Source organism: Psittacula echo (genome assembly GCF_963264785.1).
Source record: "Psittacula echo genome assembly, chromosome: 2".
Lineage (NCBI taxonomy): Eukaryota > Metazoa > Chordata > Aves > Psittaciformes > Psittacidae > Psittacula > Psittacula echo.
In genome coordinates this window covers 5,870,372-6,014,550 of record NC_137737.1, presented here as the reverse complement: position 1 = coordinate 6,014,550, position 144,179 = coordinate 5,870,372, and the positions used below count along the sequence as shown (strand labels likewise).

The 144,179-nt window shown below is 44.1% G+C and overlaps 1 protein-coding gene across 1 annotated transcript; it reads left to right on the top strand.

The window, feature by feature from the left end:
* Nucleotides 1-56,773: 56,773 nt before the first annotated feature.
* TMEM108 (transmembrane protein 108) lies at nt 56,774-141,006 on the top strand (the record flags this gene model as incomplete). The annotated part of the gene is made up of 3 exons (XM_080609875.1): nt 56,774-56,813; nt 139,302-139,456; nt 140,884-141,006. 3 exons carry the CDS (start codon nt 56,774-56,776, stop codon nt 141,004-141,006), a joined length of 318 nt encoding a protein of 105 aa, XP_080466001.1.
* Between the last annotated feature and the right edge of the window lie 3,173 nt (nt 141,007-144,179).

Sequence of the window (144,179 nt, the reverse complement as noted above, 5' to 3'; positions counted from 1 at the left end):
TGTTAAGCCACTGGCATTTTAAAAGAAAGATTCTCAATAGCCAAGGATTACATCCAGAGGGGAAATAAAAGGCTTTTTCAAGCATGCTCTTCCTTGAAGACAGCATACTGAGTAGATGGATGGCGGGTCAGCTTCAGGATGGCACTTCTTAGATGATTATAGCAGCTCTGCTCTGAACACTTGTTTCTCCTCCTGCTCATCAATTCCATTTGCAAATCACTCCATTTTTAAACCATTTAATGACTCTATCTTAAAAACTATTCAAGTTATAGTGATCTGCCAAAAATAGTACCTCCCTGCTCTTCCACAGCACCAGAGGACCCATTCCCCTGGCTTTGTATCTTCTGTATATTTTTTCCTTTAATTTCTTTTTCCTCCTCTTCCCTCAATTTTAGCTGTCTTTTGTGACGATGGTGTTCAGATGGAATAGAAAGCGAGACAGAAAATAGTTCCCTTGATGTATTTTTCCTGCACAATTGAGTGAGAAGCCTATTTGTATGTGTCAGCAGGGAGGCAGGTGAGAGGTAACAGATGGCATGAAGGGGGACTGAAGAAGCCATGAAGGTACAAGGGAGCAGTAGTTCTCAGACATAAGTAATGTTGTCAAAGCAATATGCACGGAAAGGAAGACAGTTGGGGACCTAAGGCAAAGTTGGTCAGAGCTTGAAAATGGATTAAACATCAGTCTTCCCAGACAGAGCATTCTCTCTGGTGGACTTGATGATCTTAAAGGTCTTTTCCAGCCTAGCTGATTCTGTCATTCTATTGCGAGTGGCCCATGGTGAGCTGCTGGCCACTAGGGGCAAACCTTTTGCTTCTCCACACTGAGCTAAAAGGCTTAGGTTTCCAGATCAAAAGGCATCCAGGCCTCTCAAGTATTTCAATTTATGTTTCTTCTTGGATGATCGGGATGCAGCCACAACCTGTCCTATGCCATTATGCCATGTGGCAAGGGAATAGCTACAGTGCTGTAGCTGGAAGCTGGAATCTTACGTAACCAGTATGGCTGCATCAGTATTAATGAACAGGACAGCAGAATAGAATAGTTGGGTTTGGAAGGTACCCTCAAAGCTCATCCAGTCCAACCCCCTGCAATGAGCAGGGACATCTTCAACCAGATCAGGTTGCTCAGAGCCACATCCAGCCTGGCCTTGAATGTCCTCAGGGAGGGGACATCCACCACCTCTGTGGGCAACCTGTGCCGGTGTTTTACCACCCTCACCGTGGTGAACGTGGCTGGCAATTCCAGAGTTGTACTTGGACCCAGAGCACAGCTACATGTGGCTAATCCTTATAGAATTAAACTCTTTCAGCTTCTAGAGGACAGTCACATGGAAACTGCTTGCTTGGGGCAGTATCTGCACATTGCTAACTCCCAAAGCATGCCTGGGAATTGTCAAAACCAGGCCAGTGACCGTTTGAATGATTTAACAGCATTGATGGTTGATTTCCAGCACCCAGAGTGCAACAGGTTGGCTTTCTCTAAAGGGTATGGAAGGGGTTGGAAAGATGATGTTACTGTGGTGTGTAGACATAGGCAGTGAAGATGTACAGTGAGACACATTGATGTTGACAGTGTCACGGCGGTGGTTTGGATTGACTTTACCCCACCTTCATGAAATGAATGTTTTGAATGAGTTTTGCTTTTGGATGGTAGCTGTTTGCTTGAGCTTGAGGAGCTCAGTTGGCAAAGTGAACAGGGATGGATCCCAAGTTGCCTTCCACAGAACTGCTGCAGTTTTTCAGCCCTCTCTTCACAAGGGAAACAAGATTTTGGGGACTTTATTCCATGAGGATGAGCCATAAACAAGTCTTAAAAGAGGCACTTTCCTGTTGACTGCACAAGGAATTGCACTTGCCAGTGCCATTATAGGAATGTGATCCTAGTGCCAGTTTGCAGCAGTGCTGTAAGCAAACATATACTGCGGTTTATTTCTAACTAATTAAAGTCTGGTTTAGGAATGAGTCATTTGTACACCAGAATGATTGATTGATTCGAAATCAGAGACAGGCATTTCATACTGAGGTCTGCTGCCTCGGTAGTGCAACTTATTGTCCCCAGGATGATCTGGGGTTGCTTCTCTCTGAATCCAAGCATCTGTGACGTTCATGGTAGTGCATTTTATAATTGGTACTTGATAGTTTAAGTGGATAATCAGCTAAGACATAAATGCAGCTTACCAGGAAACAATTGAGAATTTAGGATAATAAGGCTGATTAGACACTGTTTTATGCCAGGCTCATGCTAAGATAATTCTACCAAGCTGAAGTTGTGCAAATAATGCTGTAAGATGCAGTGGTCAAGCATATCTCTTCAAATATGTTTGACTGCCTGTCTTTGAGTAAGCAGTCTGAATGGTACTAAGCACCTGCTAGTGAGAAAGATTAAATGCTCCTCAAGTCAGGATTCTAGGCACTGTTTTGCTGAGATCCTTGCAACTTCTTTAATAAAGAAGATTGAAAACTGTTAATCATGTTCCATAGCAGTCAGTTGTTTCAAGTACTTCCCTTCTGTGTTATCTAGGCTTAATATTTTAGGTTAAAACATGAAAGGAGGAGCATCTTGTCCAGCATTACATAAACCTGTTGCCATTCATACTTGTTTGCTGCTAAATCAGGTGTTAATGCTTTGCAGAGGAGGAAACACCATGCATTTTTCTGATGCACAAGCACAAGAGTGAGAGCGCATGATTTGTTCTGGCTCTTAATTCAGGGCTCAAGCCGTGGAACCACGTGGTCCACTCGAGCTGTTGGGGGAAAGGTGAACAAATAAAGCTTTAAATTGCTTTCGTGACTACCAGGCGGGAGGCTTCATGGGGACCAATTTAGTCTCTGGCACAAAAGATAACAGCCTCATTGCCTGGGCAGCAGAGGGAGGTGACACAGCCTGGTGTGGCAGGCATCATCGCTGGATATAGTTTCTCATAGTGTTTTTTGCAGAGACCATTCACTCTTATGTCCCAAGGGCTCATTCCAGTCCTGTTCCCCATGCTGAGGGGGTTGAGAGGGATTTTTCTCGAGGGTGCAGTGCCTGATCAGTTCCCTGATACCAGGAAGCACTTCACTGAGCAGATTGAGCTGTCAGTGTCTTGTGTTGTTCTGGGACTTGAGTAACCTGAATCATTTGGATCTGTTGGTCAGGTTGCTCTGTACTTCCTAGGCTTGTAAAACCTACACACTCTGAGCAGTTGATGCTGTCTCCAGAAGTGCCGGCTAATCCCCTGAGTGCCTGTTTGGCTTGCTCTTGACAACTTCAATGTCACGGGCGCAGCAGCTGGAGCTGTACATTCAGGGTTGGGTGGGATGTGTTAGACATATGCTGTGTGTTCAGGGCTATTTAAAGGATTAACTTACGTGAGCCACGCAGCTGAACTGAAGGTGTTGATCCTAGTTCTGTGCTCTTTTACTCCACCACACCTAAGTACAACATTCATCATATTCCATGTTTATGTTCCCTCCTGAGATTCACTGTGAGTGGGGTGGAATAATGGAACAGCCTCCGTGGCTGGTTAGAAGGGAAGGAATGAATTCATTTCCTCCAGGGAGGGAAATGCAGGCAAAACCTGCCTGTTGCAGCTCTGTCTGGCAGCAGCCAGCTGGTCAGGCTCAGAATAGCTCAGAATGAGCCGCAGTACGGACTTCTCTTACCCAGGGAAGACATCAGGTTGAGGGGGATAGGGGCTTCCGGGGTTATGAATGTACGAGGGAAAGAAAATGACTGTTTAGGAAATAGGCAACTGGTGAAAAGGTTGCTTTTTGAAGCAATCTGGTGGAATGAATGCTTTTTCAAATAACCTTGCCAAATGTCTGCATCTATTGTCTATATATATTGGGCTGTTCTTTTATCTCTTTACAACAGACTTTCTTTTCTATGACGGTACTTGCCCCCTGTACAATGAGGGTCGATTCACAATGTCCCCTCTTTTGTCCAAGGATAGGAGATTTCACTTTTTGCTTTTTTTGAATGTAATAGATACAATTTGTGGTTCTTAAGATTTATTATTTAACAAAACTTTGCTTGTAGATGTATGGCAAAAGTCTGGATAAGCATTGGCCAAGAGGAAGTTTTGCATTGATGCCAAAGTAATTTGTGTGAAGGGATAGCTCTGGTCTCTTCAGAGTTTTGTCACTGAGAACATGGCTGAGCTGGTGTGAGTGGTATCTGGTCAAATTGGCATCATCCTTAACCTGTGGAAAAAGACACTTCACATCCTTGGCTTACTTCCTAATAACATCACAGTACCGTTTCCATCACGGTTAGAAGATCCTGAAGAGTTTGCAGCTATGTCAGTGGATCGATGTGGCTATGAGTCAGGAAGACTGAGGTACTGATTTCTGCCCATTTTTTGGGGTACCAACCGTACATCTACCTGCCCTCCTATTGAGCTGCTATTGGTGCCTGGGCTATACATTAGATTTCTAATAGACAAGTTTTTCTTTTCCCACCCCCTATCTTTCTGTAAAGTTTTAGCTGGTTTTGCATGTGTTTATTCTCTTATCATGCATCCAGCAAGGTAAATCCGTCTGAAGAGCAACTGCAAACTGACTGGAACACAACCATGCCCTCACACAGCACTTTTCCAAGGAGAACTGGAAAATCCCACTGTGGGAGCCACAGCCCAGCTGCGCATCTGAAACCCCAGTGCATCCGTTATGCAATTTAAATAATGAAGTAGAGCCTCAACTGTTTCTATTGCAACCAAACAAATAGACACACACTGAACATGGCCCTGCTGCTGTGAACTGATGTAAACCGCCTGGAAATGTCGTATTTCATGGTGCAGTTAAAAACTCAACAGCCCTATATCAGCATGGCTGTCACATTTATACTGTAACAGTGTTTTATGATGGCCATGGTTTTTATTGATGACCCTTACTACCCATATAAAATATGCTTTCTTCTAGCAACTGTATTGTCATACTGACATCATACACACCCCTGTTCCTACTCCCCATTTAAAGCAGCTTTTTGCAGTATATTGATTCAGGCATTTCACCTGGTTAGGTATTGAAAAACCAACCCACCAAACCAAAACCAACAACAATCCCCTCTGTTGGTGCTAGGTTAAAACTATAAGATGAAAGATGTCAGGTTGGACAGGGCCTTAAGCAGCCTGGTCTAGTGTGAGGTGTCCCTGCCCCATGGCAGGGGGTTGGAATTGGATGAGCTTAAGGTCCTTTCCATGCCAAACCATTCTATGGTTCATTTCTTATAGCTCCCCTCACAAAGGGCATGTGGCACTTAGCTTCATGGAAGGAAATGTCAAATCCAAATGCCTACATAGAAAGAAATAACCCAGCTCACACTAATGACTGCAGTGGCTGTTTTGTGAGATTTGGGGATGATCTCAGCTTTGGTAATGTACTGAAGACAGATCACTTGAAAAATCTGGGCCTTTGCCTTGTTCTTTCAGAGTAAATAAGCTAAGCTTATGGTTAAATAGCCATTTCCGGTATGGGTAGCCAAAGACAGTGTTAAAGGAGGGAAGTTTTGTTAAGTTCAGAGAAGCCAAATTGGCAAGACAGTCGATGGGATAGTGTTTTTTGGCCGATTTTGGCACCTAGTTCTAACAAAGTCGGAAATACCATGTGAATAGTGTTCGTATGGAACAAAATAGTATTCTATTTGCAGCCTGGCAGGAGTGGGCAGATCTACAAGCTGGTTAAAGTGGAAACCAAAGAAGATTGTTTGGATTGGGTTGCTGCCTGAGGAAAGCTCGTTCTTTGTGCTGGACTATGTAATCCTCCACATTAAAACAGCCCTATTATTTAAGATGTGTCTAAGCTAGTAGATTTTGAGGAAAAATCCTCCAAGACTGACTTGGTTTAGGGATGTCAGCTGGAGGTGCATTGCATCTTAGGATGGGGAGTTGTTTGGGTGTTTTCTGGTAGGAAACCTGAAATAGTTGGGGAAATAAATTATAAATGCCAGGTACCTTCATGGATCTGGAAACCTATTGAATTTCCGGTCAGAATTTGGACTTAGCTGGGATAAGAAATGGAGCAGGCTGGATAATTTATCTAGTTAAATGGATGAGCAGTTTTCTAAGAGGAAACGACTGATTTTTACCTTTAGAAGTAGTTGGTGTTTTTCAAGGTCTCTTCCTTGACCTTTGCAAACAAAGCCTTAACAATGAGGGATAGATCTTCAAAGCATCTTCTTCACATCATCTAGTAAGAAGTAGCGTGCCTCTGAGTGGATGCCTGGCCCTTACTGTATCATTGCCTGCACACATGCAGCAGTTCTGCTTGTTTCCAGTTGTGTTGAATCTACTGCGCTTTGCTATGCTTAATCCATAGGGCAGGTCTTATACAGTTGATCTGGGCACCTACAGCTGCCAAATTCCTTTCAGATATGAGCTGGTCCTCTCTGATCAGGGCTGTTCAGTGTCCAGAAACTCCAGACAGTTAAATCTTTCTGGTCCTTGTCTGTGCAACTGTTTCAGCAGTACAAAAAGGATGTAAAAAGGGAAACAGAGTAGCCTGTCAAGGTCATCTCTTGTGATAGGCTTTGATTTCAAAGCAAGGCCGGTAGTCCTGAAGCTTCTGAGTATTGCAAGAAATTGCCCAGTCACCTTGGCTGCATGCTCCATCCTGTTGCTTGTCTATGTATGAAGTTCATAAATATGATCATGAAGTTCACAAATAGGATCATGTTCGCCCTTTCCAACTTCAGTGTAAGCTTGGTGTGGGTTCACTTGGAAAGCTGAAGTTAAAGCAGATGTGGAAAGTGGAATGACAAATAAATGTTCTTACCTGTTTTGTCTGAGGCAGAGTAAATTGTTTACTGACCTTTTCTTGCTTTAATGATCTGTCTTCCTCCTCTTATTCCAGGAAGCTGTTCTTATCTGCTGCTACCCATGACTAGCGAGCATTATCCTGGACACTTGTATAACAAAGAACTGTTTATTTACCCCATAAGCAGCTGCAGTGTTGTAGTGCAGCCTTTGGGGATGAGAAGAGCGCATGATGGACACTAATTGGAAGGCTTAGACAACTAAGAGGTACCTGCCTCGAATTATAACTTTGTGCTGTGCTCCACATAAGATCTGTAAGATAAGGCAAAAGCCCTCACAGAGAGCTAGGATAGAGAGGCTGCAAAAAAATCTGTTGACACTCTTGAAATGCTTCAATCAAGGATGAGTGGTAGACGTGCTTCTCGACTGCATCTGCCTGTGGAAGGAGTTCTGTCGTGCTGTTGGGGAATTCAAAGCTGTGTGGTGTCAGTTCTGCATTGCAAATCCTTGTAAGTTTGAGAGAGCTAACCCTCAAGATTTGAGCAGGGTGATTTTTCATATATGACATTCTGCAGAGACTGCTTTGTAGATGGTTGTTTAGATAGAGATGGACTTTACAAGCATAAACTGATGTGCAGAAATGAAAACCAGACCTCAAAAGTACAGGCAATGAGAACAATTATGTCACTATGAGGCATAAAAAACAGCTTAGTGATAAAATGTGTCAAATTCTTACTTTTCTGGTTTTGGAGCCAAGCATTGATTTTAGAGGGACATTCATCACACATGACTGTCACATGAGGGGAGATGATGATGAGGAGGCAACAGCCTGATGGAGAATTACCTTGTCATTCTCATATGATTGCATCATCTGAGAGAGGGGAACTAGAAGAAGTGCCACTTGCATGTCACAAGATGCATTCTTGTTGTAAGGACTAATGCAGTGATGTTTGCCACTTTCCTTTGCAGTGCTGCCTGACAGCCAGGCTGCTCTCAGGAGCAGTATCTTGGCTTGCAACAAAAGAAGGGTTGTTGGATCTTGGTCGCTTTTGATGGTTTCACCAGTAGACACCATTTCAGTGTCTGCTGTATTGAGACCCTGTATTCTCTATGCGTCTCCTTGAAAGGAGTTGTTGCCCCAGTCCTTTTTCCTTGTAGATGCACAGCAGCCTGTGATGAAACATAAATTTAGACTATTGTTCTGTGCCAAAAATCTGTTCAGTGTTTTCATAATGCAACCAGAGTGATTTTAGGCATGTGTTTCTTTTCTTAAACCTGCTTACAAGTCATGTTTATGGTTTAAAGAGCACATTGCTCAGTGTACTGCTTGGCCATCTCTGTGATGTCCCTTTTCAAATGTGGTGGTTTGCATCTGAAGATGGAAACGTTTTAGCCTTGGCCTTTCACAGAGGCCCATTCACCAGAGGTACCCACTTTGTAAATAAAGTATAAAGCTAGATGTAAGGAAGGAGCTGTTTGTTTGGCTTCTTGCTCTGTAAGCATAGGAGCCCAGGGAGAGAGAACTGGCATCGAACTGGAGTGTGATGGCTGTGTGGCTTTTCAGGTGCAGAATGACAGTGCGGGAGCCTTCAGAGACAAAGGGCATAGAAATACAGGAAGCCCAGTTGTCAGCACGGGCAGGCTTTTAGCGTGGGGTATTCCCTTACAGGACTGGTTTGGGGCAGGTAGGGAAAATGGTATTTGTTTTTAATAACATACTCATGACAGGTTTTCAAACCCAGTATCTGAAATGCAGGTCTTACTTTCATGGAAGTGCCAGGGTTAGAGGCTCACGTGCTCCTGTACAACAAAAAGCCCTTCATTGCTATGTGTGTCTCATCTCAGCGTGAAATATTGACCTCGAGCCTTGCTCGTGTTGCTCCGTGTATATCCTGGCAGCAGAGTAGCTGTTGTTGTGGCTGCATGAGTAACAAAGGAAGCCTTTTACCATCTGTCATGTCATACTTGGAGTTTTCAAGATCCAAGCACTGCCCTCCTGGTGTGATTGACTTCAAATCATGATTGACATTAATAGCTGTTTTTCAAAGTCAAAAAACCAGGCGCTGTTTCGAGCAAGGGGGGCAAGTTTGACTGATACTGAACCCATTACAATAACTTAGTTGAGTCCAGGAGTCTTGGTGCAGTGACATTTTTGACAGCTCTGTTTCAGCACTCACAACTGCATCCTGGCTGCTTGCTCTGATGCTTTGCATTTAATGTTGTGTTTTGGGGGTTGAAGAAGGAAGGAGGAGGGAAGAGGCACCTGCAGAGAAAGTGAACACTCTTTTTAGACAGTTGTCCTTTTACAGAGTTGGGGAGCATAAATGAAGAGTAACTCTTAATGCACTGGCTTTACCCAAGTTTGTGTTTTGTACATGGATATACCTCTCTTTTTTTAAGCTGTGGCATACTGGCAGGGGAATGTACAGGGAGCTGAGATGTTTTCTGCATCAAAAGATGCTCTGCTATGGCACTCAATCTCTAACTGTTGCAAAAGGCTTATTACATGCTTGAGAAAAGCAGACTTTTCAATTAGCCTTACTTTTGTCATTCATGCCTGGTGGCTTTTTGTTTAATATACAGTAAGTAGTTATGAGAGGTACAGCCAAAAAGTTTGGATTCAACTCTGAAGCCAAGCTAGCAAAAAATACTTTAGCCAAAAAGAGGGGAAAAAATTGGCACACTTGGATGACCGAAGTCGGTGGAAGTAAATATTGCAGTGGCTTTAGTTGCATTGATTACAAGGAGAAGGGACAGCTGAGAATGAAATCTAAAGGACAACAGCTGTGGCCTGAAAAATCAATATATTAGAATAAATTGTGTAGAACCACTGCTGTAGTTGCAAAGCACATTCTTGCCGAGGATGTTTTTAGAAGCAGGTATTGCACTTGAGAACTTGGCTCTTCTCTTCAGTAGTTTTCCTCTTTCTATGTATTTTTCATAATTTATCAGCAAGCTAAAGGAAATTTTGAAGCTGTGGTGTTCTTTTTTGTGGTGAAATTCCAGATTTTTCAATATTCAAAACGCAGGACAATCTCAGGGTTAAATGACTTGCAAATGTGTAAGTTTATGGAATAGTTTGTAAAAACAGCAAGGCATGAATTCTTATGGGACTATATAGCGACATGATATGTGAGTAGAATCATAGAATCCCAGACTGGTTTGGGTTGGAAAGGACCTTAAGATCATCCAGTTCCAACCCCCTGCCATGGGCCAGGGACACCTCACCCTAGACCATGTCTCCCAAGCCCTGTCCAACCTGGCCTTGAACACTGCCAGGGATGGGGCAGCCACAGCTTCTCTGGGCACCCTGTGCCAGCACCTCGCCATTATGGTCACAAATATTAAAAAGGTGAAAAAGGAGATCATTTTGATCAAAGTTGGTTTTACAGCTGTGAAGTGCAGTGTACAAGGCTTGGGCAATCGTAACTACAAGCAAACCAGTTCAGTTGCTAGTTGAAGGTTTCCTATTCAAGAACACGCTAATGCCAGTGTGAGTAGACTCGTGGTGGCAACGCTGCAGTCATGGAGCTGGCAGTCTGCAGCTCCCTGGGTGTCACTGAGCTACTTCTAAATGTTCTCAGCAGAGAGCAATGTAAAATAAGTTTCGTGTCAGGAGGCTTAAATTTGCTTGAGACTGTCTCATCTCCATTGGAAAATATCAAGGAGGGAGTCTGCAAAGGGAGAAAGATTGAAAATCACTAGTCTACACAATTGTGTCTGTATGTTTATAATCTAACCCCAGATACAAGCTCTCAGGGTGGCTTATTTTTAACCGCTGGCTTCATGTATATGCGGGAAAAGAAAATGCTTGTCTTCTGGTTTCTTCAGATGAAAAACATGTAAGCATTGGATACTGACTTGTGGGGCAACAAACCGTCCCTCATGAGAGCTCTCCTACCTGACTGATCTGTTTTGAACTATTATAGCGAACAGACAGGATGCTTTTGTGGTCAGCTGTCAGCTAACAAGGCTTTTACATCAGTTATTTAGATATTAAACACCACCTTGGCACAACTGTTCCCTTCTAGCAATGACTTTCTAAGTAGATTGCACTCCAGAGAGAGATGGAAGTGTCTGTCTGCTGTTAGTGTGATTTATGCTTCGAGTGTTGTGTATAACTTCAATAATAATATTTGCATACTCAATTCTGATTCTTTGCAAGCGAATAATTTTAGCCTTTTTTAAGTTACTTTAACTTATGTGATGTGTGACATGGTTAACATAGACCAAGTGTTAATGGATGGAGCTAGTTGCTACAGAATGAATGCTTTCTCAGGCAGACTCTGTGCAACTGAGATGAGTTTCATGCATAAATTTATGTTTGAATGTTAAATGCTTTCTTTTGTCTAGAGATTGAGGTGATCACATGTATAAATTAGACTGTTTCCTGAAGTGAATGTTTGGTTCTAAACTGTAAGACAAGAAACCACTAATAGGCTAGATTTCTTAGGAGATAGCAGTGGGTGAATAATCTGTTGGTTTAGCTTAGTCTCTGCATTTGAGAGACCTGTTGTCATTTTTTAGCACACGCATATTCCAGGGTAGTTGTTTTAATTGGCTTATTTTACATTCATGTTTGAGTCTGAATGAGGAGTGCTTGCAAGCTTTGGCTTTTCTCAAGGTCCTGTTAAAAGAAGCAGGTTACTATAATGTTGAGGGAGGCTAGACCTATAGAGTCTGTCCTTTGCATGTATGAAGAACTTGGAGTAACAGAAGGACTTTTGCATGTTACCCTGTGTCTTCATTCAACTGCCTTCTGCTAGAGAAAGAGCTTGTGATGAGAGAGGGGACCCGATCTCTCTGTTAATCATTCATGTGGTTATGTCACATTGCTCAATCAAGATCTTCTTCTTAGCCCTGGTCAGCATGAGGAAAGTGTTGTCTGCGGCTTGTCTGCAACATGTGAGGGTGCTGAGGCACTGGCACAGTTTGCGCAAAGACGTGATGAATGCTCCATCCCTGGCAGTGTTCAAGGCCAGGTTGGATAGAGCCTTGGGCAACATGGTCTAGTGTGAGGTGTCCCTGCCCATGGCAGTGAATTGGAACTCGATTATCTTAAGGTCCTTTCCAACCCAAACCATTCTGTGATTCTGTGTCTTCCTTTTGCATGCTATCTTCTAATGCCAAAAGATAGCATCGCTCTGAGGATGTTAGATGGCAGAGGATTCCCAACATATCCTCGTAAAATAAGATCTTCAACTTCAGAGTGTCACTGAAGAGGAGTGCTCTAGAAATATTGTTCCAGGAGAACTGCTTTCTATGCTTTTATCACCAACCAAGTACAAAGTCATAGAATCATATGAATTGTGGTTAGAAGGGGTCTCTGGAGGTCACCTAGCCTAGCCTCCAGCTCAAAGGGGGCTACTGCCATCAGTAGAGCAGGTTAACTGCGGCTATTCCTCGGTGAGTCTTGGAAACCTCTGAAGGTGGCGATTCTGCAACTTCTCAGGGCCACGTAGCCCTCTCTAACCAGAGGGTGGAATTAGTCTTTTGAGTGGTAAGACGTACATTGTAAGTCAGAACACTTTCTGGGTGTGCTGAAGGAAATGTAAAAGTGGAAATTCCATGCTTTAATGACTTTCAAACACAAGAGAGGGATTTGAAAATCAATTATACAGACACGACAGCAAGGCGGTGTAGCTCTTCTGAAAACAGCAGCATTTCTTTTCCTCGTTTTGCTGATCATGCCATGAGGAATCTGAAGCAGCAATCTGAACAAACTGGAGCTTAGGCAATGTTTTATCAGCACAACAGTTATGGATTTGTGGTTAACAGTGTATCGACCGTGGATTTTAGCGCAGTTGGCAGTTTTCTCCTTTAATCTGTTTGTAATCCCTTTTCGCAGGCTTATAAAATAGGCTTTCTCAAAACATGTAAACTGCAGAGGAGACCATGTGTTATGTTATACCAAGGTGAGCATCTCTCGGTTAATATGATGCCCTTTTTTCATGTTAGGACTATGAAAACAGTTTGATAAATAATGTAGTTATTACATTAAAGAAAAAGAAAGGGCAAGAACAGAGTCAGGAGTAGGTCAAGCTGGCCTGAGCTAGGCACCATAGTAAGTGGTTTGAAAAGATATGAAGAAGTTGGAATAAACCCAGCAAAGTCTATATTGGGGCATGGATGTAGTCAATGGGATTGCTTTCATGATTAATTCCTGATTTCTGTGAGGAATAAGACCAACTACACTGAAATAACAGTGACGGAGGCCTTCTGAGATATACTGTTGGCTTTGCTGAGTGTAGAAAGTCATCAAATACTTTCAAACTAATTTCCACTGGAAACTGTGTGTGCCTTTTGCAAGCCAAGTTATCTGTGTCTTAATTTCAAGAACGAGCAATTGCTTTAAGTTGTAGCTGTTAGATGGTACAATACACATGGAAATGTGCAATATTAATTACATCAATACAGCAAGATGTGCCCAAGACCCGTGTACCTGAGGTCAGGTCTTGCTTTGTGCACCACTTCCCTGGTGAGCTGTGCAGGCCTGCTTATCCAGAGATGCGTGTCTTTCTGTAGTAGAATTTGCAGGTTGCTGCGAGCATGAAGCAGTTCAAAATGTGTTCTCACATTTTAATAGAGGCGAGTTCCTGCCCTTCCAGGACTGATTGGTAATACAGTTACTTGGGTAGAAGTGGATAAAAGACAAATGAAGTGCTGTCACGTTTGTGACGGGTGATATGGAGGAATGAAACATTTCCAGGGCTTTCATTTGTGCTGCATGGTGTGAAATGGGTGAGGAACGGCTTCTTTGTTCAGTCGAGACTTTTGTTATGAGGCAGATAGGTCACCAAGGTTGCCTTAGAGTGAAATCAGGAGGGGAATACTGCTGAATCCTCATTGCTAGCCAAAAGCAGGACTAAGTGAACGGTAGTTCATTCCCAACAGAGAAACATATAATGGCACAGAACACACAAGCTTTCTGTTTTATGAGAAAACCTAGGTAGAGGACTTTGTTCTCATTGTGAATAGGCATCATACTTGATTGTATGTACAGTCATAAATATTTAAGGTCTGTGTTGGTGTCATTATTGGCTGTATTGGTGTCATTAGCTGAGGCCCTCCCTTGCAATCCATGCCAGCTCTGTAGTACCTACGTCCCTTTATTGCATTGAAAAGTAATGACTGAGAAGTCTGTTTCTTTCCAGCTCTCTCTCCTCCCTCTAATGGGTTAAACATTTTCTGTCTTCCTAAGAGATGAATCAATACAGCTCCTTCAAATGTACATCATGTTTTTTTTCAGTTACAGGGTTTTTCTGATGATAACATTTAAGTTCTGTTACGTAGTTAAGAACCCTAACCTGCCCCTAAGGTAGGCAAGTAAGGTTCTCTTCATTTACAGCTAGCTAAACCGCAGCAAAGAGATAAAGTAGCTTGTCAAAAGCAACACAGCATCACTGACAGAGCGGAGGCTGGGACTTAACAAGTTTCTAGTGTTCACTGGAGTGCATTTTTGACTGACCGAGCTGCTGTATCCTGACATCATAATATGCACATGTCCTTTGCATGTAGTCACACAGGTGAATTAGAACAGTGTGTTCTGTATTTGTTGCCTGTTTTCTCATGCCAGTCACATTGTTGTTCATTTAACCAGCCCCGCTTGCTGATGGTTTTGTTAGCCCCTTGTGTATTTTGGCAGGTTTTGTGAGTTCTGTGTCACTGATACACTGAGAAATGTCATAAATTGCTAACAAAAGGGCAAGAGTCAACCTCAATAAATCCCTTCGTGAGGTCTTTTCTTCACCAGATACAGATCTCTGTGCACCCTGTATCAAAGACTAGTGGATTGCTTGGTACCATAAATCAAACCTGTGATGGAATGAGTGATGAAATTCTCTGAAGGGTTGAAATAGTAATCTGATTTGCCTGGTAGGGCTCCTCTTAAATATGTTTGTTTACCCCTTTCCAGACTATCTCGATTGATCATTGTTCACTGCTTTGTTTCCTTTTCTCTTTTACTACTTGGAAGTTACATTGTTTTCTGAAAACAAGGCAAATAATAGTTTGTGCATAAAGAGCAGTGTGGAGCATTCCCTCTCTGTTCAGAAAAAGATGGAAACAGATCTAAATGACTGAGCGTTCAAAACCTACAAAGGATGAATACTGCACATATATGTAAGCACATAAATACATGTGCAGATATAAGTAAAGTCACAAGCCCATGCACACTTCTCCTGAGTCACTCCAGCTGCTCTACATTCATTGTGTTCACAGTTGTGTTTATGAACATATTGACTTGTCCTTGTGCAAGCAGCAGGCAGAAGGAGGTGATCTGCTCCTCTGCTCTTGAGACCCCACTTGCAGTTCGGGTGTCCTCAACATAAGAAGCACATGGAGCTTCTGGAGCAAGTCCAGAGGAGGCCACGAGGATGCTCAGGGGCTGGAGCACCTCCCGTATGGAGATAGGCTGAGAAAGTTGGGGCTGTTCAGCCTGGAGAAGAGAAGGCTGCGTGGAGACCTCATAGCAGCCTTCCAGTATCTGAAGGGGGCTACAAGGATGCTGGAGAGGGACTCTTCATCAGGGACTGTAGTGATAGGACAAGGGGTGATGGGTTCAGACTGAAACAGGGGAAGCTCAGGTTAGATCTAAGGAAGAAGATCTTCCCTGTGAGGGTGGTGAGGCCCTGGCACAGAGTGCCCGGAGAAGTGGTGAATGTTCACTGCCATCGCTGGCAGTGTTCAAGACCAGGCTGGATGGGGCTTGGAGCAACCTGGTCTGATGTGAGGTGTCCCTGCCCATGGCAGGGGGTTGGAACTGGATGATCTTAAGGTCCTTTCCAACCCAAAGCATTCTGTGGTTCTGTGTACATCAAGACTTAGGGCTTTTTTCTTGTATCAGAGGGGGAAAAAAAAATGGTGTGAGATGAGGTTAACATTGCATGGTAGATCCATAAAGAAAGAGATGCTTGTTCTATGTGTTGCATGCTGGCAAAGTAAAAGGTCCTCCTAGCTTGTAGGATTTCCAGACTCTCTGAGCTGGAGCTGCAAGGATTGAGTCCCTACAATGCTCTGATGGGAGAAGGGGGGAGGCAGACATCCTAGACACTGATAAATGCATTAGAAGGTGTTTAGAACTATTAATGTTGCATGGAGTTTGATATATGGAAAGCATCCAGCTGTATGTTCTGTTGGACAGCAGCTTGAAGACTCTTCATATTTAGGAGAAGACTATTAAAAGTAGTGTATTGTCCACAAGGACAGGTACCTTGAAGCCTTGATATAATGCATTATGTCTGGCCGGTGAAGACAGAATAATTAGAGAGGCATGATCTGTGATGTAACTTTGCTTCCTGCATTAAAGATTGGGCATGAAGCATTGCTGTTGGTCCAGACAGCTCGTGGCTGACATTGGTTGAACTCTGCTGTGTAGCCAAGCCGTGCATGGCATGGCAGAAGGTGAAGCTTTGTCTCCCACCTCTTCAGGACTGCCCACGTTTTCACAGACCCAAGAACAGGATAAATCTTACAAGGATGTAAGTGAAATTCTTCTACCTCTTTTCCTCTGATTACACAGTCAAACTCAGCGCTTAATCATCTCCTAGCTGTGTGATGGGAGAATGATTCAATAACACAAATTAAAACGCCCATCCTTTGGTGTACCCCTTGTGACATCTGCTGCCCATCTGACACTGTATTCCATGCCTTGTACAGTGGAATTCTGATCACATACACACACACTAAATCACTTTTCACTAAGCCATCTCTGGAGTGGGAGATGGAGACTTCAAAGCTCATGTCAGGGTTTCATAAGAGCATCCATTAGAAATGGCGAGAGGACATCTGCAGGCTGGCACAGCGTCGTTTCTCAGTGAAGAATTAACACTTGGTCATGATCTTCCACGATTACTTCAGGGTTTTTTTCAGCCTGTGCCTGATTTTTGCACCTTCTCTAAAAGATGGTATTTATGGCCCTTGGTATCACCCTTGTTTGTCTGCTCAGTCCTGCCTCCGAAGTAAGTCTGCCATCTATTGAATCCCCAATACTATCTTCTGCAATCTAGCTTTTTGTCCAAGTCCTGACCAGTTCCAGTCCTGCTTTGTTTAGGAGGCCTGACAAGACTGGAGCCCTCTCTGACATGCCCACAGGCTAAATCACCTTCCAAGCAGTCACCCGTGTCAGAAGGCAGCAGCTGAGCAAGAGCTTGTACCTTGCTGCACTGACTCCTTTTACGCTGCAGATGTATCTTTCCAGAGTTCGGGTGTCAGATGCATTTTTCCAGGGCTTGTCAACTTGAGTAGGATGCAGCTGCCTTCCATCAAAGAGAATTTCAGACACTTGGCGATAACAGAAAGAAACAGGAAGAACTTTCAGAAAACACCAAATTGGAACATGATTGAGAAGAAAAAAGAAACCCTTCCATTCAGCTAATTGATTCCTTGCAGCAGTTTTCTTTTTGCTTTCATTTCTATGCAAGAATACTATCTAGTGTAATAAGATTCATCCCCTGCACAGTAGTAGCAGAAGCTTTTAAAAGCACTGGTAGTATGCAATTTCCAGCTGCCTCCTCCCTAGACACCACTTCACCTTAATAGTTTGATAAGGTGGAAATCCCATAGGCACAACACTTGCCGTTCATTCTTTTGTGTTTCAAGGTGTGTTTTGTGATTAAAAGCCTGCTCCAGTGCCCATGGAGATCCTCTGTTGAATAGACTTTAAATAGGACTCCCTCCTTCCAAGAAAACTACCACAACCCCAGTTTATTTGATCCCGTGTGGCTCAGTGATCATTCCTGGATGCCAGCACAGTGGAGCCATAGCATTTTACCTATGCAAAGTTGAAAGGCCTTGAACACCATTGCTGAAGCATTCAATTTTAGCTTCTGGGGGACTTCTCTTACATAGACAAGAAGAGCGTGTGCAGATGGTGAGGCAGCTGAGCAGGATCGCTACTAACCTAGCACCTTTTCAGGCATTCCCTCTCCATGCACTGAGCAGGCATATCTGTCTAGAAGCCCTCGTGTCTTTTGGGCTTTTTCACTGTAAGGCTTTCCTTCTTTAGCAGTTTCCCTTGGGATATCTCCTGTCTGTAATAATTTTCAATGGTATCATCTCTTTCAACCAAGTTTCTAAATATCACACCCTACAGAATGAAGCTAAGCATTGATGATATCTATGTTTAAATTGTGGATCCCCAGAATATAAAGGGTTCTCATTTTAGGTTGCCTGTAATGAAAAATGCATGCAGCTAAGCCAAATGATAAGGTAAATCACAGCCCCAGTTCTCCCTCTTTGCTCTCCCAGACACTGATGTAAGTTATTGTGAACACTGAATCCCAGAGTCTGGGCTATTTCCCTTCAGTGATAAAGAAGCAAAGCTGCTTATGCTTGCAGATCTTTCCCTTTGGATTTAGAAAGGATAATGCTTTCCTATTCAGGCACCATAAATGAGATAAGGCACCACCATCAGAAGGCAATGTGAAAAGGAAGGAACAAAGGTTAATCTTACACTAGCTTGGCATTGCCTGGATATTAGGTATCCACTGTCCCCTGCTTGCTTTCTACAGCCTGAAGAGGAGAGGCCTCATCTTGTTCTGCACCAAGTAGTCAGTTGTGGCACTTACCCTGAAGCTGTATGAGCAGTCAACTCCTAATAGAGCTTGAAATGCTCAGCCATTGTAATGTGCCATATAAAAGATGGAAATGTCCTCATTCCTGCTAAGAAGATACGTTGAATGTGCACAGAAATGAGAACAAAAGGGTTTGAATTGGATGAAGCAAACTGTATTTTTTGCCACAAATAGTATCAGCATATATAGGGTGAATATATTGCTCAAGAGGGTATGTTGAAGTACACTGCTGTTCATGTGTGGATACATATACTCCTGTGTTTTTTCTGTTGGTGTTCTTGTCACTCCTGCACAGTAGTCCCATATGAGGCTTTTCAGCACTTGTGCAATAACCTTGATCTGAACTGCATCTCATAAACGTAGGACTGATAGGAGATGGCATCAACACTTATACATGCTTTTCTTCCTTGCAAAATCTCCATTTTCTCTGTTTACCAGTCATCCATGGGGCTTCTCATGCAGACATCAATAAACTTGCCCTCAGTTGGCAGGGACCAAGAGAATGATGATGGACCAAGAGTTCATTGTGTGCTGTGGATGGCAGCGTCTTGCCCATGGCTTGACTGCAACGTCTGAGGGAGATCTGATTTCCCCAGGCACATTGGGAAAAGTCTGGGAAGTAGTTGGGCATTTACAAAAACCTCTGTACTCTGTGTGTAAAGTATTAGCTAGGAAAAACAACTAACTAGATGATGTATGTGTTTTATTCCCCCTGGAGCATCATTTGTTTATGCTGGACAAAGAATTTGCATAACTCTTTAATAGGACTTTGTATTAGTTTGTGACAAATAACAAATGCCAATCTGTTCATCATTCCAAACCATTACAGCTGTCTGCTTTGCAAATGATTGATAAAATGCTCTGATTCAGACTTGCATGTTTTAGCCCTTACCACAACCACCATGTCTGAGGCACAGCATTCTTACCAGTTTCTCATCAGGGATAAGTAATTGGCCAATTAAATCACAGGCTATGATATCTCGTGGAGTGGAGTTAAATCAGTAATATCTAGTTGTGAACAACTTGAATCTTGATGTAGGATAAATTAAGCTCTGGCCTTTGCAGTTGCCTTTGTATGGAGTCCTCTGATTTGAATAATGAAAAACCTGAGTTTGTCAGTCAGATAGGGGTTTAGATCTCTCTTTTCTAGAGGCTCCACCCCTACATTTGTTACTGAGAAGGCATTACCAGCTTGGGTGTTAAAATCATGCCTGCCTTCTTTATGGCTGAATCCTGACATCTTGAGAGCAGGAAGAGTTTTGTCAGTACGAGGCCTGCATGACTTAATTTTGAAGCTTTTGCAGTTTACCTTCCCTCAGTAGTTTTGGCTTCTCAGGGTTAATAGTTGAATGTTAGTATTCCAGTAGTATCTAGAGGCTTTGAGCTGTACCAGCGCCCCATTGTATTGTAGTTGCTGTATAAACCCATAGTGGGGAGAAGTCCCAGTTCTGCAGAGACTGTGATATAAACAGGCAAGATGATGGGTAGCAAAAAGGAAATGGTATCTCTCTTTTTCAGATGGGATGTCACTGTTCACACGAGATAACAGAACAGTAACGCTGTTTTCAGTAGCGTGGAGAAATAAAGCAGTTGGCTAAATGTCCTAAAGAAGGTCCCTGACAGGGTAGGGAGTGAGTTGAGGTTTCTTCAGTCCCAGTGCACTACTCGGATAAAAAACCTAATCCTCCTCCTTTGTGATTCCTAAACAAAATTCAAGCACACCTCTGGTAGGCTGGAAGCTGAGTAGCATTCTTTTGGTAGAGGAGAAGAAGCTATGCTGAGTGGGTAAGGGGCAAAATGTCAACAGGGATCATAAACGTAAGTTAGTTTTTCTTTTGTCCCTGTTAATAGCTTATAGATACCTTAGCAATGCCACTAAAAATGTAAGAGTTGCTTCTGTTTGGACATTGAGCACCACCTCATACTTGGAATAGCTCTTTTTAGCACTCAAGGTTAGCCTGGATGCTTGAACTAGTAGGAACGAAACAGGTGAAGTGTGTGTTTGAGTGCAGAGTAACCAAAGTTGTGTATTGGTGCTTATGCTCTTGGGTCACGTTTGTGCATTCCTGTGCTGGCAGTGGCTGTTCTTAACTCAGGAATGAACGTTTTTAGGAAAGTCCCTCCCTGAAATAGGCACCAAACTCAAATGCTGATGTTTAAATTGAGCCCATGCCCAGGTGTTTTTCCACACAGAGGCAAGGACTCCAGCAGGGGAGCTACAAAAGCACAGTGACATCTCCAAGTTCCCTTAAAAATAGGATCATAAAATCATTTAGGTTGGAAAAGACCTTTAAGATGATTGAATCTAACCATAAATAAAATCCCTTTGTGATTCTGAAGAAACCTCTCTGCTGATAAAACATGGTTTATCTATTCCTCACCCATCCTCTGGGTGCAAGTCAGACAGCACATTGGCAGAAACAGTGGTGGGATCATGAAAAGCCCTGCCTTGGGTTACATTTTCCACTGAATTCATGGAGCCGAACCCAGCTTCCAGTAGTGAGGAATTTGGTGTGATGTCTTTTGGCACATGCGGGGGAGGATGAGGAGGGCAGTAATGCTACTTAGGCGCTACAGGAGAGATTTCCTGATGACAAAAGCAAAATGTCAGCTTTGGTTTTGGTAGGGCCCTTCCCAGCCCAGCATGCAAAAATGAGCTGTTGAGTGGTTCTTTTTGGCTCTCTGTGACCTTTTCATGTACCTCATACAATCAGGAAGGAACAGACTTGGCCTTTAACACCACATTGGAAAAGGTTGATTGCTTTTTTGGGAGGGAAAGTGCCCAGACGCCATCAGAGGATAAGTAGTAAGCAGCTGGTGAGAGGTATTTAGAACAGAGATGTATTTAGACATTAAGTTTTAGCTGTTGCACTGATGGCCTTCAGCCTGGTTGCCTTAGTGGGGCAGTCTTGGCAGCACAGAGGAGTAGGAGCACCTACATCTGTTGGCTTCCCCAGCCCTGGCTTGGACACAGTGTCATTTGAGATGCTTGGACATCTGCTGCCTGATATTGCTCTTGTGAGCACTTGCTCTCATTTTCAGATAGTTGCATGTGGAATAAATGGGAAATTCCAGGTGTGAGGAAGCAGAAGCTGCAGGTGAACACCTTTGCTTCCACAGTGAGCAGTGAGCTGACTTACCTCCAAAGAGCTGTAGAGGAGTGAGTCTCATCTGTGATGCACGCTGGGCTTGTGCAGGCTCTGAAAGCAAGATGCGAAAAGCACCTGCATTTAGTCTGGAGAGAGTTGGCTCTGAGATTTATCAGGGCTTCTGTTAACTACTGGTGCCAAACAATGCCCAGGGAGGCACTGGGAGCTGTGTCACTGGCGAGCGATATTGGTGTTATTAATTTAATGCTCTTTAGATTGTTTAATTTGGAAATTCCGATGTAATCGAATGTCAGACTCGTGGTCCAGATTCCTAAATGAAACATGAATGGCTTGGAAGCTTTTCCAGGACTGCTGGTTGTTACATCAACCCCACAGTCACTTTTATTAGTTGTAGGAGCAACCATTTTGCAACCGGCTAATTTGGCCTTTGCTACAGGAGCTGGAATAGCTGCTTTGAGACATTCCGAGCCCATTTTCTGTAAGAACCTGTGTTTTCTATTAACATCATCAAAGTCATTTTGATGGAGGCTGAACAGGAGTGGTATAAAAACCAACAAAAGGAGGGGTAATTCCCATTCTCATGATGGCATTCATTTGGTCTCCCAATCTTGGTAGTTGTCTGCTTAATGACTGTTGTCTCCTTGATCCTCCCCTGGGTATTCACATTTGTCTACCTTGATAAGAAATGAGTCATGCAGCTTGGGCATCATCCTTGCAGAAAAGCATCTTCAGAGATCTAAATGTAAACAGTAGAATTTGTTTTCCTGGTTAAAGTCATGCTGTGGGACTCAATTCTGCAAACACTGTGCTGTCTGAAGTTGCTTTCTAACAGCTTTGTGGGAAAGAGGAGGATGAGATTTAGACTGTAAATCTGGATGGTTATCTGTTAACTGATGAAGCTCTGGAGCAACTTTATTTGATCCATACTGGAATTGCTGGTGTAGTATTGAAGGTGCCTGTATGCTACAGCACTGCAGTCTGGCTCCTTGTTACCACCAGGGCTTGCAGTTGTGCGCTGCTGAAAAGCTTGTCCCTCTTCTGCATGGGAATGCTTCGCAACTGAAATGCAGGTCATCTGGTTTCTCTCCACTTCTGTCCACCCTGGCACTTTGTGATGGCACTGAGGAGGGGCTGTGAGGCAGCAGCTATTCGGGATTAGAGTATAAATGCCATGTGTCTCCCTTTGTTCCCTGAAGAGCTGAAGTCTTTAGAACAAGGGCTTTGCATGAGTCCATTTCATTGCGTAGATGCGTGTGTTATCAGAAGAATTTTTGGACAGTCTGGGTTCTGATCCTTTGAAAAACAAGGACAACTGAAACAAATTTATGTCATCTTTTTTTAAGCTAATTTAAAACATAACTTAATCTTTAATGAAGAATATAAAAATGAAATGGGCATTAAGTTCAGCCCCTTAAAAATAACACTTGGCATCATGCTAAGTCCAGAAGGGCTTACAGAAACGCACTCTGCTGCTCCTCCTTTCCCAGGATCACAAAACAATGCAAAGTGCCTTGGTCCGTAAATGGACTTAAGAAATATCACCAGTATTTAGATTTTTATTGCATTTGTGCCTAGTTATTCCCTGGGGTTTAGCTTCTTTATTACATAGAATTCAACAGATAAATCAACTTCCCTTAATAAAACCAACTTGGTACAGTTCACTGACTCTGTTCTTGGAGTTACTGGATGAGAGGCGGTTACAGTTGGGTTGTGTTCATGCAGGATGGATTTTGGCCTGACCCATGTACTCTTTACTCTGAGAACACCAAGACTCTTATCTCCCACATCTATTCAGAGACTATCAGCAGTACCAAAACCATGCATTCTGGTTTGAGTAAGAAGTGAATCTTCAGTACTTCAGAGAGATAACTTGGGATGCTTTGTTGTAGCAGTTGGGTATTGATGGGACTCTTACACTTGTCTGATCTGTTGCAGCAGGATGTGACTGAAATCTTTTCAATCTAGGCTGCTAAAAGTCTGTGTGTTTGTGTGTAAGATGTGACTTCTCTGGGTTCCGCTGGGCTGCTGAACAGTTTCAGAAGCCAGCAGACAGCTCCTATTTACCTTCTCCTCGGTCGCTTTGTCATTTCTGACCCGTTACTTTAAACTTGTTTTAGCCTTGTTTCCACCCAAATGGGACTCTGGCTGGTTGCTGGTACCTGCAGTATGTGAAGCGAAAAGGAAGGGAAAGGAGGAGGGAGAAAGGGAGAGGAACAGGAGCTGGCCCTGTGGTCAGAAACAGATGATAAAGGGGTATGTTTTGGGAATAATATCTTACTTAATATCTTATACCTTTGTTATTCTGTTTTTATGGATTAAGAGTCTGCAGTTAATATTGCTTAGTTCAATAACAGCTAAAATGCGTTCCTCCTAGTGCTGTAGAAAGCTGTGTCCCAACAAGTGTGAAGCAAAGTGTCAGAAAAGCCAAGTGACATACTGAGTCCTGAGCAAGACTTTCTTTTTCCTGAAGGGTAATGAAATCTGAAAACCAGAGAAGAAAGCTGCTTTGGGTTAGTATTTCTTATGTTAACGGAGCCTGCTCAAGGGCACTATGGGTATGCTGTGAAGTGGATATACAGAAGGGATAATTTAATTTTGTTGCTGTTGTAATCTACTGGGCTTCTTCCCAAAACAAGAGTAGCTGGCATATTTCAGTACAACTGCCCAGATGACTAGGAGGAGACTAAGCCTTTAAATACAAGATCACAGAATCAACTAGGTTGAAATAAGATCATCAAATCCAACTGTTCCAAGGCGGAGCATCCTGAGCCAGGCTTAGATCTTATGGCTGAAGCCACAGCCAATCCTAGAGAAATCTAGAGGGTCTCAGATCACCTCTATGTAGCTGCTGAAGACTTTGTCTTGCCTACTTACATATCCAGTTGATTGAAATGATACATATATATGTGTTAAGAGGATTAATGTTTTCCATGACTGGAAGGATTCCTGCAAGTCTGGTCTCCTAACACATTGACACAAACCGGCAGCCAGGTCTTTTCCTCTGTGTTTGCATCTCAGCAACATGATTTTTACTGAGTGTGGGGAGGATCTTTAAATGCCGTAGTTAAACGCCTTGTCTCCTTTTTGACTTTTCATGTTTGCAAGGCTGGTTGCCATCAGCAGTTGTGAATGATTAATGTTCTTGCTGATTTTGCTGGCCATCAGGCTGTCAAGCTAGGAGATGACACGCAATCCTCATGTAAAAGTGGAAGGGAAAAAATTCTTTGTGGGTTTTTTTCTTTCCTTGTTGTAAAATAGGTAAAAAGCTGAATGGAGATGAATGGCATCAAGAGTACCAAGACGGGTTGTGTTTTGAGAGCATTTCATTAAGCCACCCTCTATGAATGAGTGGATTTCTGTTTTACTCAGAACATTTGGAATGATGATTCTTTCACATGAATATTTTGGGTTTTTAGGGACCTCCTTCAACTCCATTTGGCTCTAATGGGAGTTGAGAGGGCTCAGCTTATAGAGGAAGAGTGCTCTGAAATTATTCCTTTATGCACAAGACTTGCAATTTGGGATCTGGCTGTCAGTGGTGGTGTATTCGGTAAAATACACTGGAATAGTAGCCATAGCAGAGTGATAAAACTCTCATACATATATTCCCATACATATGTTGAAGATTGGCATGGAAAGCTGTATTTTGCCAGTGTCAGATGGTCTGCCAGCGAACTGAATGACAGAAGAATTCACTGGCATGATGCTTGGGTATTGCAGATAGTACCTGGCTGTGAGGAACAGTCACTGTCGCAGCTCCGTAAAGTTGTAAGACGTGGATAAATTTTGTTATTCAGATACTGTAAGACCTGGATCGTGGTCACTGATGCTGTATGATCAGTTAGCTCTTTTCTCCACCCAGGAAGTCTTAAAGTAACTTGGCATCTTGGTAGGACAGCGTTACTGGGCTGTTTGGGGTTAGAAGTTGGCGTAGCCTCGTGCTCTGGGTGTTAAGCAATCATGTAGCTCCAGCGAATCCTTCTGATAGCCAGATATTGCTGGGAAATTTCTTCATCTCCTTTGGGAAGAAGATGTTTGGCAAAACAGGGGCCATGAAAATAGGATATAAGGGTTCTTAAAGGCACCAGAACAATGTGAATAGCTTTACTGGCTCAGAAAACTGTTTGTAACTCCCATCCTGAAAGCAGCATGCATCAAAAGTGACAACTGAAAACAGCCATCCAGTTGGACTATCTCTTTTGAGCACACGCTAGGTACCCTCCCAAACGTGTGTCTGCCTCTGGCTGGCATGATGTGGCATGAGATCTCTCTTAAGAAGGGATCCTATAAGGATGCCGGGGAGGGACTCTTCACTAGGGACTGTAGTGATAGGACAAGGGGTGATGTGTTAAAACTTAAACAGGGGGAGTTTAGATTGGATATAAGGAAGAAATTCTTTACTGTAAGGGTGGTGAGGCACTGGAATGGGTTGCCCAGGGAGGTTGTGAATGCTCCATCCCTGGTGGTGTTCAAGGCCAGGTTGGACAGAGCCTTGGGTGGCATGGTTTAGTGTGAGGTGTCCCTGCCCATGGCAGGGGAGTTGGAACTGGATGATCTTAAGGTCCTTTCCAACCCTAACTATTCTATGATTCTAAGCAAGCAAAAATGCATTCTTCCAGATATTACAGTATGCTTGAGAGAGCAAGAACTCAGTGGTTGCAGACACATCAGCTGTAGCTGAAATATTAGTGACTATCAGGAAAGACTTAAAAATGAGCATAGAATTCTGCTTTAATGAGGCTATTGTGGAAAGCAATGTCCTGCGAGAGCCTGGTTTTAGACATTGCTACTCGGAAATCCTGTAGATGACAACAAATGTTGCAGAGAAGCCTTTTGCATGGGAAAAGTGGACTTTCTTTTTTGCAGTGCAAAGACACAAAGCAGGCAATGGCCTAGTGAGCTGATCCCCTTGAGCACCTCGGTTCAGGCAATACTGCTGTTACATCAGTGTAACTAAATTGTCACTTACTGAGTAAAGTATTTTCATAAGTGAAAATATTAGTGCTAGCTTCTTTGGGAAGGAGTTTTATCTTTGAGAGCTTTCAAGTGGAAGTCAGTAAACCAGCAAGCGCTTTGATATGTGGAGGTCAAGGATAACTATTGCACGGAGTTGCTGGCAAGAGAAAATCCAGGCATTTAGCAGTGGATTCGTGCCACAGCAAGTTATGATCAGGCAGTTAAATAGTTGGGTTACTTGCATCATGCATGTTGCGCTACTGTACTATTAACCATTCCTCTTAGTGTAATGGGTTTAAGAGTTTGTATTTAATTGCATCCTGAGACCCAGTCTTGGCCTTGTGTTAGTTAGCAAGGAGACAGAGTGCTGCAGGACAGGGCATATTGCTTTAGTGTAAGAAATCCAAAGACTCTGTTAAAGTAGCTCTTTCTGTTATTTGTTCTTATGTATTCTGCTTTGCATCCTTTGAACACGACAGGGACTTATCGCCCCCCAGTAGTAGGGAGGCGATGTGAGCACCATCTATGTCCCTTGGCTATGGCTGAAAAATAAAGGAGAAACCAGTTGTAGCTATTCCTTTGTCAGCGGCAGCACTCACTGCACGCTGCCGTCGCTGCTTGGCAGGCTCTGCAGCTCCCTGCTCAACAGCTGCTACAATTGCCTTCATTTATTTATGGTTATGGGCTTGCATAAGGAGTAAATTCAGGGAAAATTTCCATTTGCATGGTACACCTGGCAGCGTTAATCAATGCACAGGCTCAGCCACCTTCCCTCTGTTGATGCCGAAGCTGAAACACCACCCATTCCAACCCTGCTATAAACATCTTTCTTGGCCATGCTTCTGTCATCGCCTCACATCTGGGAGTTCAGTGATCAGCCCCACTGAAAAAGCAAGCCAGCTGGCGCAGGGTACATCTGCACTAGCGTTTTAGTTTGGTTTAGCAATCTGGTTTTGATGTGAATCCCTCCAGTTGTCTGGGCGTCTTACGCTTTCATTCCCAGCAGTCTTGGTGCTTATGAACTGGGCTGCTTTTGGATTAAATTAAACAGAAGGTGTACCCGGTGTATCCAAAATCTAGTTCTTATTCAACCCGTGGGAGACTAAAGTAAAACCTGGTCCCAAGTAAGCCACCCTGAAATGGTGTGGTTACTGGGTTCTTAGCACAACTGTTTGTCCTACTAAACTATCACTACTGGGCTACACTACTTGCTCAGTAGATGTAGACTGGGACTACCAAGCTGTGTAGAGCAACTTCAGCTGACACTTTCATGTGTCTCTTTCCTGGGTGGAGGACACCATATTCAAAACCTACCTTGGTGGAGATGGTGGTGGTGGTTGCTGCAGCAGCCCCATAAGTATATTCATGCCTGGGGAGGCTAAGGTCCCTTTCTCAGACACCAGAAGCTAGCCAGGGAGGAATGCCTCCTTTATCCTATAGTAACTGTGGCCCTTTGAAGATAGGTGGCCCATACAAACTCCATAATTCATCTTCCTTCTTCAGTGTTGTGAAGAAATGCCACTGCCAGGACTCTGGATCTGTTAAGAGGTGGAAGAGCAATTATGTTTGCTTCATTTCACATGCTGTTAACTACAGATAATCATAGAATCATAGAATGGTTTGGGTTGGAAAGGACCTTAAGATCATCCAGTTCCAACCCCCTGCCACAGGCAGGGACACCTCACACTAGTTCATGTCACCCAAGGCTCTGTCCAACCTGGCCTTGAACACTGCCAGGGATGAGGCAGCCACAGCTTCTCTGGGCACCCTGTGCCAGTGCCTCAGCACCCTCACAGGGAAGAACTTCTGCCTTAGATCTAACCTGAACTTGCCCTGTTTCACTTTGAACCCATCACCCCTTGTCCTATCGCTCCAGTCCCTGATGAAGAGTCCCTCTCCAGCATCCTTGTAGCCCCCTTCAGACACTGGAAGCTGGTCTGAGGTCTCCACGCAGCTTCTCTTCTCCAGGCTGAACAGCCCCAATGTTCTCAGCCTGTCTCCATACCGGAGGTGCTCCAGCCCCTGATCATCCTCGTGGCCTCCTCTGGACTTGCTCCAGAAGCTCTATGTCCTTCTTATGTTGAGTACACCAGCACTACACACAGTGCTGCAAGTGGGGTCTCATCAGAGCAGAGCAGAGGGGCAGGATCACATCCCTCAAGCTGCTGCTCACGCTGCTTTTGAACTGCTGAAGACAGTGCGGGATACAAATACTTCCTGAGTAGCAGTGTTTATTGCTGCCAGTATCTGAATGAAATAGGAGAAATTATTGCAGTTACATCGTTGATAAATGATCAGCAGAAAACTCACACAGTGTGGAGCAAGTTCAGAAGATGCCCCACAGCAGCTGAACAAAAAGCTGGAGGTGCATTTCATCCCACCATGTGGGCTGTGTAGTGAGCAATGTATTTCATCTTTGCCAGGACAGCTGGGTGGCCTTCTTTTCTTTCATGCTCTACAAGCAAACTGTCTCTCTGGTAGCCACACAATACCAGTGTTGTGAGTATTCTTTTACCATAACTGGAAATACACCGTATTGCTAGAAAACCACCAAATTAAATGTTGCAAACAACCGTGGTGCCATTTGTCTGACAGATAGTGCTTGGTTTTCTCAAAGACCATCCAGCATGCGGAATTAGAAATGAGGAAATACACTGCATGGTTATTAATTCTTTAATACTTGAGACTCCTTAGCAATGAACATGTAGATCAAAGCTTTACTTGAGAAGATTGAGCTTTCCAGACAGGAGTTATCAGGAGCAGTCTGGAGCAGTATAATAGGATGCTGTCGGATAAAACCCCCACTGATTACATTTCCGTTAGTTTTAAAATCCCCTTTGTGTTCAGTGTGGACATTTTGGTGGCTCTTGTCTTGCAGGTTGAATGTAACGTGTTAAGTACTCGATATCTTTCCCAAAATTGGCAGGGACTAGCTTTTCATTTTAATAAATACTTAGAATTCCAGTAGCCATCCTGTAAGGAGAAGGCAAAGATATTAGTTGATTTCTGACTGTTACCTTAGATTATGAAAGAAAGAGATGGGCTTCAGTAATCTTTTCTTTATTAAAGCCATACCCGAAAGGGGTACTTCAGAGAGGTCAGATATTCGTGACCTCAATTGCTATAACTCACATGAACGATAATGTTGTATTGCTTGTTATGATAACGCATTTAATGATCTGGTTCATCTTTAAAGCCCAAGCCTCTCTGAAGTATATTTGCTGTTGATTTCATTGGAGACAGAAATAGTATTTTATGCCCCAGAATTACATAAATCAAAAATCTGACCCTCCTGAAGTCAATGACAATTATACCAGAGATTTTGAAAGTGACAAAACTTGGCCTCAGGCTTCTTGGGATATATATGTGAGCGTTGGAAGATGAATTGGAACTCCAGCTCAGTGCCATGAAAAAGAAAACAAAGCATTAAGGGTCATTTGCCTCTTGGTGGCTTTTTAGCATTTAATGTGCTCAGCAATTTGATAGTATCAAATCTTCTGCGATGGTATGTTAGTGTGTATTACCATTTAGTGTTATTGAAAAGGACCCATTAAGCAAAATACGATTTTTCATTGCAAACCCATCATATTTCATTAGAAGTAAATGTGTTCCCCTTTGTGCAATGTTGTTATTGAAGAGCCTGAATTTCATCTTGTGAAGCTGTCAGTTGAAGCAAATTAAAATCCCCACAAATCCTACGTTAGTAAGAACAGAAACTGATGTAATGCATTCTTCGTGTTTCCTTGATGTGTAACGTGCCTTTATTTCTGTAATTAGCATAAGTATATAAAGTAGCACATATTAAGGCAGTAAACAGTGCTGTTTATAGAGCTTTGACTTTGCTCACTCTGAGGGGAATGTTGGGAACTGGTTTAGTTAAATGCGCAAGCCAAGGAGTAGATCATCAGAACAGAAAAGTAGGTTTTAGGAGATGTTAATGCTACTTATGTTAACAACCCTCCATGAGATACAGAAAAGATTTGGTTCTTTTACTATTGCTGGTTTTGGCTTTTGGTGCTAACTTGCAAAGCTCCAGTGAAGGAAATGGTCACCAAAAGATTGAATTCTTAGTGTGCTGGGTTCTTTCCTTCTTTGTAAATAGAAAAACAGTGGGTCACATTCCTGCTCTCTATACCACACTCCCCCACACCTCTTTTTATCTCCTTCCATCTTCACTGCTACCACTTTCAACCACTTCGGGTCTGCTTGATCTGTCTTTAATAGATATAAACAATATTGGGGTGGATTTCCAGCGTGTATAAAAATCAGTGTGGCTCCTGACGTCGGTGGACGTACAATGACTTTGACCAAACAAAGACCTGGTATTTTATTTTTACAGCGTCTGTTCTCCCAAAAAGATGCCTGAACCTTGACTTAAGTCTTAGAAAGATGCATTTAACGCCGCTAGATATCAAGTGGTGCTTTCAAAACAGTGCGAGTAAATAACAATTAACAGGAAGTATAATATGCCATAACAGAAATGTAACTGTATCCTCTATGGCTAATTAGCAGTTGAAAGTCAGATTTTTACGTTTAATTTGGGTGTGAATAGAGCAAGTCTTTGTAATTGAAGGTTGTCAGAAGAGATTTTTAACAGCCAGCTTTTAATTTATAAGCTGATTTGTGTGTTAACTGGTTCATGGCCATCACAGTTCTGAGTGGCCCGAAGCCTGTGGGCACCCAGCATGCTGCGCTGTTTTAGCTGCAAGCCTGGAGGCACCATCACACCGGAGGCTGTTGTCTTAGCAATGAAGTGCTGGGGGATATGTACAATAAAGAGCTGTGTATAGCAATTTGACCACTCAGTGCATCACAGTCCTCTGAACATACCTGAGGCATATGGTAAAACACCTTGGGAAAGGCTGAATGATTTGTACATACCCAAACTGCACCAGTGGTGCATTAATCCATGCCTTGTATGGGTTCATTGGTGCTGAAGTGTCAAACTCTTATGAAGAGGCAAATGTGTAACATTAAAAATGAAGGGGTTTATAAGTGGTAGGCTAGCTTGCACCTGAGGCATCGTGTGTGTCAGAGCAGAAAGGGAGCCTTCTGGCTGCTGATAGGAGGTGTATTGAACTTTTCGGTTCGTGCTGTGATCAGTTGGTGTGATCTGCTTTCCACTCTTCTGTTGGGCTGAAGGTGTCAGGGAATGATTTATCCTAGAATTTCTAAAAACCAAATCAAAAGAGGTCTAAAATCTGCTATTTTTTCTGCCCCATTTTGACTTTAAATTCAGTGGACCATGGTACCAGTCACTGTAATAGTAGCATGTTAGTAGCAGCTCTGATACATGGAAAACATTGAGAGGAAAGCCTCAGATGGTGCCATTAGCTAGAACTGATGAAGTGCTACTTGCCAGCACCCTGGCTATGTTCTCCTGAATTTTGGACAAGTTTACTCAGTTCTTATCCATGCTTCTTTGTTAGTGTAGTGTCACAGTTTGAGTCCGTTTACTTGATGGCAAAGCCATCGCAACATGATGTTGTATGCAGACAACTGGCATTGCAGTGCCATTAACGTCGTTTTGTCTCTGCATGTGAAGTTTTGCATAGTGAATACTTCCATTGGCTCAGAGCTTTGGGGTTTGACCTCTTAGGCACAAGTTAGAGCAAGCCTGGGAATTCAAAATGCAACAAGCTTTGTCAGAAAATACTTTTGCATTGAGTAATGCTATGTCCATGCTCTTGTGAAGATGGAGAGATGTGGGAACACAGTGCGAGCTCCTCTCTGCAGTGCCTCCACTTGTGGGGAATAGGGTTTGCAGATCATGGAGGACAAGAACAGGGGCTCTTCCTGGCCACTGTAGAACACTTGGGTGGGAGGGGAAGGTACTTTGGGCTTCAGTAGGACTCTTACTCTATCAACAGACAGAAGAAAGCCTTTGTTTTCTCTTTGTTTCCTCCTCCTCCATCTTTCTCTGCATCCCCCACATAACAGTTGTGAAAAATCTTCCCTTATAAATGCTCTTTAAATATATGTCTGTATATTTAGGTACACACAGACGCACACGGGACTGTACGTGGGTATTTCTTGGATTGTCTCAGGGACGTGCAGGTGGTCAGTAGGTGGAGAGCACTAGCACATAGCAAATGACCCCATTAACTTTCCCCTGTTAGTCCAAACAATGGCAGCCCTGCTAGTTATTTCTGGAATGTGTTACAGCAGAGCCATGTTCAGCACACCAGCTTTGTTGCTAAGGAATAGTGGCAACCAGAGGGGAAAAAAAAGAGCTGATTTGTAAGCTTTCCAAAACAATGTCTGGAGGGATTTCCCTCTGGAAAAGGGGAATCTAAAGGGGCCAACAAGAAATCTGGAGAGAGACTTGTGACAAGGGTGTATAGGGGGAATGGTTTGAACCTGCCGGAGGGGAGATTTACATGAGTCTTTCTGTGTCTTATCAGAATTGCGGTGTAGTCATGTTCAGGTATCACAGCTTGGCTGGGGGAACATTTGTAAACACAGACAAATGTGTCTCCTCTGAGCATTAGGAGTCCTTTCATTTCGGGAAAGCAATTTGTCCACTCCAAATGGTTCTTTGCATCGTGTGAATTCAATACTCAGGGGTGGCTCTGGCTCGGCAGCCCCAGGTACGTGGAGCTTCTGTTTTGCCTAACAGTTTTTACTTAGGAAAGGGAGAGAGATGTTGTCTTTTCTAATGGGTGATGGGTGAATCAGCACCTGATCAACAAAGAAGGAAGCCTAAGGAATAAGCAGTGCAGAGTTCTTCATGTCTGCAGCCATCCATATGAGCAGAGAGACTCTGCAGCATCCTTTAAAAACCCAGCACAGTTAGTTCCAGTGATGATTGTCCAGAGCGGACATGGGTTTGCTGTTGTTGCTAGTGAATTGCAATATCCCTTTAGTGCCAGCAATAGGTATGGTGCCTACAGCCCTATTGCTGTAGCTGCTGTAGATGGCCTGTGAAGGTCATTCTACATGAACCTGTTAACGGTAGTTTTCTTAGCTTCTGTTCAATACTTTGTCTGGGAAGAAGGAAGAAAACGTTCAAATAAAGCAGAAAATTGCAAGGGAGGAAAAGAAATCTGTATTTGTATCCAGTCAGTTGCAAACATCATCTCTAAACAAACAATTGGCTTAACGCTTCTCCAGAAGCCAGGTACAGCCTGTGCCCACAATAGAAGAGTGATGGGTACTGTGAACTGCAATTGTCAATACCCTTTTCTATGTGTGCTCATGGGAATGGTCAGAAAACTGGAGAACTGTGATATTAATACCCAGAGACATTCATATGAATTGTCACTCAATGTTACCTCCTTGTTTTGCCTTCAGAGATGCACAACAAAACCGATCTGCTTTCAGTTCAGTATGAAATCTCACAAACTTTGGACGAGAAACTGTTTCCTACTTCCCTGTAGCTCAAATATCTTTTCTTTTAATACCACCAAAATTAAAAAATATCCCAGAATATAGATTGTGTCCTTTTTCTTGAGTATTACTGCCAGATGAAATCCATAAAGATGGTTAAAAACTGGCTGCTTCTCTCGACCCTTTCATTCGTAAGGAAAGAAATGTGCCAGTCTCAGCAAACAGATGTCCACGTCATAACAGCCGTCGTCACAGTTGGCTTGAAATGTCGTCTGTGTTGTAAATGCATTGAAGAACTGAAGAGATGTGGAGTTTTACCTCTCTTGGTCTCTCTAGGTCAGACCTGAGAAAATAGCAAAGGAGACAAGTAGCAAAGCTTTGTTACTTGCATGTGAAGTTGTAGGGGGTTTGAAATGCTATGTTTTCTGTCCATGTCCTTTAGGAATATCATGTTATTAAACCAGACATATAAACAAAAAGGTGCAGGCAATGTTGTTGTGCGATTGTAACTTTACTCACACCTTGCTCAGCCTGGAAGGGGGGTGCATTACGGATTTAGTGCAAAGGCAGTGGGAGAAGGAATTCAGTTTTATCCCCAGCCCTGGCACAAGGACGGGATCACGCTGAAGGAGTGAACTCATGAGAAGAGGGGGTTGATCTAAATGCTTTTGGAGTTTGCTTTTGCATATTTGGGGAGCTTTGTGCAAATTCTGTCACTGACTCCCATAAGTGAGGCTCACTGGGATCTAGCTGTATATCTTCCACATTCAAAGACTGTACGGTTTCCTGAATCCTGGCTTTCCATCCTTTCTATGGATAGCAACTCTACAAGCCAAGAGTAAGTTTACAGACAAAATAAGGTGTTTAAACCAATACTTAATTGAGAAAGAACTTTGCTATGGGTGGTATAATTTACCTGCCACTGGCATATTCAAGATGAGAGCAGGATGCTTTGAGGGTGTTTTTGTTCCTGAATGGGTTGCAGGTTTCCTAAAGACAGTGACGTCTGCCAGTCAGCATTGTAAGTAGTATCTCAGCGTAGGATGAACGTGGAGGTTGCATTGCTGGAATGCTGAAGTCCCATTTCATGGGTTGTGGGGCTGTTTGGTACATACGCAAAGAAACTGGAAATACTTTTAATGATCTCAAGTAGGACTTTATAGGGAGAGGAGCAGGTGATTTTAGACTTCTACCTTGTTAAGGTAGAGTCCTGTAATCAGAACTGTCACAAACTGCTGCCTCTATTTTTCTGTAGGACTTGATGGTGCCACAAGTGAAGCCTACTGGGGCATTGGCATGGGAAGGATATTTCCTCACAGTCCTAAAAGTAGTCCCATGATGTTAAATTGGAAGTGTGAGTTTGATCTGTATAGGGAGCCTCGCCATACCCAAAGCTGTGCTGTGCTATACATGGCACGGGTGTCTTTTGGTTCTTGTGCTGTGCTGTGTGTGTAGGATGGTGAGGGTAGGGAGAGGTGTCAGGAAAATGTTTGCCTTTCAAAAGCACTGCATCCTGCCTGCTTACAGAGAAATGATAATGCCTATGATAGTTATAATGAATTTTTTACATTGTTAATTCCCATGGCAACGAGAATAATCTCATAAATATGGGATTATTGCTTCAGGATCAAAGAGGGGAAGAGCCTGGGCTGTGAAAAGGAAAGTCCCTTGTTTAAATATCTCAGCAGCCAAAGGAGTAACAAAACAGCTCTTGAGATCTGAGCAGATTTCCCTTTTACTTACCTATCACCTGTGAAACCAGGGCTTAAATATTAAGCAAATAAAGCAAAAATGCTCAGTTCTTTTACTGTAATAGCTTGTCAGCATTGTTCACTACTTCCAAGTGCTCAGCAGATAGTGAAATAATTGCAGTTGGAGCAATAAAGTGTATCTGAAAGCAAACCCCTCTGACTCAGCTATGCCCTGACATCAAATGGCTAGAGGGTTAAAGCCCGAAAGATACATCCCAGACTGCTCATAGTGAGGACTTTAGTGGGAATGTTTCTTTTCAGCAGGCTGGTTTTGGATGGCAGCAAAACTATACATGAGCTTGCTGAAGAATCCTAGGTGGAGTCCACTGCAGTTTTCCCCATGAGAAGATCACCCCAAGCATCTCTATGTCCTCTGCTTCTTTTCATCGCACATCATTTTGAAGCTGTTTGTCTCCTGCGTACCTATTTACACATCATAAAGTTACAGAGGAAATGTAGGTTTATAGAAGGGGCTCACCAGCTGCCACTTTTCCTAAAAGAAAAGCTGCAATTTAACATTAACCTAGCAATTAAGCAAAAATTTACTCTAACGTGCTACTTTCTTGCATAAAAATCCCTCTCAGCAACTCTCAAAATCATCTACAAGAAAGGTAATAGAATAATTCCCAGCATCTTTGATTTGGAAAAGCTATTTTCTGGCATGATTGATATTTCCTTTGTGTTAGCATGGGAGGCCATAGAAAGAGGAGTAATCTCTCTAATGGGTGTACTCCACGCTGGTGCCTGGGGTCCATGATACATTTGTCAGGCTTTAATTAAAGCGCTGGAGTTGAATTTCCTCAGTAATTAACTTTTATTTGCGGTTACACCATGTCTCTCATTTTTGACATGGACACTTTGCCATTAGAGAGGGAAGCAGCAATTGGCACAAATAAGAGAGTGTGGAAATGAAGAATAACTTAAGAAATGGCATTGTATTTGCTCTGAATTCTGACAGGAGACAAACTCACATCTTCTTTCAAAGCTAGTTTGGTGTGAGCTCCCTAATGTGCTTTCTCTCCTTCATGAGCACGTAGCCCATTACCTTGGTTGCCCTTCCTTGTGCGGTGTCCAGTAATAAACAAGCAGCTTTTGTGCAGGAGTCAACATGTAGCATGAATCCAGGTGATGAGAGGTCTTTCTCATCATGGCTTGCAGAAATGTTTTGTTATCTTTTGGCAAATGTGGACTTTCAAGCATGATCAATATATAGAGCCTTGGGTGCCATGGTTTAGTGTGAGGTGTCCCTGCCCATGGCAGGGGGTTGGAACTGGGTGATCTTAAGGTCCTTTCCAACCCTAACTATTCTATGATTCTGTGTGCTAGGGATGCCATTGAACTGTTATCTGAGACTCTTAAGTTCAGTTCTGAGTAAGATTTTTCAGAGCAAACATCACAGGAGATTAATAATACATTCTGTTGCCAATGGCGGGTTTGGACTGCAGGAATCTCTGTCTCATTGAATGTACAAATTGCTTTTATTAATAAGAAGTTAGGTACTTGAGCCTGCTCTTTGGATTTCAAGTATCTTTCTCTTCCACTTTTAATTCATGTGGTTTTCTACTTACATTTCACATGTACTGTGAAGTACTGTTATGTAGGAGCACGAGTAGCAAAATCACAAGACGTTTTTAGTTGGCTTGGCTTAACAAAACAGCCTTTCCGTGAAAAGAGAAACATAGACCTGGAATCCAATCCCCTTCTGTCACAACTGCTGTATCCATCGCCCTCTGACAGACCCACTGAGCTCCAGCTGAAAAAATTAAGGGGCTTCTATTCCACTGTTGCAGGCTAAAATCTCTGCTGCTCGGTGACTAACTTGTGATTTCCAGCCTGAATGCATTCACAGCTGGCTCTCGCCAACCTTGGAATTGGCTTTCTGTAATTTACAGCAGTATCTTGTCCCCCAGATTCTTGAAGTGTGTCTCTTGTTTATAAACTGTAGATCTAGGCTTGCTGCTGTAGCTTTGAAACAGATGATGGGATGGTCCCTCTGAATGCAGTACTGCCCATAAAGAAGCAGCTAAGAATAGTATCACTTCTGAGATAAAGCACTAGAGATAATGAAGTAGAACAGTGTAGTAAATCAGTGTGGCACTTAAGGGCATGATGAAGACCATGAAGAAGAAAGGTAATAAATTGTATGGTGAGAAATGCTAATTGATCTTTGTTTGCAGTTTCAAGCAGTGTCTCCAGATTTCATTTCAGTGTTTCTTGTGAACTGAAAAGCAAGTGAAGAACTGAACTGATTGTGATAAAATAGAAACATGGAAGCTGGAGACAGACGTGGGCTATTCAATCACAAATCTCCTGTGAAATTGTTGTGTCTGGCAGTATATTTCCTAGTATTTTGCCTATTTATTTTATAACATACAGGCTCTACTCATGTCACTTGTCTCGGAAGACTGTTCTGCAACAGAATGTGTCTGGGTGCTGTGAAATCCTTTATGGTATTTTCTCTATATTTTGTCTTTCTTAATTTGTCTTGATTCTTCCCGCTGCTGCCATCTCTATACTACGTGTGTGGGTGAAGTATTTATTCAGTGTCTATTAATACTGTTCCTTGTAATTTCACCAGCTCTTTGATCAGTTTTATCTCTGAACTTACTTCAGTGCTAGCATCTGTTCAAGGCAATACTGTGCCTTTGAACTGAGGACCATAGTTGCAGTTGCTCTAGACGTATTGTGGAGAGGAGTCTCATGTATATGTTCCATTGCAATGCCCACTTGGAAAAGAAGCTTGAGTTTTAACCTGAAGCACTGGTCAGAGACTCTGGAAGCCTTGGTTTGTTTTCTGACCCTGCTCAAGTCCCTAGATCTGCTATTGGGCTAACCAGTTAAGCTGAAATCCATTTTAGATGGTTAAAAAAAAGGGGAGATGAGCCTTGCCTCAGGTCTGCTGTTAAGCTGTATAATAATTCCTCCAGATACCATGGAGTCTTGCAAAGCAAGAATTAATGTGCATGGGCCCTGTATTGGTAGAGAGGAATAGCCGCTGATGAGGTCAAAACTCTGTCAACCATATTTGCAGCACTGCTTGTGTGTGATGTGCTGTATTGTACTCTGCTACTGTTGATCATTTTTGTTGTTAGTTAATTGCCAGTGTTTCCTTCTTCATCTGTAGAGCATTTTATGCCATAAATTTATCATTCATTTCTTCCTGGACCTGTCTGTTTTCCACACAGATCTATTACTTCATGTTTTACAGACAAATCTCTTACCAAGAGTAGGGTTTCCTGACTATTAACTGTCCTTTGACGGTGTTTTGCAGGCCAGTCTGAGTTCACTTTGCTCCCTCCTACCCCAACCTTGAATGGGAAGCCTTGTAGCTATCTTACCTATGCTTGATCCTGTAAGCTCTGTGAAGAGGTTGGCTTTATTCCCTGGAGCATAGCACCACATGGTGTGGCTTTTGCCTTCAGCCAACTCACATCTTCAAGCAAAATGTTTGCCTGTATCTGGAAAAGGCTGTGTAGATATAACACAGATGTTTAGAGTGTGTCTGTCTTGCTTAGGATTGCAAGCTCTTGGCTCCCTGGGGAGATACTTCTTTACATGTAGTTGGTATCTAGGAGCAACAGTTTCTGTCATTCCCAAACCTTTAAGCTGTTTGAAGCCCTGCTGTTCACACAGGTTTTATTATGGTGTATATCCAAGATGAGAGCATACTGTAGCATTGGCTGGAATCATCCCATCACATGTGGGAGCTTTGGAAGCACCTGCCGATCATCTACAGCAGTCTTTCTTGACTCTTACTGCAGCCAAACTATTGTCAACACAAAAGACCTTCAGTTAACTCAGCTACTTTGCATCCACGTGCCTGTGCTTAATATCTCTGGCAAAATGTGTGTGCATTTTTAACAGGGAATTGCTTGGTTTAATGCTGTCCAGAGTGTTATGGTTGATGGTTAGAGCTGGCTATCCCAGTCGAAAATAGAGCAAGGAAATAACTACCTGAGTTTCAAAGCTCTGTGTGTTGGTTTATTCTCTTCATCTACATTATAAGCCAACAGGCTACAGAATCAGTCTGTGTCTCTTAGTTTGTGCTGCTGGAGCTGCTCTGCCTCAAATAAGTAGTTCAATGTTCATAGCCAGAGAGAACCAGAGAAACTCCCCCTGTCACATAATGGTGAGGTCACTCACATTACACACAGGAGACTCAGGTTCAGGCCTTTGCTGGTTTTATAGCTTAATTATTTATACAAAATGGAAAAAATAGCTGTAGCACGGCAGTAAGAGAAGTGTTATGTTAGAGTACTCAGTGGAGTAATGGTTAAAGGACTTACCTAGGTTTGGGGTACCTAGCTTAACCCCCATGCTAAAGGGTGGAGCCTTGTTTTTCTGAGGAAAGGGTTGAAATGCCATTTTCTTACCCAAGAAGAGTGAGCAAATATCTGAAACCCAAAAGGAGTAATAGAAACACTGGGGACAGAAACATATGTAACTGGTCTCACTGAACAACACCCTCGGTTGTACATACACCCCATCAGGAAGTGTCAGCATTGCACGTCACTCTTCAGTTTTGCATTTCCACCATTGACTAATCAGAGGATGGGGTAACACTGCATCAGCTCTGCTATCTGTGCACTATTCTGGGCCTGTGAGTTAAGGCAGTAAAAAATACAAGCCAGAAAAACTTTGAATTCCTCCTTAGGCAATGATTCTCCAAAATGCATGAGTAGGTGAAACTGGAGTAAGGAACTCCATGAACACCTTGAATTTGCAGTTTGTGGCTAGTGCCATTCCAAAGCCTGAATACAAAGGATCTGTACATATTTTAAGCTCACATATACACATTGGCCTCCTATGGACATATATAATGGCGTTTGCATGGTCAGCCTGCTTTAGGGGCAGACAGTTGTCAGTAAAAGTGTCACAAACCCTAGGGAAGATAAATCTGGATATATGGGTCTCATCTGTGCTCATAGCACAATGGGAAAGATTGACAGAATGATTAAGATGTAAGGAATGGAAGCTTGCGGAAGGCAGCTACTGTGTGCTTGGTGCCTTAGGCAGCTGAATATAGAGATGTGTCCTGTTTCTTCCCAAATTCATGATGAGCAGGATTATTCAGAGCTGCAGCTGATTCGTGGACAATGCAGAGGTAGTATATTTTCAGTGGATTGCAGAGAGAACTGGTTCATAACTGGTTCATAACAGATGAGTTTTTAAGGAGCAGTAGCACAAGATTTTCTTTCCAAGTGAATAGTCAAGCATTTGCATTGCTCTCATAATGTCTGATATTGACCTTTACCAGGAACAGAACATCAGATTCAGTGGAGCACTGCTTTTTGTGACTGTGCCTGCTTTATAGATCCAGTGGGCTGTGATCCCTAGGACAAATCCCACTGTTCTTTGATGTGAGAGGTTCTGTTTTCTCAAGAAAACATGACTTTATTTATATAAAGTAAGTCTCTCTCCCAGCCCTACCAAACAACACCAGAATTGCTCTTTGTTTGCATCATTCCATGTTCATTTAGCATTTGTTCTGCTGTGTTACAGCATGCTCCCTTGTAGTTCTACCTGGTGGGAAGAGATGTATCTACTTCCTCAGAAATGCCTTGCAGGGCTTTGCGACTTGAAATGGGCTATTATCTACTGAATAACAGATGTCTTCACAGATTAGCCTCTCGGAGTAAACACACAGTCACACCACACAAAAGATGATGATTAGCTAGTTGAATAACAATAGCCAAACTCCAATGCAGATGTCCAGAAAACAAGGAAAGGATCAGACACTTCTATTTCTATTTTTCTGAGTTCATTACATACATTCATTTTTACAATGACATCTTAATGTTACAACTGCCTATGCAGCTTTCTCTTTCAAAGCCTCTAACTTAGGATTTTCTTTCCAATGAAAATAATGTATTAATATTTCCCCCAATTTCATCCCAATGAAAGACTTAATTCAGTTTGCAGACAATTAATACAGTATTCTGTATGTGATTGTAGTTAATTTCCTCAAATGTTTTTCAGTTAAAGATTTACATTCATATCTTTCAACATGAATGTTGAAGAGCTCCGCACTGATAAATTCGTAACACACCTCTGTGTATCTACGGTCCAGCAAAAAGCAGGCGGAAGGGTTTTCTGCATTATTTGGAGGGAAGTATGCGAAGAATCAAACACATTTATCTACAGGACTTTCTGTTCTTCATAGTTTCATTGCTTCCTTGGAAAGATTCAAGTCCCTGATGTAATTTGGGAGCTCAGTCTTTGAGTGTGGAACAGTATAGGCAAGGACTGTGTTGACCTTGAGTGTGGTGAAGTTTGCCGGCTGCCTCACTCAGTAAAACTGTTTAGTTGCCATTCAAAATGGAATTTCAGGCTGTAGTGGTTTAATTTCAGTAAAAACAGTTCAATCTCTGAGGAAAAAATAAAGGGGGGGGGGAAGGAAAATAATGTTGAATGAAACTCCAGTAACTTCTCTTCTTTAGTGGGACTTCCATAACGCAGAGCAGGAAACTGGACTTTGTCAGGGGGAGAGGAGGATGCGGGACAAAAGCTAAGAGGGGTTTTTATAGTGGGAGTCAAGGTTAAACGTTTTTGGATTATAGTGGAAATCTGCCAGGTCAGACTGTGTTCTGGTCTGAAGAATCCTTCCCCATGAAATGTGTCCTTAATGCTCCTAGGGTTTTTTCGGTAGGGAGTGTGCTGCAAATTGGGGATTTGAAGGTTGTGACCTTGGGCTAGGTGGTTGACTCCGGTATTGAAATGATGAGGAAAGGACAGGGCTGGCATTTGGTCCCCATGTAAGGGAAAGTAGAAGAGGGATAAAGGAAACGTGGAAATCAACAGGTAAGACAGAGCGAGCAGGACCAGAGGGGACCTGAAGAGGGACTTAGAAGAAGGGGTGGAAGCAATACAGCAGAAACAGAGGTGGACAGGGCTGGGCTCAGCACCTCAAGGCTCCAGTTCTCTTGGGGGTTTTAAGGGGTGTCAGTAGGGCTGTGGGATGCACTTTCTGAGCTGGGGTCTTTTTTGCCCTTTTTTGTTTTAATTAAACTGTGTAAGTTACACTTAAAAGCCTGTTAAGGGTGCAAAGCAAAGCTCTCTGAAACAAGGAGAGATTTCAGTCAACACTGCTCCGATGAATCAATATTGTATTTTATCTTAGTAGTTCATTATGTCACCCCTTCCTCCCATGACTGTACATCATTCAGATCCAGCTTTGAAGCCAGAGTTATTAATTTCCTGGGGAGCACTTCTGTGGCTTCATTATTGCAGCATCTGAGCACTTTACAAACATTAATGGATTTATCTCCACCAGTAAGGTGAAATGACATTATACGCCAGGGAAAACAAGGCACAGAAGCATAATGTCAAGAAGGGACATTTAATTTAGATGCCCAACTTGGGATGTTTGTGCCCTGATTTTCCAGAGATAGTGTCTGATTGCCCTTTCTTTGTTCTGGAGTCTGCTTTCCAGGAGTCCATCACAGTTGGAATTGCTCCCTGCTGCTACAGATCAAAGCGCAGGTGGTTTGTGCTCTGCTCTAAGCAAACAAGGAAGATGCAATTGACTGCCTGGGCAGAGTTTGGGTTTTGTGACTTCCTTGGCATTGGGCACTGAGGCAGGAAAAGAATCCAGTTCCCGAGGGCAACTCTCAGCTGCCCTAAGCATGACCATGGTGGTTCTCCAAGCTCTTACCTCATTCTTATTGGACTATCCAGTGCTATCGGTGGCAAGGCAGAGACGCAGCAAACAGCAGGTTCCTTCTTGATGTGACCTTGACTCGCTGAAGCTTTTCCAATGACTGAGGCTAGATAGCAGACAGAAAAACCAATGTAGGTGACTTTGTTATTTGGATTATCACAGTGTGTACAGACTGTAGCACTGCAGGTAAAGATGTCTCAAAAGGGCTCTCATTGCTTTTTGTTGATGCTCATCTTCTGTAGCTCTGTCATGGGAATCGTAGCCCACAGGAGTAGGGGCTCCTGAAGCAAAAGAGGAGGCTGCCATTTCATTTGAAAAGGATCTTTCTTTGCATCCCTGAGCCAGCCTCATTGCTCAATTGCATCAGCTGATACAGGGATGAGAGGGGAACTGTCTTGTATGATATGCCTATGGCTGGACATCTCCCATCTTCTGTCCTTACAGGGCTGAACTCATGGCTCAGAAGAGACAACGCATTTCCCCCAGCTTCTTATAGCTTCCAGGAGCAAAGCCATGGTGCACTCAAACAGGGCAAGGAGAAAGCAGTCTCTGCTTCCCTGAAAGACTTTTCTGTAGTAGAGAAACAGAAGATCAGGAAGATAAAGTGATGGTTTTCACAGATAGGAGTAAGGTTCCATTGGCTTTCACTATGAGAGAGGAGTCTCACTGAGGTCTGTACCCACAAAAAGTCCTGCTACAATAATCCAGTGCCCCCCCAATCCTTTCCTGTGCTGCTCGGTGCTTTACGCCAGACCATTCTTCCCCTTTTTCCTTCATCAGTTAATTTTCATATTCTATTGCATCGTGCAATGCACTCACTGGAATTACGCTGGGTTTGCACTTCACAGCCCAGAACATGATTTAGCCCATCTTAGTTGCAATGTGGGAAAAGAGTATCTGAAGCTCTCCTCAGCACGTTTTAGCTGAGATGATGTCAATTCATTAAATCCACCTATCAAACATGAAGTCTCGGGGATTCTTGTTCTTTTCCGGCCTATGCTGCTGCTTACCTCTGGTAGAAGAAAAAGAACAACCTCCTTGAAACAGTGGCCTTTGCTTGCACTGCTTCACAAATCCTGAGTCGAGTGCTGGGGTTTGTACTGGAGCAAAGCTCCCATCAGGGTCAATGGGTATTGTCTAAGAAAGAACTTGGTGTTTCTGAGCAGTAAATGAGACCTTTCACTAACCTGTTAGACTACATTGTGCATCTGAGCCTAATCTTACTTGACACCATGATGTGTTTTCAGATGCTGCTGTTTGAGGTTTCCCTTATTCTTTCATATGCATTTCCTTCTGACTTGCTTACACCTTTATATATGGCAGTGTTTGAACCTTTTGAAGGAGGGAAGACAGCTGTTCAGCCAGCAGCAGTCTTGCTGGCTGCACACAGCGAAAAGGGAGAAAATAAGGCAGTGATCAGAGTGCTAAATCCTCTCTAAAGCTGCAGACCTGTCATGCGGAGCTAAATCTCAGACAGTATAAGGTTAGCACAGGATGGGCCCCTATCTCTCTCTCTCTTGCCTTCAGTCCTGCTCTCCAAAGCCTGAAGTTGTTGACATCACGTTGACACAAAGCAGGGCATTATTATTCAGAGTTGCATAAGAAGTGAATTTACATTGAGTAAACCCAATAAGCTGCACTGCTCTGACATTTAATTTGCTTGGAAACTCTTTGTATTGAATCAGGCAGGACTACATATATTTGCAAATGAAATGCAGTGTTTGCACTACAGTAACCTTGTATGGACAAGAATGTCTAATTTGGAACTTACCAAAGCCTGTTTCCTGCCACCTTCCCCCAAACCTCAGTTTTTATGGGGCTGTATTTCTGTTTGCTGCCATGTAGAGTTTTCGTTTTATTCCCAACCCCTATGGCAAAATGTGCGTGAAATAATTTTCTGTAAATGGGGTTGTTATTTATGACTGAGTCACTGGTTGCTTGGCCCTTATTCTTTGGGAGGCCACTTGTTCCTTTGACATCAAACCTTGGGGCTGAAAGTTGAGGGTAAATAGATGGTGTCCCCTGAACCAGACACAGTCATAATAAACTCTTAGATGCAATGTCAGCTCTAAGTGAGTGTACTCCTCTCCTTTCCAGTGTATGCTGATCCAAAGCAGAGCAGTCATATTTCTGAGCTCATTTTACCTCCCTTCTCTTCTTACCATATTGAATGTCTGATTATAAGAGGGGTAGTAAATGGCTCTGTTAGGAGGTTTAATGGAGACATAGGTCAAGGCATCATGTTATTTTTTGTGGTGTGTGATTGCGCACATGTGTTTATGCATCCATCCAAATCTGCCCAAGATGTTACTTTTCTTAGAGCATGGGTTGTTACCATTTCATAGAAGAAGCTACTTCAGACAGACTTAGTCTTTGAAGTGATAGACTATTCCAAGATGAATGTGTGTTCTAAAATAGCTGTGCAAAGGAAACTAGCAGTTTGGTTTGTCTGGATTGTCCCAGAGCCATCACCCTGTCATGGGGGCAAGATGATCATACAGTCATAGAATAGGTAGGGTTGGAAAGGATCTCAAGATCATCCAGTTCCAACCCCCTGCCATGGGCAGGGACACCTCACACTAGACCAGGTTGCTCCAAGCCCTGCTCAACCTGGCCTTGAACACTGCCAGGGATGGGGCAGCCACAGCTTCTCTGGGCACCCTGTGCCAGCGCCTCAGCACCCTCACAGGGAAGAACTTCTGCCTTAGATCTAACCTGAACTTCCCCTGTTTCAGTTTGAACCCATCACCCCTTGTCCTATCGCTACAGTCCCTGATGAAGAGTCCCTCTCCAGCATCCTTGTAGCCCCCTTCAGACACTGGAAGCTGCTCTGAGGTCTCCAGGCAGCTTCTCTTCTCCAGGCTGAACAGCCCCAATGTTCTCAGCCTGTCTCCATATGGGAGGTGCTCCAGCCCCTGATCATCCTTGTGGCCTGCTCTGGACTTGCTCCAACAGCTCCATGTCCTTTTTATGTTGAGGACACCAGAACTGCACACAGTGCTGCAAGTGAGGTCTCACAAGAGCAGAGCAGAGGGGCAGGATCACCTCCCTTGACCTGCTGCTCACGCTGCTTTTGATGCAGCCCAGAACACGGCGGGGTCCTGGGCTCAAGCGCACACTGAAGTGGCTCACGTTCTGTCTCTCATTGACCAACACCCCCAAGTCCTTATCCACAAGCACATGAGGATGTCTTTAAAAGCCCCAACTGATATTTTTATTAAAATACCATTGTAGGCCTTGTTGTTTTGGTTAGGAATTTGTGGTCTGTTAAAAATAAACCCTAAACTGTATGGGTTACTATTAAATATATTAGTGCACCATTGAGACTGAATGGTTAACAATTCAAAAGGTTGTTACACTTTTCCTACCATGCTTTTGTCAACTATAATAAAATGTTTCTTTCAATATTGGGAACTTGTATGTGTCTATTATAACCTGTCATTGTGAAATTAGATCCTTATGCTGCACATTATGATTAGAGCTGGTTCAAAACACTCTATCCATCCAAAACTGAAATGGTAATATTCTTAAACGTATATTTTGATGGGGAATCTAATATGATTTTCTTTTCATTAAAAAAGGGAAATGCCATACATGTTTAATAATTTTTTCCTCTTTTTTTACTTTCCCTTTGTCACTGGCAGAGCTATGCTGCTATAAATAGGGAAATAAGGAAAGACGAGCAGCAAACACCTGCTATATACATACGTAAATATACGTGCTCAATTCAGAAGTGCAACCGAGGTGTTTATATTCTTCTGAATTATGTGATCTTGTTTGATCCAATGGGATGGGTCACAATCAAAATACACTGGTGGGGCAATGTGAAATGATTAGAAGCTCTTGTTCCTCACCCAGCTTTGGTTTTCAGAAAGGCTGGGTTTGTGGACTGCATTCAGCCTCTGATGGAGTCAGAAGAGTGCTATGTTGGTGTCCTTCACTGGCAGTTATTTCCTCTGTGCTTTATAGATGTAGATTAGCCAGAGAGTTGAGAGCCAGATGTATGGGTTGTGGACTGAGCTCTTCTGTACTTATCTTACATCAGGTCAGCTGAAATTCCCCTAGAGATGGTTCAAAACTGAATTAGCCTGTCTCGACCTTTTCCTTCTTGCGTACCCCTTTGATCTTCTTCATCTTTACAGTCTCTTGAGGAAAGTTACTGAAAGGGACCCTATTTGTAGTTGAAGTTTTCAGAGGCAAAACCCAGTGAGTGAGATTTTTGTCAAAACAATTACAGGCACCTTCCTTCTTTAGCTCTCATCTTTAGTTCACTGTACATCAGATAATGGTGATGCACAGTAGTGAGCCTCCTTTGTGCTGGCTGAATAAGGGTTGTTTGTTTAGCTGGATATTTGTGGTGTTTATTAAAGGGAAGATGATCTTGCAGTTAAAATGCTATGTTGAGATGCTTCCATCTCTACTACAGGTTTCTTTTCAAATCATGTAGAGCCTGTGTAACAGTGTTTTCAGTGCTATAATACAGGTATGTTTGACAGCAAGGCACTTGCTTGTGGTTTTGAATGCTCAAGCATCTTTATGAAACTGGTATTTTGGTCTGGATTTCAGAGCATGCATACTCTTCTGTTTACACCTGATGCTTTCCATTCCTGAAAATTGGACTCAGTCAATCAGCCTTAGGGATATGGTACCATATTATAAAAGAGGGAAAATAATACCTTCTCTTTTGCACCCTTTTTTCTTCTCTACTTGAAATACTTACATTTAACCAATCTGAATAATGTGAAAAGCTTGATTTCAGCAGCTTCACAAAGGTACACCCCTTGACTCTCCAGTGTTTATTACACTGTGCAGTGTAGGCAGAGCTGTTTGCTTACCTGTTCTTTACATTAAGTCCTTTTTATTGTGTGCCCTACACAATAGGAACAAGGGAACAGTTTAACACAGCTGCAGAGAAGTTAACCCCGTAAACCCTGAGATTGCAGTAGCTGGACAAAAGCACTGGGTGGGATTACTTTGTACAGATGTCACCATCCTCAGTGTCAGTGTTATGAGCTGGAATCAACAGTGGACCTTCAGCCCACTGAAACTCAATGGAGAGAAACTACCCCTCATAAGGGATGGGTCTCCTCCTTCCAACAGAGGTGTTTTAAAGAGGTCACAAACACCAGGCTTCAGAGGGGGCAATCTACTTGCTGTCTACAGAGGGAGTAAATCAAATGTCCGCATCCACATTGTGGATGCTCTGAGGCCAGTGGGATGCTGTGGGAGATGTTGTGGGAAAACACACCATAACAAGAGTGACGTGCAAATTGAGCTTGTGTCTATGTCCATTCCCTGCAGTGATTGACAAGAAAGAACAAGGCATATTTTCTTTGTTTTCCCAGCAGTTATAGAGGTATCTTAACCAGTGCAGTTTGTGTGCCAGGAAGGTCTTTCAGCAGGAGAGCTTCCAATGGTTCCAAAGTTTTCCTGTCGAAGAGCAGGCAACTTGCACTGCTTAATGCTTCCTGGGCGCAGTGCAGAGTGTGAAATGTTCATCCTAAACTTGATGTGATATGAAAACATTTTCTTTGGGTCTGCTCCAATAAGACCCATAAAGAAAACTTTGGCAAATTGCACAACTTCATCTTAAATCCATCATTTTTCATATTGTTACGTTCAACAAATTGCATCATCAAAGATAAGTTTCAAATGGCCATTAGGAACTGGAAAGGAAGTAACTCTAAAGGAAATACTTATGTAGCTAGACCTTAACATATTGTTATGAGTTTTCCAGTGGAAGTAAACTGACAAAGCACATGTTCACCTGTGTGAGATTCCCTGACAGAAATTTGAATGGCTCAAGGTGTTTGTTCTATGTCTCTCATCATTGTGAGATAATAGAGATTTTTATGTTATTTAAGTGGCAGAAGTTACTTCTTCCAGCTGGAAAAATGGCACCGTGGCACTGAAACGAGAAGAAGCCTTTTTAAGCAACAGGAGACAGATGGGAACTCACAAGCTCTTCTGCAGCAATAGGTTTGTTGTAAAGTAAGGGTGTCTAATGGCATTTTGTAGCGCCTTAAAATGAACCAGTGTTAGGTTACTGCAGATAATAGACACTGACCTGTGGGACTGTGATTCAGCTTTCATCTCTAATAATGTGATAACAGGAACCAGATGGTGAATTAATTTGGAACTAATTGGCAAGAGTGGAAAAGAATTTTTTATGTGTGGTAAAACTGCAGCAAAACAATACCTAACTAATACGCTGCCTAGCTTAAGTCATGATGTAGGAGGAAGACGGAGCAAAGGAACTTCTATTACATAAATGCTACTGCATCCGAATTCAACCATATAAAGGTTTTAAAATGCACACAGGGGTCTTCTCCTTTCCACCCCTAATGTGTATGAATGACCAAATTTGAATTATCCTTACAGCTAAGTCAGTTTGGTGCTTAGGAAGATGTTAGCTCCTCAGAGCTCCACAGAGATGAGAGATGAAAAGGAGAGGCTTCTTCTTTTCGTATTCTACAACTAGACAGACAGACACACACACAGGGCCATGTCTGTGCACTCGTGGGAGCAAGAAGCAAACAGGGCAATTGATGTTTAGACTTCTGTCCCACTGGAGCTGCCTTCAGAAGTATTTGCTAGCAGTGTATAATTAGGAACAAAATCAAGAAATAAAGTCCCTTGCACTATAAATCGAGTGTGAAGGATGCTCAGCAGCCCAGTGCTTTATAGTTGTTCTGATCTCCATCTCTGGGACTTCTCAGTTGTAACCATGTGATGCAGAGATAAGAGATGCCTCGGGGTTGGTTTTTTTCCTGGATGGAGTGAGATTCTCTGCTTCTAAATCCATGTTACAGAGGATCCAAGTCTTGTCTATGCAGAAAAGCATGGTACTACCTCTAGATCAGCTCCTACCTGGCTATTCCTTATGCACATATGAGAAGTGTACACAATGCCAGCATTGTTCTGATCAGCTGTGATATCCTAAGGGTAGATCCTATCCTTTGGAGAACTTAGGAAAGGGAAAGGTGTACACTTCTGAGGATAATTATGGAAGTAGATGTGAATTGCTCTTAAATCTGCAAAGACAGATCCATTCCAAAGAGTACTAAAAGTGCTAAGGGCAAAGGGGAAATAACTATCAAAAGTGCTGCACTCAGAGTATTATTAAGAAAGATGGTAATGGTGGTTTGCATGTTCCAAGCAGTGGGAAATAAATCACAGCAGACAGTGTGGCACACGTTGACCAAGAACACAGAATTCCTGCTCCGAGCAAGCTTATTACTGCAAATTAATTGTGTTTTTATTAGCATCCCCTAAAGCTTCTGGGGACATCAGTTTTGCAAAAGAGCAGCTGCGCTGTGGAAGTAGGCCACTGAATGAAGAAACAAATCATGCAAACTTGGAAACACGAAGTCGCCCTTAACCCCTGTGTAGTTGAGGCACACTTCAATTACCCTCTAAGTGACTAACCTGTGGGAAGCAGCGGGTGAAGGCCTTGGTGGTGGAATTTACATTGGGTGAGTAAGTCCTGGGGGCAGTCACAGCTCTCTGAGTTGTGAGAAGGCTCTACTCTTGCAATCTTGTAAGGCATTCGTTGAACATCATGGGACAGTATGATACGGAAAGGATCAAGGCTGTGTTTGCTTGCCTGGAGATTCAACAGTGATTGAAGATGGAAGAACTTCTGATGTGTCTTCTTTTCCTCTTCTGTGCAGAAGCAGGAATAATATAGCTGAAAACCGTCAGTGATGCAGCTTTTTCTTCTTTCCAGCATGATCTGTAGAGGAGAGAAGGCGGTCAGAAATCACATGACAAAGTTTGGCTGCTTTATGGGATGGAAGTAGCATGTCTTTTGCTTGTCCCTTCTTTCGATTACTGTTTTTTCAGCTGCTTTATTTCATTCTCCTGGTTTCTCTTAGTCTGACTCACAAAGAACAAGGATTGTCCATTGACTGTTAGCTTTGCCTCAATGCTCACCTTCTGTTCTCCTCCATTTCTTCTTTAATTCAAAAGGAATGTTTATTGTCATCAGACATAATGAATGGCTGGGAGCTGTCAGCTCTTTTGGACTCTTTTGTCTTCTATTCATCATTATGTCTTCATTGTCCTCTTTAATTTAGCTGCAATGTTGAGGGGATCACTTACTGTGAAAGACAATATTGTTGCCCATCCAGAGGGATTTCACACATCTATTCATCGTCCTGTGTAAGATAAACTATATGTGAAATATTGTGGGCTAAAAAGTGTCCATTTCAGACACCAAATGCTTAGCTGGTATTTTGCGCACAGCTAGGCATGTGACGCATTTTCTGCAAACAAATTTTCACCAACTTAACTGTTGAACATGGGTCTTTCTAGACTGAAGTTGATTTGAGTACCAACTGGAACTGGCTTTATTGCTTCATTTCAAAATGCAGCAGTAGGTACACCAATATAAATTACAATATAGAGAAAAAACATCCCAAAGTCAGAATTAGACTTTTATTTATATAGTCGTGGAATCATAGAATGGTTTGGGTTGTAAAGGACCTTAACATCATCCAGTTCCAACCCCCTGCCATGGGCAGGGACACCTCACACCAGACCAGGTTGCTCCAAGCCCCTGTGTCCAACCTGGCCTTGAACACTGCCAGGGATGGGGCAGCCACAGCTTCTCTGGGCACCCTGTGCCAGCGCCTCAGCACCCTCACAGGGAAGAACTTCTGCCTTAGATCTAACCTGAACTGCCCCTGGTTCAGTCTGAACCCATCACCCCTTGTCCTATCACTACAGTCCCTGATGAAGAGTCCCTCTCCAGCATCCTTGTAGCCCCCTTCAGACACTGGAAGCTGCTCTGAGGTCTCCACGCAGCTTCTCTTCTCCAGGCTGAACAGCCCCAATGTTCTCAGCCTGTCTCCATACAGGAGGTGCTCCAGCCCCTGAGCATCCTCGTGGCCTCCTCTGGACTTGCTCCAACAGCTCCATGTCCTTTTTATGTTGAGGACACCAGCGCTGCACACAGTGCTGCAAGTGAGGTCTCACGAGAGCAGAGCAGAGGGGCAGGATCACCTCCCTTGACCTGCTGCTCACGCTGCTTTTGATGCAGCCCAGGATGCAGTTGGCTTTCCGGGCTGCAAGCGCGCACTGCCTGGTTTTCAGAGGAGAGACAGCAGGTGTTCAGGCTAATTGAGAATATAGCTGTTTACTTGGAATCTTTAATATGGGTCTAGGAAATTAAGGTTAAGAGTCTTTTGGTTTTTTAATCTTAATCAGAGATGTGGTATATTTATACCAGAAAGCTCCCTAAGTATGCAGGATGGCTTCTCAAACAGTGCAGCACAGTATGTTTTACAGTTAGGTTTTTGGAGAAGTGTAATCCCAAGAAAACTCCAGGAAGTGTTAAGGAATAGAGTGGGACTAAAATGGATGCAAACCTCAGGTACTCACATTGGATTTTGGATTATTAAAGTTTAACACACTTTCTCCCAATCTTTTTGTCATTGGGGTTTTTTTCCAGGACCATTTCTGTTTCTGCTTACTCTTCATATCTTTTTCTTGTTGTAAGTGGCAGTTTGTGTATTGAAAAGACATGGTGATACTGTGGTTTTACATTGACCAAGGTCAGGAACTGGCTCTGTGTGTGCATTTCCCATCTGCATGGGCACAACTCTGCTGATCCGTTAGTGCCTAAAAGTGCTTGCTCAGATGCACAAGAAAACATGGGTTGGTGAATGGGAGCTCCAGCTGCTGAATGTGTTACCTTTCCTGCTCATGATAAATAAATGCATTTATTACAGAACACCTGCAAAAGATTTGTGTAAGATAAAGGTTGCAAAACCCAGGTACTTCCAGGCAAAGAACTTTTGGATTAGGTGTGCTTACATGGCCATGAGTTAGTCCTGTGATGGCTGGACATGGGTTGATACTTGAAAGGAGGTTTCCTCTGCAGCTTTTCAAGCGCTTGACCATGAAACTTTGCTTTCTCTTGTTAGAGATATAATCATAGAATCCCAGACTGGTTTGGGTTGGAAAGGACCTTAAGATCATCCAGTTCCAAACCCCTGCCATAGGCAGGGACACCTCGCACTTAACCGTGTCACCCAAGGCTCCATCCAGCCTGGCCTTGAGCACTGCCAGGAGTTATAGAGGATTTTCCATGATCGAACTGTGATTGGAAGCTGCTGAAATGAGTATTAGTGTTGAAACTTTGGCAACTTCAGGAGTTGTTTATATACAATAGGTGTATATTTGTTATAAAATAATAAGAATAATGATAAGAATAATAAATGGCCCTTTGTTGCCACTTCTCAAAAATGTCATGGTAGTAAGTGATTGAGTGGTAAAATGGCAGATGAAATTTGTTGCTGGTAATTGCAAAGTCACATACACATGTAAAAACCAGTCTTATCTCTACATACCTGAGGATGGACTCCAGATGAGGTATTGCCACTTAGGAAGCTCTAGGCAACAGTGGAGTAATGCTCAACAGCACTTACAAAGGAGAAGAGAATCATAGGCAGAATTGGGAACAGACTAGAGAAGAAACACAAAGCATCACTGTCCTATATCATTAGGATCATGAGCATGATCAGAGGACTGGAGCACCTCCCATATGAAGATAGGCAGAGGAAGTTGGGGCCTGGAGAAGAGAAGCTGCGTGGAGACCTCATAGCAGCCTTCCAGTATCTGAAGGGGGCCTATAAGGATGCTGGGGAGGGACTCTTCATTAGGGACTGTAGTGACAGGACAAGGGGTGACGGGTTAAAACTGAAACAGGGGAAGTTTAGATTGGATCAAAGGAGGAAGTTCTTTACTATAAGGGTGCTGAGGCGCTGGCACAGGGTGCCCAGGGAAGCTGTGAATGCTCCATCCTTGGCAGTGTTCAAGGCCAGGTTGGACAGAGCCTTGAGTGACATGGTTTAGTGTGGGTTGGAACTGGATGATCTTAAGGTCCTTTCCAACCCTAACTATTCTATGATTCTATATGAAATTCCAACACTCTCAAGTTTTGGTGGCTGCATATAATTTTGTTCCCATCTCCTCAGGTCTGAACTAGAAGGGAAATGCGCAGCTTAATGCATTATAATTATCTGACATAGGGTATATATCTTCTATATGAAAGAAATAAAACCCCAAGAATTCCTCAGCTTGAAAAAAAGATTCTAAATGGTCTAATATGGACTAAGATTGTGTATGACATGGAAGAGATAAGTAAGGAATAATTACTGTCAAGTTAAAAACCAGAGCAGCTCACATACTGTATTCAGCTCAGGGTTGCTGTAAATAGAGCAAGCTATGCCAGGGTATAAGGATTACACTTACGTTGTTTCGCATTATTTCCCTATAGTGCTGCTAACAGCTAAAGTTGAGGACTGGGTAATGGGCTCGCTGAGCTTTCACTGGGGTAGGGACAGCACTGGTTCCTCTGTTCTTACGTCAGATCTTGATTCAGGCATTTAATGGGCTGGTTCATCTGCCTGAGCTTTGTGAAGCTTATTGATAGCTTGATAGTCATTGATAGTCACTGCAGGCAGTCTTTGGAAAACCATCACTGTGTGTGATTTGGCTCCCAAAGGTATATAAATAAATATCATAAAAAATCCCTTGCCATAAAATACCTGTAAAATAAATCATTGGTTTCTGTGCATTTCCTGTACATAAGAAGTAAGCTATTAAAAAAATACAGCAAGTTTAACTGTGATATTTACACCCATGTTTAAATTTAAACCAGTTGGACTAGATCATTGTAGGTCCATTCCAAATGGAGTATTCTATTCTATTAACTGTAAGTCACACCGAGGGCTTTGAAGAAATGGGGAGGCTGTAAACCTATGGCAACATTTGGTTTATCCCTCTTCTCCAAGTTGTCTATGTATGATTTTATGGCCATGTAGTTAAAACCATAAGTCTTCCAACTGAGGGCAAAGAACATAGTGAAAGTTTTCCAGTGCTAATCTTTGTTTCTTTTCCCATATGCACACACTATTTCCTATTTCATAGCACAGGATAAATTACCCTAAAAGTCCTGTCTAAGTAAATATATCCACAAAAGCGTGCCATTTATTTTAGCCACAATGCCAGAATCTATAAACAAATGCCTTTATACTTTCTTGGTATTATTAATATGGAAATGGAAGAGAAATATGAAGAAAATGGGGTTCACAGCCAAAAACTGCATCACATCGCGGTTGTCAAACACAGTTCAAATTATACAAAGTAAATAATGTGAATTTGGGGTTGCAGTTTCAGAGTCTTCTTTTTTCCCATTGTACTTTTATGACTTTGGATGGGTCAGGGCTTATAAATCCTGTTTTGACACAAACTTCAAGGCAGAGTCCTTGGGTATGTGGGATCTCCACATTGTTGGTAGCTTATCTGGTTCTTGTCCTTTCCTGCATATATTTCTTATTAGTATGTTAATGGATGCTAAACATAAACTTTTTGTATATGTGTCTTTGAAAAGTGCTGTAATAGACTATATGGTGTCTATTTATGCATAAAGACTGCACAAAGCAGACATATTTGCTGTGTCTGCTCTGTTGTTTGGTAAGCCTTAAGGAGAAAGAGGAGACCAGGAGCCCCTCAGCAAGTCTGCTGCTCAGACAATGGCATGAGTCTGATTCTGATTTTCATTTAAACATAGTAAATTAATTCGCCAAGGGTTGCTTTCATTTAGGAGAACACACCTTGCAAATCCTGACATTTCTGCAGGTTACACAGATGTTTTTAAGGTCCAATTTTAAACGCAAAGGAGAGCATGAAGGAACCAAAACCCACATTTGTGTACGTGAATTTCCATGTCTAATAACTTAACAAAACCCAAGCGTCTTTTGTTGCAGAACTCAGGCAAGAGAAGTCATGATCCTTTTGAGGCTTCCCCAGGGAAGTCACACATAGTTCTGTTTTCACAAACTGTTCATCATTTATTCAGTTCAAAGATGTTATTTATTCATTTTACTTGTTTATTTTATGTCTTCATGATTGCATTTTAAATAGGCTCTGAAAGATTTGTATGAGGGCATGTTAAAATGACTCAGAAATGTCCCCAGGAGTTCGGAAGATGAAATTATGTTGTCCTGAAAACTAGAGGACACATAAAATACTGTTAGTGACTCCCCAGGTGGGAAAAGGTGGGATGGTCGGATATTTTTGCTAGATCCCATTGTCAGACAGTTGCAAGAGTTATGAGATTCCCACCTACACCAAGATAGGTGAACACCACTTTCGGAGGGCACAGAGAAGGTTCTCCAGTTGCTGCAGCTCTAGCTTTCAGCCCAGGCAGCTGCTGGGGTAGACCAGGAGGTGATGAGCTGGCTAGCGTGATGCTAACAGTTGCCAGGACAAAGGTGCATTTGCTCCTTCACTGAAGACCCTTTCTCCAAACTAGAAAGACTCTCGTGATACTGATTTTATCAAGTCAGAGGCACAATGAAAGTAATCCTCAGTGTGTGTATTTTGTATAGTCTTGAGAATTCTTCCCCTTTTTGGCCATAGCTCTACCCTTCACTGCCAATCTGTTGGAGAATTAACGCAAGCAAAGCTCATTTAGGCAATTTCCCATTGCTAATCAATACCATTTTCTTGTGAAGCTTCATATTATTTTGTGATCAATAGGTGTAACAATAGGGTGTATCTTCTGTAATAAATCATTTTCTTCTCCTTTTGATTTTTTGGACAGAATCATGAATAAACTGGCAGACCAGCAGGACCACATGATACCATGAAGAGAAGCTCACAGGTCCTCTATTGCCAACTGTTTAGTAAGTAAATACTGATTTTTCTTTCTGTAAGAAAGGAACTATTCAAATCCTTACATATGTATGCAGGGCACAGTTCAGAGAGATACTTAACCATGTGCCTTGCTTCAGGTACCCGGAGAACCATATGGAAGTTAAATTGCCTTGTTAACTGAGATATTTTGAGGTGTATTTAAAAACCAGGTTGAACTACCAGCTGATTCTGCAGAGTTGTACTAGAGAAGTGATTTGCTGTGCCTGGTGACTGTGAGATGTAGAAACAGAGGATGGTGATTGGAAGAAATAACACGATGGTTTTGTATTGATGGCTTTTGTCTGGTTCTCGGCAGACAAAAGGAATCCATCCCACTTAGCCCGTCTGGTGGTGGTCTCTCAGTATCAGAGAGGGAAGCTCCAGACTTGTGCAGACCTAAATCCTGTGTCACTTCCTGAGATGACTAGTTTCCTTTTTCTAAGTTTTGGCTTAGCATGCATGGAATGAGTAATGCAAGGACCATTGCTTTTATTGGCATGTGTGAAAAGTAAGTGTAACAAGTATTTTAGGCACTGTTACAGAAATCTAGTTAATACCATATCTTGGCTTTACTTATTGCCAGCAGGGTATAACGTGAGAGATTGTTTTGCTCTACTAGGTTGGCTAGTGTTCCTATTCTTATTTACAGCTTCTCCTGTGACAGAGCAGAAACTCAGCTCTGTCTTCATGGCATCTGAGGGGAGATTCTGGAGGTGCACCCAAGACTGTTTTGCGCTCATGAGCATAGAGCTCTGCCAGATGTGCCTTCACAACCTTTGATGTGCCCAGAGCACACCTTTGGCTCCAGAGGTTGGGGTGCAATGAGGGAAGAGTTCCTCAGGGAGGGCTCTAAACGGAAGCCCACTGACAGCAGTGGGGGCTGTGGTAGTTTTACAATAGCTGAGGAGCCCGAGCACTTTGTCTCATGTTTCACATGTTGAATAGTTAACTTAATTCTATATTGATCTCAGTTGCTAGACCAACATTAGGTTCATGGTAAAGAAAATACTAAACTAAATACATAAATACATTTCTAGCAAGATGGGAGGGGAAAAGGAAGTTATACTGCACATCCAACCTATCGCAGTGTTGAGTCTTTCTGTACTTTTTTAATACCATGCTACCCTCTTGGCATCATTCCCCATTGCTATCCCTGCTGCTTTAAATTACTTTGTTTTTCAAGGTAATATGTAGAAGATCTAGACAGAATATAGAGAAACACTGAAACGGAAGAGGGAGAGATTAAGCAAATTATACACACACACATATATGCAGTGTGAAGAAGAAACAATCTTGTGAACTCCATGATGTAATTTGCAAAGATGGATTTGGAACATATTGTTTTTACCGACAGATAAACAAACTGCTTTGTTTCCAAGTGCAGCAAAAATGTGTATGAAATGTAGTTATCATTAACAAATGCAGCAGCTAAAGCTATGGAAGAGATATTTTGAGCATCTGGAATGATTTTTTCTCACTTGGCTGGTTTGTAAGAAGCCTATGGCAAGATCCACCCAAGTTACTTAATTCCTATTAAATCAGTTTGCTTTTAGATGCCCTCTAGGTGTGTTACTTAAGCTCACTTTTCCCCCAGTTTCACCACAGTGCTAAAAACAATCTCCAGAGAGTGCATTCTGAAACCAAGGAAGAGGAAATGACTTTAATATGCTTCCTGTAACTATACTTCATGCTGTAAGACCAGCCTGCAGCATGATCTTACTTGTTTCATTTGCACTAAAGAGGGAAAAGTGCTGTGACTACGGAGAGAAGAAAACACCCAAACCTTCAGAGAGGAAGTATCAGGGGAGGGTGGTGTTCTTCAGGCTGATTCACCAGTGTCCTGCATGTGTTCACCTTCCTCATCTGCTGCTGCAATAAGGGGGTCCATGGTGCTGCCTCTCTGATGGGGCAGCATTTTCATCTTGTCTGCTGTGTTGTGAGTGATCAGTTGAGGCTTAGGGCCGTATAGAAGTGCCCTATGGATGTACTCTTGTACATGAGTCGAAAATGAGGGTGGCTTGAATAGAGTGTTGGTGGGTTTTGTAGCAACAGCAATCATCTGGAGAGACAAAACACTGCGCTTGTGTGAGCGTGCCTGTGGCTAAGAAATGTAGGAAGAAGCGGTTTCATCTCCAAACTGGTGTGTCATTATGGGGCTTGACACGTCTGGTTCAGTCCCTGGGCCAAGAGCGGCTGCACTCATCTGGTATTCATTTCCACCTCTTCACTTGGGCTGTGTTTAGCTGTGTCTGTGCAGTGCCTGACAGGGGGACCCTCACACTTACAAGGATTGCTTGGCTTTGGGGGCTACAAGAGAAGACTTACGTAGATACTTGCCTGATACACAGACCAGTGAGATTTGTTAACTGTATCTTTAAATGTCAGGGCCATACCTAAGTAAGATTTTAAATGTGGCATACGTATTTTGTTCTTTTTGTGTGTGAATTCTAGGTGAGTTATGTAATCAGTCTGTTGCCATCCATATTCTTCTGCTGTGCTTTCCAAAAAGAGCATATTCCACCCATTTATGCTGATCAAGAGTAGTATGTGTGAAAACGGCACTAGCAGCAGCTGCTCTTTTGAATATGGCTGTATCTGGCTTGAATCTGATCCCAGTTGTAAAGAGGTAGACTTTGTAAAACCTGCAGTGCTACATTTGGGACAGGGGCTCTGGGTGATGCTATTTTACCTCTTGTCTATTCATAATTTATGAATAAGCGATTAAACACGTGATTTAACTGTAAAGAAGCAGTGCTTTCAAACTGTATCTTCAAAGAGCCTATTTAATCTGAAATCTCTAAGACCCTTTGAAGTCCCTGGCTAGATTGAGTCGATGAGGACCAATTAAAGCAAAACATGTGTCCACAATTTGCTGCCATTTGTTCTAGGCGCATCTTTATGGATGAAGTTTGTTGCCCCTGCAATGATGAAGATGCAAATGCCTTTCCCATGAGGCTGAGCGATCTCCATCTTTTATAAAGACCTAATGTGATGATTTAAGCCCTCCAGCATGAGCCACAATATGTCTGCATTCTCTGTAAGAAAACGTGAACGTTATAATTTACCATGCATGCACTGTTCACTGGGGGCTTCCAAGTTGCATATAAACTAAGGGGAAATGTGGTAACTGGTGAAGCCCTTGGCACACAAGCTGTATACGAGGCTTTCTTCTTCACACATTTATTTTTCCTGAAGAATTGCAGGGCTTTTATTTTGTGTTTACTTACAGCACTAGTGTCTGCGTGAGGACCTGTCACCAGAGCATAGAATCATAGAATAGTAAGGGTTGGAAAGGACCTTAAGATCATCTAGTTCCAACCGCCCTGCCATGGGCTCACACTAAAGCATCTGGAAGTAGATGCCGGTCTGAGTGTTTCTTCATGCCATTATCACTTAGGTGTTCCCAAGCAGCACTCTGTCATCTCCAAGCTCTGGCACAATGCCCAGTACTACCAATAGAAAGAGTCTCCTATGTACAGGCTTGCACCACTCTGCAGCAAGCTGAGCAAAACCGGCGGTGTGTGGCTGTGCCTTGTGACACAGGCTGGCACACATCTTGTGTCCCCTTGCTGTGGAGGCAGGCAGCTCGCCTTCCTCGGGTTTAACTGGCAGCCTGGCTGCCTTTTGGTTGTCTCTTCAGTGAACTCAGCCTGCACAAAAGGTTAGGACAAGCCAGCGCTCCATTCGGGTCTGAAGCAAGTCCAGGAGCTCATCATTCTTTTCATAAGTGTTTGAGAAGTTGACAAAATTCCTCTTTTAGAGAAGACCCAATTCTCAGTGCCTTCTGAAAGGTGCTGAGCAGCATTATCTGCTAATGCCTATTGCCTCTAACAGGACCTCACACCCATCAACTGCTGTTTCTATTGCCAAGTACTGTCTGTGGATAATTACATGGTATTAACAAGATAGTATGCACTGATGGCTCTTTTGTACAATTATACATGGCTCGTGTGTAGCCATAGTGGGGAGGCATGGTAACAGTACAAAAAGACTACTGCCAGAGGAAGAATAACCTGTTCTCTGTCCGTAGCAGTAGATAAGACATGAAGAAATGCATTTATAGAGCAGGTAGCTTGACGTTAGACATCAGGCAAAGATGTATTAGCAGGTTAGGACACTGAAATGCTGGAACAGACTTCTCAGGAGGATTTCAGTGTGCCACTGAAGCACTGAGTGGAAAAAACCCATCTCTCAGGGGAGACAAAGGTCATCTAGATGATTTCAAAAGCTCCATCGAACCCTCTGATCCTGTGACCACTAGGTACTGTGTCCTTAACGCAAATGAGCCTGCTTGCTTTGTCAGAGGGCTCTCAGATTGCACAAGCCATATATAATTAATCCCTGCGGTAGAAACATAGAGCTGACATACGCTTAAAGGTACTGGGGATCACTTGATATAGATCAGCAGAGTCTCCTCCTATCATTCACGAGGCCTCCCAGGGAGAAAAGGAGACAACATTTGTGTTGCACTCTGTTAGGCTGGTAGGTGTTAGCTTGAGCAAAGAGAGCAGCAGGGAGCGGTTATCCAGCAACAGATTCCATGTGATTTGCTATGAAATTGGGCAGGTAAACAGCCTCTGGGTACATTTCACGTAGAAAGCTTTTTGGGATACTCACTGGGCTGGAGCATTTGTGTTGGAGGATCACGTGGCTTGGTAACAGGCTGCCCATCGGGCAGCTCACAGCAAGCAGTCCATCAATGCTTGCTTTCCCCAGAATTCAATTAAAGGCTGTTGCTTCAGTTTGTCAGCAAAACCTTTGCTTTCTTGAAAGAAGCTGCAGCCTCCTATTTTGTGATCCCTTCCTGGAAAACAGACCTGTTGAAAAAGAGCTTAAAAGCAAACCGATGCACTGGATAAAGAAACTAAGCCAGGTATGCATTTTCTGATCAGGTGTAGGCTCCACTGTCCTTGACGTGCCCTTTAGTGAGATCTCAGCTGCACACACACAAAACAGCATGCTCCTGCTCGCTGCCTGGCTGAGCTCAACTGTGTGAAGCGGATGGCTCTTGTGATTCTAAGCCTGAGATTGTTCCCATGAACAGGTTGCAATGTTTAGTGTGGATTTGCTGGCTCCATGAACATTCTTGCCTTTAAAGACATTATAGTTCAGTTGCATTTCACAAACGCACTAACTCATTAAAGAGTTTGAGATACTTGTTATTGGGGAGGGGATGTTCCACTTTGTTCTGCCAAGAGAAGATACAAGTTTAGGACATAGCAACCCCCCCAAACAACTAGATATTGTGAATACTTCTCCACTGCCTCGTAGATTTGCTGAAACACAGGAAGATGTGGAATCTGGGACTGCAGAATTTCAGGCCATCGGTTAAGTCCTTGATACTGAATTTGGGATGAAAAGCCAACAGACAGTGATTATTATATTTGCTCTTTCTACTGGCAAGCAGTTCATACCTTTGCACATATCATGATTGTCTGATTATGTTCTCGGCATTAAGTGCCTTCAATTTTATGCTTAGACTGGTACTATTTGCACAAGAACCCTCTAGGTTTTTCAAAGCGATAACATAGACAACTTCCCAGTGCTTTTATTCATCAACCATTCACACACCAGTTGTGGGACATTATGGTAACAATGTCCATGACCCTTATGCCAGAAATCCAAGAGATCTTAAATAAATGCATAGGGGTATGGATGTTTACCCAACTTGGAAAATGCTGCAAGGGTTTGGTTTTGGAATTCCTTTCTGTCTTGTTAAAACAATAATTGGAGAGGTCAAAAATGCATCCACAATATTATTTCCATCTTCTGTGGCGAATTATTTGTGGTTTGGACCTGAAGCAATCCCCACTGTATGACAATGTATCTGTCTAATCTTCTGGTTTAGATTCAGGATTGTTTGCCTCAAGCCTTGAGAAAGAGGTTTCAGAGGGAAAGTGAATAGGCAGGAGTGCAAATTTGACTTTTCTCTATTTTCTCTTTCAATGGTCTATTCATCCATCTCTAATAGAAATGAAACTTCAGGAACAAAGAGGTAGCAGATTGTGCAATTTCATGTGTGTCTTTGAGACTCAGTGTCAAGTCAAGTGGAGGAAGAGCTGTTGCTGATGTGCGGACAGGAGCCTAGCAACCATGAAATCTCAGTTCTATTGAGTTCAGTGGCAGAACTCCCATTGACTTAGTAGGATTGGGGGTTATTCCCAGCCTTCATGTCCCCACCTTGCTTTGATATGTTGCAATATAAAACAAGAATATCCTGTCAAACATTTGTTTCCTTCCCCAAAGCCTTCTTTTCTTGCTGGTTGTGCCTACGAGACATTGGTATGTTTTGGGCAATGTTGCAATCAAGCCCTAATCCAGCAAAAGCAGTTAAATATGTAAATAGAGCTCTTAGCACCAGGCAGACTGCTTCTACAGCAGCCACTAGCCATAGGCTTGCATCACTCTTGGGCTGTATTCCAGTAACTTGAAGGAAGAATTACTTCAAAGTAATTCAGAGTAAGTGTGAGCAGCAGGTCGAAGGAGGTGATCCTGCCCCTCTGCTCTGCTCTCATGAGACCCCATTTGCAGCACTGTGTGCAGTTCTGGTGTCCTCAACATCAGAAGGACATGGAGCTGTTGGAGCAAGTCCGGAGGAGGCCACGAGGATGATCAGGGGCTGGAGCACCTCCTGTATGAAGACAGGCTGAGAACATTGGGGCTGTTCAGCCTGGAGAAGAGAAGGCTGCGTGGAGACCTCAGAGCAGCTTCCAGTGTCTGAAGGGGGCTACAAGGATGCTGGAGAGGGACTCTTCATCAGGGACTGTAGCGATAGGACAAGGGGTGATGGGTTCAGACTGAAACAGGGCAAGTTCAGGTTAGATCTAAGGCAGAAGTTCTTCCCTGTGAGGGTGCTGGCACAGGGTGCCCAGAGAAATGGTGAATGCTCCATCGCTGGCAGTGTTCAAGGCCAGGTTGGACAAGGCTTGGAGCAACCTGCTCTAGTGGAAGGACTGGAACTGGATGATCTTAAGGTCCTTTCTAACCCAAACCATTCTGTGGTTCTATGATTCTGTAAGAAGATGTTCTCGCCAGCACACATGCTGGTGCCTAATGTCCATGAATGACCCAGTGCCTGTGACAGTGTTCCTGTGAGAAACACAGAAAAATGGCTGTTAGATATTTAATATACAGTTGTTACTGATGTTCCCCCACGTGTGAGCTGCCGTGCACAGGAGCATGCACCACTTGGGTCAGTCGCAGAGAAATATTTCTATCCCCGTGTTTAGGTGCTGGAACTTTTATCTGTTAAATGTCTTTGACCTTTTGCAAAGCCTTCAAACTTTTCTCCATCCACTCACCCCTTGGCACTCTATATCCTGTTGTTTATGAGCGAGGAAGAGCTAACTGCGGAGGTTATGGCAGCTTCAAGCACTCACGGATGTGTCCATTGTAGCTCACTGGAGGCTGTGTGAATAATTCAGAAGAAATAACACCAGGCTCATTGCAGGCTGTGGAAACAGTGTGGAAGAAATACATCTAAAGCAAAGTCTTGTCCAAGCATGTGATGGGTATTGTCCCTGTCCCGTTGCTAAGTAGCAAAGATATAGACGGCCTCTCCAGTTCAGATTCTCCGAAGAACTTGAGCGTATGCCAAGATTTAAGCACATTTAACTCAGTGAAGGTGTTCAGAACTCCACCTGCAGAAAATCTTGCTGTGAAATATCATCTAAGTTAGCCTTTGGAATGAAGCCATTACTTCTCAAAGCAGTGCATCCGGCTGGTCTTCATTTTGAAGATAGGCATCTGCAAAACTTCCTTGACAAATCAAGGCCTATATGTAATTGATATGAATCTATTGTTTTTGTATTATTTATTATTATTGGTTTAAACTATGTATATCCTCTAATGACTGAAATCTGAAGGCAGGATGTAATCCCAAGGTCTGGAAAAAGCCCACAGTCTCATTTCACATAATTTGTTGTCCCCCATTATTCTTGGATGAAAGGAAGGTTATTGTTATATATCCCACAAAAGATGTTTGAAAAGTGACCTTGGCAGGAAGAATACTCTTCTCCTGCTATAGTAACTTAAAACCACTCCTCTTTTGGGTTCAAAACCAGGTCTGGAAATGAGGAATTTTACGGCACGTCACGTGTCTTCAACTACAGAATGCAGGGAACCACAGCCCCAGGTTTTGTTGGGGTGGAGGAGCTGGGTCCCCATGCTGGCTGGTGTGTCAGTTATTATGTGCACCAGGAGTGCCTAGGAGGAGCCCACCACTCCAAGCTTTGTAGGAATAGTGCAGCGTAGCCTCACTAGCCTTCCCATCACTGAGCTGTTCTCCTATACTGTGACAATGACATGGTTCTTGAGCTACTCTTTTCACTCAAGAGCAGGCTCCTGTCAAATCCAGGGACAAGGATTTAAGGCCAGGTTTTTCAAGTGAGCAAATGTGGAATTACTTGGTTGGGTACTCAGTTTTCCTTAAGTACCTAAGCAGGTTATCCTGCTATCTGCATGGTGGCTAAGTGGGAAACTTCTGCAGGTGCCTTTAAGAATTGCACTCGATATGTCTCTGTGATAGGGAGTGCCAAGATACTTTGGAAAACCTGATCCCTTTTCTTCTAATGTAAGGGGATCAGACTTTGTTTCAAAACTACGTGATGCTGTGCAGAACATAAATCTATTATTCATCAACTCTAAAGCAAAAATCAGTGCTTACTAAGACCGAGTTACTCAGAAAGAGGGGAAAAAAAGGATGGGTCACTGAGTCAAGTGCACATCCGTAGTTCCTAGGAGTGGCAACAAATGCTTCTTAGGCAGCCCTTGATGAAGTCACCGCATTGTGCAGACACTCATTAATTCATTTGGGTTCCAGTGAAATTATGCAATTAATTTAAGCCTCCAATGTAAAATGTTACAGCTGATGAGCTGATCTGTCTTGTGCACTAGGAGATGCATTCTGTCCTTTCTATACACCCTATTTACTCTATGCGCTATGCATTCTGTTCACAAAGAGCAGCTCTTGTGTGTTCACACTGCCATGGTCAGTGTTCCTGTCACAATATGTTGCTTCTTAATTCTGTTATAACAGATTCCAGCTGCTAAGAGAAGAATAAGGAAAAGAAACCTTTCTTTTATCCTATCAGAGAAAGGGATCATCAGGAACGAAGCAATGCAGGGGGAGGGAGAGATGACTTGGATATGCCTCTTAATAAAGCAGGTATATTCATTTCTTACTACAGGTATAGTTACAATCTGTGCGTGTATTTCATGTACCTGTTTAAAACACTTATGCTGATCAAATGTGTTGGGTGCATTCGCTATTCACTATACTGTTCTCACTCTGTATTGCTGGTGCATATAGATATCTTTCAAGCCACTGCCATCATCAGTAGAAGCACATGTGTATTCTGTGACAGAATAAAGTATGCTCTGCATAGAAAGCTTAAATACTGCTTAGATGGAAATGTTCAGACCATACAACAGACTCTCTCTCATTGGGGTCTTTAATTCATGGACCTTCCTTATTGTTAGAAAGGGAACAAGAGGCTCTCAGTACTTCAATATGAAGTTGCTAATTCTTTATGCTTTTGAAAAAGACACTGCTTCCTGAAGTTAGCATCCCATGGGAAGAGGAATGATGACATTGCAGTACCTTCTAAGATGTTAGGTATCACTGCCTTCTTTAGAGGCTGCAAATTCATTATGGTATTGGAGCTTCTTATTGCTGAGGGCATTAACAATTAACGTACAGGCACCACAATTACAATGTCGAAGAGAAGGACAATAACAATGAGAGCACCTGATAGACGGGCAACAGCGTGCTTGCAAGGCAAACCACTTGTATTTGTAGAGAAAAGAGTTAATTCAGAGCCTCAAAGCACAGGGAGAGAAAGAAAGTGGGTTTAAACCTTGTGGTCTTTTGACCTTGTCTTGGAGGTAGAATGGACCTGTTTTATGTCTTTCACTTCAGTAGTGCTGGGGTTTAGCAATGCTGTTTCCTTAGAGCAACTGGCCATTTCACCTAGTTCGAAGCTGCTCCATTCTGCCTTTTCAGGAAGGAAAAGCTGTTTTTCTCATCAAGGCCATATACATGCCTGAGAGCCTCATGTCAAATCCCTGCCCCGGGACCTACTTCTTAATGCTGAGGTTGTGAAGCATAAAGTTAATCACATTACAGCCTGTGCTGCACAGAGGTGCCCTGAAAGTTATTAAGGATGAATCCTGCACCAGAGAAAGAGCAAGAGGTGCTTAGGGAATGGGGATGCTCCGAGTTTGATTCCTGTGAGCAGAGAAGGAGAGGTAGTTTCTATGGCTTAATAGAAATGGTCACTAGCAGCTTTTTTCTAAGCAGAGCAGTTCTGTAGGAGAGAGATCATCTACAAGATGGAGTAACAGAACGCTGGGCCTCAGCTATGTATGTTAGAGTGCATCTTTCCTGGCCCTTGGGACATTTATGACTGGGACCATTAGTTACAAAATCACTGCAAAGCATATGTGTGACTGACAGGGAATCTGATATAAATCCTCTGGCCTCTGAGGTGGAGTGGAGACAGCATAAGACAGAGAAAGCTTAGAGCAGATTGTCCAAGGAAGGGCTTCTACAGGAAACAGGAACATCATCTATCCTTGTAAGTTTACAGAGCCAGAGAAATCCTGGGGTGAGTGTATATAAGGTTAATTAAGGTATATGAGGTTAAGTGTATATAGAGGCTTGACTAGCTCTTGTGTCAAGTCTGTTTCAGAAATCAAAGGCAATGCTGAGGAAAATGTCTTGAATCTGGATCATTATGGTCTGGAGCATGTCTGTAAGCTCCAGGTATTAAGTGTCTCCCAATTACAAGGCATCTGTCTTCACTGGCCTTTCTTGCAGAAGGTGATGATGCCGCTTGGTGACTTCATGCGGTTCTTTGCAGCCCTGAGAAGGCCAAAGCTACCTCCTGTGCATCTCAGTGCTCCTGGCCTCATGCAGAATAGGCAGGAGAGTCATAGAATGGTTTGGCTTGGAAGGGACCTTAAAGCTCATCCAGTTCCAACCCCCTGCCACGGGCAGGGACACCTTCCACTAGAGCAGGTTGCTCCAAGCCCCATCCAACCTGGCCTTAAGCACTGCCAGGGGTGGAGCACTCACAACATGCTTGGGCAGCCTGTGCCAGTGCCTCACCACCCTCGCAATAAGGAATTTCTTCCTTATATCCAGCCTAAATCTCCCCTGTTTAAGTGCAATTCATTCCACAACTCTTTCAATGTAAGGCTGTACAGACAGTGAACCTGGCAGCAGGGAGAGCTGTGGGGATGCCATAGCACCAAGCCAAAATCAAGACATCTAATTCAAGGTGCTTCACCCCTCCCAGAGCAACATCTTTCCCACAGTGGTTTTCACTGGTGCATCAGAGTTTTCAGCATCATTCCCCTGGTTTGTAGGCTCTGTGGTGACCTAGAGCTGCATGGCATGGTCCAGCATAGCAGCTTGTGCTTCTCTGGGCTCTAACCTGGCTGTGCTCCAGAGCAGCCCCATCACAGAAAGAACAGCTTGAGGGTTACATTCAATTAGCATAAATTGCCAAAGGCCCGAAATATGCTGCAGAGATGCTGTGGATTGTTAAGCCTCAAAACATGTTCCCTTCTTGCAGCTTCTTTGCTCACTCTGTGGAGTAGAGAAAGCTTAGAGCTCATTCTGTCATCCTCAGAGGAGGGATGCTCCTGATGCAGCTGCAAGAGTAAGGCCCAGTCCGCCTCCTGGTATGGGGGAGATCTTGGGCTCTTGTTGCTGCATTTCATAGATTCATGCATTTCTCAGTGTCTCTTGTTCCTACATGGCTTATGTTTTGAACTGTAAGCATTTTGGACTAGGGGTTGACAGTATTTGGATGTGTTGTACAGTGCCGAGCATACATTTGGCTCTTAGTAATTATAACAGTTAATAGGAAATACCATATGGCTACAAATATTGAAACTCTCCAAAGAATTGTTGAGCCATTTATTTTTTGTGCGTATGAGTGTGTGCCTCATTTAAGGCAATTATTTTTCTATTAACAGGCATTGGTTGTGCCGTCCTTCTGCTTTTATTTTTAGGCATTTTCAGATTATTACAGAAAGTGTGAAGAATGAATGAAAAAAAGAGAAATCTGTTTTCCTTGTACTTGTCTTTTAAAATTGAATTTCCTGCTTGAATAATCCTACATTTAATCCTCAAAGGGACGAGTCCCCTATAGGGAATGTTCTCTGCACCCTCGGGTTCCTGCTGTCAAAATGTCAGTGGACGGGAGATGAATCCAAATGAGTCAATGAATCCAAATACTCATTTGGAAATCAAGTGGTGTTTGATTATGATATTACCAGCACCTATCTTAACATACTGAATTACAAATGGGAGAGTTGTGGAGTACAGAGGTGTTACTCTCAAATTTTAACGTGCAAGTTGCATTCTGCTTTTCAGATAATCCAGAAGAGCTATGAGAGTGTCCATCTTACTCACTGTCTTATGGCTTATGGGAGGCTGGGAAATCTTAGTCTTCAGCGCTTCCATTTTTAGGTCTAGCTGAAGTGATGCGATGCTTTTCAGCATGGCATGGACAAGTGTAAAGCCTCTTGTGCTGCAGATTGAAAGGACTCGAGCTTTTTATCCATGGAGGCAAAAGGTCACACATGGTCCTGATGTATTGCCAAACTGCATATTGTGTGTCCCTCTTTTGGGACTGGAGGTGTATGACCACTGCCTAGGACGAGAGTTTCTGTTTCTGATCAGTGACTGCATTGACAGGAGTGGTACGTTGCTGAGCTTGTGATCTACTGCAAAGAACGCATCAATTCTGGGCAGCAACATTCACAAGAGAATGAAACTCAGACCAAGCACTTGGCTTCCCTTGGTACTTAAGTCATTGAAGTAGTACCTGCAATTGATTTTTAAAGTAAGGCATGAGCTTACAGAGGTGTATTTCTCCAAAGTCTAGCTGTGAGTAAAATACAGTGTTTATTACTGTAAGATACAATACACAACATTTAGCCACAGTGAATGTGAATCCATTATACCCATACTCTGTCTCAACCAGTATAGAACAGATCTCGATAACCTACAAGAGTATTATGAATGTTACTTTGGAAAGCAATGCGTTTTTGTATAGTTTCAACATCCTTCATGTTCATGGGTTTGGAACATCACTCTAGAACTCACAGTGAATCTTCTGCTATTGAAACACATAAATTTGGGGAAAACATTAACAAAAAGACTTTTAGAAATGACATTTCGCACCGATGCTCAGTGGAGCTTTCCTGCAATCAAGAGTCCCTGGCGACCACAGGTGCAAACCTCCTGAAAGGAGGCTTCTGAAAAAACAAAGAGGGGAATCTCCTATTCTGTTTTTGCTTGTGGTGCTGATCCTGCTGTTGGAAGCTTCCATCCTGTGGTGTGCTTTGCAGGAAAGACGGGAGAAAAGCAAGCTGAAAAAGGCCATGGGAGGCATTATGTCGCTTTCGGCACTCTGCTTTTCTGCTGCATCCATCAGCTCTTGTGTTAAGGGGAGAGCAAAAAAACTTAACTTGGTAGAAGGGGGGAACCAAGAGCTTTTTGTTTACAATCAGGGCTTAACAAGACAAAGTGCTAAGAAAGATTGTGCAGCATGTGTGGGTTTCATGGGTGTCAGTCATGGGGTGAGTGAGGGCGAGCTCTTCCTTCGGCTTCGCAGTGTCAAGCAGTTCTTCACCCATCCACCTCCTGCTCACAAGAGCCACCAGCTGACCCCGCTGATGTTTAACTCCTGCCCAGCCTTGCGGTTCCATGTATTACATTGCTCAGCATCTACAGCCAAAGATGAGGTACCAAAAGAAGCTCCTTTGTAGCCAGAGCTGCCCCTGTTGGCAGCCCTTCAGAAACTCCCACTGAAGGAGGAGAAGAGCAGAGCAGGCAAGGGGCGCTCATGCAGCAAAGTGAGGAAGATTGTTTTCTGATCAGTGAGATTCCCTGCACGTCAAAGCTGTAGTAAGAATGAAAATGAAGTTGTTCTGTGAGGCTAGTCATCTGTGGCTGCCTTTTCAGAGCAAACCACGTTGAATACAATGCATCTGTGCAAGAGTAGGAAACAGTCATGGATTTGGCAGGGAGAAAATGTTCCCTTTATAGAGTTATGAGCAGCAGTGGTTTCACTCTGACAGCCCTGTAATGCACAAGACAGTGAATTAAGAGCTTCTCAGGTCTGGAAAATTCAAACCTGGTCGTTCTGGACTGAGTTCTGGCAGAATATTGTGGAATCCTCAGGTAAATGAGCTTTAGAGATTTACATTCTTAGGTTTGCTTGTCTGAGTAAGCCAATCTGTATTAGTGCAGCAGGCAGTATTTTTTATGCAGCAAGTGTAGGATGCCAATAGCATTATACTTGTCATTATACGAGATCAAAAATGCATTCATTTGTAATGCATATTCCAATTTCAAGACCCTGTTAATTTCAGTGAATTGCAGGGTTTAGTTTGAAGGACAAGGATTTTAACGAAGACATAAATCACCAGACATAAGCACCTCTTTTGTCATTTTCATATATAAAATCAGTAGGTGCATTAGAGGTTCGCTGATACCATTCATAGTGCGTCAGGCCACTACTGAGGATGTATTTTCATGACAGGATTTTGTCACTTATATTAAGCTGAAAGACTTCGGGAGCCGTAAGCATCCAAGGGGAGCCAGGTAGCTCATAGTTCACTGAATTTGCCACACATTTCAGTGTTTTGCAATATATATTTATTTTTATTCCATTACTTAATCCATTTGTCCAGTGTTCAGCATAAGAGGAGTTCAGCCTGTGTGCCATACATGCATTAAGCACATCTACTGCCCTATGGTGCATTCATCAGGCGCTGTATATTGTTAAGATATTACCTCTAGGGCAAGGTTGCATATGAACTCCATCAGTCTTGTGGTTTCTTCTTCTCCAGATCCATTTCATTTGTAGAGGATCTTGGTTGTCATAGGAATGTGGTAGGACTGTTTAATGGGAGAAGGGGAGATGCATAGCTTTGCCCATAACTCATTCAGGACGTGCTCATCAGCATCAGCAAGGGACACAACATGGAAATAGTCATCAGTGAGTTCATGGTTGTACTACATTCTGGTGAGGGCAGTGGCATTTCAGCATTCCTATTTCCAGCCCCAAAGCCTCTACAGACCCCAGCAAGAACCCGAAACCTGATTTTTAGGTGCTCTACAAACATAAAGGTGGTGGATACCTGTGAGTGAACTTTATACCCTGCTGTTGTGATCTCATGGAGAAGATATATTGCAGTGATACACCTGACAAAAATGCTGCAGAACTTCCCAAGTGATTGGTGTGGAGACACTGAAGTTACCTGACCATATCTGTTACAGCCTTTGCAGAGAGGCAGAGGCTAAACTGTATAAAGAATGACTAGTCTCCACCCCAACAGAGTGCTCTGTGGCACAGGTTGGAGATGATGTAAAGGAGAGACCTTGGAAATGTCTGTCTGACTGCTGTACTTCTATAGTATTCCTGCCAGAAGCCTTCTGGCTATTTGTTCAGCTTTGAACTGAGTTATATTTGTGATGACTTCTCTCCGCAGCCAATTTTTGTGATGGAGGGGGTTAATGGGTCTCTTTTTTAGAAGGAGGTTTGCTTAGTTCTTAGTCTGTATACTAAAAGCACCCTGAGGCTATTTTTAATGTATGTTGGGATAGCAACACTCTATAGCACTGCTGGCAGTGATGGAGCACCTGCAGTTTTCTTTCCTTTAGTTTTATTTTATAGCATTTGAATGAGAATTAATCAGACCCTGAGGAGAATGCTGCAAAGCTTAGGTAGAATCGTGGCTACCCAGACTGCTTCCCTCAAAAAACCCCAATGCCTGTCCATTCCCCTGTGCTGGCAGTCTCTAACTCAAAGGCTTAGCCTGAATGAGTGAATGGAAGGTTCAGCTCAAGAGAAGATCCGGAGTGTTTGGGGAAGAAAAGAAATAGTCCCGAGATAGAAATCTTTCCCATGCTTTGGTAAAGAGGAGGCTCATCAAGTGCAGGGCAGTCAAGAAAGCAAACAGTAAAAACCATGCAGATGAGGCCCTCAGTGCCATGGGTTAGTGGTGGTCTCGGCAGTGCTGGGTGATGGTTGGACTTGATGATCTTAAAGGTCTTTTCCAACTTGGCTGATTCTGTGCTTCTCTGATTCTATGTATAATGGGAATGTGGAAGCACTGGAAATGAGGATTATTTTGTAGTGCTGTTTAGGAGGTATTTCACACAAGCGAAGGAGAATGCAGCAGCGTGAAACATGCTGCTTATACTGTGTTACAAGAAGGATGTCACTGAAGAGAAATCCTGGCATACCCGGTGCTCTGAGTAGCACTTCCAGGTTTCCTTCTGAACTTTCATATTTCAGTATATGAGCTGCTTGATAGCAAATTCTTTCATTGCCATAAGGAATAAGTAAAAGTAGTTTGTTGATAAAGCTTCTATAGGGTTTAAAGATCATACTCTGCCTATATTTCTAGTAGTGTAAGTGCAGAGTCACACCAGATTTCTTTAATTCACTGAGTCAGATTGGCAGTGCACAGAAATCAGTGCATGCTTAGCTCAGTGTAAGTGCATGATTAGTTCATTATCACTCCTCTAAAATAAATTGCACTATTTTATATATACTTTCTAGAATATGTATTTGTTTTATGTCTTATATTAGTAAAATATGGAGAGGGTACAGGCAAGAATGACAGATATAAACTAACTACTTATGTGAGCTGTGACTTGGCTTTTTTGTGCCTTACTGTCAGGATTCAGATTGTTGAAAACACCGTTCATTCTTCAAACCTTTTGTATTAGCTTGGATGTGTACAGTGTGTACAATATATAGAATCATAGAATCACAGAATGGTTTGGGTTGGAAAGGACCTTAAGATCATGCGATTCCAACCCCCTGCCATGGGCAGGGATGGCTCACACTAGGCCAGGTCACCCAAGGCTCTGTCCAGTCTGGCCTTGAACACTGCCAGGGATGGGGCAGCCACAGCTTCTCTGGGCACCCTGTGCCAGCGCCTCAGCACCCTCACAGGGAAGAATTTCTGCCTTAGATCTAACCTGAACTTCCCCTGTTTCAGTCTGAACCCATCACCCCTTGTCCTATCGCTACAGTCCCTGATGAAGAGTCCCTCTCCCAGCATCCTTGTAGCCCCCTTCAGACACTGGAAGGCTGCAGTGCAGTGAGTTATAGAGCACAGTGACTATGTTCACTTGCAGTGTTCATGCCTGTTCTGACAGCAGAGTGATGGGTCCTAATAAATAGCAGTTAATTTAAATATATTGGATCCTAGTAATAGTAGTAACATTTAGGTTCCGTTTAATATCTTTGCTGGGGATGCTTCTCGCCCATGATGTCTGTAAAAGCTTTTAAGTAGTTAAAAGCGTTTAAGTAGTTAAAAGCGTTTAAGTAGTTAAAAGCTTTTAAGTAGTAAAAGCTTTTAAGTAGTTAAGCAGCTGATATGCTGTGACTGATGTTTTTTATACCAAACAGAATCATTTTCTAGTGTCTTGTTGTGGGTGAATATATTCAGTAAGCCACAATGTCCATGAGCTTGTAGTTTTATTCTTCTGTTAGACATAATTATAAACTTAGGACATACCTGCAACACAAAAACCCAATCCTGGATTGGTTGGTTACATTCAGACAAGTGAAGACAGTGAATGAAAAGCAGGTTTTAATGCAAGTTTGGACTTGCTTATCTTTTATTCACAGTTTATTGCAGTTAGTAAAATAGTGATACTCTATTGCAAACCCACTGATTTAGTAGAACATTTACTTGCAAAACTGAAAGTTCGTAGATATGTCTTAAAGCATCTTCTTAAGGATGTTCCTCCTGTTTCCACATTAGTGTAGTCTCACAGAAGCATATGTGGAAGGTCTGTGCAAGTCCTTTTCCACATGCAGCTGCTTGCATGAATACTCACACTGCAATCCCTCAAGTAGCTCTTAATTTATGTTCTGATCCTTTGCAATTTCTTGCTTTTGCTAGTACAGTCATTTAGGCATGGGCAGAGCAGCGCTGGTGCCATCAGCTCTGCATTCTCATCTTGGTTGCTCTGATAATGTAATTTTGAGGAGAAATAAATCCATTCAGCAGATCTTCTTTGGGTTTATAGTGGTGTTAAATGTGTTTGGGACCCCTCCACACTTCTTCCAATGAGAAAACTGATCAAATGAATTCTCTTATTATTTTCATATTCCTTCTTTGCTGCATTTGCTTTAAATTTACCTATTTACAATAGTCCTAGATAGTAAGGAGCTATCTAAGTTGGTTGGTTGTTGTGTGAGAGGCCAATAGCAGACATCTGGCAGGGGCAGGATGCTTCATAGGGAAATGAACCCCCTGAATGATCCAGTTTTGCAGTTATATGAGTGGTGCAACCCAAGGAGGAAAGTTGGATGGAGTGACAGATGGATACCTCTGGTTGACTTCTCTGTAGGTGCAGGAGGAGCAGATGGCAGGCACTATAATGTCCAGCCATATGATTTTATGGACCTTTGCCCCCACAGTGTGGCTGTGAATAGCAATAAGTAAGACTGGCATCTTGTGAGTTCCTTTTGCATGGCACAACGCGTTTCTCTCGGCAGAGCAAAAGGAAAACCAACCCAACCTCTTGGCTGTGCATTGCATCTTTGGCCATTCGGACACAGATGCAGTTATGAACAATTATGAATAATAATGTTGTGCATTATTTCTTCTTTTGAGACTCTCATGGTGTTTTGTGCAGGTAAACCCAACAGCTCGTGCCTCATTAGTAAGATCAGAAATGACCCTTAATGACTTCTGTGCATGGTGTACTAGAAACACTTGTTGTAGGTAAAAATGGGTAGTGTAACCAGATCTATTATTAGTTTCTCTGCCTGTTTTGTGAGTGGGAAGCCCAGTATATGCAGGGAAGAAACTTACAATGTACTTGAAGATCCTTAGTGAGCTGGTGGCAGAACAGAGCTGGAGTGGCATCTCCCGTGCTACACCAGCAACCAGCAGGCCACCCAGTTATGGCAGTGCCGTGCAGCCAGTACAAGGTCCAAGCATCCTCTAACTGGGGTCTTTTAGTACACCTGAGCTGGAAGTTGGGGTTTAGGTGTGGTAGGGTGGTTGGACTCTGGGTAATTCCTGTTTGTTGAACATTTTTGGTGAACATGGACCCCAAATTTGAAGTTTTCCTGAAAACGTTCTTTTGCCTTGACTGGACTTTGCTCAGATGGTGACTTGATGAAAGCAAGAGAGTGATGATCTGGTTTGAGATTGCTTCCATTTCTCTGAGTGATGGCTGAGTAGTTCTCGTTCCTTTTCGGATGAAGTAATGCCGGATCGTGAGCAGACATTAATCTCTACTGAGAACATTTTGTAAAACGGAAAGAAAATGAATCCAGGCTTTTTTTGCAGCTCTTGGCTTTCTTCTTCCATAGCAGAAAGAACTGAGTGTCTTATAGGAAGAGCTCCAGTTCTTTTATGACCTTGGCCAGCAAGAAGCTAAAAGGTAGATAGAGCAAAGTGGTTGTACAGTCAGGGCATAGTGACAAGGCTAATCTGTGGTATAACAGACCCCATGGACTACTGGGGAGCCCTACAGTCTCCACATCAACAGTTTGCCCACAGTAATGGAATCATATAAGGAAACCTCAACTTCAGGAAGCTTCTTCCTCTCACTGAACAGACCCAACACTCAATCTCTCACCTTTCAGGAGCTACTGGATAAGTAGGGCTATTTATGGTGAATAGGGTGAAGTTACTGCAACCAGAATTGTTCCTCTCAGGCACAGCATTATCAGGGTTGTGCTGCCCATCCTCAGGTCCAGAGACAAGGGCCCAAAAGTTGAGAAAACCTCTACTTTATTATTTCTAGTGATGAGAAGAGTCCTGGTGTGTTCAAGCAGGAGAAAGGGTCATTTTTCAAACCCTGTACACACATGTGCAGTAACACCCTGGATCCTAATGCATTCAAAGTCTGAACAGAGGGGTGATGAGCAAAAGCATTATTTTACCCTTGGAAAACAGAAATTATATAGGAATTGGCTTACACAAAATGGCAGGGAAATCTGGTAGATCCCAATTCGACGCTTGAGGTCCTGCCCAGTGCTTTAGTGCAAGTTCTTCAATCATTTTATCAACCAGCCCAGCTTCCTGAACTAGGGAAAATGATCCGGTGTTAATTTCTCTCTCTGGTCTTCAGGATTGGAAAAAGAAATGAGCAGCAAAGAGTAAACAGCTTGATTTTTATTTCCCTCAGAACTGTTCAGTACCAAATCCTGCAGATAGCTGCTCTGTAAGTGATTAGCACTCTGCTCGCATAGGGAGGTTATCTTCTGGGGAGGCAGAAGTCCCCTGCTGATTCCACATAATCACTCTGGCTTTAGGAGGGAGAAAAGCAACACGTAGTTTCTATTCAGAGAGGGAAGCTTTGTACTTACCACCGATGTGGATGAGCTACAGTGGAGTGATGGTGCCTGTTGAGCACATAGTAGGACACCGTTGCTTGCCACAGGACAATGAAGTACATGTATTTATTCCCTTTTTAGTGCACAATGAAACCTTTGCCTCTGCTCTTCTGTGAGGCAGATATAATATAATATGTAATATGTAATTAAATATATAATGTAACATAACATAGCATAGCATAGCAGAACACAATATAATGCCTAATTCCAGAGTATTCAGCAGGTACAAACTGAAATGCTCGTGTGCACCTCTTTCCTCACTGCCCCTTGGAGAGATGAGATTGATCCACTTAACAATTTTCATCCTATTAAGAATCTCAAATTCAAATCCGCTTTGGTTTTATTGGGGGTTTTTGGCTATTTTGGGGTTTCTTAGTGTATCATGGGAGGCGGGGCATTGACAGAGTTTCTTTCTCTCTCATGTATTTTTGTTCTCATTGTGTGGATTCTCTTTGACTCTCACATTTGCTGCTCAGCTCACTGATGCTTGCCACTGGCATTACCGTGCCGAGTAGTGCCGAGCCAGGAGGGATGTCTTGGCTTAAGAATGGCAGAGCAGGGCTGAATAACTGCCTCCACCCCAACTTCCTCAGTTAAATCTCCCATTTAACCTTGAAAGACTTCATAGAATCAGAATCCCAGAATGGTTTGGGTTGGAAAGGACCTGAAGATCGTCCAGTTCCAACCCCCTGCCATGGGCAGAAAACAACAGCTGACTTTTCTGAGAAAACAAGTATCTCAAGCATCCTCTGTGAGACAGACTCAGGCCTGCCCTATTCCTCTAGTTCCTATCGGTTTGCAGGTACCAGCTAAACAAGCTTTCATGCTGGCCTTTCAGGATCACTTGTATAAAACCCTACACTTGTTTTTTTGTGCCGTATGTGCATAAAGTTACTGACATGATGAAGACCTAGCATGCATGAAGAGAGAGATTGAGAGAAATGGGGTGGCTTATCAGCTGAGGAGAGGTGTTCTGCTCTGGCTATGGACATGCTCAGAGAATCAGGAGTATGTGAGTGTAAGATGTTCAACTGTAGCAGGGATGATCAGGTACTGTAACTGTGAGAGAAGAGATGCTTCTTCTAACCTTATGCTTAGGAACTGTTAGGTGCCACATGACCAAGCACGATCATACTCATTAATTTGATACTCTGCTATTAAAAGCCGATTTTATAAAGCTGCTTCTTAGCACAGCATCACAGACACTGGGAAAAAAATGTTAGGAGAAACAGTCTATTTTTGCACTCTGCCAATTGTCTCCAGATGTTCCCACAGCACATTTTCCGGCCCTTATGCACTCCTCTCTTTAATCACACCTCGGAGTTTAAAGTTCCTAAGGAATAACAATTTAAGGTCTGTTCTTTTCTCTCCCTATACCCCATGACCACACAGAACATGAAACCTAAATATAACACAGGGCTAGAACCACGTGGAAAGGCCCCCAGATTTTCTCCTATCATTTCTTTGTTTCTTCTCATCCATATACCTTAGGTTTTGATATTGAGCTCCATGTATTTCACATTGACCCACAGTTTCCACTTCTGGTGCGTTGATCATGTGCAGATGTGGATGGTCAGATATCCTAGTGTGTTACAGAAATTGTCCAGAGAAAGAGGATAAATGTTATCTAGATACATCTAGATATAATATATGGAGATATATTCTAGATATAATATATATAGTAAATAAAGAACATCTTTGGGGACTTTTGATACTTGATATTGATTAGAAACCTGATTAGGAGTGAATTCCCCTTTCATTCCTTCTTTACATGATGTTGGAAGTAGCTTGGGGAACCTTAAGTAATAACAAATTAACATATTGTTTCATATATATGATAATACTACCTACTGCCAGCAAAAAGCATGTTGCACTTCTTCCTGCTGCTAAGATGATGAACATCTTAAAATGATGGTGTTAAATTTGTCAGCATTAGTATTCAGAGTGAACACAGCTTTGTTCTGATTCATATCACTTCCAGAGCTGGAGCTGCTGCTTATGCGTTGTGCTGGTCACATTTAGAAGGGGTTTTTGTTTGTTTGTTTTTCTGTTTCTCTGTACTAGAAGCACTGGCAATTTGAAATCGAATCTCAGACAGGCATGAAGCCAAGTTGCGGCTTTAAAACTGAGGCATTCCGATGGCTCTTTCCATGCTCTCATAGCCATATATTCAGTGGAATTTGGTTATTTTCTTTCCTTGTGCTCTTAATTCTCTGACTGCAAAATCCCACTGATTCATTGCTTCCTAATGTGCCATGCGTGTGAGTGCCAAAACTGCTGTGGTGTCCCTGTACTGGCCAACCGAGAGCAGGGCCCCTGGCACCAGGTGCTAGTTCTGCAGTGAGAAATAGGAAGTCTATATCCCCATTCACGTACCTTCACCTCCCCTCTTAGCGGGTGTCTCAAGAAATTCATTCTGGAATTTGGCAAGGGAACAGAAGACCATAGGTGGACATGTCCCTCTGCACAGGTAGCAAAGCATTTGGTTCCAGTTTAAGACAACAGTCAACCAAGCTGCTCTGCGCAGAGCCCATTTGAGGTATGCCCAAAGCCGATTGCAGGATGTGAGCCTCAATTTGAAACCTCAATGTTCTTAGAGCTTTTCTTATTTAATGAGTATTTACTATTTGTTTCTTTTGTAGCAGCTCTCCCGCCCTTCATCCAGCAGAGCATTCCCATTAAAATCAGCCAGGCAACTTGTGTAAACGTGGCAGAATCAGGCTTTGGAATACTGTAAAGAAAGAATCCATTGATGGGCCATTTTTTCCTCAGTGTAATGCCAGCTCTTCTTTCCACCTGGAGAGACTGGCTGTTCCATGGCAACTGGAATTGAAATAGCATTTTTCAGTTGAAACATCCTAAAGAGACTCCTAACAATGAGGCCCACTCAAGACTGATGGGGGGGAATGGGTATTTGGAATACAATGCTCCGACCATTTTAGGCAGGGCTATTTTCTGAAACGGTGGGGCAGCAAGTCTCTGAAAGCCCAACTACAATCAGGCAAAGAATGAACTTCTGCTTTATAGCTGCCAAATTGAATTATCACTGGAGGGAAAAAACCACCGAGCAGTTTACCCAGACATTGATTCTCTGTTGTTGTCAAACCCCGGCTGTTCTGTGAAAAGGAATAGTGGGGTCAACACATCGCTCTTGTTCCACGCCAGAGAGGATCAATACCTGCAGTATAATTCAGGTACTTGTAATTACAAGGGCTTGGCAGCTTTGGCTGCAGGTTAAATGACAGTCAGTGCCAAGGTAGTGGAGTTCTTTTTCCTGGAAACCCCCCAAATGTGCAGTTTCTGCTTCTTTTCTAACAAGAAGGGATCTTTGATTCCTGGCATTTTTATATTGCGTGCTCTGCAGGCTGGTGGGTCTACCAAGGGTGCGTGTGCGGGGTTAACTCTGGCACCATTTACACCAAGGAATCGCATTTCTTTGCTTCTGCAGCTTGTGATTGCTCCTGTTTTATAATGTTAAGAGGAACAGATTCTGTGAGTCATGTTGGAAATGAGGAAAGGCCTTTCCAGTGGCCAGGACTGGTTTCCCTTTCATGAGAAGGACAGGGCTGATGTTTCCATGTAGTGATGAGCGGATAGGAGCTCTGCAGTCAAATCACCAGTGCTCCAACAGATGTGCCAGAGAGCTTTCGGATGGATTGCTGCTGCTCCTGGGTCTCAAGTGCTCTCTTGAAATTCTCATCCATATCAGCTGTCACTGTGGATTAAATTGTTCCTGTTCTTCAATGGGATGAACTGGAGCATTTCTTCCGGACCTGTGTGCATGCAGCCAGCCATGCCTACCTAATGCTGCTGAATTACTGCCCTGTCGTGAGCTAAGCACATTCTACAATGTGCTTATCATATGCTTACGATATGCTCTCATCCATCTTCCTACAGTGCCTCTTTGATGTTCCCTCGCCAGATCCAGGCGCAGTGCTCAGAGACTGCAAACGTCCAGCTAAAGCGTATAGAGCACAGAAGCCACAACAGAATAGACACTTTTGCCAATAGACATTTTGCCCCTGGGGACAAGAGTTGGCAGGAGACATAGTTGTTGCCCTTGAAGTGCTGTCCTTCTGCTGGGCACTGCTCCTTCTCTGCAGGTCGAAGCGCTGTTACCACCAGCGAGGTGGAGGGCAGCAGCACAGATTTGGTGACCATGGCTTCAAAGGGAGCTGTCGTGGCTTTGTGCCAAGGCCAGATGCACACAGTCAGCTTCCCTGCCCAGTGGCCAGCCTTTGCATCCCAGGTCCAGCTAAGCTCCTGCTGGGCAGGGGAACAACCTGGGATGGGGGCTCCTGTTTTACTCCAGCACTGCTTGGCTGTTAGCATCAGTGGGAGGAAGATGATGGTATCCAAGACAGCTCATTGGGACCAATTGCCATTGTATTGCCAAGACCTTCTTGACTGGCCCTTCCTGTGAAATAAGGCAGTCAGCATCTCATGGGAAACAGTGCAGATGCTACTCTATATGTTAAAAATGATATTGTGGTGCTAAACAACATAAAGTAAAAGCAGCATGTTCTGCTGCCCTAAGAGAACCCTGTGCTGGGGCAGCTGGAGCTCCATACACTGACTCCAAAGAGCCCAGAAACTAATGTAGTGGGTCCAGACTGTGGTGTTGTGTGTGCATCGTTTTGATTTCATCGGTTCAGTATATATGGGCGCTGCAGAATGGTCCAATTTGCATAGCATTAAGGAGGGGAAAAAGCCTGAGTTACATTAGTTTGTGAAAGTTGAATGGTTTTCCTGACATTCAGTACATTTTGTGCACAGCAAGTGTCTACAAACTGATCTCCTTCTGCCTACTCACTGGGAGTATGTTGATGTTGGAAGTTCTATATTATGGTAAATACGTCACCCTGAATTACAGGGAAGAACAAGGAGATTCCTTGCTTTGATCTCCCTATGCTCTCAAAAATCTGATATCCACCTAATATCTGATGTGCATTTCCATCAGAGTTTTCCCTGCCTTTGGAACAATGCAGCAGCTCCAAAAATTCAGTTGCCTGTCACAACAGTATGTGGAGGGCCTTAAAGCACAAGAAGACATAAAATGAAAAAAATCCTGATCTTCAAACAGAGATCTATTGTTCATTATTACCAGTGATGGAAATGGGAAGAAAATCCCTGGCTCACCCTTGCAAATGAGATTTATTCTCCTGCCTTCTCTTTCATCTGAGAAAAGTAGCATCCGTAGCAGCATCTAAAGGTCATGCTCTGTATTGACAGAGAAGGAAACGTGCCACCCAACAAAGAACAGATACAACTGTCAGCAGTACCCAAACCCTACCATTTTTTAGAGGTCTGTCATCTCAGAATTCACTAGACTTAGCTGGTGAGACCAGATGAGATAATAGACAAGCTACAGACTGGCCCTGCTGTGGACAGCTGGTAAAGTCATTTCAGTTTTAGCTGGAGATTTATCTACAGACTTTAATGGCCCTGAATACAGAAGCAAAGGAAAGGATTACATTTACCTATCCAAATATATATGTATAATTCTTACATATTTTAAAGAATAAGAACTTACATATGAGTCAGGGAGTTCTCAAGCTTGTGTTGTTCTAATAAAATATAAATTGCTCAATATATCAAATTCCTTACAAAATTGAAGGACAGTGTGAGCAACATAACCTCAGATCTTCCATATGGATTGGGAGTGAAGCTGTGTAACAAAATGGAGATAGCTGTCAGTAAAAATCCTGGGTTAAGTTTGATGTTTCTGTAATCTCTCTGCAGTCACGGGATAGAAAACTAATTGATTGGGGTTTGGGGGTTTTAGTAACACAGAAAATCCACCCTGTTTGTGCTGAAACATCTGGTATTGGAATTGTTTTGGATCTCATTTAGCTAGGAATGCTTAGAACAGGCCTTTCAACTAATATATGCAACAGAATAAGGAAACGATGTGTACTGGAGTCCCTTGAGTCTAAATCAAGGCATTAGCAATTGTTATTGTAATAACAAAGAAAGGTGCATCCCCCCTTGGCAAATTCCTGTTGTTTGCTTATCTCATGTGTGGCTCTCAGGTGTTTTGTTTGAAGAACATTGATTGATTGTTCTTCATTAACAGGCATGTTGTATTGAATGAAAAGAGTCAAGTCATGTTTGATATACTGCCCTCAAACCCCTTAAGCTTAGCACATCCATCCTGGTTGCATTTTCCCCCCACTGCTTCTATTCATTAGTTTTAATGGCCACTTTGAAAGCTGCATGATTAGAAGCTGATTGTGCTTAGTTTGGTTTTTTTCTTTCGAATGAGGAAAGAGCTCTTATATTGTAGGAACCAGCTCATCCAATTTAGTACATCTAACACCTAAAGCTGAGTATATCTATTCTGATACTAACTTCTGGGAATGGCCAATATACTAGACAATGGAGAACAGAGTATAGGAGATTCCCTAAGGAACAACTGCTAAGTTAGCTTTGCTTAATGACTGACTTTCATCCTGAAATAAAAGAGTTTATTGTTCCATTTTAAGCTATTTAGATGAGCAGCATGAAGTCTTTTTTTTCCACATAGAGCTATATTAGCTGTTCTTTGGGTCTTATTAAATTCCGCTTCCTGCAAGAATAACACAGACTAATTGTGGTCACCACCCTGTTTCTCTCCCCTTCTGTTTAAGGCCGTGTCCCAAATTAGTGTTATTCCTTCAGCTTCTCAGTTTTCACATATCTTGCTATTCTAGATGTCTAGATATTATTGAATTCCCAGACAGAAGAAATAGGAATGGTAGGTTTACCTTTTCTGACTGTTACTGTGCAGAACTGTCTTGCGATCTCTTTCTGTGCATGTCTTCTCTAAGCCTCATATCTTCAATTTATCCATGTAAAAACCTTAATTACTTTAATTATTATTATAACATCGTTCACATTGTGCTTCAGCTAGGAAACACAAGGTATTGATAAATTGGGGGTTCATAACAACACCTTTTAGCTGATCGTATCCCTGATTCAGATATCTATACTTCTGCTTCAGCAGATTATTGGCTACTGCATTAAGAAGGAGAACAGGACAGGTTGTGATTTTGCTTGGTAATTGTATAAACAAGCCATAAGCCTCAGGAGTGAGATTTTAGCAATCATCAGCTAACTGAACTGAAACTTATAACTGACTGGGGAGGTGTAACCTCTTCCTGAAGGATGTAGTCCTGCTCCTCCAGCAAAAACCACAGTTCTGCTGCTGGAGTCACCAATTCCCATGCTGCCTGTTGTTCTCTGGATGGTGATGCTGGACACATGCATCACGCAGCGCTGACACAAAGACACTTTATTAAGCCACTTCCATCTCTGATGAAAGTAAATACTACTGCTGATGCCTGTTGCAAAGTCATCTGAATCAGCTGAAAAAATTCTGCTGTTGTTGTCATCTTACAGGCCATGATTCTTCAGAGCTCTGAAAGAGAAATCAGTGCCAGCTACTAGGTGAACTGGAAAACGAGCTGGTTTCGGGATGCCCAATGTGCATTTTGCTTTGTTTTCTTTGTAATTTATTTAATCCTCAGCAAAAAGTCTATTCTACAACAATAAATTGAAAATAGATATTTCCATCTCCTTGACATAAGTGGGACTAATGCACAGATTTCTGTCTAAATGCAGCCTGAATAGGAGTCAGGTGTGGGTAGGTGCCTTCCATCCCATGCCACATCTGTTCTTCGTTCCTGATACATTAAGCAGATATACCTTATGGAATGAGTATCCTCTCTAAACCAGCTGCAGTCTAATCCGATTTTGCTCTCCACTTATTGTATTATTTGGTCATTTCTTTCTTATTCTGAGTGGGAAGTGCAAAAGGGCCAAGTGATGCCTGACAAAGGACAGGGTTGTGAGACTTTGTCCAAACAAGATCCCAGAACATCCATTTCTGAGCAGGCAGTTTCTTCATATGACTTTATCATGAACTTCAGTGAGCAAATTGAACACCCCTTACCCACAGAAATTGCCCTTCAGGGGCTCAGTTTACATTTCCAAGGAACTTTCTAGCCTTAAAAAATGTGGGAAAAGCTCAAGAATGTGACCTCATTGTCACAGGACACCCTGCTATAGACAAGCCTTTTAGGTGATTGATCTCCTGCTCTGATCTAGGATGTTTTGAAACACCTCCCGTTTGCACTCTGACCCTACATGCAGTCTCATCACCAGCCCATGCAGATGGCAGTTGCTTTCCAAGAGGCACATCTGTATGTGGACTTTGCTAGATGGATTTTACAGGAAGGTTTCCTGGCTCACTGCTCTCACCAGTCTCTTTTTCTCACCTTAACAAAATCTTGCCTCTGGGAGATGCAGCTGTTTCCAGCTTCCATCCCTCTTTGGACTTGATCATCTTAAAGGTCTTTTCCAATCTACTTGATTCTATGAATTCCCAAGTTACCAGAGGCTGTGAGACAGCTCATTTCACAAAAGCAAGGTCAGCTCAGGAGCAGTATCTCACACCAGATACTATGATGTGCTATATATGGGGCCTGGGGCTCTCAGCTTGTGCTGTTTTGAAGCCAAATGCCTCCAGCAGCCAGCAAGGTGCTCATCAATCCCTGGGAACCAAAGCCAGGAGACCTGCGCTTGGAGCTACTGCTCATCACGGATTAAGAACCAGCTGTCAAGCATCTTCTAGGCAAGTCTGCTCCACAGTACCAATAACATGGCAATATTAGCTCTAAATAATGATCAGTTGAGCACTGTGTCCTGTCCAGGCCTGCATCAAAATACTCTAAAGCTTGTTGGTACATCATGGTTTTTTTATATGGGTGAAGGTAGCTCCAATGTCATGATCATGGGGTTAGTATCAGAGCACCAGAGCAAGCTTTGAAGCTTTTGTCCCTGAGTCTTTTCTCCTCTGCCCAAGACAATTTATCCTATGGTCATGTACAAACAGTAGCACACTGATGGATAAACAGTATTCCTGCTGTGTCCTGTTTGGGAGCTGTAATTATTACTCAACAAATTACTGGATACCCTGCTGGGACAATATTTAATGTTACCTCAGGTGCACGGGAGCTGATTAATTGAATGTTCCTGTAAGCAGGCATCACATTTCAATAGGATTTAATTGTTTTGTCTCCCTTCCACTGGGTACTTGGAGGGCTTTCTTACTGCTTAACTATCCCATGTCACGATCATTTTCAACTAAGGAGGAGATCTAGCCCTTCAAAGTCTGTCTGGGACCATGACTTGGCTTCTGTGAGAGTGTGCATCACCTCAATTAATGTAAATCATAAGGGTTAGTTCTTAGGCTGATGTGACTGAAGGTTTTCCTCCCCATCTAACCCATACATCAGATTAGTGAAGCCATTTAAAATGACTCTCAGTCACAAAAGAGAACAGTAATCAGGGCACTTTAGCCTCCCAATCCAGATGAGTACATCTGAGGTAGAGCTTGCCCTTCATATGACGGTCGTTGGGATCTTGCTAATCAGGATGGGTTAATGGCAAGATGAGTTTGGACTGCTTGTGAGTTAATCCACAGCAAAGGTCTAAATTAGCTGTCTGAGTATGGAGAGCATTAGGAGATTTTTATAAACCTTTAAACTACTCATGCAGTTCATGTTTTATTTTGCATTTTAAATCAGTCTCATGCAAATCAGCCCCATGGGAGGAAAAGGGTTAGTAAGATCCTGATTTCTAACCTGCAGGTTTGCTTAAATTGTGTTTTTCCGGTACTGATTTACAGTTGTATATGTATGGTGTATAATTCTGTAAGCAGAACCTCGGATGGACTAAACCACGATTGTTTGGGCTAGGAGAGCACCATCATTTGGCTCTGCCTAAATTTATGCTGCGGTAAAGGAAGAACTATTTTTGTTCTTTCATTTTGCTTTATTTGAGGGACTTCATCCTGCAGAGGAAGTAGGACCACAGATAACAAAAGATAGCTTGGAAGTCCATTAATGTAATTCTGTACAATATATTCAAAGTTGGTTTTAGCGTCTGGCTGCCTAGTGCTGATTCCTAGTGCTTTTAATGCAAGTGGCTGCGTCCCTTGTTATGAATGTCTTGATGTCCCTGCCCGTGGCAGGGGTTGGAACTGGGTGATCTTAAGGTCCTTTCCAACCCAAACCATCCTATGATTCTATGGTTTCTTAAGTCCAGTTTCTCTCATGTTGTTACCTGGATCGGTTACCTTAAGGTCCATGATAAGACATGTACCTGCACTTGTGTGTGTGCCGACTTCATTGCTTAATGTATCTCAGCCACAACTGGAAATCAGCTGCACGTACATGGAAAAGTTAATCTGATGGCCAACTCCTCTTTCTTCTTTTCCCTTGTGTTCCTTAAAGACCTTAATTAATCTCAGTGGAGAAAAAATAATAATCAACACTTGAACAATGAGGTTTTGCTGAAGACCCAGGGGGGATATTTTTTAAGCAGCTCATGGTGGTTCTGTAATGTGCAACTCATTTGAATTCGGTGAGAGCTGCATGGCTAAACCGTGCAAAGCACTTTGATGTTTGTACATACAGCTACGTACATATGTATTTTATGTACTTTATGTATGTATGTACATAAAGTATGAACGCAGCTTGCATTCAGGTAGTTTTTCACCCCACATCTTGTGCATGAAGAGGCATCAGTTCTGCTGAAATGTTTAGATGGGAAGCTGTCATAAACGTGTTTTACTGCTGGCACCTTCCAAGACACGGCACAAAGTTGATACCTTCTGTGAAAACATTCACATCTGACTCAGTATCTTCCTTTGTCTATAAACTTACCTATGAAGCCTTGTAACTCTAAACATGTAGTGTTATCAGTTTCTTGATTTCTTGGGTGCCTAAAGCATAAGTGACTGCCCTTAGTGTGGCCTCAAAGTACTGTGTGTAATTCATGTCATGTTACTCTGCCCGAGAGCCCTCTGGATGTCAGTGACGGGTTCTCATTTAGAGTCAGTCTAGGCTAGGTCAGCATTTTCATGCCGATTGGGAAGATCCTTTAGAAGTGAGTCTGCTGCCTGTCCCCGCTTACTGCACTTTGGTTCACATCATGGAGCTTTCTCAGTGTGCAGCAATTTGGTCCCTATGGATGAAACTAGGCTGGATTCTGTGCCATGGGAGCACGCTGATGTACCCCAGCTGCCGATGGCTGCTAGAGCTAATCAAAAGTAGCCCCACAAAACACATACAGCATAGACCTTGGGTCCTCAGCACCTTCTGCTCTACTCTAGAGCTCCCCACATACTGCACCACACTGTTTGCTAAAGTGGATTTTGGTGCTTTCTCCTGGAGTCCCCTAAGTGCTCCAAGTTGGATTGGGCTGTGCACGATCTCCACTTGTAGTCAGCATTTCTGAGTGAGATAGGTATCCCCAAACCAGTCACAGTCTCAAGCTTCATGGCTGCACCATGATCATTCCATAGCAAAAACATTGTGGCTGTATGATTGTGACGTATACGTGCACAAGGCAAAATGAAGGTTAGAATTTTCCCTTCGGAACTGGGTTTTCAGGAGACTGAATGAATGAACCTGCAGCTCTTCCTGACACTGGGAACCTAATTCAAAAGCCATCCTGCCTGTGTTAACATCATGATTACCAGCAAGTGAGGAAAACATCATTTTGGCTCCTAATTCCTTTATTTTGGTTTGCTTAGTTCTCAGTTTTCATGTGCTCTCAGATGATGAGTCCCCTGTTGCAGGTGTAATTACTCCAGAAGACTTGGTCAGAATTCCTCTTGTGATACGGTTCTTCAAACCCTTTTGCCTGTGATAGGAAATGCAGTCAGGTTAACTTGGTGAATGCTTGAAATGACTGAATAAAATCCTACTCTGAGTGTACAGTACAGAGGTTCAAAGCAAATGGTTTCAAATTCAGAGCTTAAAATAGAAATGCTACATAATGAGTACTGAAGGAGCAGGGGGAAAAAAATCTCCTTTCATTGTGTGGTGAAATGCTGAGTTCTTTCAGCTTCCCTTGCAGCTATTCTGATTTTTCTATCATTCAATGTTTTAAACCACAATTTAGATTTGATACTATGCCAAAGGTCATGATTTATCTTCGACTGCATATTTGTACTTAATCTATTTAACAGATCTCTGCTAGCTCTGCCAACCATAAACACAACTGTATACCCTTGCACAGATTTGTCTCAGTGCTTGTGGCTGTGTGATTACCTCTCCTATCCTTGCTTCTATAAGCTTTTTTTCATCCATAATGGCTTACAGCTTCGTTGTGACTTCTCAAAAGCAGTTTTCCTATGCATCTGATTATCCTGTTGGGAATACAGCAGCCCTTCTTCGTCAGGAAATGCATTCTGTGTATACAGCAAAACTGCTCTCCTCAAACACTTTCCACTGCTACTCTGTTTAAGTGCCTTACAACACAGAGTGTCCAGTTCACAGCTGTTCTTTTGTGATATAAAACATCCAGCACATTATTTTGCATATTCTCAAGTTGTGTAAATATACATAAAATGGATTGCTAAGGCAGGTCCTGGTTTTCTCAGCCTTGCTCCCACTCGGCATGTGTTTAACATCACACCTCTGGAAGTGGTTCCAGCTGGTCTTCATCTTATTCAATGTCTCTCATGAGTACCTCAGACTATTTATGCTAGTATCTACACTAGTAAATTAAGTGTGCCTGAGAACAACTCTGAGAGCTGATGACAACTGGCACAAAGCTGAGGTTTATGGGCATCTCTAGGCTTGGTAACTGAAAGTGGGGAAATTCAGGCTGGATGCGAGGAAGAAATTCTGTACAACGAAGGTGGTAAAACACTGGCACAGGTTGCTCAGAGAGGTGGTGGATGAACCATCCCTGGAGAGATTCAAGGCCAGGCTGGATGTGGTTCTGGGCAACCTGATCTGGTTGAAGATGTCCCTGTTCATTACAGGGGGTTGGACTGGATGAGCTTTGAAGGTCCCTTCCAACCAAACTCTTCTATGGTTCTATGAAACAATCCCTGCCTGCAGAAGAGAGTGGCTGGGTCCCCACTGTGCTCAGGAGCAGTTTGGAGCAGTACCAGCTCTATGCCTGGAAACCTTTTTGCTTCTGGATAATTTGGATCCCCAGGACCTGGGGATCTTCATGAGTCTTCCTTAACTGACTAGTGTAGGCATAGCTTTATTCAGTGTTTGTGTGCTTTTTTCTAAGGAACTTAATAAGTACAAGTCCCTAAGCCAGATCTGCAATGTAAGATTCATTGCTCTGAGATGGTAAGATTTCACTGCATTTCTGAAGGAAACATTTACAATTGTTCATGCTGCCTAGTTGTCACGCAAGTGCCAAAGTGCTGACGGTGTAAAGGGGATAGAAGATGGAGGAGATTTTGCATGGCTGTTCTGTGGAGCACTCCAATACTAAGCAAAATCAGAAACATTCGACTTGGACATCAGCATTGGTGCTGTGTGGTAGAAAATGGCTATGGAATTACTCCTTTTAGTTGACTTGCAGTGCCAAGTGCCTGTGGAAGTGTACTGTGCTAGAACCCAGCATGAAAGACTCAGAAAAGCCTTGTGCCAGAATCAAGAAATAAAGAGAAACAGGCATGTATCAAACCTCGCTGATTTGATCAACTTGGATATTAAAGTAGTGTTTAGTAAGAGAGCTCAATGTAACCATTTTTGCCTCTTGGATGGGGAGTTTGCACTGAGTTGGGGAAGAAACCAAAGTGTTACTTTCACTCAGTCTGCTTGAGGAACAGTTTTAGTTGCCAAATCATTCTTATTTTCAGTAGGGGAAGAACAAAAAAAAAAAGGCAAAAAGGCTTTAAACACAAATAATTATCTCTGCCAATTCAATTATTTTAACACAATGCATTTTGTAGAAGTAGTTTCCATTGATTAAACATGATGGAGCAAGCCAGAAAGTTCTGACTCCATTTTTCGCAATGATGGATTGTAATAAGGCTTGTTCCTCTTTGAAGTTAAGATATGCCAACTGAGATTTATCTAGTTTAGGCAAAAGAATTGCAACAACAGCAATTTGTTGTTCCATTGTGTTGCATTTTTGGCCCACTGAAAAGGATGGTAACAGGAGCTGGTGGTGGTTTTTTGCTGAATGAAGGAATAAAAATGTCGATCTCTTTTGGATGCATTCACCTGTGTTCATCATCTTTCCATAATGAACAAGATCAGCTGAGAAAGATGAGGAATTTTTTCTGCAATGAAATGAAAGTGAGGACATGAGTTAATGTTCTGCTGTGAAACATCCTCTCGATAGGGAGCCTCTGCCTCAGTTCAAGATAATAGACAATGAAGCTCTAAGACAGGAGCAATTGAAATGACATTTTAATCAACTCTCAGGAGGGAAGGCAGCATTATATGAAACCATTAATAGAAGAACAGCAATGTTTCTTACTCCATCATTTGTGTGCATTATGCCTGAACAATCTGATGAATTAACAGATTATCTCCTAATTCATTCAAACACTCTGCTGTGATGCTTTGAAAAAAATCCCATCCTGCCTTCATGAGCAATAACGTCAGAGAACAAGAGTCTCTGATCATTGCATTTCAAATCTGACAGAGGGGTGAGGGTTGAAGGCAGTGTAAATGTAGGAGGCAGTGTTGTTCTCACCGCTGTATTGTGACTTTGAACAGAGATATTTTGGCTCCCTTAGACTTTTACGCACCCTGTCAGCATTGCTGGGAATACCTATAATCTGTGCCTGCACTAGAGACCTGGCTCAGAGCCCAGTGAGTAGGCTGTGATTTCTTGTGCTTGTTCTTCCTCCAGAAAGCAAACTCAATCAGCAAACCGTACCAAACGTAAAAACTATGGAGTGTGAGGTAGCAGTGACAGAGACGAAACGGTCAGTGTGCTGTGCTGATCCCACTTCCCAGGCTCTAAATGGAAACTGCTGATTAAGAGCAGCCAATCCATTTGCTAACTTTAGCTCTAAAAATAAGGTGTGCTACAAATAGAAAATTAATGGGAAATGGATCATGTGGAATGGGTCAATCAATGGAAATGGAAGAGAAGACAAATGACATATGACTTTACTTTTCCCTTGGCTAATCAACTTCATGCCCATATGCAACCAATAAAGGGAGAGGGAGAGATCACATTAATAAAAATTAACCAGCCACTCCTCCAGCACCCTGAGGAATTAGTGCAGGAAAGAGGAAAAATGTTTGACATGAAAAAAAGCTTGTATTGCAAAGAGTCTTGGTTTAGCTGGAGTAGAGCAGCTATGTGCCTTAGATTATCCCCTGACCCACCAGTCTGTAGTGAGGAGATACTGGGAAAGGGGGAAAATATGGGCAGGAGGGAGAAGGGGTGATGTCTAAGGAGCTCACACTGAACAAGAGGAGATACCAAAGGGTGACCTGTTTAATTGCTCATTGCCATTACCGGGTTTAATTTGCACTTGTAGTCTCACCTCCCATGCTATCCCAGTGACTGATTTGGGATTCCTTAGGGTGAAAGAAAGTGAAGAACTTTACCTCTTCAGGTTGAGCGACGTTAGTGAGATTTGGAGGAAACAAGGCAAAAGTAGAACTCCTCAGCTCAGAGGTGCTGTTGTGCTGCAGCACAGATCAGTGTGAACGCTTGCGGTTGTGCTGTCTTATGCTGAGTTCCTTCCTTCTCCTTCTAGAGGAGAAACAACCAGGTTTAGCCTTTTCTGGGATTCAAGCAGATATGTCTCTGTGGGGCTCCAGTGCTCATCTCGTGCTCTTTGAGAGCTCATATCTCAGATCCTAACCCCAAAACTGCAGCAGTGTTTCCCATTCTCCCCATGCATGGAATGGTAGAGTCCTGATAGAATCTGCTATTTTTGGCCTATAGCAAAATTCTCTTTTCCAGATAGTTTTCTTTCATAGAAATGAAGGGATTTAACATATTTTTCATTGAAAATGTTGTTTTCACAGGTAGTAACCTGTATGAATCTCTACAAAACTGAAAACACTAAACATGTTCCTGTTTTCATGATGCAGGTCCAATCCCAATGCCATTGTGGGCATTCCAGGTTTTCCGTAGCTGGGGATATTTATTATCAGTAGCCAGAGTCCTTTGGCAGAACAGCATCTCTCCAGCGTACCCGATAACCTTGCTTGTGGCACTAATAAGATGTGTAAGGCTTAAAAAGCAGTAATTGTCTTTCTAACCAACGTTTAATTGTCCTACACGCAGAAGCAGTCTGTGATTAATCTGTAATTGTTTTGGGGTGCAGAGGTATATTCTAAGGGGAGATGTTTGGGGTTTTTTTTTTACTTTCCTAAGCATGGATGAATGCAATCAACGCAGTCACCAGTGTGCAACAAGTCAGTGCTGGTATCCAGCCCAGGGAGATATCCAGCTGAGGTTAAATCCAGTTTGCATCTAACACCATCAGTTTGCATGGGGCTTTGCTTGGTTACTTGAGGAACAGAAGGAGAACCGAGGAGGGACCGTCTGAGATGAAGATCCAGCTGTATGTATGAGATGAGTGGGTGACCTTATAGATGATATGTGCAGTCAAACAAACCAGATAGCATTTAAGCAAAAACCTGAATGATTTTGGAAGCTCTCCCTACAAATGATGCTTTGGGAGGGTATATGAGTCAAATGACCCTGACTGTTCTCTTCATCTGGCTTTAAGCATCCTTGAAGTTTCTGTATCAGGAGGTGACCATACTAACATAGCATTTGTGTTGCATGAAGCGTTTGTGTTATCATCAGCATCTGGATATACAGCTCTGGCATGGCATGGCATCTCAAGGAGAACACTGTGCCTGAATCTTCAAAGATGCTTTTGTGTCGTCAGCTTCCAGTTTATGTTTATTGGCAACCTGTTGCCATGCAGCTGGTATGCAAGATGGGGAGAACAGAAAGCGCAGTTGGGAAAAAACACGCCAGCAGCAGCAAAACACATGTTTTGATGAGTATTCCACATGGAAACAGAGCAAAGCAGAGAACCAGTCTCCCAAATGGTTATTTTTGTGGCAAACCTTTCCTCACCCCTGAAGCTTCCTCTTCAACAAACTACAGGTGTAACTCCTCCCTATTGACTATAAGGTGTTTGGCAACCTGCAGGCACAGGTCTAACTTGCAGATGGCCTTTTTGGATGCTATCATCCTGAAGGGAAGGATTACCAGGACTACCTTATCTTTGCTTTGCCTTTACTAATAGAGGTAGCTGTCATAGTCCTGTAGCTCTAAGGTAGCAGCATCCATCAGCTCAGGGCTTTGGTCAGGACACTGCAGGATGCTTTGCATACACAGCAATGAACGTTAGAGCACAGGGTACTGATTTTGAGAGCAACAGCAAAGTATGCTACAGGATACTTTTGCGATTAATCCATAATTGGTTTGGGGTGCTGAGATATATTCTGAGGGGAGATGTTTGGGTTTTTTACTTTCCTAAGCATGCCATGTCCTTTCCCAGCCTCTTACACTGGTAATACAGCTTAACCTCCTGGCTGGCTTTCCTTCCTGGATGCCCCGCTCTTCCACCCAGCGATGGCTTTTTTGCACAACATCCAGGTCTTAAAGTGCGTGGTTTTTGTTCTAGATGTCGTGGCAGTAGTTCATGAGAGCTGGGCTTTACTCCAGCAGGTAGCCCTAGTGACTCTGAAAGCACTGCCTGCTTCTTCCCACTGACTGCATGCAAACTACTCAGCATGCCTTACTCTCCTGCTTCCCTCTGTCTGCTAAGGACTGCAAATCAGGTGCATGCCAGGAAAATAGGCAGAAGTCACATTTGAATCGAATCTCTTTGGAGAGACCAAAGTGTCAGAAAAGAACAGCAGGTCAAAGGCAACCTTGGCCCCCTCCAGTGTGCTTCAACCTCTTTGACTTCAGGGATGGCTTTTCTCTTCACTGCTTGGCCTTCCCTTTACTATGTCAGCACCTTTTGCATCCCTGGGCCAAGTGTGCCTTACAGTCACCTTGAGCTCTGCTTTGTGAAGGCAGGATGCTGGCAGTGCTCCTTGTCCGGATCAAACAGTACCGGTGAAGAGTCTGACTGAAGTGAGTGCCACAGCCTTCCCATGGGAACAGATTTGGGCTTTGCGTTTGTAAAACCAGATGTCAAGGATCAGACATATGGAAAGGCGAGCAGTTGTTACGAAGTAATTTAGTCAGTAAAATAAGTGGATATCACATCCCCAGCTGGAGTCATTGCAGTCCTAAATGCTTAAAAGTCATTAGTCAGGCTCTGAGAAATCCTGAGATTGTCTTAAATAATATGAGAGTAGGAAATGTATTTGAGGTTCATTTAGTTGCCTTTCGACATTAAAGCATTAGAGGCTTAGGCAGGTTAGAAGCATACTTTTATTGAAAAGTATGTTTTTCAGTGGGGCTGCTTCTGTGTTTGAAGAAAGTCACAAAACATGGCAGGAATTGCTGAAACAGTTCCCTGAGTTTCAGTCTGGGATGGGAGAGCATCATCAGCTTTCCATGGGTAAGCACTTGGCTCTCCTAACTCCACAGGCACCAAGGCAACTGCTCCAGATTTACACCTGAGCGTGTTGAGGCCAGAGTTAAAGAAGACTTCAGCTGACACAAAATATTTACCTTCTAATTCCCTCACATCCCTCCTCATTTTCTATGTCAGGCAGCAGTGCACGGGGCAAAAAATGTGGAGTATTATACAATGAATATGTTCATTGTATTGTTCAATGAATATGTGCATTCATGTTTTCTGCAGTAAAGATGATTCTTTCCACTTAACTCCATTTATATGCTGTCATGAAGCATATAAAGTTGAGGATTTTCCTTTGAGATATTCACGTATCTTCAAGAGTGATAAAATCTGTTACTTGCTGTAATCCCTAAGCAGTGGTGCTGAGGTAGGTTTTGATGGGCACAGTCTAAAAGAATCTGTATCTTCCTTATTGATACAAACAGATCATAACTAAATGCGCAGGAGTCCTAATTACAATGTCAGTGTAGTGACAGTGACGTTGAGAAGGTGGTTGCACAGTCATTCGTTTTTAAATGTGTCTCTTCTTGGCAATTGGGGTAATTCCAGATTTATGAGGATTAGAAGAGCCATATACCCTAAATTCTTTCTTGGAGCTTCTTGTAAGAGACTGAAAGTATTGTGTCATTGCAGTGAAACCAGAGGCAGGGTAATGACAGATAGAGAATTCTCCCTTTCTGAAATCATGTCTTGTGTCTTCTGGGACATCTTCACATCTATTACATGTGTGGCTAGAGATAGTGCAGGCTGCCACAGGCGCAGAGATGACACTAGAGTGGAGGGATGATGGAAGAGTGCTTCTGATGCAAGAAAAGGGATGCTGCTTATGATAAGACAGCCTCCTACAGTAAAACCTTGCCTGCTTTTTAGATGGGACTAATGCTTTGGGGCACTTCAATATAAACCACTGTGAAGGTTGGGGAGTAAGTCTTTAGAGGATGGGCAGTAGCAGTCTGTTCGGAAGCAGAATGCTGTGGCATTTCTGACACTGATGCTGTAGCCAGAAGAGGGGTCAGGGGATGTGCCTAGTGAGTTTGCTTCCTCTTATTTCCCCCATTTCGCTTCACAGAAGGCTGAGAGAATTTGAGATGCTCATCCTGGAGAAGGGAAGGCTCCAGGGAGACCTTATTGCAGCCTTTCAGCTCTTAAAAGGGGCTTATAAGAAAAATGGGGAGAGACTTCTTAGCAGGGGCTGTTGTGACAGGACAAGGGGCGATGGTTTGAAGCTAAAAGAGGGAGATTCAGGCTGGATGTGAGGAAGAAATTCTGTACAATGAGGGTGGTAAAACACTGGCACAGGTTGCCCAGAGAGGTGGTGGATGAACCATCCCTGGAGACATCCCAGGCCAGGCTGGATGTGGTTCTGGGCACCCTGATCTGGTTGAAGATGTCTCTGCTCATTGCAGGGGGTTGGACTGGATGAGCTTTGAAGGTCCCTTCCAACCCCAACCATTCTGTGATTCATGACTCTTTGATTCTGTGATTCTATTCAGCACATATGCTTGTGGAGGCCAGCAGAGGAGGTGAGGCACTGGCAGTGCTAAGCTGCTATCCCCCTCCATGTGCCCGACTCAGCGCTGCCTGCCCACACCAACAGGATTTTCTCTAATAGCTGTACTGTGTGTGGCTCATTGCTTCTCCTTTAAGCAGCAGCGTGTAATTACAGCTGGTAGGAAACAGCCCTCTAAACAGGAGCTGAGAAATGAGGTCCCAGGGTAGGATGAGAGGGAATGGTCAGTGCTGTGGCTCTGTCTTGCATAGTGGGGTGCACTTAAGGCAAACCACACACTTAAGGCAAACCCTGACATCTCATGACTGGTTTGAATAACAGCCTTATCATATATCAGAGTGAAGGAATGAGGTATTGCTGTATAGATGTCATTCCTGTTCATCCAGTACCTGTCCCTCCTGCATAGGGGGATAGATCACCATGCACTCACCATGATAATGCACCAGATTACTTTATAACTTCTTCCTGCCTTTTCACATGTCCAATTCTTGCAATCTGTTCTTATAAAATGAGACAAAGTCACACATTAACTATACTTAACCACTCTTAAACAGTTGGACTTGATGATCTTAAAGGTCTTTTCCAACCTAGTTCATTCTGTTAACGTTCACACGCTGAAATCCTCAGCTCAGGGGAAATTTCCTCTGATCCCAGTGCAACTCTCATTTGGGGGATTGAGGGCTAATTCCTTAACATGATAAACACTTGCTGTAGTGGGTAGATGCCGGCAGAGCCCAGTGCTGTGCTGGGAAGCCCTTGGTTCAAGGTGGTGGTAGCACAGCCCTGCCCAGCCACACTGAAGCTGAGGCCACATTCAGTGTGGCGGAGCTGAACAGGAGATCCACGGCATTCTGCCTGCCCTGCACTGAGGCACGTCTCACCCACCGGGCTGGTTAGCTTATAGGTGTGGACATCCCCCCAACTCAAATCCCATTCCCTTAAGAATGCTTCTTGTTTCTAAAGGAAAATGTATAAATGACAACATAAAGAGCAAGCCAGAAAGTGGTAATTAATGTCCCGTGCACATGTGCAGCATCACTGATAATGTTGCCTGGTAACAGAGGAAGGGATGGCAGAGCCCTGCCAGGAGCCAGCCGCAGCCTGCGAGTCCTGTTTAAAGCTGAGGCTTTGCCCAGGGCAAAGAGAGAGCCCCACAGACAGCCCTCTCCTCCTCGAATACCCCCGTATGCAGACATACCGGCGTACATACATGCATCCACACATTGCTTTTGGGGTTGCAAAATGCCATCCTGAAAAGATAAATACATGCACTCCCTTTTCATCGTGTAGCAGACACTTGTGTTTTGCTGTAAGGTGCCTACAAAGGACTTTGACTAGCAGTATGTTCCAGTGAGGAAAATTTTCGCTTCCTAGTCCTTTGATCATGATGGCATGGTGAGAAGGAAGCAGACTGTCTTTATTTCTGTAACTAAGTAGGGTGCCCAACTTGACAAGAAAAACAGTTCTTACCCTACCAGTTTGCTTTCCATGACCTCAAGAGCATTAGAACAATTCATGCATTTGTCAGTGCAGTAAGAAGAGGCTTGAAAAGAAATGGCAAATTCCTCAGGAATCAGCATTCTTTTTCTTCCCTTAGCATATTCCGTTGAATGAAATCTGTTTTCCTAGGTTTTCTTTAGTATGTTTTCCATAGTTAAAAGGCTGGTGTCATTTTGGACTCCTCCTGCAGTGCATGAAACTGTTAACTAAAGTTGGTATTCATTCCATAAACAAAAATACTTTATTATTGCACAAGCTGTCGAGGCCACAAATATGTACGCTCCTAAATGCACGCTCCGGGCAGGCCCCAGCAAAGATCTTGGATTCAGCTACTCTGAGTCCCACCTAGTGCTGAGAACTCGAAGCCCAGGATAGAGTCCATCTCCAAACAACACGCATTGTGATGTGAAAAGTGTGCTCAGAAACAAAGGTTCCATCTCGGAAGGGCAGAACTAATTGTATTGGATGTTTTAGTGCTGAGGCGAGTCACTCAGATTATAGATGTTTCTCCTGAGCTCTCCCAGAGGTCAGAACAGTCTTTGCCTGCAGTTGAGTGGGACCACAAAGGATGTGCATAAGGCGCTAACTTATGCATTCAGCTAAATTCTTCCATGCTAGAGGTGTGGCAGAAAGTGCTGGTGGCCAGCACGAGCTTGTGGAAGCCATCTACGTATGTATCTGTATGATGTGAGTTTTGCAATTCATTCAAGAAACTGTTTGTTTGTCTCAGTAATTCCTAAACGCCTTATTAAAATGTTGATGGCATTGGCTGGAAAGGAAAGGATTTTTTAGTTATGAAAAGCCTGTAAGTAATTAGTAGTTCATGCTTAGGAAACCATCCACCTGCAGTAAAGCCCCAAGACATTTTTAGCATCTACCTCTAGCTATTTCTTAAAGCACAGCAGATTAGAGTTAAGAAAACCTATTAAACAATTGAATGCCAGCTTTTACAGTAACTGTAATCTAATAAAAGATTAACCCCTCAGAGCAGATCTATAGATGTTGCCAGTAGAGAGCTTTTTGACGGAGCCGTTAGATGTGTCGCTTTCATCACAGGCTAATGACTAGATAAAGAAAACAAGCTTATAAAAGAGTTTCAGAAGGCTTTTTTATGGTAATAAAAATTAATTGCCTACAATCAAAAGTGAAAATGTGAGGATACAAGGGAGATCCATTATGTAAAGGGAATCATAAACATTGTTAGGAGAGTTAAAAAGTTACACCACATACAATGCGATACCTCTCACCACAATCCTATGAAGAGGAGAAACACTAGCTTTGGTTTTAAAGTCTAGCAACTCTAATTGAGGACAATAAAGAATATGAATGTCATCTTTTAAAGGCACTTTTATGGGCTGCATTATTCAGAGGCCGAGTGCTCAATCCGCTGGAAACCATTTCATGTTTAAAATCCTGACCCATACAACTTTGCAGGAGGGATACACAGCCCCAGTTACCTTTTTCTGTGATACACAGGATTGATGGATTTTGTGTTTGCTCGTGATTATCACACGAGCTAAAAACAGTATTTCTGAGCGAGAGACCTAGTGAAATATTACCTAGTGCATTGAGTAGCCAGGAGATTGGAGGCAAGGTTAGATATCCTGAAAGGTGCTTTTCTGCAACTCTGAAGCCATGAAATTGAACAGCAGCCAAGGCCTTTCAAAGGCTGTGCAGTAATGAACTGTAAAAAGAGGGATAGTTCAGTGAGATACTGCTTTATAAACAGTAGGAGAGAGATTCTGGCTTGCAGACAAACTCCTTCCAGCATCGTGATGAAGCACGCGTCGTCTTCCTGCTGGGATGCTGCCCATTAGCATAAATCCAGACCACATTGCTTTGGGGCTTCCAAAGGAGCCTTTTGCGCTAATGACATTAACAAATACAAATTCAGATAGCACCTTTTAACCATATATGGCTTCTTTGTGTGTTTTATACTTACTAAACACAACTGTAATCACAATAACAACATGTCTGAAGAGGGCATAAAATTAGGATGTGGAAATACAGTGCACCGCCACAAACCCGTGTCAGGCCAATCATCTGATCTTAGCGGGAGCTTCAAGCCGTGGCGGTTGGGTTGCTGTTAATAATGCAAAATATAGCTCCATGACTGCTTACACAGAGGAAGAAAACATAACCAGCAAAGCCTATTTACTGTCCCCTTCTCTATTTGCTGTGGTCCTGCTATAGTGTTTTTGCCAAAGAGCTGCGACTGATGCACAAAACTTGTGGCAGGATTTATCGCTGTAAGGAAATGATACAGTGGAGGCTGTTACGAATGGTGTCCTCTCCTGTTCTCAATGTAGAACATACTTGGTTTTGTGGGGTTTCTCTCTGAGCCCCTGCTCACTTTGAACGTTTTCTGATGACAATCTAGCAGGTTAAATTCCAACCATCAGAAGTTTTATTCAATGCTGTAATAGGAAGCAGATTGAGCCATGGCAGCCATAGGAAGTGACAGAGGAAAATAGGTAAGCACAGCAGGATGGATTTAGGTACCATCTGGCTTCAAAAGTTCTTTATTACCTGGCTTTTCTCATTGTCTTCAAATTACTTCTTCCAGGAAGGGATTATTTCCCTGGAAATCAGCTCACTTTGTAAGGTGCTAGAATACATAGTAACATACTTGATGTGTTCACAGCTGATGATTTCTGTCTAAGAACTCACAGTTTGAATGGGGGTGGGAGAAAATTTATGGAAAAGTTTGTTTTTCTTTCACATAAACCAAAAAACATCTGTAATTTTGAACACTTTGTTTGAACTGTGCTCTTTGGACCAAATTTTTCCATCATTGTTCATCAAATCATTAGTTCCTGCAAACTGAATCCGGTCCAGAAAAGGGAAGAGTCAGCAAATAGAAGTAAAGGAGAAGTTTCCTGTAAGGTATTTCATCCTGGGCATTAAAAAGTGAGTGAACTTTATAATGCCAAATTTAGAAGAACATAGACCCTGTTCGCCTCTATTTTACCCGTGGTTGGTCCAGCACGTTTTGATTAGCCAGGGATCACTTAGATAATCCTTTAAAAGTTTGGCCGGTTTCATTAGTCTTCAGGAGCCTATTGGGCCCAACCTGTTGGTTTGCAAAGCACCAAAATCAGATCTTCAGGAGACCTCCAGTATGGTTTTCTTTCATGGGAGATGAAAGTCTCACAGATAGGAGGGTTTGTCCACTGATGGCTAAGGTATGGTTTCATCCGAGTGGAGTATTTGAACCAGAGTCTTGGCTATACCAGTTCTTCCTGGATGCTGTTATCTGCAGAACCACTTAATCCAGAATATAAACCTGATGGTGACCTTCTGCACAGCTATGAATGTCATTTACCTTACATCTGCATTCTCAAGTGCCCATGGTTTTATGGCAAAATAGAGGGAAAATGGCTCATAAGGATCTTGGGTACGCAAATCTTTGTATATCAAAGCTGTTGAAGCGGGAAGGTTTCATACATATCCATGTTCCATGTCCCCCTGCCACATCTAGCATAATAACAAGAAGACGCAGTCCCAGAAACTGACAAAAATGCAAACCCCAAAGCTGCCAAATGAAGTAAATTTGTCAGCGAAGCAGTGAAAGCATCTGCAGGCTGAATCTCGCGAGTTTCCTAAGGAAGAGAATTCCACCAAACTGGGGCCAGGCACATTCCAGATGGCACAGATGGTTTAGCAAGTGACAGATTGGAAACAGAACCCAAATTATGAGCAAGTACATAAACAGCAGAATTTCTGCAATAGGTAGGAGTCAAAGTCGGAAGGGTCCTCAGAAACAATAATAACATGTTAATTTTAAGCCTCCAAAGGTAGCCAAGTGCAATGCCTGACTAAAGATGGAAGATGACAAGTTGTGAGAAGAGTGCGCCACTTGTCAGGAGCTGCCAAGTTTGGAGAAGATTCTCAACAAAACAGAGAGGCAGGAAATGGCCCCCCAAACGCAGCTATAATCCAACCTGGGAACTGCAGTTCAACAGGTCAGGGTTTCCTTAACAGGCTCATTGCAGAAGCTGGATGGGCAAAAAACTACGTTGCTATGTCTTTTCTTTTAAGCAAGGTGTAGTTTCGACTGACTTGTCTGAGAGCCAAGCGATAGATGGATGAAAACATGCAAATCATAAAACCAGTAAGTACTCATGACCATGTGAAGAAAATGTGTGAAAGCAATAGGAGCAATGCAAGAAGAGTCAGAAATAAGAATATTGCACTATCAATAGGGGAGGGAAGTAAATCACAGCAAAGCTAACCCTCAGAAACAGCATATGGGGAAAATGAGAGGGATCTTAGCTCAGAGTTAAACAAAGACCGATTATTTTATACTCCAGTAATACAACTCACCATATGTGCACTCTTTAAATTGAAGACAGCAGAAAATTTTAATTAATAGAATAATAATGCTAATTGCATTCTAGGGGCAGCGTAAGAATATATGAGTGTGCAAGTACTAATTATAGTTTTGTGTGTATATGCATGTATGTGCAGAAATGTATTTTTATACACACAGACAGATAATATGTGTGCATAAAATTTTCCAGCTGCGTCTCCTACTCTCTTTAAGCCATTGGTAATAAAGCCTCCAGACAGCCATCCTCTTCGTGACAACGCTGTCATCCATTACTGATGAATCCCTGGATACTAAACATAGGCTATGGTCCTTACTGATGTGTGTGAATTGGTTTTGTGACCCAGGAGGTGATTTCTGTAGAGGCAGAGTGATGGGGAACATGCCCTGGAACTGGCATGCTCTCTCCTAACACCTCCTAGACTTTTTGTGACATTATGGACAAGGAGTATTTTGCTGGGAAAAGGTAATAACAGTAAAAGCAGTGGTGATTTGCCCTTTCAGCCATGATAATCTCTTCTGTGTGGTCCTTTTCTAGAGAGGCTGTGGGCATACTCTCTCTTCCTGCTTTTTTTTATGGAGCTAAGTACGTTCCACCTCCTAAAAGCCACCAACAGCTGCATAACATGAAGAGGCTGGAGTGCTTCAGGCATTCCATACATTCCCCTTCAGTTTTAGGGCTGCAGAGCATCATGTAATCTGATGGGGTTTGTTTATGCTTTTGCCTGGCCAAGTGCACTGAATGCGCATCCCTGGGAGCCAGTTCAAGCTCTGGATTTTTGCTGGGAACTGTCTTACCGCAGTGATTGCTCCATAGTACGCTGGTGCAGAGCTGTATCATAGCTCTCTGTCACTCATTGTCAGAAACCCATGTTTTCAAACAGAGTGTGTGTGACCTATGAACAGACCATAAAATGCCTATTTGAGAAAATTAAGGGGGGGGAAAATAAGTCTATTTAAGTTGAGCATTTATGACTGCTGACCAGGCATGTCACCTCCTTTTTCATCCTTTAATCTACTCTATCTGTAACACCATCTCTGTACCGCCTCCTTGGTTTCTTGTTTCCCTGTCAGTCTCTGCCCTACTCTTTGCCCCACTGCCTTTCTGAATCTCTTTGATATTCAGATTGACTCAAATATGCTCTCAGATCAAGCAGTGGGGGGAAAAAAGCTGTCATTTAAGTCACAAAGGCCCATACGCATTATAAATCCCAGACAGGCACTAGAGGTTTCTGCCTCCTCTTCCAATGTTTTCAGGGTCCAATGCCTCCTGCCTCCTCTGTTCTTCCTGAACAAGGGAGGGAAATCCCTGATGGGGAACGCAGAGACCCCAAAGCCTCGTCTCCTCTGATGTGCAGCACATGTGGGTCGCATGGGAAGGAGGGGAGGGAGCACTGCAGGGGGGAGATGTGTGCTCTGCTCCTTGGGCAGCAAGGCTTAATGAATCGGCTTGATCTGAAGAGGGGCTGGTGCAATGCCCCTAATTGTGTTCCTCTGAGTAACTGTAGGGCCTAGATCAGTGCCTGGGAGGCAAAGGTGGTCACAAATGCAAGAGTTGTTCAAAGGGAAGGCAAGGCACTGGCTGTAGTTACTACACCTCTGAGATGATTAAAGGGAAAAAGGCATCGCTGTGTTCTGTGCTTAGAAAACAGTGTTTAAAATCCTTGTGTGCCACCATCTGTGGAGGTGGCAGCGTTCTTTCACTAGAAGGCTGTGACAGCATGGGATGGCAAGATCCACCAGGAAATGTTCCCAGTGGCTGGGAACTCCTGTGTAATTCCATAGATGACCATACCTTGTTCCTGTTGTTGACTTCAAAGGAACCAAAGAGACAAACTGGGTTTCTGTGCCTACAGAAGGGTGGTTTTGCCAGCGCTGGCTTTGTTGGAAACCAAAGGGAGTCTTCACACCAGGAACAGATTATCTGGCTTATTCTCTCTGTTATGACTTAATTTCTTAAGTAATTTTGTTCTTTCTCTTTCCCAATTCCCCTTCAGATCCTTGATCCTGCCTAGTACTTTCTCTCTGACCTCACAGTCTGTTGCCATGGAAATTCAGCTTTGGAACTTCACTGATGGATTAGGAAGAAGACAAAAGATAGACTGGGTAGGAAATGAACCTTCATTCGTGGAAAGGGCAAGACTTAGGTTGTGGCTGTACTGCTACCAAGCCTGAGAAAGCCACTGGAAACAAAGTCCTGACTTTGGATTTGCTGCACCATGCCTGGGATTAGGCTGTGACCCAGCTTGTGTATGACAGCACTGGGAAAGGGTATAACCAGCAGCCCAGTGCTGGAAAAGGGTGTTCAGTCTGTGCCTTTGCCCACCGTGGTCACATCTTGGTGCCTGGCAGATGGGTGCCAGACCTTCATCAGTGCACAGGCCTCTGCTGGGAGCCAGGGCTGCAGTGGTCTGTGTGGCTGTAAATCCAGCCCTGGAAATATATGCCCAAGCACACAAGGCTCCCTGAAATACTTGCATTTCAGTAGAAGGTCTTCAAGAAATCCTACAGGAAAAGGCTCTCTATTAGCAAGGCAGATGTCCATTGACTATTTTGGCTTATTGAACATAACATTTGCTGTAGAAAATTGGCCTTGGGATTGCACGATGGTTTTGATGGCTTTCCAAGGGTGAGCAGTGCTGCTCCCTCTACACAGCACATGCTGCTGAGGGAGCGTGGGTCTAGCCAGGCACAGAGACATGCAGCACTTAGCTGAGCGGCTCCGGAGATCCCTGCAGCATCCAGGATGCTGGTTGACATTTAGGGAGAATCTGAGTGCTTGCAGCATGTGCCCAGAGCGCTGTATTGATGTCACTTTGCTGGGTGCGGGCCAAGCATCCAAAGGGCAGTGAGTTGGTTAACATGATAATCACGTCGCATCCTGCTCTCTCCGTATGACAGAGCTTTCCATTCCTGTGTGTGACGCTGCCACATTTTTCTCTGAGGGCAGATGTGGCTTAAGCAAAGTGGGAGAAAGGAAAGAGACGAGTCAGCCTTCATCAGGGGATAAACACAACTCTGTGGTGAGAAACAATAATAGTGGTGATGATGAACGTCAGGAGCAACGGCCACCACTGTGGGATCCATTCTGCTGTGTCTGCTAAAACTCTGAGGGCTGAGAACCCCTGTAAGCAATAAGCTGGAAAATTAGTAACCTGATGAGGAGGCCATGAGGATGATCAGGGGCTGGAGCACCTCCTGTATGGAGACAGGCTGAGAACATTGGGGCTGTTCAGCCTGGAGAAGAGAAGCTGCCTGGAGACCTCAGAGCAGCTTCCAGTGTCTGAAGGGGGCTACAAGGATGCTGGAGAGGGACTCTTCATCAGGGACTGCAGTGATAGGACAAGGGGTGATGGGTTCAGACTGAAACAGGGGAAGTTCAGGTTAGATCTAAGGCAGAAGCTCTTCCCTGTGAGGGTGCTGAGGCGCTGGCACAGGGTGCCCAGAGAAGCTGTGGCTGCCCCATCCCTGGCAGTGTTCAAGGCCAGGTTGGACAGAGCCTTGGGTGACATGGTCTAGTGTGAGGTGTCCCTGCCCATGCAGGGGGTTGGAACTGAATGAGCTTTAAGATCCTTTCCAACCCAAACCATTCTGTGATTCTATGTTATCCTAAGAATTTGCCAGTATTGTCAGCCTTGAAATGACCTTTGCTTTCTTCCTGCCTGGTGTTTTCCTTCCCAAAGATAACCTTATCATATAGGTGTCACCAAGGTCCTTTTCCTCTACGTTTCCTGCAGGTGTGGAGAGATAACCCTCCAGGAGTCTTGAGCCATACCTGCTTCACCTGGGTCTGTGCAGACTGAATTTGGTGGTGTTGCTTTGAGCTTGGGAAAAGGGCTCTCGAATGCTCCATGCCAGCACTGGGCTCATGGAAACTTGCTCCTGGCTGCTGCTTCTGATTTATTGGTTACAGCTTGGCTTATAAACAGGGCAAGCAGAGCATAAGGAAGGAAGAGGGCCATGATGCACTCACCCCACCTAATTTCTTCTTTATCAAACGCATTACGTTAGAATCACAGAATCACAGAATGGTTTGGGTTGGAAAGGACCTTAAGATCATCCTGTTCCAGCCCCCTGCCATGGGCAGGGATGTGTTACACTAGACCATGTCATCCAAGGCTCTGTGCAATAAGGCCTTGAGCACTGCCAGGGATTTACCACTTCTTTGGGCAATTAACCAAGAATTCCTTGCTTTTGAGTCAGATGTTGTAGTAACATTGCTCGTGCAATACATTGCTTATGCCATACATTTCCCATCATCAGTCTGAAATGGAAAACTGATGGATATGCTATTTGACTGGCAGAGCTATAATGTCACCAGCTGAACCAGAAGCACTTTCAGCTCGGTGGCAAAGTCCTTTCTTAATGTAGCTATACAATACTTCAAAAATATTTGTAATGGATTTATTTCCAGTTGTATCTAAATCCTCCAGCAAACTCTAGATTTATTACATCTGTGGTGTGTAAAATGCCTTCTTTATACCTTACATCAGCTTCCTTTCAAACCAGATGGTACTTACAGTTTATGGCATACTACATTACAGTCATTTACCATCATACATATTGTGTTCTTCCATGACATTAAATGTTAAAGGACACCTTTCTGCCCTATTTGAAAGGAGGGGGAGAGTAGAAAACCCGTGTATTAGCAAAATTGCTGTCATTTATTTCATCACATCAAGGCAAGTATGGTTGAACTAACCAATCCATTACAAGAGAGGTAATACATCATTCATTATTTGCTGCTTGCTATGGCAAGCCTGCACATGGTCTGCACATATAGACTTATGGATTTGGTATGTGGAAAGCTACAATGAATGTGCAGTTGTGATGAGCAAAATTAATGCTGATATTTATTGCTCTGCAGCAACTGCTGTGGATCAACTGTTTCCCCCTCCCTGCCTATTTGCCCCACTCTGTACATGCAGGGAAATGTTCCATCTACCTCATTTCCATCCCAGCTATCCCCCAGTGGCAAGCCAGTCAGCTGGGCTGCTGCCCTTTAGCAGAACAGAAACCTGAGAGAGGCTGGGTTGCCAGGCTCCCTCATGTCTTTAGCTGCTGTTGTGCCTCTGCATGAGGGCAGCTGCAGAAAGATGCTGGCTGTGTGCTTCTCTCCCCACCCAAGGTCTTTGTCAAATCTGTTGAATCAACTGGAGGATGTCTGGCTGTGCAAAGCAACAGGGAAATTTGGCACCAAATGTTTTTAACTATTTTAACAACATATACTGGTATATATATATTATCCTGTTTATATCTACATACATAGAAAGGAGTGTATGCGGTAGGTAGGTAGATAGATAGATAGATAGATAGAAAGACAGATATTACTATATCCTTAAAAAGCCAGCTGGTTGAAGCATCTTGTAATAAGTCCTTTCATTTAAGCCCCTGCCCCATTCATTGCAGGGTCAGAGTGGGGCATAAGTGGGCTGGTTCATCTATGTCCTGTCCCACTTTGGGCAAGAGGAGTCCCAAGACACCATGGGGACACATCAGACTCCATCCCTGTGCTCCCAGGAGTTGCAGACAGCCCTTCTGCAGCTTTACAAGAAGATTCCTTTGTCAGCTCCTGAAAAGGCAGGGGCAGATAGGGCAGCACATCGGATGTCAAGGCTTGGGTGGCTTTCCTTGTGCTTCCTGACGTTCCATTGCATGCAGCCTCTGAGGTTCCTTTTGAAGAAAACCAGAAATGTCCACATGATGTCCAAACCTAGCTCTTCACACACTTGTCCATCCATACAGCAGGGCATGCTTGAGGTTTGGTGTTCATAGTTTCTGGACTCACTAACTACGTATTCAGGAAGTCGATCCATAACCCAAATTCACACTGAGTGATGCACCACACTCCCTGTGGTGTGGGCATCATTCCTGTACTCTCAGTGCTGCAGTCTGGACAGCAAGAGCACGCTCCGGAATTGCTGAGTCCTGGCCAGAACATGCAGCTATTCCAAATGCACGTTCCAGGCAGTTGAGCCTATACTAAATCACCTGCCCATTGGAAAGGCAGGGAGAAACACAGAGTCACCTGCCCACTAAGTATCACTTGTTTCATATGCAGTACGAGAAAATCCAGTGTATTCTCTACTAGGATATATCCTACAGTACTGCTGACTGCCTGTCTCTTCTCCTCCCTAAAATCTATCTGATCTTCTTTTCCCATTTTAAAAATGCCTTTTTTTAGTTAAATAAAAAAAAGGTACTTCCTCATCCCCTGTCCCGCACGGCCCTGGGCAAGATTGTATCTGCTTTTCTTCTTTAATTCTTGCTACTATTGCATTATATCATCATGTTCAGGGTTCGGAATGTTTTTCCTGATTAAATTCCCCTCTTTTCCTGACTGCTGATCTGCAGATGCTTTCTAAGTACTATTATTCTATTATTTTCAAACAAGAATGCTGTATGGACGCTGGAAGCCTGAGTGGTAAACCTGCGATTAACCCATCTCTCCACCTCTCAGCATTCCCACAGCAGCCACATTAGCTAAATGGGAGTTGGGGAGCAAAGCCCCGTAAATACGCACACCCTGTAAGCCATTTCTACAGAGGAACAGCTTCACTATTGCACTTCATTTCTCAGAACAGCCAAAAGATAATGAGTCCAAATCTGCCCTCAGCTCTGCCTCCATAACCCCCTGTGGCTTCAGTGCATCACAGGTGCCTCGTGGAAAGGCAGATCCTGCTCTCCCTTGCATCTTGGTATGTCCTGATCATTGTCAGAGCATCAAGGGGAGATTGAACCTGATTGGGAATCCTGATGGCACAGGAGGACTATGCAAGCTTTTTTTCTTAGAAGCATGAAGTGGCACCCAGATCCTTGAGAAACCCCTGTCTTCTACCCACAGCACTTGCCCTTGATCATCCCCATAGTGCTGGTGAACTACATATGAGCATTTCTGTTTCAGTGTTTCTATTCTTGCCAAGAGAACTTGATCAGGAGCAAACCAAGTCATTCATGGCTCACTAGAGCAGTGAGTGGTTGCAGCTTTTGACAACGTGACAACTGAGTAATAATGTGTTTGCACGTGGTAGCCCCATGTGATGTCCTCAGTATCTGCATGCTATACTTGATGCCCTGTCCCAGGGAATGACATGTGAAACAGGGTAGTTAAGTAGTGCTCCATAACCACTGCCTTTGGCAAAAGAAGTGCATGCACTTAGGCTGGTCAAAAGGTTTTCAAGTGCACATGATTTTTAGCAATAAAGGGATGACTAAATCACTAAACCAGCTTTTCTTGTCAGTCTATGCATATTACATGCGACAAAGAAAGCTGTTTTTTAAGCACCAAACTAAATTCTCCTTCAACCCTCAGCATTTGGAGTTGGGGCTTTTGCTTCCAGTGGCTCAAAGTTTTAACTGGCTATTTTGCTCTTATCGAAGCTGCAGAAGACAAACATGGGTGCAGGTGTTCATCAGAGAACGAATGGACAACTACAGTGTCCCTGCAATAACTAAAGCAGTGAGGGCCCCTCATCCGATTGACATATTTCAATGTGAAAGCCATAGATATATTGGATGATGATAAAACCTTTGTGAGCAGCAGTGTGGGTCCTGCTCATGCAGTTCCAGCTGCAGTCTGGGCTGCAAGACTGAACTTGAAAGATGGGGCTGCCAAAGCAGGCGGTGAGCAAGGATCTGGGTGAAGCCTTGCCGACGTTCCCAGTAGTCACCATGACAGGGTTCCTGTCTGCCAGACATAAGAAACAGATTAAAATCACCCTAAACAGCCTATGATTACTTAATGCTAAGGGCAAAAACGTCTCTTGTAGGAAAGAAGAAAGCCACAGTCCCACTCAGGAGCATGTAGGCTCTTAGAAAGCTGATTTATGACGGTGTGAGAATTGCTAATCAGTCCTGTGAAAACAAATCACACTACGGCTTCGGGCTGATTTTGCCCCCATTTTCCACTTGTTCCTAATTTTCTCAAGCAGGTTCCTTGGGTACTTGGCCTCAGCCTAAAGGTGACTGTTTTGAGAACTCTCAGCAAAAATCAGACTGGCTCTTTTTATGATATGTGGGTGTGAAAAGAAACCAGCTATTCCTATTCATTCCGGCTGCAGCTTCTTTGCCCTCCTAACTCAGAAACAGCTGATGCTAGGAAATCTGAACTTGCCTTGTTCTATAGAGCTCAGTGATGAGGGAGAAGACAGAAGGAAATCAATTCAATGTTGCTGGAGTTAGGAGCAGTTCAAGTCGAAGGCCAGATCTGGGGTTGAAATACAGCAGTGCAGCCCCACTGAAACGCCAGCCCGAGGGCAGGACTGATCTTGGCATTTTGTACATATTCATGGAGAAGTTTGTTTCCCCTACAGTGTTAAACAGGGTGGAAGGGGGGATGTCAGGTTTATTCTGCACAAAAGGCCCAGTTCCAGCTGTGATGCAAAACCATGGGCTGAAGTATAAATATTGGTTATTCGGCGTGGAGTAAATACCTCAGCCATGTCAACGGGAGGTTTGTGCAATGATCAGAAATAGGATTTGGCCACGTATAGCAATTAACCTTTGCAGATAGCATTATTCTGGACATGCTTCTTGTATCCAGTATTGCTTTGTAGGAAAATATGCATACTCTGCCATTTTCCATTCCTATTTTTCTGTTCCCCTTTTTCCTTCCTCTGCCTTTCTCTCTGAGAGCACCTCCTTGCCCTTCCTTCTTTCTTTCCATCCTTTAAGTAATGCTCTAGGCCTGATGTCTGCAGGGGTTTCTCTAATGTCTTCCCCATTCTAGAGAGTGATAGTTAAAGAGTTAATACTGCCATTTAAGTGTCAATTTGGGGCTTCGACTTGATATGTTGGTGACAGGAGAGACAAACTTCCATTTCTTAGAAACCCAGAGCACAAGCAGAGATTACATCTCATCAGGATGTTGTGGGATCGGACACATAAATCCATTGAGAGGGTTTGAACCAGCCTTTGACTTGGGCTTTTCATTGGGTGAATTTGTGGCTTCTGTCAAGCTGAGATTTTGCGTGAAATTCCACACGAATTCCACTTAAAATTCCACCAGATCTGCCCCTTCATCCTCAAATAAGCTGCTTGTCCCAGGAAAAATCACTGTCAGCTGTAAACGGTTAAAGGGAACAAACATGTTAAACCCCCTTAAAACCACAGTGTATTTACAGAAAGTGGATCTTTCCAGCCCCTGCCTGTTATTGTATTGCCATGTGCTGCATCAGGCAAACTGCAGATGAACAGCAGGTAGGAAATTGAGTCTTCCTATTCCTGAACCATCACAAGAAGCCTCCCCAAATGGCCCAGCCATCCCCTGATGTCTCTTGATGTGTTCTCTGCTTGGTCCAGCAGCCGTGTGCCTCAGCAAGGCCCTCCAGGTCTAGACTTGAGTCAGAGCACTCAATCCTTGCGCTTGGGCTGAGCTTCAGCCGTCATGACATACATTTAGAGTTAAGCAAATGTGATTGTGGCTTCACTTTGCAGAAGCAGGCATGCTTTAAAATGGAATTCTCTTCATAAGCCGTATGCTGTGCATACATGATAGGAGATTTTGACATATGTTGAGGTGATTCCTCCATATGAGACATTTTTGCCCAGGGTCTGTAAGAGAGATTACCAAGCAGCCTCAGAAGTCTGGATTTATATCTCCTGTCCCAGTGGAGACCATGCTGTGTGAACACTTCAGACCACTCAGCATGCTTCATCTGATCCATGGGGCTGTCTTTCTTGGGCAATCTGTCCCAGTAGTTTTTTCTAACTTCCAACAAATGGAAGTCGTTGATGCCTTTAGTGGAAGAGGATCTAAACTATAAAAAGATTGCATTTCTTCTAATGTTTTTATTGATAAAAATAAGAACAAGTAATCAATATGAAATATATATTATTTATGATATATATGATGTGATTTCTAATACCAGCATTAGAAATGACACTGCTGTGCCCAGCCTTATTCCCCCACTGCTGCTGCTACAGCATGCCTGTGCCTGTGGGGACCCAGAAGGGATGCCTTGTCAGTCCAGAGATTGCATCTTTGGATAAGAAGACTCAGCATAATCATACACACATCACAGAAAGACATGTAAATGTTCAGCACTAGCATCCGCTAGGAATGGATTTGCATAAGTGCCATCAGCAACTCTTACTCTGTGGAGGATGTGTTTGAGCATATTCATGCCTGTGAGTGAATGGAGAATACCATTTTGTCCTAAAAACATTATTCCTTTTCTCCCTTCTCCTTCTGTCTGCCCTTTCCTCCTCCCCCTTGCAATCAGCGTGTTTGTTTAAGGCTACTAGCTAACCAGCACTGTCTCAGAAGGGAGATGTAGGGAGAAGCATGCGCTGACATAAGCCTGTTAATGAACTGTGCCGCTATGATGGGGCTGGAGCTTTGGAGGGCTTCTCTGCACTGCTGGCTGTCAGCGTGGTGTGAAAACGTCATGAAATGATAAAGCACACTTGGCCTTGCAGCTTTGCAGGTACGGAGGCAGCCGGCATGGCTTCAGGCTGTGGGGTTTGGGTTTCAGTAGGGCCAGACGACTCAGTGAGCTGAAGGTCTGGTCTGTTGCTCTGAAGTGCTGCAAGATGGTCAAGTGTATGTGTTACCTGTGCCAGGAACTGAAAATGAAGGGCTAGGTGGTACCTGCTCACAGCACAAGTCCTGCTGCCTGCTTGCTTGCTTCCTTCCTTTCTGCCTGCCTGCCTCCCTCCCTCCCTCTGTCCCACTGGCTCTTTACCTCCACCTCTTGTGGAAAAGTTAACACCCTCTGGAGTTAAAAAGACTGGAATCACGCAGGACAGGTTTTAGCCTCTTGTAGAAAAAGATCTGAATCTTTACTAAAACTTAAAGGATTTTAAAGAATCATTTCTACAGCAACCTGCTGGTTTCATCCCTGCTAAGCTTTTCCCATGATTTTTCTCCCAGGCCCCCATGTGGGCTTCATGGCAGCAAGTAGGAAAACCCTGGTGCTATGTGCATCTGATGTTCCTGGCCCCAGAGCTTGTGATGCCCTCTCTTTCTCACTAGGTCATTGTGGTTCTGAAGCCACAAAGAGAGCAAGCTTCAAAAGGTTTCCCTTTCAAGCAGCAATGAAGCGGAGCAGCTCTCTGCAAAGTGACTCAGCCTGCCCTTGGGCACTTCTCTTTTCCAGAAACCAAGAGGCAGGGCTTTCCAGCTGCACCCTTTCCTCTTCATCCTCATCCCTGTCCTTGCATCCCCTCATCCTCATCCACCGCATCAGGGTCTGTGATAGGCAAGGTAACTCAGTGCTATGCAGACAGTCCTCGTGTGTCAGAAGGGTCTTGTTGAGGGAGGTCCTGCTCTCTCTGTGCCTCCAGAACCACTTCAGAGGTGACTGGGCAATAAAGTAGAGATCTCCTGCTCAGATCAAAGCTTGGTGTCGTTGTTTTGCTTTCCAACAACTCTGCATAAAGCTTCATTTTACAAACTAAAGACTTAAGTTGTTTTCAGGGATCCTTTTTATAATAACTCCTAAGAGTTGTTGTCATTATATTCACTTTTTCATCAACCGCTGCCAAGAGTGGCTGCTCCAGTGGTAACAGAGTGTTTGTGAGACCCTGATGAACGAGCAGAGACAAGCACTTGCTCTGCTTCAGTTTGGGGCTGAGCCTTATATTGCTCCTTCTCCTCCTGTCTTCTGGAAATATCATATCTGGACTGACTCCAAACCTGAAAAGTTTTAGCCCAGTTAAGTCATTATTGTGACAGTTCAGTGTCTCTTAAAACCACAAGCTTATTAGGGAGCCATCATTTTGGTTGGTGCCTTAAGTACAGTCTTTCTTTTTGCCATCTTTTTAGTCCTTTCTAAGCTATTCCACATACATTTTTCACATGTGCCAAAGGTTTTATATGTAAAAAGAGGGAACGTTTGGAAACAGCACTGGGTAAGTTAGGTAATATGATGTCATTTCAAGGAATAAGTCTAGATATTTTTTCCCCCTCCATGGTATGTGCCACGTAGCTTGGAAGCTCAGTTAATGCCTTGGATACATGCGTGGTAGGTAGATGATTTCTCAAGAGCCATGCTGAAAAAGCAAAGCAGCCAAGCGTGAGCCTCTTGCAAAGAGTTACACAGCCTGTGACTTCAGTTGGTTACTAAACCCAAAGATGAACCTGACTGTCAAAGTTACACGTATCAGAAAAAGCCCTGTAAAGCTCCCCGAGCCCTGCTGATACTTATGAAACATTTGTGTCTTGCTCAGTGTAGTTTTCCATAATTACTTGTATATGGATTTCTATTGTTCAGAGCCCTAGCAGTGAATCTGCTGTGATGGATGTGCAATAAAACAGAACTAATTGGAAGCATTAATTTAGACAGAGGCAGAAGCTGGCACGGAGCTCCGAGTACGAGATGCTTTATATTGCCATAGCAAGTACACAGTGTTTGCTGGTAATATGCAAGCTCAGACCACACCACCTTCACGGACAAGCTGCTGCAAACTGTTGCTGTGTCATTTTCTCCCCTTTTTGTTTTATTTCTCTCCTGAAATACATCTTGGACCCAGGGTCATCTTAAGGAAATAGTTGTAATGCAAGAGAAAAGTTGCTGTAGGTGCTGCTGTGTTTCTGGCAATGTAATTGACAGTGAAGGAGCAGGCAGGAGCAGCTCCCCGCAGGGACACTGTTGAATAAATATAATAAGCACGGCCGAATGGGAGAGTAATGCATCTGCATAAAAAGCTGCACGCTGTATGTCCCCTCAAAAATATTCTGTGCTTTAGGCCTGTAACAGCAGAGGTTCATGTTGAATTTGCTGCTCCCTCTTGCTTTATCTGCCTGCTCTCACCATGGTCCTGGTTAAGGGTTTGCCATGTGTGATGCTTTTGGCACATGGGTGATGTCACCGACATCAGGTGGAAGCAGCTCTTGCTCCAGTGCCCAAAACAAGAAGTCAAATTCTGACTGCATCAAAATACAACCTTATGTGTTGGTTGTGATCTGAAGCGTTTCAACCTTAGTGCATGCCAGATAACTTAGGTTTAGCTGCTATATACAAGTTGCCGTTTGTGAATAATCTTGGGCCAAGCAGCTGTTTTCTGCGTCTTTGGTATGGAAGCACTCGGATTTTATTTAAATCACCTATTTGTCTGAAACACTGATTTCCAACAAACCGGGTAAAGGGGGGAATTAAGCACCCAAGCACTGGTTGTGCTGAGCTGTCATGATGGCTTCAGGTGGCCCACCCAGCACCCAGATTTGAAGAGAACAAAAGATAAGCCTCTCCATTCCTTTGACTACTCCTTCCAGTTCTTATTGGACATAAATCTTCAGATTATTTCTTACTTCTCATTTGGTCATTGGTCTTCAGTTCCCAACCGTGTTTTACTCCTGTTGGTTATCATAGAATCACAGAATGGTTTGGGTTGGAAAGGACCTTAAAGCTCATCCAGTTCCAACCCCCTGCCACAGGCAGGGACACCTCACACTAGGCCAGGTTGCTCCAAGCCCCTGTGTCCAACCTGGCCTTGAACACTGCCAGGGATGGGGCAGCCACAGCTTCTCTGGGCACCCTGTGCCAGCGCCTCAGCACCCTCACAGGGAAGAGCTTCTGCCTTAGATCTAACCTGAACTGCCCCTTGGTTGCTTTATTTCTGTGTTCTCCTCTCAGAGTCATTTGTATGCTGCATGATCTTACTCATTGCAGAGGAGTTGTCCTGGATTTACACCAGTGCAGCAGAAGCTACCATCTGTCCCAGTGGACTTTTCCTGACAGTGCTATTTGTGGTCCTGGAATTGGTCCCTCAAGCAAGCCTTCTGTTATTTATTTCCATGCAGTCCTTTCAGCTCCTATTGAATGGGGCTGAAACTCAGCACTTTCTCTTAAAATTATGTCCTTCCTATAATGCTTCTTGATATTCCTTCCTCTCAGTGTCCTGACCTTTACTAAGGGTGTTGCTAATACATTCTCTTAGCCGTGGTAGTTAATGTTAATGCAAAGACTAATGTTCTCCTGCAGCTTTAACGCTGATGTGCCACATTTAGTGCTCTGTCTCCAAACAGAATTGCTTTCCAATGTTGCACTTTACCATGGGGATAATTCTGCTGCTCGGGTACAATGACAGCTGAGAATGTTTAAAAAGAGAGAGGGGAGAGAGAGGAAGGGGAAAATGTAATAATGCAAAAGTGTGACAAGACACTTATGTCAGCGTTATCATTGCATTTCATGGGAATGTAACATCTGACTGCCACACAGCTCTTGCAGCATCTGTCTGTGGAGGACCCACAGTGATATTTAATTGTGGTTCATTCAGAATGCTTGAACAGCAAGTTCTTGTCATCTTAGGCATTTCAGCCACTGACTTTTGTTCATGCCAGGTAACTTGGGTTTAGCTGTCAAAATCCAGCGTAAGCAGTAAAACCATGTTATGAGCTATTTCAGAGATGAATTTGTCTTTCCAGATGCACCACTGGGTACATTTGCAGTTGCATCGTTTCTGAGGAAACAACCCTCAGCTGTGTTTGGAGTTTGTTGCTGATGCATCAGGAGATCTCAAGCCCTCCCTGAGCCCCAGGCAGTCATACATATTAAGGGCAGTGCAGCAAAGCCAGAGGTGCTACCACTGAGGTAGGCACTGAAACCACCACAAATCGAATGTTCCCATTACGTGGCTGGCATTTGTGCACTTCCACCAGGAAACAAATCAATAGCCTTCAAGAGCAGAGGCAGTTGGATCACAGGGCTGGAGACACATCACACAGCAAAGCATTAGGACATTGCTCCTGGGATGCTTTCTCAGCATGGGGCACCCAGGCTGCATGTTTGCTGTAAAGGCAGAGGTGTCCGAGCACGGGATGCTCTCTGCTGTGCAGCATCACACAGCCACTGTGTTCCTGGAGGGGAGATGGTGCAGGGAAGAGGCAGGAGAAGAGCTGACTCTAGCCCTCATCGGCAGTAGCTGAGGAGTAAGTACCACGCTTTGGGAACTGTGTAATAACCTGACTGAAGTGCGATGGAATGAGGTTTCCGGTGTAGCTGCTGGAGGGGAAAGCAGAAAGATAAGCTGACCACGTCATATCACCAACAACGTAACTGGTATTAACAAAACAGAAGTCAAGGATGGATGAACCCTGAGGCTGAGCTAACTTTCACATCAAGAGAAGATCCCTGAAAGGCTGTGTGCTGACAGGGCAACATGGAAAAGCTGGTACGTTTAATCTCTTCACAAGGGCTGTTGTGTGAATAATCAGAAATGGTTAGGGTTGTCAGTCCAATTTCCTTCCAAAATAGAATTAAGTGTGGAGGCGATGACATGTCAGGAATGGGTGAAGTAGATTCTCTCCTGCGTAGTTAGAGACTGGTGGAACCAGAAACGAGAGACAAATTAAACATCTTACTTGTGAGAATGATGCTGCAATAGGGGTTATACTTATTACTATTATTCCAAACAGTGATTCTATGTTAATGGTGCAAAGAAGAGCATATGTCAGTGCTAGCCTGTCATGTTACGGCAAGAGGAAATTGATGACCTGAGTCCACTGTGAACACTTAAAGCATTGAATGTAAATGATATTTCAGATATGCAGTAGTTTCCTATGAAAAGAGAGGACTAGGAAAATAGAGAAAATAGAACACAAACACGTGTTCAAAATGACACTCTGAAGCAGCACACACAAAAGAGACTATCCATATGGAAATGTGAAACGTTTTACTTTGCTGTGTAACTACATGCATGCTGAATAGGAAATACGAATTGCAGAGGTGAACGGCAGAGTTAACAGAGCATATTTTTATGAAGTGAGAGCCTCTTCCTAACTTCATATGTCTTTCCACTTGCATTACTGATCCCCTGACTCATCAGGTAATGCTGCAGCCCCATGCCATCTCATCCTTACAGTTTTTGCATATGGTATTGCGTATCTCCATCTCGTGAATCTAATGCAGGAGCAGTAACACTGGGTGAAATATAAGCAGCAGAGTCCTGCTCCCATTAGCAGAAATTATATGCAGCTACTGCTGTGACCTTACTTACCGTAACATTTGATTTACAGCACCAAGTTGGACCATTGTTCCTTCCAGACCAATACCCAGCTTTCGAAGGATGGCAGAAAATCCGTATCTCAGTCTAATGGAGCAAACACCCCCTTTTTCATCTCTGCAGAGAGCAGCTGATCCTTCCAGGGAGGGAATTTGATCTTTTCCTTTTATCTTGGTATGTCATAATGCAACCTGCACCCCTGACCCACCTGAGCTTCAAGTATGTACCTCCAGTTTCTGACCCCCTCGAGCCATCAGCAGACCTCATGGAGCACCCATGTGGCTCAGTGCAGCTGGGCCATGGTGAGCATCCAGGTTATCCTGAAATCAGCTTTAGTTGAAGCTAGGTTCAACTCAGGACAGCTAAAAGGCAATACAAGCTTTTGTTCCAGAAGCCAAAAGAAAGCTGTCTCTAGCCTATAGAAGAACGAACAGAAATGAAAAGTAACAGCTCACTTCTTTCCTTAGCAACCTGACATCCACTCCAGAGGCTTTGCTAGCCCTATATAATCCAGCAGATAATAAAAGCAGCACATTACAGCCTTTCCAGCTGGTTTATACATAACCTTATATCCTCAGGCTGTGCTCACAGGAGAAAATCTGGGCATGGAAACTCTCACTGCCTTTTATAGCCCAAGTCCACCTTGGGGATTATCCCTATTCCAATGACCCTTTGTACCCACAGAGCCAGTCCCCCATACTGGAAATGCTGACTCCCTGTATCCAGACCTGGTTTGGTTCTTACTTGCCCAGATGATAAACTGAGGCTGTGAATAACTACGTAAGTCCCCAGCATTTGCTCACTCCGAGGCACAGTGTCCCTTTTGCTTCAACTGGTCCAAACCTCAGAGTAAAGCCTTCCTGCAGGTAAGTATAATGGTTACTTTCTAATTACGTGTTAGCTGCTCACATAACAAATCGGTGCAAGCTCTTCGTTACCAGCTGTCATTGGAGATCAAGCACAAGGGTAACCAGGCACTTGGATGTAATAATGTGCTTGAAGGAGGCATAAGTAATACATCATCCAAATTACTTTCAGTGAACAGATGAAATGAGTGCAATACCTTCAGGGTTTGTAGAAGTTAGTCAGCCTCTGCCTAGCTATAACATCCCTTCTGGCTGTAGCATCAATATCTCTGCACCTGCAGCTGGGGAATTTAAGCACAGCTTTTGCAAATAGAAGAACAAAAAAGGCCTGAATCGTTGCAGCAGAGGGATCCATGAGGAGGGTGCTCTGCTCTGCTCTGCCTCCTGGCCAGTAATCATACAGTGTGTTGCAGTAGTTGCAATTAGCCATGGATCAAAGACGGGCAGAGGGATAGACAACCTGTCCCTAGAAATGTTTCCTTAGAAAAGGCAAGCTAAAAATGACTGTGCTGTAATGAAAGAGCATCCTGGGTCTAGAATAAGTGTCCTGATTGATGGGTAAGTCAGTTTAAATTAGGGCTGGAGGCTAGGTTTGGAAAAGATGTATCATGTGGTTCTGGAATCAAAAGCCTCTGACTTGTTTGCCTCCAACTGCAGGTGGGAGGGTTTTGAAAGGAGTGCAGCAGGTCCAGGAGCTGTGGTTGTTTGGTAAAGGCTTGTGCATGAAGCAGTGGCTCCTGCTTCCTTGTGCTACCTTCCAGGCACCAGACATCTTGCCTTCCATGCTGTTTTCTTGAGAGGCAGCAGCTCCTTGCTTCATCTGAATTAGTGCTTGCCCACTTACCCTCTAATATGGGAAAGAAAAATGCTTCCTGATGCATTACCGTGGAAGGGCTGCCTTGCTCTAGCCCACTGTTCATGCCAGTGAAGTGTTGCTCTCTAAGGCTTGTTGTGTGGTGTTCAGGAGAAACTGGTTCTGAATGGCCAAAGCAGTGGGATTTCCTCTCCTGGAAGGTACTGCAATAGAAAGACTGCATTTAACCTTTTCAAACATCACTTTTACTTATCCCTTTCTTGTACTAAACAAATCCTCACTTTGCTTTATGATGATGCCACGTAAACAGATGGAGGGATACGAGGTGGGATTCATCTCACCTAATTCTCATCACCTGAAAGCTGGACATCTGGTTAAAGCTCATCATCCTCTATGTGACCTCTTGCTAATGGCAAGAGAGGAGCCTCTCTGGGGTACTAGTCAATGTGTGGATGGGGTGAATTGCCTGCCACAGCTACCTTAGGCTAAGCATGTAACTTCCAGATACCTGAAGTTACTCACTGCTTTGGGGAGTTGTCAGAAACCTTTTGAAGATGGCTTTGAATCCTCCTTTCCCCCTTCTTATTGTTGCTCATTAAATGGATACCCTTGCTTAAGTCAGCACCTGTGACACCAACTGCATCCTCTCTTTGGCGAGATCCTGTTTTAGCTTTCTATCAGAGGCCACAGCTATTTGTGTCATTGTTGAAACTCTTCAAAAGGTCCAGTGACATTGACAGGAGGTCTCTTAGAAGCCAAGGGTTCTGCAGTAGCATAAATAGGATCAGCAGCAGTAAGTGCAGGTGAAAGAAAAGCCAGCTGCACATCCTTTCTGTCTCCCTTGGCAACAGCATCCTGCCAACAAAAACTGCTGCCAAGTAAAGGCTGGAAAGGAAGGGATGTGCATTTGCAAAGCTGGGGCTGGACAAGCTTTGTCTGAGGGGGGAGCTGTCAGACCAAGGAGTACTCATATGCTTTTAAAAGGATCTTTGGTTTGTTCCATGTGGTTTTGGACAAGCGAATGCACAGGGCCTCTGTCGTTCAGAAGGGTTTTCATCTGAAATTCCAAACGATGCTCTCTGCAGTTTTGAGCCATATGTTTCCATCCATGACAGCACACGGGGAAGAAATCTGTGTGAGTTACTACTTACAGATGTGGCAAATCCTCCAGCAAAGGTTAAATATGTGGCATGGTTCTCTTGTTATGCCAGCTGCAGCTCCGTGCTAAATCATTGTTTCAGCAGCAAGCTCTTCATCAGCCTTGAGCTCCAGAAACTGCTAAACAAGCTGATATTTGTAAGGACCATTTAGTTTATAATGCACTAAATATCTTTATTTAGAAAAACCTTCAGACTGGAAACAGCAAGGGGGAAAAGTCAGCTGCAGATGGGAAGGAGAAAAGAACCATCAGCAGGAGAACACAAGAATGCAAAGCAGATCTCAGATTATTATTTGCACTTTGTCTTTCCATATCCTTCATGCAATGATTGTGGCTGTGAAAACAGAGTTTGTATAACCAAGGGTAAGATATACTTGTGATATACATATACACCTGCCTAGCCTTCCCGTTAGGGACTTCAGTCAGTGCTGGGGTCACTGTTGGAGGCCCCATAGCTGTGAGTGCTGCCAAACTCAAACCTATTGTCTGTCACAGCATCATTCCTGTCTGATTCAACCACAGCATCCACAAAGAAGTCTGGTTGCAACATGCTTGTATCAAGACCTGAAAACAGAAGGATCTTCTCACCTGGTGGGATCAGAGTGAAGAAGGAACAGGCTTTTGTCTCCAGCAAAATACTAGGAATGAATTTTGTGGGGAGCCCACATAACAAACTGCTCGGGCTGTTGCAGCACAGCAGGGGCTCTGAATCAGAGCCTGAGTGGTGGGGATTGCCCTGGGACTCCTGCAGGATCCCCATGCCGCTCTCAAGAAGCCCCTAACTTGTTGCTCTCGCACCGTTTCCCTTTTGAGGGATGGGTAGTTGGCTGCACAGGGCTCGTGTGTGTGCTCTCCAGGCAGCCTGTTCTTCCAGACACCCAAGCTGTGCCAGAGAGACAGGGGGAAAAGAAGAAATGGAAGAAGAGAGGCAGGATTAGGGCTTTAAGAATCACAGGATCTGTGAACATCTTTATGGCCAATTCACCACTGAGGAGTGAAGAAATCAAAACCAGACCGTGCATTTCGATGCCAGAGGAGAGATGATCCTCTGATTTCGTTCCCTGTATTTCCCTCTGACAGGAATATTAATATCATTAGGGTAATTGAATGAAGTGGGAAGTCTGGTGGAGGCACAGAAGCAGGAGGTAGATGTGTAAAAGCCATCCACACACAAAAAAGCTGGAGAGAGGGCACGGTGCCTTGGAATGGGGGCTGAGCAGCCTCCCAAGGGCGTGCAGCTGGGGTGCTTGTGGCTGTTTTGTTCCCAGAGAAGGAGCACTGCCAGCAATCCTCTGGCATCTGAATAGACCCGTGTCAGACAAACTGTATCTGGACTTGATGGGAAACCAAGCTGGAATACCAAGCAGCCCGTGGATCTGCTGGCAGAGAGGGGGTCTGGCTCAGGAAGTAATCCTGCCCTGCAGTGGCAAAGGTAGTCCATAAAGGAGCGAGCCCTCTCGCTGCACAGCCCTGCAAGACACGCCTGCCTGGGCTGTCTCTGCCCTCATTCCTCCAAACCAGTTCCAACAATAACAGCAACTCCTGCTGCAGCTGCCTCGTTAGAGAGAAGATGTGTTTTGCCTTTCTCTGCTGAGGGATGAAGCTGCCGAATCCGTGTGATGTGAGCAGGTGAGGATGTCTGCTGACAAGCCCAAATGATATTTCCAGGTAAGTGATTACTTTGAGCAAGCAGCTAGAGTCAGGCTCTTCCTTCTTATTACCTTCCTCTCAGTCATTACGGTTGTCCTAGATTGTCAGTAAGCCTTTTCACAAGGTTCAGCGGCTCGGATGTCTGTGTACCCTTAGCTGAATAGGAGATCTGAAGCATTCCTGTAGTATCTGTGAGTCTCTAGTGCAGTAGCTGCCTGCTCTGCGACTAACCGATACTGTCCTATTTGTATCACCCATTGTTTAACTCCCTGGAGAAAAGGATTTTGGCTTATAGGCTCACTCTCTTGAAGTCTGTGATGGAAGTGCACCTTAGAGGAAGTGCTAGTGTTCTGCACTGGGTTTATGTGGTTAAAGGGCCGGGAAGTCTTGCCACATGAAAACTGGAGCCGCCGTTACTGTTGTTGCACAGGGAGTGTCAGTGAGTGCTGCTTAATTTGTGTTTGTACATGTGATTTCCAGAGCTTCTGCTGATGCTGGTTTGTGTTGCTGCAAATAGAGCTCTTAGTCTGGGTGTCTTATTCCCTGCAATACTTCGTGTATTGAAGTCGGCGTTAATCAACCCAATACTTACACGGGAAAGCAGACAATAACTTGTAAATTAATATCTGGAGTTCTGGTGTAACAGCCACTGAGAGATGGGCAGGGAAGAGAAATCTTCTGTGCTGAGTAACCTACTTTTTCTTCCCTCAGTTCTGCCAGCAATCATGGATGAAATTTGCTTAACTCTTTGTTTGTACAAGGGCTGCTTTATTGTGAATGAAAATCATATTGCTCTGACAGATGACAAAGAAACCGTAACGAAAGTGACCGTAATGAGAGGAGTGATCTGTACTTTCTGCACAGTTTCCATCTATTAAAGATTCATTTTACTCCTTGTAACGTTTTAGGTTTGCTGAGAGACACATGAGAAGTTAATAGTGTTGTGAGGGAAGCTTTCATCGCAACAATAACATCGCTGTCGCTTTGAACAGGTTTTGCACAACCTTCTCTCACTATTAGTAAGGCAGGAGTGTTGGAAGCACAGAGGGGCTTGAGCATCCCCTGCAGTGCCCGTGTGCCCCCAAGCCTTGGGTCTGTAGGTAATGGTCCTTTGTAGGAAAGCTCCCTTTGCTTCTCCTGCCCACGGCAGTCTGAAATAATGAGTCCAGCAGTAGGGCCCTGAACAAAAAGCTCTTCCTGACTACCTAAAGCGAAACTGTTTGGCTGTGTTTGTCCTGTTGCAAGGTCTGAGGTAGCAGAGGCCAAAAGGGGTCAAACACCAGATTGAGCACGTGGTGCACATTCATTTGCTGTAGAAAACGTGAGCTTGCAGCTCAGAAGTTTCCACTGCACCTCTGGCAGTCAGGACTTGGTCCAAAGCCTGCTAAAGTCATTGGGAACCTTTCCGTAGGCTTTAGATCAGAAGTTGGTTGTAAATCCAAAGATAGCGTGGTTCAAAGGGAGTGCCTCAAGGAGGCTGAAACGCGTGAGCTAACTCTGCCATGTCTTGCAAGAAGGCTGTTCTCAAAAGTGCCCGTGAAGCATCCTGTGCGGCACCAGCAGTGTTAGCTCCTAAATGAAGCCTTTTCATATTGTTCTGTGCCAGGACACTGGCTTCTGGCAGGGGCTTCTGAGGTCCTGAGATAAAACAAAGGATGTCAGCTGCTGGGGCCAGAATTGCTTTGGTTTTCTGGTCTGGATGGAGGCAGTTCTGCCTCCTGCATGCAAATAAAAGGGCTGTGAGGCAGTTCCCAAATGTTAGGACCCTGCAGATTTCATAGTCTGGGAAAGCAAAATATTCCTAACTCCAACTTCCCTGAGACTCACTGAGGACATCGAGCAGTATTTGGAAACATTGCTGGATAGGAACTCCTTCATTTTCTTCATGTCCACACCATTTCTGGGCTCCTTATGTGAGTGTATGATGGGAAGAGGCACTGTAGGGAGATGCTGCTGAGATTGCACCATGTTGTTAAGAAGGAGGCTTTATGGCACATCAGCATCTTCTGTGTACACTCTTCCCTCACTCTGCTGTGCTTCATCCTTGAGTTAATTCATTCTGTGTTAATTCCCCTCTTGGTGTGCTATGCAAGACCACGGGATGCCACAGTTCACACTGCGGAGGCATCAGGTCAATCAGCCTTCTCATGAGGGTTGAATGGTTTTAAGAGAGTCATAAAATGAGACACCGAAAGTGGGAATTTGACACACAGCATTAAGAAGCCAAACCAGTTTGACCCCTTCTGAGCCTGAGCTCTTATACCTTAGAAATGGCCCCTTGTGAGAAAACTTAATGGTGTGAACTGACCTTTGCAAATATAATTAATTGTTATTATTTGCTATAATGTGCTTACATCAGTCTGTGTTACCGTTATGCCAGCAGATAGTAAGGACTGTGAGTCCATAACCCCAAGGGCTTATGCTCTAAGTAAGATCAGTCCTAACAGTCAAACTGAAGGATTTTGGCAAAGAGCTGCTGGACTGGGTGTTGAACAGACCAAAGGCTTCTGCTGGGTACCATCTCAGCTGGGATATCAAAACTTTGGCCATGACAACTTGATGGCAACCAGGTTTCATTCCAGTGGTAGCCTGATTGAGGATGAGCTGAGGCACTGGGGGACAGTTGGCATCATACCCACCATGGCCCTTTTCCCAGTGCAAAGCAGAGACAGAGGTTGGGAAGGAAGGAAAATTGAAGGGTTTGGATAAGTCCATTTCTGTGATAAATGCCTGTGCAACTTAGTGGAGGAATTCAGAATACCATTTTCCTAGGCTTAAGCCAGAATTGACAAACAGGGCAGTGTAATTTCAGGGACCTCAATAAGAGTCCTACTTTGTAAGACATATCCTCAAGTGTTAGAAAAGTAACTGGGAGCTCTGGGCAGTCAGGTCGCTGCACATCCAGCCAGAGCATGCTTTGGTAGTGATGCAGAGCATCTGGAAATGCGAATTCCAGCTTTACTTTTGCTTTCCAGTTGGCTGTTGACCAATTATAAAGCAAATTAATTCTACTTGAAAGGGCCAGCAAAGCCCACTGCAAAGTCCTTATTATTATCTGGTTCTCCCTATATATAGCACTGGCTATTTTCATAATGATCTACTCAACTGAATAGTTTTTGAGTAGTTAGGGGCACAGATTAGCTCTGGTTGACACTGAAGGAGTTCCTGTGGTCCATTCAAACAGTAAACCAAAGTCCTAAGTAGCTTACGGGCCACGTTGGCTCTGCAGAAGCTGTTAAAGGGAGCCTATCGGACAAGCAAACTGTGACTGCCACCGCCTGAGACAGCCAAATGTCTTGGGGGTTATTGTTTATTGCCAGATAAATTACTTCTGATGTTGTATTTCCTTTGAATAATTATACTTTACAAGCCACCTAAAGGTATTAGCTAAATGCATCTGGCTTCCCATGCCTGGTATGTGGTGCCCTGCTACAACAGCAGGCTGCCCCAGAGAGATCATAAATCTTTATGGCAGCGAGCTTCTGATTTATCAGTTTTGCAAGCAGAGGAGGTGGGTGTTAGGTAGGTGTTCAGCCAAAGAGCAGGGTTTCTAACCCCAGGGCACAATATGCAGAAAAGCTGTCAACTTCCTCATTCCTTGAGGAAGATCCTGGAGAAAAGTATTAACCCAGTAGAGATGGTTTTCTGCGTGAGGTGTGAGAGCAAGTAGTTACACAAAGAACATCCCCAAATCTTAGCAGGCATTATAATCATTCCAGTCTAGTGTCTCCTAAGGGCTGCCAATGCACTTTCTCTTGCGTGCTCAGAACAGCAGGGCTAAAGTTTCCTGAACCATTATCTCCACACACCATATCCCAAATAAATCGTCATTCTTTCCTCTTTGAATTTGTTCTGTGGCAGCAACTTGTCTTGGCATGAAGTATTAGCCATATGGACACTAGAATATCTTCTTTGACCTTGACCTCAGAATAAGCGCTACCAGAAATGTGCAGATATGTTCTCCTTTTCATTTCCAAGAGTGATGATGCTCCATGAATACAGCACGGTCTCCTCTTCTGGTTGCATCTCAGTGTATGGAATATGGTTTTCCCTTAGATGAGGTGTTCCGCTAAGAGCATGCTGTCTGCAGCTGTCTGGGAACTGGGAAGCAGCATCACAGACGATGGTTTATTTGGCATAGATCTTTATTTCAGGAATAAATAAATCAAAAAGCTAATTTTAGCATCAGTAACACACACATTACGAGTACATCACATTACAAGTACATTGCTTGTAATTGTCTCACTATGTTACCCGGTCAGTGGTTTCATTTTTTGGACGCTCTGGGAATTAACAGGAGGCTGGGTGGGGGGAGAGATAAGGTGAATGTTGTTGGTTGAAGAATTCTGTGCTGTTCTGGTTCAGAAATCAAAGTTAGTGATCAAAGTAGAGGATTTACCTGCGTTGGAGGAATAGGTACTGCTCCTTTGGTCAGCTTTGCTGCACGTGGATGGGTGTCAATGCTGCACAGGATTCAGAATAAACATATTTCATGGCATCTGCACCTGCCCAACGTGCAACACAGAGCCCTAGGGCCCAATGGACACCTCATCAGAGATCTTTTATTGTCTCAAGCCCCCTGCCTTCCTTTTCTGCTGGTGCCCATAACAGGTATTCTTCCCAAGTAGGGCAGAACCAAATGGCCTAACAATGCTCGTAGAGGAAGCTGGCACACCTGGGAAGGTTGGGGAAGGGGGCAGGAAGGTTCTCCACAGTCTTGGCTGGAAGGTTTGGAGTCCTGCAGCTTTGCTGAACTCATGTCCCTGATTTATTAAGACTGTGGCAACATTTTTCACCCTGACTCTGAAATCCACACTAGCACAGTGCTAACGGTGCCATCTGATGATGCTCAGTGGACTGTGCAAAATGGATTTATTCCGTGTGCTTCCTAGTGGGCAAAGTTCCACATTACACTCGACAGCTTCAACATATGGGAATGGTGACGAGTGATTGATGTGGTCCCTGCATGTCACACTAACTCATGGTGTATTAGCCCTGCATCCCGGGGAGGCTTATGCTACTGCAGCTGCCCGTGTCTGTTACCTGGACTAGGGATAAATGGAAGAATTGATGGTTCCTGGTGGTGTGAATCTGGTGCTTCATGAGATGATGTGCACTGCAGAGAGTGGCAGGAAACAAATGGCATCCAATCCAGTTCCACAGCACATGTGAGCACAGAACAGGGTACCACCGTTTGTACATGGGTGCAAAGGGCAGTTGTGTTAGATTTGGGGCAGTCCCTTCATAGTCGCCTGACTTTTAAAGATGGCTGTGATTTTCTTCTTGTTTCTTTGTGTTTTCTTGTTTGTTTTTAACATTTGGAGATTGTCCACGTCTCATACTCCAAAAGAAGTGACTAGATTGTCTGAAACTGCTCAGTACAGGGCAGCATATATATAACCCAGGAAGCCTTCTCATCAGACATCCCTTCTTGACCTAATTTTCAGCAAGGGCTAAGCAGCTGCTCTCTCAAACCCCAGATTGCTTAATGACATCCAAGACTGGAGGCAGCCCAGTTTTGGGTTTTGCAGCCAAAGGAATGACTAAGGACCCCCATAGTGAGGCAGACATTGAGCTGGAGGCGTCCTGGACAAAACAAAGATGAAAAGATCTTTTGTTTCTACCCCTAAATGCTTTGTCTATGCCTGTGGCACTTTAAAGCACTCTACTGAGTCCATACTCTCCCTCTTTTACACAGATTCCCTGTGACCTTCCCATTCCCACCTCTCTTCTTCCCCAGCCATGGGGCCACCATGGGTTTTCCTTTCCCTTCCTACTTCCCCAGAAGAGCCAGCAAAGTTGGATGCTAACTCTGGCTGTGGAAGGTATCCCTTCCTGCCAGACACACAAGTCGTGCCGTTCCCTGCCTGCTGGTCCCACCCTGTTTTCTCACCCTCTCTCTCTGCTTCCTCCTCTAGGTGTTCTACTGATCTTGGCACTGACAGAAGAGCTGGTGTTTTCTGTTCAGGTACTGTCTCCCACTGTCTCCTCCTCTCAGGGCTTCCCGATGAACACTACCACTGTCACAGCCATGGGAACAACACCTCGACACAAAGACCACCACGCAGCAGAGCCCCTTCCCACGTCTGCTCACACCGTGCTCCGTTCCATCAATGTGGTGGAGAAAGCCCCTTCCACCGGGCAAAAGCAGGCGAGCAGCCCTCGCCTCGGCGACAAGGAAACGTATCATTTACACAACCAGAGTGCTTTGTACTCGGGACAGACTCGCCCCAAGGGGAAAATATTCCAGGTTTTCAAAGGCAACTTCACAGAGTCCTCAGAGCCTTACCTAAAGACGACCCTGCACTCTCCCTTCCCTACCCTGAGGAGCCCTTTCACAGACCACCCCTTTCAGTCCCAGACCGCAGCATCCAGTGATCCGAATGGCGTGGGGCTGGCAAGAACTACACACTCAGACCCTTCACCCCACCGCAGCACCTCGGGAAGCCTTAGGGAAGCAGAGCGAGGCGACGGGGCCGAGTTAGTGCTGCAGGAGGCAGATTTTGCCACCACAACTGCTGGACCATCAACCGATCCTGAAGCGGTGTCGGTGCCTTTTAAACCCACCCACTACAGCGTATGGGATATGCTGAGCAAAAACAACTCTTGGGTAACCTTGAACCTCAGTACAAACGTCCCTCTGTTTGCTGGCCCTGGATCTGCAACAGCAGCAGCGGGGCACTCGGTTCAGACCAGTTTTGATGTCAGTGTCTCCTCCCCGGCAGCGGGAGACCCCAAGGGACCCTCTCCAACACAGCACGGGACGGTGACCAACGTGACCTTGCTAAGCACTGCTCTCTCCGCCGCTCCTGCCACCAGGTTGTCCAGCTCCATTTCCACCGCTGGCTCCACCGCCACCGGGAACTTCCTAAACAGACTGGTTCCTGCGGGCACCTGGAAACCTGGAGTGCAAGGAAACATCTCCCATGTCACTGAGGGGGACAAGCCCCAGCACAGGGCAACCATCTGTCTCAGCAAGATGGACATTGCCTGGATCATTCTGGCTATCAGCGTACCTATATCCTCATGTTGTAAGTTAACTGCTGCTTTGTTCTGCTTTCACTTTCCATAAAACTCAGATTTCAGCCCGTGATTCGAGGAGGAGGTGTTGAGCTAACAGAGGAGGGTGGCTTGAGATGGATGAGGAGCAATTGCTAGTAGAGATCGCATTCACTGACCAAAGTGCTTCAAAATGCAGAGCTGAAATGTTTACACTCAAAGCATACTTGCTCTATTGCTATTAGAAATCACTTGGTCATTTTGAGCCTTCATTTGAGGGTATAACACAAGGCTGAACAACTCCAGAAGGTGAAGCAGCTTTACTTCAAAGCGTATAAGCTGGTGACCAACAGGTCATACCAGTCTTTAATCTAGGAACTGCTATATACTGCCCTGGAATTGGATTTAAAAAGCCCAGTGTTAACCCAGAGGATTAATGCCAGTTGTAATGACTGATCCCTGAGGAAACACCGGTTTTCCAGGGCAATATTTCATTGCAGGCAGTTTATGAACTGTCAGGTTTTAAAGTCTGATATCCAAAGTGCTGGCTTCCTCCATTTGAATTCCAGGGAGCAGGAAGAGTTTGAAATCCTGATATTTGGGCACCTGCGAGAGCAGGGCAGGTTGGGTTCCCAGAGTTGGCTTTAGGGTCTCAGCATTCAACAGAGGTACAAAACCCACATGAGACATGATGAGAAAGCTGGGTGCTCAGTGTCCCCTGCTTAGCTGGGGTAAGTTGGCAAGCTGGCAATGTATTCTCTGGGGTTTCACTGGTGCGGGGTGTGATTATGCTGATCTGTCTGGAGTGGAACAAGAGCCAGCATTACCCAGCCTTTGCTGCCTGACAACCATAAAAGAGGAGCAGCCACCAATACTGAGTATTAATTCTGTTACGTACAGCTACGGGCTGTACTGAGGACATCAGTGAGGTGAGCTGACCGAGCCAGTCCCGCACACAGCTTACGCCTGCTGCCGTCCCCTGCCCTCCCTGAGGCACAGCCTCCTCTGATCCTGCCCCTCTCCTTCTGCCTGGGCCTGCCCTGGCACCTCCCTGAGACACTTTCAGATTGCTAAAACCCATTCATTTTGCTCTTTGGTACTTTCTGTCCACCCAGGGAGCTGAATCAGGGTCAGACCTGGAGCCATGAGGCTGCAGGAATACACACCTGGAGAGGGAGCTGCACTAATCCATTCCAGTGTATTGGATTGGCTCAGCACTATCTGTTAGACTTGTACCTCTGAGACCGTCAGTTCTGCTGTACCAATTGTGGTTAAAAACATGAGTGAGAGCAAAGCTTAAATCTAAAAGATGGACAATCAAAGCGACACCAAAGCAGAAGTGTGAATGCATGCTTCTGCAGCAGATGGGGAGGAGAACCCGGAATATAGCAAGCACATGATGAGAAGCAGCAATATTTGACTTGCTGAACAGTGCTTTGTCTAGCAATGAGGAAATAGAGGATCAAATAAATTCTTCCAAGCATTATGGTTTGGGCCAATATTCAGAAAGCAAGCTGATCTGGAGAGAAAGCATTCAAAGTACTGCGTGCAGCTCTGGTGTCCTCAACATGAAAAGGACATGGAGCTGTTGGAGCAAGTCCAGAGGAGGCCACAAGGATGATGAGGGACTGGAGCACCTCCTGTATGGAGACAGGCTGAGAACACTGGGGCTGTTCAGCCTGGAGAAGAGAAGCTGCCTGGAGACCTCAGAGCAGCTTCCAGTGTCTGAAGGGGGCTACAGGGATGCTGGAGAGGGACTCTTCATCAGGGACTGTAGTGACAGGACAAGGGGTGATGGGTTCAGACTGAAACAGGGGAAGTTGAGGTTAGATCTAAGGCAGAAGTTCTTCCCTGTGAGGGTGCTGAGGCGCTGGCACAGGGTGCCCAGAGAAGCTGTGGCTGCCCCATCTCTGACAGTGTTCAAGGCCAGGTTGGACACAGGGGCTTGGAGCAACCTGGTCTAGTGTGAGGTGTCCCTGCCCATGGCAGGGGGTTGGAACTGGATGATCTTAAGGTCCTCTCCAACCCAAACCAGCCTGTGATTCTATGATTAAACACAAAACACAACGTAATATCATAGAACACAAGCACAAGAAGCATAACCAGTGTGTAAACTGATGTATGTCTCTGCCTGAAGTGTGCCATATATGAGCTAATAACTAATGATAGTAATTATTATTATTGTTATTGTTAATAATAACAACAATATGAAGAGTCTGTTGGCAGGGCTTCTAACCCACTGGTTAAATAGTGTTTAAACTCTTCTTATATGCCGTAACAGGATGTGCCCGTTCTGTTTCTTGTAAGCTACGCTTTTTAAGCAGGGTGAATGTTGTTTGGAAAACGATCTCTACCAGCTCTAATACAACTGAGTGTTTACATTATTCCAGTATTGAAGCCCTGCTTTCAGGACCAGATATCAGAGGATGCTGTTTAGCGGGACTCTCCTTTTACAATCCTCAGACGTATTTCAGAGTTGAAATGAATGGTAGGCAGGCATTTAAATGGGCATTTTTTTGGGTCTGCTTGAAATGCCTCATCCAAAAGTTGTGGTGTTTCACCTGTGCCATGCTGAGTGCTGTTGTACAGCCAGTGGTTATTCCTAGAGAGAAGAAAAGCAAGTTGTAATACCAGAAATGCTTTTACCCAGGGGCACATGTGTCAGTCATGGCTCCCCTCTGTGCTGCACACCTGAGGGGCACTTTATTGCCTGACCCTCAGGCATCTGTGTATCTTCAGGCATGGCTGTGCAGGGTACATTGTACGGTATGGGCTGTACATTGTACAGCATCCAGTGTATGGTGTTGGATGTATGTTGTTCACTGTACGGTATGGGGTGTACAGGACGGTATGCGGTGTATGTTGTATATTGTACACTGTATGGTATGGGGTGTATGGTGTAGAGTGTACAGTGTATGGTATTGGGTGTAGGTTGTACAGTGTACACCACATGGTATGGGGTGTAGGTTGTACAGTATACAGTATTGGGTGTGCGTTGTACAGCACCAGCTACTAAGAAGGAGAAAAATGACTGCTGCTGCTGAACCCAGGACAACCCTGTATGGTATGGGGTATACACAGCACAGCGTGGGGTGTACCGTGTACACTGCGCGGTGTGGGGTGTGCGTTGTACCGTGCGCATGGAGTGGGACATGCGAAGGGGACTGTCGCCACCTCCCGGGCACAAGCGCCTGCAGCTGAGGACAGACGGCCCCACGCTGGCATTGTCACTTCTGGTCTAGAGGGGGCTGATGCCGAGAGATGGGTGAAGACCACAGCCATTGGGATTTCATTTCCTCGTCAAGGGGTGAAAACGTTTCCGGTGAGAGGCTCACAGCCTGCGGGCATGTGCTGAGAAAGCACTGTCCTGCTCCAGGCTTGGGATACTGGAAGGTGGAGGGATCTTGGATATCGAGCCTTGGCTCCATGCTGATAACTATCTGAGCTGGCTTAGGAGGAAACAAGCCCCCAGGCAGGGAGGTTGGCAGCACACCTTGGAAAGAAGCAGAAGGAGGTGAGGGGATGCAACCAGAGCCTGTGAAGAGATGCAGAGCAACAGGAACCTAATTGGCTGTTGCCTTGTAGAGCTGCGCAGTGACCAGAGCAGAGATGCCTTTCTCCATATCCCTCCCCTGCATGAGGGGTGGTGGGGAGGCTGGAAAAGCCTTTCTTATCAGGGGGCTTCTGGGCACAGCTTGTGCTGCTTGAAATCCTTGGAAGGGAAGGCTCATCATGGCACTGCAGGGTCACGTCTGTCCTGCTCCAACACGTGGACCGATTGCTGTGACACCTTCTATTGACAAGCACTTGCTAAGTGAAAACCTGTGGCCATTTTAGCTTCCATAACGGGAAGTGACCTGCTAGAGCGTGGCCACATGAGCTCCTTGGAAGAAGTGCCTGGGATGCTGTGCTTCTCCTCATGTGCTTTTTCCTTCTTTCCTGCCAGGAAGGACCCTGCCAGGGCTCTTCATTGTGCACCTAAGAGCAGGAAGCAGCAGAGGGCTTGCTCAGCATCACTGTGCCCTGGCATCTGAGCCCCACTGAGGACTGGCAGTTCCCTCCAGCCATGCTAGTGGCACAGCTCAGTGATTATAAGCACTAGCCAGAAGACATGGGCCTCAGGAGTTCACCTGTTTAAATCAGAGATGGGATTTAGCCTCCCTGTCCTTACGGTACATGTTTCTTTAAGGACGCATAGGATTCTGAGTCCCACTGAAATCACTTAAAATGCTAGCCAGAAAAGTAATTCTTCAATGTGTGAGCCGTGCCTGCTACGTGAACCTAGGGAAATCATTTCACCTTTTGGTACCTCACTGTCCTGGTATAAGTAACAGGGTGAATGTTGCCTGTGCCATTTGAGGGCTGCAAAAATGAAGGGTTCTGTATCACTGCATTCCTAGAAAAGCAAAGTCCCGTATAACACTGACAGCAGCATTTTTGGCATGTCACAGTTGGGGTTGGTTTTGCTGTGTCCTTCAGGCAGCCTTGACCATGTTTGTGCCCATGCATTCGTATGTGTGGAGGTTCTGCAATGAAGAACAAGACACAGTATGAATTCATTTGAAACTCCACCGTCCTGGTCCTTGGGCTCCCAGTGCTTGTGTCTCTGTAATTACAGAATGGCACGATAGAACATGGGAGAACAGAGACTTGCAAATCAGATGCACAGAAGTGAATCCATTCAGGCAGTTCTGCTGACACTAGAGAACGCGAGAGGAAGGCTGGCGTCAGCAGAACTCAAAGAGTATGTGAAGAATTGCCTTGGACCTAACCCCACTTAGCTCACATTTCATGCACTGGGATGCTTTCCAATATCAGCTTCATCACTTGCTTCCTGGTCTGAAGCAAGAGAAATCCCAAGACCTGAGTGTAATCCTCAGGTGTGAGCTCAGGCTGAGCTGGAGAAGAGCCTCCTTCCTCCAGATGGAAGCAGCTGTGATCAACAGCCCAACCCACTAACATCTATATCATAGCTAAGCTATATATAAATATATACACACACACATATACTATATAGTATATAGTATATACTGCATACTATATATATACACACTATACTATATATATACTATATATATAGAATATACATATATTCTCTATATAGTATATAGAGATATATATAGAATATACATATATATATAGAATATACACATATTCTCTATATAGTATACTATATATGCAACTATAGATGGGCACAGTAAGTTAAGGAAATTGAAAGGGACTTGAATCCTCATTATTGTAGTCATTGAGGCAAGGGTGCTGTAGAAGCACAATTAATGTTATGATCTGCAGGCATAGGGAGAAGTAAATTAACAACCTATGGTCTGAGTATTTCCTTCAGGTCTGTTAATGTCGTGTTCTGTGTAGGAGCTGGAGAGTGTGGGAAGGGGGTATGCAGCTATATAAGATTGGCAAACTATTGAAGTGAGTTGAAAGGAAAGAGAAGACTATCAGGAAATTGTAGGGAGTTGGTACGATCTTGTTACACTGCATTTATGAAGCCCCTGTTAAACAAGGAGTATAATCCTGGTGGATTATGTTTTTTAAAACATTGGAAGATTAGGAAAGAGCCTTGTGAATTATTTAAGAGCTGAGAAATGCAACATAACCACATTTGTGTCACACTGTAGTCCAAGAAGAGCCTAAAGCCCACATGTGTAGGGGACATTTCTGATAGCATAGGGAAGGCTTTTAATACAAAAGGCAAAAGGAGATTGAGGAAGTGGTGGCTGAACCTGTATTTAGACAACAAAGGGAATGTAAACATGTCCCCACAATGGAAAATGAGCATAAAAACAAACTCTGTGGGAATGGGATGGATATCTGGAAACTCCATGTCCTTAAATGATGCTGGGTTTGAGATGTGCTGTACCTTAAATACAGCTTGTGGTTAACAGGGCAGTGTCTCCTGGTGTGCAGGTGTTGTGCAGGAGATGCGGGTCATGGACATGTTCCCACCAGCCTCAAAACCTGTAAAGCTGTGAGAACCTCATGTCTCCTGCTTGTGGGATGTATTATGTCCTGTTCCAGTGCCAGGGGTAGGGGATGGGCAGCAGATAATGCACTTGTAGGGCCAGAAAGAAGCAAGTGTCAGAGCTGGAGCTTGTCAGCTGCTCAGCCCCTGAATGCATGGGTTGAAAACCAGAGAAGAGATAGTCCTTTTTGTGGCCAAAGGGTTGGCCGTCTCTGAAGCAGAGGTGATACATGGCAGCACTGAGCAGCAGCACTGTCTCCTCCATATGCGGAAGCCACATAACACAGCGGGAAAGATAAGCAGGGTATCGCAGCTTCAGCTCTGTTGTTGTTGCTGTTGCCATCTCTCCCTTCCAAGCCATCTCTGCCCTCTGTGTATCTTCATCCATTTAATATATCCTAGCTGCCCATTGCAGCTGCCTCTCTGGAAAGAGGTGTTTTTCTGTAATACAGATAATTCTAACTGTGGGAGCACATAGGTCTCTGAGAATATTGGTAAAGCTGTACCCTGCTCCTAGGAATGTTCTGGAAAAGAACAGTCCTGTGCTAGTTACATTAACTTCACTAAATTATACCCCAAAAGGGTAGTTCATGTAAGATAGAAATAGCCCTATTCCAGCCCTGCTGTCCTCTCTCCCTCGTAAATCTGTGCTTTGAGTTGGTGCAGCTTTGGTAGACAGCCTTCTGCTAAAACATGTTGTATTCAGGGAATCCCAGGAACCCACTTGCCGTGGGTTTCCATCTGTTTGCTTGTGTGTGCTCTAAGGTTGGAGGCCAAGGGTGTAATTAAGGGAGAGAGCATTACTGCTGTAGAGCAGCCATATCTGCACATGGCAAGGCCATTTCCTGCTGGAAGAAGAGGAGTCTGTCTTGACTGTCACCAGCTTTCCAGCCCCTAAAACCCAAATCTGATGCTTCTCTGTCAGCAGCCACAACATTTTATAGCTGGAGAACCTCAGGTTTCCAAGCCATTTGCACAGCAACCGAGCTGGCTTTACTGGGGTTCTCATATCCTCAGGCACCTTCATAAATGCTCTGTGCCTTAGGGAGCTCTTGTTGATGCAATACTGACAAGCTCCAAGATCTGTTGGCTGTCGCCAGCAGTGGGGAGGACTAAAGGTAGGGCCTGCTTCTCTTTCTAATCTTAAGGAAGGATGGGATACGGAGAGGGCAGAGGCAAAGTAGGGATGCAGCCCTTGAGGAGGATGGGCAGTTCTGGTGGCCCCCATGGGGTGCCTGCTAACAGGCACAGCAGCAGGAGTCGTGCTGTCAGCAAATGAAGTTACTGGTGGCAGAAAGACTGAAGCAATATGAGTCAAAGCTAACAGTCAGTGTGATGATGACCTGCTTTTGTGAGACCTGCAGGAGCAGTGCGGGGGATTTTTCCATTAGTTTTGGGAGAAGATTTATGGCCTCAGCTCACCTTGCCATTTGAATGAGACATAAATTGCCTGAACTCAAACCCATCAGGGTTTTTTCTTAGCAGCTCATTATTTGGCTTTAATCAGAGCTCTAGCCTTGCACTTCTGTATTGCCGCTTTACCCACAGCTTATGGGTAGCTGCAGTGTTTGTCAAAACACGCAGAGCAGCTCTGACCTCTCTGCAGTCTGGTCTTGCCTCTGGGCTATATATTCTATATATTCTAATAAATAATTTTGGCTGTAGCTGAGAAAATCACATATTTTTCTGCTTCATGAATATTTCATCTCTTCTTTGCTACCACCAGGGGTTTAGAAAGAAAGGGGTGAATTTACAGCATGCCATTCCCTGTATAAATCAGGTAGATCGCAAGCACAACCGGTCGGTTCATTCCACAGGTGTAAGATAAGCACACAGCTTATGCATTAATCCTCTGAGCAGAGCGTGGTACGTGCCTCGGCTTCTGCCTGAGCAAGGACCAGTGGGAGCAGAGAGTTTGTTGCAGTGCCAGGATCACCCGTCTGAATGGCAGCAGGGATGACTGAACAGAAAGCAGTTCCAGAAAACAGCACTCTGCTTTGTGTTCAGACCGCGCGCTTGCGGGAGCGTTATCCCGGCTGGCATCTCTGCCAGGACACCAGAGGAGATACCAGGGGAGACCAGACAAGTTCCACTTCATCTTCCCTTGCTGCTCTGCCTTAAGCTTGAATATTTCAGACTGCAGGAGCTTCATTCAGTGTGCTCACAGATAAGAGAAAAAGCCAGGCTCAGAAACTGCTGCTGCCCGGGGAAGTGTGGGGAATGGATTGCACTTATCAGTAGATCCCACATCCCGATAGAGCTGATGGAGACAGGCAGGAAAACCCCAGCTCTGGGGTAAATGCTGCACTGGAAGCATAAGCTGTGTGAGACAGGTACCAGAGGGGATCTCTGTGCCACCTCATCCTGCTCAGGAGCCCATCTGATCACTGATGTTTTGGAGCATGGTCACAAAGTACCCAAAATCCAAGTTACAAATGGAAGGCAACAGAGGCAGGGACCGGTGTCACTTTAGTGCAGAAGCTCTTGGTGTTGAAGACGTGCCACTACCTGCATGTATTAATTTGATGTCTGAGCCTAGGACACATCTCTCACTACCCGTTTGCTAATGTGCTATTGCTGAAGTGTCTGAACGCACTAGAAGCAGAAGAGATGTGCTCAGCAGCATCCTTCATGGTTCCTAGGGAGAGTCCTCTGTCCTACAGGGTCTATAAATCCCTGCTTAGGTACTAAAATACCATCAGCTACACCACCAAAGCTTTCCCTTAGCCTGCCAGCCACATCTTGGACATTATAAACTCACCTCAAAAGGGAAGCAAAACCTGATCTTTCTGCCAAGCCCAAAGTCTCATCCGCTTGGCCCAGATTCTGACTTAATTGCGTGGGGTTTGGTAAGAGAGAGCTAGATCTGGCCAAGAGTGAATTGTATGAACAAAGGTCACCAGCCTTCCCCTTAGGTAATGTAAAACTCAAATCCATGGTACTGATGAGTCCTCACTGAAAGGAAATAACCACGTTTTTTACATGTTTCTATTGACAGCAGTTCTGCTGACAGTCTGCTGCATGAGGAGGAAGAAAAAGACATCCAACCCAGAAAACAACCTGAGCTATTGGAACAATGCTATTACCATGGACTACTTCAACAGGCATGCTGTAGAGTTACCGAGAGAGATCCAGTCACTGGAGACTTCAGAGGTACGTGCACGTTCAGGGAAACAGCTTTTTGGGAAGGACTCACCCCTACACATGCGTAACGTGTATGTCACCAAAACCGGATTGCCATCCTATTCCCAGCTGTTGCACACGTATTCCATAATGCTGTGTGGTCATGAGAGTTAATCACCTCTAGGTGACTTTGTTCCTGAGTTTCTCTTCCTTTTGAGCCTATGGCCAATGTCTGCCCCATACCACGACTGAATAGGAGAGTTCTTTGGGCGGGCTTCTTACTGACAGTCAGTCCTTGTGCTCTGTTGTGCATGTCCCACACAGCATCAGCTAAGTGGGATAGTGGGACTTTATAACGCAAAGAAACTTTATGCATTTATGTCTCAGGAGCTTCTTCAATACCAGTTCAGGTGAGTGTTGCCAGTATATAAGCAAGTGAAACATCAATGGGAGTGTGTAATAGGGGTGTGTACTCATCAGCCTTTACTTAAGGGATCTGACTGGTTCAGTGGGATTATTCATACCTGTGCAGGTGATCCTACGGTAGAAATGCATCCCTGGCCTCAGAGATAGAGAAGATTTAGCTTAGTTCAAAGGTATTTAAAACTTAGAAACAGTGGAGAGTTTGGGTTTATGCTAAAGAGCTTTTCAGATCAGTTGGCTACTAACTCCTCTCATTTGAGACAAACAAAAGCGTTTAGAAAGGAACCTCTGAGATGCGATTAGACAAGCACTCACAGCCGCTTCATTAACCCCACTTTGCTGGCAATCATGTTGCTCAAGCTAAGGCAGGAGTTGGTCTAGACTTACCAAGAATCAAATTATATATTCACCTATATAAATGATATATATTCACATATTCAAAAGCTGTCTTCTGGGTCATGTCGTCTGTCTGAGGAGGGCCACGAGGATGCTCAGGGGCTGGAGCAGTTCCCATACAAAGACAGGCTGAGAACATTGGGGCTGTTCAGCCTGGAGAAGAGAAGCTGCGTGGAGACCTCAGAGCAGCTTCCAGTGTCTGAAGGGGGCTACAAGGATGCTGGAGAGGGACTCTTCATCAGGGACTGTAGCGATAGGACAAGGGGTGATGGGTTCAGACTGAAACAGGGCAAGTTCAGGTTAGATCTAAGGCAGAAGCTCTTCCCTGTGAGGGTGCTGAGGCGCTGGCACAGGGTGCCCAGAGAAGCTGTGGCTGCCCCATCCCTGGCAGTGTTCAAGGCCAGGTTGGACAGAGCCTTGGGAGACACGGCCATGTGTGAGGTGTCCCTGCCCATGGCAGGGGGGTTGGAACTGGAGGATCTTAAGGTCCTTTCCAACCCAAACCAGTCTGGGATTCTATGATTCTATGATAAAAACATCAGCCCATTCCTCACATGTGCTGTACAGGGCAGCGGAGTGCCCCATGCTTTCGCAGGGTGGGTGCAAGGTGCTCAACCTGCTTCTCTGTTTTGTCCTAGGACCACCTCTCCGAGCCGCGCTCCCCTGCCAACGGTGACTACCGTGACAGCGGGATGGTCCTTGTGAACCCCTTCTGCCAAGAGACGCTATTTGTAGGACACGAGCAAGTCTCTGAAATCTGAGCCCCCAGCTCCCCTGTACTGCAGTTCCAGCTCCACTGTCCCCAGATTATAAATAAATATATATATTATAAATATAGCCTTTGTGTAACCCTGAATTACAAGACACGTTTTCAGCTTTTCTTTTCTCCCTCAGAATTGTCAGCCCCTTTTTTATAAGTGTGGTAAAACTTTACAGAACTGTGGCTTTATAAAATAAAGGTATTTCTAAGCAAAACACCTCTCGGGTGGACTGGTTTCTTCACTGTCATTTACAACCTGCTGCTCAATATACTTGATGTGGAAGAGGATTGGGTAAGGCTGGTTTTGGGGCAGGCGGCATGTGCTGGGCACAGCATCCTACATCCTATGTGACATCCCTCAGCCTGGCCATGAGCATTCCTGCTCGGCGACCATCCCTTCTCCTGCTGTAAAATGACTTTGGTCGCTCCTTTCCTTTAGGAACACAAGCAGACAGGACCAGCTCCATTGCCAGAAGAAGTCCATACAGCTTGAGTGCCAGTCTTGTATCCTTTGTGTGACTCCAGTACTGCCTGAGCACTGACTGGGATAAGCCCTTTAGAATCTTCTTTCCAGTAGGAACCAGCCAGGGTCAGCAGAGGGGGAGCAGAAGAGCTGGACTGAAGTGGGATGACAAGCAAACCTACTGCACCCATAGGATCCAGAGCCAGGCAAGGCATGGGCAAACCTGATGGAGTTGTATTGTTGCCTCACGAGTTTTTTATGTTGCCTTCTTCAGACTTAATCGGAGAGCCAAGGTCCAGATTGAGCTCCAGAACAATGAGCATGGACCAGAATTACCTTTTCTCCTGCACAGATGTCCTAACCATACTGCATGTTGGACTCAGCTGCTTCACTTGGCCTCGTGTGTGCAGTTCTGGTGTCCCCAGCATAAGAAGGACATGGAGCTGTTGGAGCAAGTCCAGAGGAGGCGAGAGGATGATCAGGGGCTGGAGCACCTCCTGTATGGAGACAGGCTGAGAACATTGGCTGAGAAAACTGAAACAGGGGAAGTTCAGGTTAGATCTAAGGCAGAAGTTCTTCCCTGTGAGGGTGCTGAGGCGCTGGCACAGGGTGCCCAGAGAAGCTGTGGCTGCCCCATCCCTGGCAGTGTTCAAGGCCAGGTTGGACAGAGCCTTGGGAGACACGGCCATGTGTGAGGTGTCCCTGCCCATGGCAGGGGATCGGAACTGGATGATGTTAAGGTCCTTTCCAACCCAAACCATTCTGTGATTCTGTGAAGAGAAGTTTGAGCAGGTCAGGGTCAGTGTAGCATTGTTAACCAAGCACCTTGTCCAAGGGGAGTCACAGCTGGTACAAGACAAGGGAACTACAGCACATCTGGTCCATCTGTTCCCACCTGCCAGCAGTGTCCCGGTGGCTGCAGTTACTCAGAGCAACCTGGCAACTTCACTACATGATGGCTGTAATCAGACCAAGCCGTGGCTCCCGCCTGGACCAAGGAGCCACAGAGCCTTTGTCACCCTCCTTGCTCCCTGTCCCACATGTGCGCTTTACTGTGCCAGGGCAGACATCTGAATGTGGGCCACAGGATGCCTAAAATGAGAACACCGTAATGCTATAGAGGCCCTCCTAGATATGTGATTTTCTGCTCACATCAGGGTAATCCACTGCTTCCCTAGGAGGTGACCAGGGAAGGCAGGAAGACGTGGCTGTGTAGGGACAGGGTTGGGAACTTTGGGAATATATCTTTTCAAAGTGAAGTAAATGCAATGTGGTATCTGTGAGCCTCAGGATCAAATACTAAATGGCCTCCTGGAAATCACGGGTTGATTAAGAGCGTAAAATCTTCCTTAGAGTCTTGCCGAGAGCAAAAGCAACCCCCTGAGGACCATCAGCTCTATTTCAGCAAGGAGGTGGACAGAAAGAACAAGGTTAGACATGATTAAATTCAGTTCTTTGTTTAAAAGTCCATAGGTTTAGATCTGTTTGCTGTGCACAGGGCTGCTTTTGCAAGGCAGATGATTGGTTTTTATTTGACACAAAGCGAATACACTGAGGATGTTGTGTAGGAAATAGTGGAGGAGGATTCCTCTTATTTAGCCAGCCCAGTCTGCTTGGTCTAACTGCAGAACGCCTAGAGGCTAGCCAGAGATCCTCACCAAGCCGCGAGATGCTGCGTTATTCCCAAGCATCACACAACTGGGAAGCGGGGACCCAACTTCAGGCTGTCTCTCAGTTCTCAGGCTTAAAAAGCAAGTCAGACAAGCCCCGGGCACCAATGCGGTGAGCCAGGATTAGGGTCTCACGGAAAACAGGGATTTCTGATTACATTCTGTCTCGCCAAAGCCTCGCCGCCGCCCCTGTCCAAACCTATCCCGCATTAGGGCAATGTCCAACATCAGCACATTGCAGGCATGACTGCAGCGATGTGCCCACGGGAATCCTGCACTGGAACAAGTCTGGCATCCTGGCTGGGAAGCATCCCTGGGTGTAGGTAGAAAAAGCCATATCTAACACTGTACAGTGAAGGATCCCACTGTACCACGAACACATCCTACTTGTGTACTTACCAACTGCCCACTTGGTTGCTGCTCACTAAAGAGCAGTGACTTCAAAAGATGAGCAGGAGAAAACTCCCCCATCTCCTGCAATAAGTCCCAGGGATTGTTTTGCCCTTTTCTTTCAGCTCACAGTTGCCTCACTCGGTGCCACGTTTTGCAGTCAAAGTGAAACGGGCCCTTGTTGAACAGACCAAGTGCAGTTGATAATGTGACATTAAACTGAGAAGGGTCAGACATGAAGGTGCTTGTCCCTAGTTAACATGTGCTGGGTTTGGGGCAATGTGCCTTGGTCAGGTACTCTGCTCTGCTCTCGTGAGACCCCACTTGCAGCACTGTGTGCAGTGCTGGTATCCTCAACATCAGAAGGACATGGAGCTGTTGGAGCAAGTCCAGAGGAGGCCACGAGGATGATCAGGGGCTGGAGCAGTTCCCATACAAAGACAGGCTGAGAACATTGGGGCTGTTCAGCCTGGAGAAGAGAAGGCTGCGTGGAGACCTCAGAGCAGCTTCCAGTGTCTGAAGGGGGCTACAAGGATGCTGGAGAGGGACTCTTCATCAGGGACTGTAGCGATAGGACAAGGGGTGATGGGTTCAAACTGAAACAGGGGAAGTTGAGGTTAGATCTAAGGCAGAAGTTCTTCCCTGTGAGGG